General features: G+C 36.0%; 4 protein-coding genes across 7 annotated transcripts; 2 read left to right on the plus strand and 2 right to left on the minus strand.

Moving 5' to 3' along the window:
- Positions 1–13,912: 13,912 nt before the first annotated feature.
- On the minus strand, positions 13,913–102,213 carry csul (protein arginine N-methyltransferase 5). Of its 3 annotated transcripts, none has more exons than XM_081764561.1 (12): positions 102,056–102,213; positions 88,721–88,821; positions 80,260–80,378; positions 74,220–74,437; positions 44,687–44,799; positions 42,939–43,236; positions 41,653–41,861; positions 35,404–35,526; positions 32,369–32,544; positions 23,522–23,725; positions 18,831–19,012; positions 13,913–14,616 (listed from the first exon to the last, which is right to left on the minus strand). In XM_081764561.1, exons 2-12 carry the CDS (start codon positions 88,807–88,809, stop codon positions 14,464–14,466), a joined length of 1,884 nt encoding a protein of 627 aa, XP_081620687.1. In that variant the 5' UTR covers positions 88,810–88,821; positions 102,056–102,213; the 3' UTR covers positions 13,913–14,463. The 3 variants fall into 3 exon arrangements, with proteins under 3 accessions (XP_081620687.1, XP_081620685.1, XP_081620686.1); XM_081764559.1 differs by having other exon boundaries at positions 74,220–74,455; XM_081764560.1 differs by having other exon boundaries at positions 74,220–74,455; positions 88,721–88,853; positions 102,056–102,198.
- On the plus strand, positions 54,041–60,375 carry LOC145690055 (uncharacterized). 2 transcript variants are annotated; one of them, XM_081764562.1, is made up of 4 exons: positions 54,041–54,239; positions 56,897–57,423; positions 58,666–58,906; positions 60,079–60,375. In XM_081764562.1, exons 1-4 carry the CDS (start codon positions 54,086–54,088, stop codon positions 60,198–60,200), a joined length of 1,044 nt encoding a protein of 347 aa, XP_081620688.1. In that variant the 5' UTR covers positions 54,041–54,085; the 3' UTR covers positions 60,201–60,375. The 2 variants fall into 2 exon arrangements, with proteins under 2 accessions (XP_081620688.1, XP_081620690.1); XM_081764564.1 differs by having other exon boundaries at positions 54,043–54,239; positions 58,669–58,906.
- On the plus strand, positions 60,566–63,452 carry LOC145690053 (uncharacterized). Its single transcript, XM_081764558.1, has one exon. The coding sequence runs from the start codon at positions 60,566–60,568 to the stop codon at positions 63,212–63,214; it is 2,649 nt and encodes an 882-aa protein (XP_081620684.1). The 3' UTR covers positions 63,215–63,452.
- LOC145689163 (protein GVQW3-like) lies at positions 91,218–91,625 on the minus strand. The gene has a single exon (XM_081763294.1). The coding sequence runs from the start codon at positions 91,623–91,625 to the stop codon at positions 91,218–91,220; it is 408 nt and encodes a 135-aa protein (XP_081619420.1).
- Positions 102,214–113,975: the final 11,762 nt, after the last annotated feature.

Here is a 113,975-nt window from a genome sequence, read left to right on the forward strand (position 1 = left end):
TGTAGTAAGCATGTAGATCCCAGTTCTACATATTAGTTTAGCATGAATGTAACTCCACAGACTTTGAGAATAACTTTTGAAGTTGTTTCGCAACATACTGTTAAGACATATCGCCAAGCAGTTTGTTCACTTGTATGAGTCCCGTCTCGCGTATCTATCATGAAAGAGGTCAGAGGTTGCTCCGTCAGAGATATGGCATCGCAGGAGGGCTCACAAACATGATAAGATGTTCAATATTAGAGGATTCCACAGTAGAAAGATAAAAGACTATCCAAGTTGAGTTTAAAGCTTTATCATCGGATTTCTTCAAGGTTTACTTACGAAACCACAGTTAACACAACTTGAAAATTCTGCTAATATTAGAATAGATTACCTTTGAGTCAAAAGGCATAGTACAATAATAATACAGAAAAGAGAAACTGATCTTAGTAGATGAAAATTATTGACATTTCTGGTAATTCTATCCAGCATGTTAGTAGAGTCTTTGGTGCACGTAGTTCCACGTTCGATTCCCAGTGGGAGAGCACAGAAAAAATTTGCTTTCACAATCATTTGCTTTCACTGATCATTGCGTCTCCTTTACCCTAAAGGGTATAACCGTTGAACGTTAAACTAAAATATTTCGTAAACTGAATAACAAAACTAAACATGTTAATAGACTTGCTTGTTAGCGTTCTTGCTTCGTAATAAAATAATAATCTTGTATTCAGATCCAGTGGCAGTGGCGGATCTTCGCCGGGGCCGGGGGCCTAGGCTCACCCAGTTGTTTGAGTGACAAAAATAATTGAAGCTATTATTTATATATTTTTGAAAGTTTATAGTAAACTCATGATATACCTATCATAGGCTGGATTCTGACTGCTCCCCCAATTTTTAGGTTCTATATCCGCCACTGTCCAGTAGTGAGTCACTCTAGGTCAGACGTCAAACTATTTCATATCACAATCCTCCTTTTACTACATCATCATGCCAACGGACTCTAAAGTAATTTCCGGTTTGTAATAAGCTTTTTGATTATTAGGGGAGACTGGGGCTGGTTGTCACAGTTTTGGGGTTTTGGAATGTAACTTCGCAGAAAAGAAAGATATGAAAGTATTGATTGTTCTGTGTTAACTTTGGTATCTCTTTCACGCAATACCATGGTGTTCATTGATAGATGTTATTACGAATTGGGAAATTTTGAAGTTTTAGAAATATCTTCCACATCTGACAACCTGCCCTGTCTCCGGGTTGGTTTTTCGCTGAACAGGGTCGGTTGTCCCAGCTATTTTAAATAATAAATACAGTAAATCTTAACTTCAGCCAAAATACTGTATTTCAAAAGTGCAGCAAAGAAAACTCAGAAAATGGTTCATTCACAAGAAATTTTAAACTATAAAACATAATACAAAGGACATACTTTCTGCAAGGGCAGTTGTTTCGGGTATTAGAGACCTTAAAATTGAACTTAACCTGTAATAAAACAATAATGGAAAAATATGCTTCAAGAAACCAGCAAATTGTAGCCCTACAATAATAATAAATGTGAATACAATTCGTAGAAGGTCAAATAATACGTATTAGAATTTAAAGACAAAATAACTTGGTATTACCTGATTCATAGGCCTACTAACATAACTGAAATATAAGTATGAAAAAGAATAAAAGGCTGTGATTTAGCTCTTTAGTTAGACTCTGCGCAAGAAATAGAGGACTCACAGTTGCGACAAACTTAAGAACTAGATCCTGGATTAGGGATACACTAGTCGTGCTGCCATTCTTTACATTCAATACATTGTACCCAACCTTCTTTGGGCAAACTATTTGAAAATGGTTCTAGACAAACTAAACAATAACATTCTTCTTCGTCACTTTCAGAGTCATTGTCATTGTCATGTACAGATTTTGTCCTTCTAGGCCTACCTGGTCTGCTTGAAATGGCTGCAAATTTATATAAACTTTCATTTTCAGATAACTGTTTTGTTGAATGTTGTTGTGAAGTTTTAGTTATTCTTTCTTTGGATGTTTGTACTTGTTCATTGAAAGTGTTGTCTGATTTCGATTCTTTTCTTTTATTTTTGTGCTCTATTTTGTTCATCTTCCAATTTTCTTTTCACTGAAGTGTCTGTCAAGATAATGTTTTTTTCTTTTTTGAGTGGTTCTTTTATTTATTACGCTGTTCTGCTTTCTGCAGTGACCTAATCATTTAAGGGAAAATTTGTAGTAGTTGGCTTACTGCATCATTAGGGCTTTCAACTAGGCTGGTTTTCTTAGGCCGAATTACGTCAGGCTAGGTAGGCTTATGTCTTTCATCGTTCGTAGAAATTGTTCGTAGATTGAGATTGATCGGTAAGGTATGTCTGGATGTCAGGGTTGTTATTAGTTGAAATATCAGGATTATGTCCGACGTCAAAATCAGTTTGGTAGGAAGTGTTATCCCTTTGTGATTCTGGTCGATCAGTTATATACAATGGAAGGACGTCGACGTCAGAAAAAATATGCTCATTATAAGGGTAAATCAGGGGCGGATCCAGGACGGACTTCTGGTGGGGGGCGGTGGGTTGTAATACTGCTACTTAGAGCTACTTTTAAGAGCTCCAAACTCTGAGATGGATTTTATTTATATATATAAAATAAGACAGTTTCCTTTCTGGGGGATGCAATCGCCCCTCCTGGATCCGCCACTGGAGTGAATACCAGTGCATTGAAAATTAGATTGAACGTTTGCTGGTGTCATGGCAAGGGGATAAGCTAGCCATTATCTCAAGGATTTCATAAATAGTCATTGTCTTACCAGGATTGTTGAGAATCGAAAAGTTATATGCAGAATTAATGTTCCTTTTTAGTGGTCCAAACATTGTTCTGTCCAAGGACTGTAGGCGGTGGGAACAATGTGGGGGGAACGAGACCATGATTGTACTGTATTCCTTTGCGAAGTCAAGACCTTCAATGCTTAGATGGGAAGCTTAATTGTCCAGGAGCAACAAAACTGTTTTTTCAGGTGACCATCGAACTACAGAAACAAAGCGTTGAAGAAATATAACAAAATGTGATTCTTTCATCTATTCAGACGGATTAGCACATCCCTTGGAGTCTGAAGGTCCATATTCAATAAAATGATCCTTGAAATGAACACATTGAAAGACAAAGAAGGGTGCTATGTGATTTCAAACAACCAAACTGCTGTAGCGAAAGTTACTAAGTTCCCCCTTTCAGCCTAAACCATGACTCCCACTTGCTTGAATCCTCTTCGAGCAATTACTTTGTATGGTCGTTAATCCTGATTCATCCATATTCCAAATGTGTTGCGGCAGAAACTTGTGCCTCTTCATGCCGTCAAAAAGCTGAGATCCTTGCTTAAGTAGTTGTCTCTGATGCACGAAGAGCTAGTTCAGGATGCCTCTCCAAAAAAGCAGTCAACCAATCTGCACCAGCCATTTTTATTTTCATTCCAATTTGACGGCATTTTAAGGTTATTTGCTTCAGCAACTTGAAATACCAATTTACGAACTTCTTTTGTACTCAATCAAAAGTAAATATCAGGTGCACGTAGCAAGTGTGCAGTTAATGGTTGTTCTGCGGCATCTGGAAAAAATTGGCGGCTTTTTATGTATCGAACGGGTATTGTTGGTGCCGATACGTTCTTATCACTAAGGTCACTATCGGAGATTTTCTGTATTATCTAGCTGAAGTCCTATCATTCACACTAATGTCTCTGGTAGCCTGTCAAATTGAACATCCTTCTAATTTAACATTTTTAGTTGCTGTTGGCCTAATATCAGGCAGGACTTCTCCTTTGTCGGTTAATTTCTTGAAATTCCAAACCACTGTGCTCTAACAAGAAAAAGAATAATGAAAATTAAACAAGCACGGGATGTGACAATCAACCCCATTCAGTACGTGACAACCAACCCTACTCGCCATGTTTATTTTTGTACGACCTCCATGGAACCAAGAAGATCCAAGAAATATAATTTATTAAAATTATAGCATTATAAACAAACATTTATAATACCTTATTGAAACTTGCAAGCTTCGTACGTGAAAAGCAAAATACGACGCACAATCTAAGCCACAAAATTACTTGAACACTCTCAACACTTTTTTTTTTTTAATCTCACACAAATACTTCTAGCGTCTTCCTCCTACAACTAACTCAGAATGCACTCTGGATAATTACACGTCACCGAAGGGAGGCACAGATTTATGCGCAATCTTTGAACTGAATAATTGCTGTTATGACTACCAATCCGTGTGACAACCAGCCCTAGTCTCTCCTACTTGTATATGCATGCAAACATTATGTAGCAACAGAAATAACAGTTTCGCAAGTATGGAAAAATACAAATACGTCTATCAAAATAAGAAATTCAAAATAAACAGTAAAAAATATATATTTTACGTTACTAGGGTTCCCATTCTGTAACGGTTTGTGGGAACGCAATGCAGAATCTGAGTTAGTTTGCGATAATCATGATAGAAGTTATAATTAATTTTTGCGCTTTTAGCTTTGCGTTACACATAACAATTTTTACGAAGGCTGGTACGGATTAAGCCCCTTTATTATTATCTTTCTTACTTTTCTTCGCAATCTCCTAGTAGTCGCGATCATCTAGGTTGAGAAATATCGTCCTAGGTGATGTTTTCTCAGAATTTAAACAAAGTGAAAGTGAGACTATGATATTGCCTATACCCACATAATACATCTACCCACAACCTGCCCACAGGACATGCTTTGGAACTCCCGTATGCATATCTGTCCCGGAACATCCAATCTCGCAAGAGTCGTTCTGACGTGTGATTAGTGCCATACTAAAGTGTCCGACTATGTTTCTTGTAGTAGTCAGGCCTTTAGTATGACGCCAACCATACGTCAAAACGACTCTGCATAAGACCCTTTGAAGCTAATGAAAATATCCATGCGACTTCTGTTCGATTTCAATGGGATGTAGGAGTCAAGAGACAACATTTAGACGCAGTAGCATCATTTCAGACTTTGGCAGGGGGTGGGGCAAGGTATTTCACCGACAAAGTTTCACGTTTTCTACTACTACATTAGTACACAATCGATTAGAAAGTATGGCCTTCTGAAATTAGGGGGTTAATTGCCTCCTGCCTCCAGATGACGTCCATGTTTGGATGTCAACAACCACCCTGTGATTACGCCGCAAAGAGCCCAGAAATATCCCACAGAAATCCTGAAAGAAGTCGGGACATAAGTGTTTATCTAGGTTTCCATACGATATCTACGGGTAAAAATAAAACATACGCCGTGGATATCTTTGTCCCATGTGGGTAAATTTGGTCCCTGCCTATGTAGAAGATTATCAACTAAATACATTATTAAAATAATACTATTAAGTAAATTTTGTAAATAATAAGTAGGACTTCTGGTAGTGATTAAACATATTGAGGCAATTGTGAGTTACTTGTACTAAGAGTAATCGAATCAGGACTAGCTCGGAAGAGTAGTGCTCCCGGAAGTACGAAAGAAATACACAGTTCTGATTGGTTGGCGTTATCCATTTCTTGCCACGTAGTATACAAATAGCAGAAATCAAACGCTTGCTGCTGTCGGCTCTCGTGGCCGAGCATACTAGTGCTATGTATTAGTAACGAAAATCGCTTTCGGCGTGGGTTAAAACCCGGCCCAAGGATTTTTTTTAATATTTTAAAAATTTTCATAACACTTTTTTTATTAAAATAAGATGAAAATAATACTCAAAAAAGTGATTTACTTACTTTTGTGCAGATAAGTAGTAGTAGTAGTTGAGTTGATTTTGAGTTTAACGTCCCGTTCAGCAGCGAGGCTATATGAGACGTGGATCTACTGATTAACGTGGAATCCGAACCACATGAGCTTCCGCCGGGAATCGAACCCGGGTCTCCCACGCTAAAGGGGCGTACACTAACCGCTTAGCCACGGATGAGCTCGTAGTAGTAGTAGTAGTAGGCAGTAGCATAGCCAGGATGTGTTTGGGGGGGGGGGCAAGTGCTGTTATAGGTACATATAGAAAAATTACAAACAAAAATATATAAACAAAAATATATAAAAATTACAAACATAAAAGTACCAAAATACATTGTTGGATCTCTTTGGGGGGGAGGCCCGGCCCCTCTGCCCCCTTCCCTACGCCAATGATAGTAGGAACAGGTTAGAAGCCCCGCAGGGCTCGTTTTGTTCTACCTTGATCCCTATTATATAAATTTTGTGACAACTTAAAACAGCTGGCTAGAATAGCGCATAAATAGCTGGAGTAGCGCACGAAAAAGAAACGTATAACCCGGAGCATTACTCTCCCGAGCGGATCGTATTTAGAAAGTCAGATATAATGGCGTTGCGATCCGATGTGCTGATTTGCGTCACATAAATCAAAGATGACCAAACCTAGGCCAAATATTGATCAACCAAGACATTTTAAACGGTCCTCCAGAAGCACTAACATTTTCAATTTAGCATGATCCAATCTGATTGGGTTTAGCAACTTGTGAGTCGTCCTAAGGGAAGAAAGCAGGCCGGAATGTATGTGTGTAAAGACCCGGGCTAATAAGGCTGCGTGGCGCCTATTGACTGTTCAGTGAGAGAAATAGGGTTCTATCAATAAAGTAGAAAAGGGCTGTTAAAATATATCCAAATATGAGTTTATAAGTTTCATATAATACAATAATAATAATAATAATAATAATAATAATAATAATAATAATAATAATAATAATAATAATAATAATAATAATAATAAAAGTTATTTTAAAAATTGTGTCATGTTTAGGGATGCCCACGAGACAACAGTTGAAGCTGTCTCATTTTGAAAATCTACAATGAAAGTGATGGCTCATTTGAAGTCTCCGTCCATTGGAAAAAGCTCTGTCTTAACTCGAATCTCGTCACAAGGGTTGCAGTAGCTCATTGGTAGTGTATTCACCTCTGGTGCATGGTATCCCTGGTTTGAAACCAGCTCGCATTAAGTGGTCTTTGTGGTAGACAAACACATGGATTTTCTCGGCGTTCTCCCGTTCCCTCCCACTTTCCTCATTCCATCATTTCATTTATTTCTCATCGTTACCGCCTCTTTCAGCGGCGGTCCTAAAAATAAATAAATAAATAAATAAAGATCATCACCTATGTTGTACTCTATCATCATACTTACACGAAGTTAAACTATATTATATTTAGAAGCATACATTGTATTTCCGTTACTATTGGCGCACTGTAGAGTTTATTATCCCTTATATCCATAGTAAAATTTACCTATGAAAAGCTTGAGATTTCTTAAATGCAAGACTTGCAACACCAAGACCAAGACTGGGTGTGCAAGACCAAGACCAATAGTTCCAGTGCAAGACCGAGACCAAGACTGGATGTGCAAGACCAAGACCAAGACCACCCTGGTCTTGGTCTTGGTCTTGCATTTGCTCATCACTGATATATACACAGTATTTTCTTGAATAACAGCAGGAAATGTTGTTTCACATTTTCAATAGTGTTTCCAAGCTAACGGACATTTTTTTTTTTTTTGAATGGCACTACGTCAAATTATTACATATTTCAAATCTTCATGGTAAATGAAAACCTAGAAGTCCACACATTATATAGTGTTGCAAACTAAGAACGTTACAGTATTACAAATATCAAAAAAGACCAAACTTTTTAATTATACAAATCATACGGACGGGGTAACGCACATCCAAATTACCTTAGTGTCGAATACTATGGTCTTTGTATGACGTATTTCAAACAAATAAAAACAAAGTAACAAGGAATTAAAAATTTTACTTTTTTAAAAGGATTTTACTTTGAAAAGTGTTTAGATAAGTGTCACATCCAATTATAGATAGTTTTCAATAGAATAAATATCATAATACCGTTTACAACAATTAATATCTCAAACCATTACAGAATATGAAAAAAATGTTAAATTTGATATATTGTTTAACAGTAAAGGTTTTAATGTTTGCATGTTTGTACAACCTCCTTCCAATATTTTCATTTTTTATTTATGCTAAATCACTTTTCGTTTTATTGTCAACATCATCTTTCGTTAAAGAAGTGCGTTTGAAATGGGGCTGGCTAATAGCTTTCTGCTTGGGAGTTTGACAAACTCCCCAGCTGGGCTACTGCGGGGTTGCGAGGATCTTTATAGTGCCTCATAGGAATCTATATGTTTGCAGATATTTTGCAAGCAAGTCTGCCAACAAAAGCAACTTTTCCAAAACAAAACGCTTTGGAACTGGAAATTCTCCACCGTCTTTCCCCCTGCAATATTGGTTGACACGGTGCTCGCCTGAAGGGATATGGTCCGCTCCTCCAAGTCGTACACAGAGAGGGAAAAAAAAAATAACCCTTGTGCCTTACCTAAATGCGAGATTGCCAAGTGATCGTAACTATTGGTTCTGTCAACCAAGTAAGGTCAAGGCAGCTATGGAGACAGTAAAGGCGACCCCGTGAAGAGTGAAGACAGATTGAGGGTGTCAGTAGTTAATACACTCGTGTTTGAATGAGTAGAAATTTGGCAGCATAGAGAGAATGTTTTTCTTTCCATATGTATATGGGTGAATGAGAGAATTGGAGAGCAGATTTTAGAAAAAGAGGGTTATTGGGGGAAAGGGGTAAGATTTTAAAGGGCACTGCAATCCCTGCCCTCAACTCGACTGACCAATGTCCAAGTAGGAAACCCTTGTCTTCCTTCACTTTCCTCTTCCGCCTACTATCACCCATGCCTTTGACTGCTTAAATAGGGGCTAGCACCCCTCTCACTAAAAGGTCTTTGAGGGAGAGTATTTGGATGGTTTCTTTTGGCGCAAAATAAATCACACCGGAAAAAATCAAGTATTTGGAGTCGGACGGAAGTATGTTCACGATCAAATTATCGAATCTGTTCGTACTTTGTAGTGTTGTGTGGGTGCGTGTGCCAGTCTTTTGTTGTTCATTGGAATGGTTGCTGTAATTACATAATGCGTGTCTATCCCTGATATACGTGAAGTGACAATGAATTCTGTATCGTCTCTGTTCAAAAAGAACTTTAGAAGCAAAGCTACTTGTGAAAAACATCGGAGGGTCGATTCCGACTCTAAATATAACGCAAGTAATTAGAAGTCAGAAACAAACATTTACAAGAAAGTTCAATCTCAACTTGTACGAACAGCGTAAGTGGTTATGTGAATGTGAAATTTAAAATGTTTTTTTTTTTTTTTTTTGTTCGGAGCGGGGGAAGATGCATAAAGTAAAAAAGGTGTTGTGGATATCCAGCATCTCCACACACACACCAAAATAAATAAATAAATAAAAATAAATAAATTCGTCAGCTCATATAAAGCACATTAATCTCACTGTGTTGGGAAATGTGAATATTGCTGCTCAACTAAATGCTGGTTATAGGCCGTCCATTGAGAATCACAATCAAAAAGTGAAGCTAAACAGGTACGTGCTCAATATAATCATCAATTCGGTTTTCTGGCGTCTTCGAATTGGCCTTAAGAGGACATGATAAAACAGACTCTTCTCCAAATCCATGCGTATTTAGTGGATTAATTAATTTCAAAGTTGAACTTGACAGCACTCTCAAGAGTCATTAGAAAACACAACAATTTTTAAGGATAAGTCAAAAATCATACAAAATGAGCTTGTCCATTGCATGTTAGAAGTATGCAATGAAGAAATCGCTATTACTGTTTATACTAACTATTATTATTATTAATAATAATGAAAAAACGAGGTCATATATTGTGCACCACCTAAAATTCAAAGCACGAGCCGCCACTGTTGTTTAAAATAGCGTATTTCTGGGAACTTTTTTTAAAAAACACTTTTTAACTTACTTTGCTTCTACAACATTACAACTTTTGGTAGGTGTAACTACATCAAGTTCATGGAATTGCATAACTTTAAGCAGTGTTTGCACACTTTACAAGTGTTTACCATGCTTCCTGAATGGTTCGAGATAACAAATTCCTGTAAACAGCGTTCACGTCTATTGAAAGCCATCTATGCAATTGGATCAGGTATTTATCTAAAGTTTTTCGAAATAAAGGCTTTTGAAAAAAGTCAAATTTTCAATCCCTTGTAACTTCGTTCATATTCATTCGAAATCCGTCCTATCATGATCATAATATACTGAAATACTTTAGATCTGCATTTCTCTGTCATTCTAACTTGCGTTATTACTGCTGTAGAGACCACCGAAATTTTGATATTTTAGATACTGTAGCGCCTTTAGTATGCAACACTGAATAACGAATCTAATATTGTAAGTTTTCGTTCAAGATGTAGATCTGAAATAACCTGACGTACTGCCATTTGAGAAAAAAAAAAAAAAACTATATGTTGAGTTGGTCACACTGTTAATTTCGTTGTATCACACACAGTATGTCAAACAACGTCCATCTGCATATATTTGCATAGTACAAAATTTCAGTTTTTTTGTTCATTAGTTTAAAAGTTACAAGAGTGTATAAGATAAATGATCCACCCTGTATGTGCTATATATGTATAAGGAAGCCAATGCACTGACCACCTTCATCGACAATACTGTCTGCCATGTGGCTTAACTCTCACATTTTATTTTATTCTTTTTAATTACATAGTACTGAAATACTTATAAATTAGCTAGCAGTTACAAGAAAATACTATGAAAAATCCAGTAGTAGTAGTTTATTCTTGGGGTTTTTCCGAATGATTTTCTCAAGAATGACTGAGGCAATATTTTTTTCCTTATTTTATAACGAAATGTTTTATTACCTACAATATGGGACAAGTCATTTCTCATTAGTAAATTCACAAGGGGTGGTTTACTGTTGAGGCTTTTTTTTTTTCGGAAAATTTTCTAGAAAGCGAGACAGTTGATCTTGTAAATATTTCATACATAAACATTTCATTTACAATTCTATAGTCCAGAAGATATAACGTCGTTGGCTTCCCGCGCTTGGACCTGCTCGTCACTGGGGGTGTGGTAAGAGGGTAGCCAATCACCACCAACCGTCTATTGCGCTCAGCGAGGCACGAGTAACCAAACTGGCCACTCCCCATAAACGTCACAACAACTTTTCGCGGGAAGCCAACGACGTTAAATCTTCCGTACAATAGTGTGGTGAGATTTTTTAAAATACACAAGAAGTAATTTACTTTGGGGGTGAGTTCCTTTTCGGATGGTTTTCTCTTGTTCATATTTCAATGACAACCCTATATGCTGCGTAATTCATTTCCTTTGAAAAAAAATCTCACTTACTCTTGAGGGCGAGGTTTCTTTGAAATTTTCCGAAAACGCCTTTAATTTTTTGGATCAAAAGATCCTATATATATTTCAATCAAAAATTTTCTTGTACGCATTATATGTGGACAACTACATATAGTATAACCAAACCCAAACTATCACCTAATTCAGTATGATGTGTTTATTCCGCAAAAAACACAAAAACTTGATTTAGGGGCCTTTCAAAAAATTTCTGGCTACTGATCCAAAAACTAATTATTGGCCAAGATCACAAAAAAAAAAAAAAAAAAAAAAAAAAAAAAAAAAAAAAAAAAAACATTTGATCCATTTTTTGATCATTCCTAAAATTTTTGGCCAAGATCGTAATATTTGATTCATTTTTTAAAATCATTCCTAAAATTCTTGTTTGCTAAGTATTTCATAAATAAGTAAATCCGCCTTAACTGCAGTAACATTATTTAATTTCAGAAATTAGTGCGGTTGCCCGTACGTTTCATTAAATTTGTATCCACTTAGAGATGCTATAAATGAGATTTGTCTCTAACAAGTCTATTTAAGTCGTATCCACCATCAAGTTGTTGTATAAATTCATTATCAACAATATGACATCATTTCTATTTATTAAGCTTTTAATTATGATCATCTTTTTCTCAATTTACATATTCACTCCTTAAAACAAACAAAAAAAAAAAAAAAAAAATCTTCGTCTGAGATATTTGAACTAAGTAGGCTAGTTTTAGGACATTAAAAAATAATCCTTAAAACTGAAGAGGTTTGTTATAGAATTAATACTCATTTGAGTTTCAGATTTAAAATAAAATAAAATAAAATTATCAATTACGCAAATCACGTTTTGTTTAAATTGTCTTAACGTTTTTTTTTTTCTTTTTGCAATAGAATAGGATTCGAGGATACTTTTGTGTGATTTTGATCTACTGTACGAATATCTTTAACACTACTAAATGGTGGTTGCAAGATTTCTTAATACAAGGGGTGCCCTCTGTTTATTAAAGACGACGTTCATTTTGATTTACGAAAGAAATTTTGATTTCCAGGTCAAAGGCCTTATCACATTTATACCTGGATAAATGTTACAGTGTTTATTTTTCAACCAGTTCAATATTATACATAGTGGCAATACCATCATCACCAGCATCAATTAAAAGTAATAGTCATAACAGTAGTAATAGTAGCAATTATTATTATATTACTACTACTAGCTGTTCCTCAAGCCTTCAACATGTCTGCAAGTTATCTGCATGTTACCGACATCTACGTCTTGCTTTTATAATAAGAATTGTAGTGATAGTTAAAAAAGTACAATCACTACATAGAAAAACAGCATAATAATGTGAAAATATGTATGGGTGGTTTCCACATATATAAACTACAATTTGCTTTTATATACTGATAAATGCTATGGGATGCATGTTTAAAAAGATTTTACCTTAACATCCTTGTATTAAATTGTAATATATACTGTTTTACAGTTTCTCTCGCCCATTTCTCGTCGTATCGTCTTCCGCTATGCTGTTTAAGGGATGACGAAGGGATTTTATCACTAGGGAAAATCTCGTAACTCGAATAAAATGCACTTCTTAGTATGTCAGTCGAACTTGCGAGCATCAAACCCACAGTTGTCGAATTAATGTGGAAAACTCTTTCTGAAGCGTCAGATGATTGCGAAAAGACAAACAGATCTTAACATTTGAAGCATGAGGAATTAAAAAGTTCACAGCTTTCGGAGATAGGTTTCGAATCTCTTGGCTATGGAGCCACGACGTTAACCACTTACCCATGGGGGATAGTACTTGACGAACCACGTTTTTTCTCGCGTATTTCAAGTATGCCAACACTTTCGAGGCACGAAAATGGGAAATGTACTCTCACCTTTATTAGGAATGATTATTTATTATATATATTCAAACAAGTGTTGCAACATATATATTTTTTTAAAGTTTAAGGTTTAGAAAAACACAGCAACGTTTATTTTAAAAAAATAACTGTGTGACAGTGTCTAATGAAGCAAATACGTTAAGTTAGTTGGCGAAACTGTCACACAGTTATTATTTTTAAAAATAAACGTTGCTTTATGCACTGATGTGTTTTTCAAGTTATTTAAGATAGCAAAGCTGATATGAACCAGTTAGTTAACGTTTAAGGTGCATCATCAACATACGTATTTTACCATTATTGGCAGGTCACTTTGTCAATGTGTATTTGAATAAAAGTAGGTGGGCCAGAAAATACTTTTATCATTTTATGTGGGTCTCAGTAACAAGTTTGAGAACCACTGAGTTAGAAGGATCTAAAGGTAACACTAATATATGGAAAAATCTTATTTGTAAGTTAGTCTCGATTTTCTACAAGCTCAAATTTGAAGTCATGCCAAGCGAAACATGACTCATAAAATTACCATCGACATCATTTTATATGAGGCAATAATTTGTTCGGCTTGGCATGACTCAAAATTCTTTTTATAAATAACAGTAACAAAAGTATTTTCTGCTTACAAGCGCCTAATTTTTATTTTTATTTTTTTATTTTTTTATTTTTTATTTTTTTTTAGCGCTTTTATTATTGTTTGCCTTTTAAAGCCGGTTCACAGTTTTCTAAAGTTCTATTAAATATTTACTTTCACTTATTGAATTGCACTCATACAAACTAAATTACTAAAAGCTGGTAGCGTAATAGGGTTATAAACAATGGAAATAACACTACATATGTACGTAAGAATGAATGTTTACTTTAACTTATTTCCTTTGAAAAAAATACATTGCGTGTTTTCTTGTCGCACACATGATGGGCGATGTATGAAGAAAGAAAGATGCTTTGCAAAAAGCTCAACCAGTCGAAAAAGGAAAACGTTAACAATCATTGTTTCAATTATGTATGGTACCATGACAAGAATATATATATATATAGCTATTTCACACGAAAAATGTTTTGCTTTGAAAAATTAACAGCAGATATATATCTGTATGTATGTATATGATTCACTGAAAATACATGACACTTGATTGATATCAAAACATGAAAAAACTGCTCTTGTAACTGAGGTAATATTCCTGTCTTTGGTTAAAAGTTTCGTTATTTTAGTCAAATAATACATAATACATCATCATTTTTCTCTCTAACTTTACAGTGCTTGCTTTCATTAAAGAATACATTATGCTCTCCTGGCAGTTTCGCTCTCACGCAATTAATTGGCAGCTTTGTGTGGAGAAATAGCGTAGAAATATTTGAGAGGCGAACAAGACGTAAATGTAGCCTAATTTCAGAGGCCTATTGTGTATGAACGGCCATTAGGATTGTGGATAGGGCCTGGCTGCGGTTTCGACACACACCACTCATACCAAACACTCTTTTTGTTACATAGCCGCCAAAAATGAACTTCTAATTGGTCTCCAGCTTTTAAGTGTACCGGCTCCTGCAAATAAAAAAAGATAAATAGATTACTTATTGTATGCAAGGAATTGATCTTCAATGCACAGAACATGAATTTTACTATTCTTACTTAAAGGACAAACTGGAGACGTTTCCAGCCAGTCTCCAGTTATATGATGTGAACGGATTATTCTGTGTTAAGAATCTAACAGGCACCTAAAAGAACAAAGTTGGACTTTCGATGGGACATTTCTTACTAAACATTAGCTATATGAAACACCAAAAGAAAATCGTTCTGCTATGAAGGAAATGCCAGGTTATCATAGAAATCTTTGAGTTTTACGTCTCACGGTTATGCCGGTTAGGCTAAAGGAGACGGTGATGATGAGAGATGAATGAAATGGTGGAATGAAGAAAGTGGGAGGAAACGGGAGAACCCCGAGAAAACCCACGCACACGGTAAAGGTTATCATAGAATAAGTATCGCTGTTCAGAGAACTCTGGAAACGTAACCACTTGACAGAATGCAATTAAACTTGTTAGGAGTACATTTGGGAACATGCAGAAGAAATTGATGCAGAAAATAAAATTAGTTCCAATTTCCGCCACCAGAGGTAATTGTGGCGCTGTAGAACACCAAGCAAGTGCAGTGTGGAAGAAAAACGACACTACTGATTCTAAATGATAAGGAAGACTGTAATTACCTCTTTTGTGGGTCTCGTGGCATTGATTACCAATGCTATTATTAGCCCGTGGTCAGTGGCGGATTTACGGGGGAGGGGTCTTTTGAGCTGAAGGGTCCATTTAAAATTCTTGGATATCTTACAAAAACGAAGTTAAATGTCAGTCTTTCCTGTGCTCATAAAATGCAAGCTCCCTCCAAAATTCCAGGACAAGATTAGTGTCAAATCTCGCCTCCAGAGGCTATTGTGTTTCTGTTCAGTGTTAAGTACGGTGAAGTGGTACGGAAGACAAACGATATTGATATTCAATGAAAGAAAGGCCGTAATTATGCCCCCGTGAGGCGCGTGGCATTGATTTGTACTCCTATTAATAACCCCGTGGTGTGGTGATATGTTATGGGCGATGATGTTGCTATGGGGTTCTGCCCAAAGACAGGTCTTCGACGTGAAGGACCCTGAACAAGAAAAACGCATAGAGACTAGTACAGTATATGATGATGACTTCTAAGGATGGGGCCTACAGGTTAACATAGGATCTAACTCACGTGTGTCTTTACCGGAAATCGAACCCGGGAGCCCTTAATCACAAGGCAAAGAATGTGGGAAGAAAAAGAAGCAAAACATCGGATCACCATCATCAGTTCACTTCTGGCACATAGTAGCACTGAAACCTGTATCACTGAAACACATGCACACGTGAGTAAGCACCTGGAGAGGTAATTACAGCCTTATCATTTAGCATCACTAGTGTCGTTTTTCTTCCACGCTGAATTTACATGGCGTTATACAGCGCCACAATTACTCTAGTGGCGAAAATTGGAACTAATTTTGTTTTCTATACCAATCGCTTCTGCATGTTCCCAAACATGCACCTACCAAGTTTAGTTGCATTCTGTCCAGTGGTTACGTTTCCAGAGTTCTGTGAGCAGCGATACTTATGACAACCTGGTACATACACTACAATAACCTTTTCTGTCACAGAAATATTATACTTCGGTTATAAATCATGATCACAGCTGTATCTTATATATAAAGGCATTTAATAAATAACCTGAAATAGATTTCTGCAGAATATTTATTACAACCTGCAAATAATTACACTACTATTTTTCAACATAGTCCCTCCCTCCTCTTCCCTAACTCAATGCACATACGCCAACGCCACACAAGGGTACTGATTAAACTAGTGGTTCCCAACCTTATTTACTTGGCGCCCTCTTCATAAACCTTGTATACCTCACCCACTCCCCTCCCCGTCCTTTTTGCTCGTTCGTCATACGTGGTTTTTGCTGACCCCCTTCTGCGACTTCAGATACAGCTTTGAATTCTCACATATTTAATAATAATAATAATAATAATAATAATAATAATAATAATAATAATAATAATAATAATAATAATAATAATAATAATAATAATAATAATAATAATAATCACTATTATTATTATTATTATTATTATTATTATTATTATTATTATTATTATTATTATTATTATTATTATTATTATTATTATTATTATTTCAGTGCTGCAACAGCTTGTTGGCACAACCACAGCACATTGTGAGGTATCAGAGCATTACATTACGGTAGAATAATAATACTAATGATAATAATAATAATAATAATAATAATAATAATAATAATAATAATAAATAAGAAAACAGCAAAAAGAGGAGCACTAATATAAAATACAATGTAGATAAAAGTCAATTAAGGAGAGATAATTCCTTGTCAACGCTATAAAAATTGTCAAGCTCTCTATCTATCTAAAACAAGGAAAAGCTAAGAACATCAGGCTTAAAAATTACATATTCAGCTTAATGTTTCTAAACATAACTGCTTAAAAGCTATCAGTCCGATCTCATAAAATTTTTCACTTACATAATACAGTACGTCTAAATTTATGTACCTACAGAATCTGTTAATCTTTTTTAAAATTTCACATTTCCAATGCAGACGGACTAAAATCGTGCTACTTCTTATGTTATGATTTGGTACTTGAAAACCTATATTTCATAAACAGTATTCACTGATACAAACATTATCTAGTATTTTTTGCATGCGTACTTTGTCAAAATTTTTTTCTTCTGTTCGTAAGATTCTCCAAACCTCAATATTCATAACTATGTGAATAGTAGCTCATTTTCATCTCAAAACATAGAAGTCGAATAAAACATTTTTGCACAAGATTCGATCTATGAACATTTTTCCTCCATATCAGCTGTGCTCAGATCTGTTTCTGGTGAATGAACATATTCATCTGCACGTTCTATTTTCAAGTCGTTCATCTTTTCAGATTTACGGAAGTGACAACACTGAGCGAAGTGATTATATTTACTACAAATTCAGCATCTAGTTTCAATGGCTGGACTGTCTTCGCGTGAGTCGTTTTGTGGGGCTTACGTCCTTCAGTCTCATTTTTCATTCACATTTTACGTAACTTAATCTGGCTCTGTACATTAGACTTCTGAAAGATCTTAGACTCATAGTCTAGCAACTCAAATTAATTTACGATATGTATTCTTTTATTTATATGTATTTATTTATTAAACAAATTCCCAGATACATCATAATTAGCCACTGTATACAGGGAAATGTTAACAAGAAAAAAAGAAAAGATAAATAAAGCATCAACAACAATAGAACAACAAAGAGTGCCAAAGTAATATTATTTGGCCAACACGAGTTTAAATCAAGGTTTGGCTCTCTAAGCTAACGTATTCTTTGCTTTCTCACTTTGAATGCTCACAATGCCCTCATCTATCAGAAATTCCAATAAATTCGAGCCAAAAACACAGCAGTTGGCCTGTTGTTTCAGGTGAAAAGAAAGTTGTTAAATGTCTGACCGACCATAATGTTGCCTCAGCAGACGGAACTTACATCGTTCTAGTCTGTAGTTAACACACTTAAAATGACCTATCAAAAGCTGATACACTTCTTCCAAGATTAACTAGTATGCTAGCTTTGAGCTCGCTAAATTCTTCAGAATATCATAAATTTGCCTACTCAACATTAAAATAAACACATTTGATTTGCAGTTACCCTGAATATTATTTGTAACACAAAAATGATCATGGTGATGTCATCGCCTTTCTGATAGAAGGACTCAAAATAATTGACTGAAGTATCCTTGGCCATGAGTTTCTGAAAAAGTCGCCACTGTTGGTAGTGAGTAAATATCTCCCCTTATCTAGATATAACACACTGCTTGCTATTTATTTTTCACACGTATTATATACAATTATCCTTGGTGATCATCAATAATATACCTTTATACGTATCTACTAATACAATTATCGCGTCAACTATAACTGTTAACTATAGCATCAATTAACTGATTTTTCCCATTGGAAGTAATTGTTACTTTACTATTTTGTGGTGTCCGAATAACTATTTTGACTTTTAGTTGAGGCTTAGCTTCTCTACCATGGGTCCAATCTTGCGTATCCCGAACAGAAAGCATGTGTATTTTTCACTTGATAACAAAAGTCCATGCAAAATTGTAAACACTGATTTTAAAATTTGACAATAGGCACACAAACAAAGCAGTGAAGACAATTAACTCTTCTTACCTTGATCGGGAAAAAAATGGGGAACCAGCTGAACATGCCTTTAGAATGCGTCGCAGGGAGAATGCTTAGATTAACATCCTTGTACAACACAGTGTCAAAGAAACCAGAGAAACCATGTAAAATACAGTTTTGAGCAATATTAAAAGTAAGCCTTTTATAACGAGTGTTGTCAATTGTTTCAGCTGTAACAAAAACAAAAAGATTATGACCAGATTAAAAATAAAAAATTGCACAAGTATCACATATTTAACCCTCTGAGGACTGGGTGGAAATCATTACGTACAACACTGTGTGGGGTGTTTTAGTACCTCAAAGTTATTTATAGATTATGTTGTTTACTTCACGGTAACAGTCAATGTTGTAGTGAACATGTTTAATACATGCCTAAGTACAGTGTGTCTATAAAATAATGATGGGGTTTTAAACAGTCATAGTTTTGCAACATAGCAGGGTAGAGAGATGAACTATACGTCAAGCTGATGGAGGAAGTTTCTTTGTTTTTCTGCGATGAGCTTTTTTAAGTCAAAAATTTTCTGCAGGAATTTTGCAAAAACTTTGTGCAGAAGAAACACTTGTGATTGTTAAAAATGCACTTTACGCCACGTAAAAAACAGTTCGAACTATATTTATATGAGTCGTCCGTGCATTTAAGACAATTACACATAGCAGGCATGTTTTTACACTTTTCTGTTGGCTATTTTCTTTCCTCTGTTAATTTTTCTACACCGGATCGGCAAATTTTCTGCGATCACATCGCAGATCGCGGTATGTCCTGCTATGGGGTATGTCAAACTAAAGAGAATCTCTTTAGCATCTTGCTTGTTCAGTATTCTTTGATCTGTGATTCTTTAGTTACCCTGCACCCATGAAGACGATCACTACATTCTTCCATTCACATTTTCTCCGTCACGCTCATGCTCCATAATGGCTTGTGGAGGTTCAGTACCCCATATACAAACACTATGCTGATATACTCGTCCAGAAGCATGAAACGATGCTTTATCACGAATGACTGCAGCAAAGTCAAATCTTTTAGTTTTGTAGTGACGATAAAGTTTCTGTAAGATCCGAACTTTGTACCCAGTAAAATGAAAAGTCGTTTTAGGAATGTCGCCACCTGAAAGTTTTTCGCCCTGCTTCAATCGTTTCATCACACATTGATGGCCGTCCTGGAAGTGCTTGGCCAGACCTCGAGCGTGTTGGTATTTGCGCATAAGCTTTTCAAAATTAAATTTCGTTACCTTTTCTTTTTCAAATCATAAAATTTAGTAACATTCTCAAGAGCGAATCTGGGTGCGAATTGGGCCGAATTTTCATGTATGCGATAGAAGCGTACTTTGCTTGCGATTTGGTAGCGTCTAAAGCCGACCATAGACAATTTTGGTGATGAATTCTGACGTTTTATAGAACAAAATTTTCCAGTCTATACCTATATATGTACAGATAAAAACGTTAAATTTCTTGACTTTCATGACCATTTTCTGATTTCGTGACTTTTTCATGACTTTCGTGACCGACAGACACCCTGCTTTCGTATACATAAAACTTCATGAACTTTTATAGAGTTTCTTTTTAATTTAACGTATACCTAATCTCTACACCATGCTTTGTTCCAAAAATATCACTCTTGAAAACAACATAGTTATTTTACGGACACGTTGTACTCATATATTAGAATGAACTTATTTCTCTTTGAAATTCTTTGTTATGAACAACTGCAAGAATCGTTATTAAAATAACTTCTGATGTTTGTAGTCATTACCTTTGTGTACTTATAGCGTCAGTCTTTTCCCATGTTTGAAATATATTTTCCCATAAGAAAAATTATTTTGAACTTTTTAGAATTAACACAGTATCAGAATCAGATGGTGTTGTCAACTGGGCATATTTGAGACAGCAGCAACATTGGTTCGACCCAAATCAACTCTGGTAATATCAAAGAATTATTTTACAGCTTCCATATTATCTTGTGCTTCTGAATCAAATAAAATTTCATTCGCCATTCTTTCCAACTTCCCCTCACTACGGTATCTTTGATGCCTTTTACCTTTCAACACTATAACTAAAGAAGTTCCACTATCAATGCTAACTTTTTCAAAGCAAACAAAAGCCTTTGCCTTAATAACACTGGTATACAAAATTTTGCTTATTATTATTTCTTGATGAATGTTTATGTATTTTGACCCCCTGAACACGAATCTTGCACTTATTTTTATGTAGTGTCAATATTTTCAATGATATAAGCATGTTCTATTTTTCTCCTATACTGATTTATGCAGAGTAATTTGCGTCCTTTTACTTCGATACTCGCTAGGTGGTATCGCATTTGTTATTAAAGATAATTGTTCGGAGTACGAAACAGAGAATATAGATTCTAAAAATACATAGCAGAATTGTAAATTGATTAAATAGAGTTATTCAAGTGTGAAGCTGATTTTGGAGAAAACAAAACATAAGGAACATCAATGGGACGTGTGTGGGGATTCCAAAATTATTGGTTTTCTTCTTAGGTTGCAAAGTGGTTATACTAAATATTCCTGCTTTCTATGTCTGTGGGACAGTCGGACCACTAACCAGCATTATGATCAAACCACGTGGCCTGAAAGAACGAAGCTTATTCCAGGAACACATAATGTGATAAATGAAGCATTAGTGCCCAGGGAGAAGATTCTCATGCCAACATTAGCTACATATTAAGCTGGGATTGGCAAAACAATTTGTGAAAGCTCTGGGTCGCAATTCACCTGCCCTATAATGTATCAAACAAATGTTTCCAGCTTTATCAGAGGCCAAAGTTCTGGCTGGCATTTTCACAGGGCCTCAGATTCATGTCATGCTTAATAGTGCTCCACTTAAACAAAAAATGACGGAGTTGGAAAGAAACGCTTGGGGGGTCTTTCATAAATTGGTGACGGGATTTCTTGTGCATAACCGAAGTGAAGCGTTTGAACACCAAGTTAAGACACTCATTGATCAATATCGAGCATTGGGATGTAGAATGTCTAAAATTACATATCCTACATTCATACTTGGATTTCTTTAGGGAGAATTAAGGAGATGTTAGCGAAGAGCAGGGGAACGTTTCCATAAGGGCATTGAGGTAATGGAAAGCAGATACCAAGAAAGGTGGGACTGTGCAATGATGGGTGATTATATTTGGGGGTTAGTCCATGACGAAGTAAACGTTTCCCACAAAAGAAAAAGAACCACTAACTTTCATTTTTGACTACGGAATTCCAGTACTTGATGAACACTTTCCTCCAATCTCAAGTACTTTTGTATATAATTTTTATAAGAAATGTTATATAATCATATATTTTAGTATTTATTTATTGTTATGTAGATTTTTGTTACCCAGAAAGTTGATGTCCAAAATATGTTATGTTTGTAATTCAATGTTCCTATAAGACACAATTGTATAATATATTACTGTTTGAGTAAAATCTAATATGATTATATCATTACAAATTTTGACATTACGGGAAAGTAACTGTCATACTCGTTTTCAGCGGGTGCAAATCATTAAGAAACCAATGAAAAATCAACAGAAGCACGACTACAATGTTTGTGTTATGCTTGTAGTTCAATGTTCTCATAAGATACAATTGTATAATATGTTACTGTTTTAATAAAATCTGATATGCTTATATCATCACGACATTACGGGAAAGTAACTGCCATACTCATCTTCAGCGGGTGCAAATCATTAAGAAACCAATGAAAAATCAACAGAAGCACGACTACAATGTTTGTGTTATGCTTGTAGTTCAATGTTCTCATAAGATACAATTGTATAATATGTTACTGTTTTAATAAAATCTGATATGCTTATATTATCACAAATTTTGACATTACGGGAAAATAACTGCCATACTCGTGTTCAGCGAGTGCAAATCATTAAGAAACCGACGAAAGACCAACATAAGCACAACCTTGATCAAAATTTGTATACCAGTGTAATAGACTTAACATGTAAATAAATAAAAAAGGGGGCAACAAAGTAAATAAAATTACAAAAAGAATGTTATAAATATATAAATGAAACTGCAAAAACTTTAATTACACGGAAGAAAAATTAGATATTAAGCAAAGAGACGGTACAGGGTGTTCTGACTCCTCAGAATAAAATCTATTTTTGTGTGAATTAAAAGACACATATCTAAACTGTCAATTTTTACAAATATTTATTAGTATGAATTCGAAATACTATGCGTAAGAATCTAAATGCCTCACTCAACCCTCGGAAGGTTAAAAGTAATACTACATTACATGTTTAGGAGTTCCAGAGCAACACACTTCCAGTTTTTGCTCTATAGTGCTCAATGTTGAAACCGTACATTTCTACCAATTTCGATCTGAATAAAGGTTAAGGGAGAACATAAAATCTATTCTTGAGACTAAAATCATCAATAATAATAATAATAATAATAATAATAATAATAATAATAATAATAATAATAATAATAATAATAATAATAATAATAATAATAATAATAACAATAATAATTCTCGCTATCTGTTATCCTTTTTATCTTATACCTATCGACACACGAGTCGAAGTCTACCGTATATAGTACAATAGGTGGATATCTGCTAAACAGTAACCCACCAAAACTTAACACACCGCCATGCTTAAATAACGGAATCGGTACTTCAGAATTGCTTCCTTTACATATGTATTTAAGCCTTACCTCTATTCGGATGATGGAACGTAAATAATGACTGTGGCGAAGCTAAATCGAATCTATTCTGTAAATGAACAACGTATGGTGTTTCAAAGTGGCTCAAAGGATGTTTATCCTTTTCTTTACATAACCTGACTTCATTATACAACTTGGAAGACTGAACTGGGCAGAGGTAAGATGTATAACTTGATGGGATGCTTACTCCATCATCTGAAACAAAAGGAAACAAGAAAAAAATATTTAACAGAAGAATATGCTTTGATTTCTACAACACTCTCATACAAGATTGTCCCACATGTTCAAATTTGGGAAGTATCAGCAGGTAAAATGAAAATACCTTGGTATTTGCTGGAATGTTCCATAGAATAAAACTTAATTCTTGGCTGCTGATATTTCGAAAACTAAGGTATCCATTACTTGGGTCTTTCAGGATACGAGGGTTACAACTAGTTCACAGACAAAGAATACACACAAACAAGCATCTTCCCTATGAGCTGTGGAAATTAGTTTTGATCGTCTGCAAGCGAAAGAACCCATCAACATTGGATTGAATCGCAAACAGTTGGCACTGCCTTGTTTTCATATGCTTCGCTTGTCTGTGCGTAGTAGATTAAGTGTGAAAAAAACAGGCAGAAAATTAACTCTACTGAAAGTGTGTCTGCTACTCATGTGTTTGTAGACATTAACAATTTAAATAAAAGCAACTATGTATTCATTTCATATTAGTTTCTTGAACTACTGTATTCATTCTCCTGCTTATTTTCTTGTCTATGAGGGGCCGCGGTGGCTCAGAGGTAGAGCGCTCACCTCTGGTGCTTGGGGTCTCGGGTTCGATCCCAGCCCCCGCCAACTGAACTTTGTGGTGGACAAACACCATGTGCATGGGTTTTCTCGGGGTTCTCCCGTTTTCTCCTACTTTCTTCATTCCACCATTTCATACATTCCTCATCATCACAGTCTCCTCTAGCCTAACCGGCATAACCGTGGGACGTAAAACTCAAAGATTTCATTTCATTTCGTTTTTCTTGTCTATGAACACCACAACGCCTTCCCTACATGCTGGTCGATTGTTAGATTCAAAAGTTTCTAATAGCTGATACCAGATCGGAAGGTAGTTCTGAGTCCTGAAGGACGAAGTGTTACTGTGATCATCGTGTGTTTGGAGATTTCAAGTTTTTAGCTGAGTTTATTGTATGTGACTGTTTTTTTTTTACAATCTCGAAGAAAGAAAGGAAAGAAAAAAAGACGAAAATTACTCCAGGTAATGAATGAGTTTTGTAAGGTTATAAAGAACTAACAATCAAAAATAACTTGCTAACAACGATAGGTTTATATGAAAACATTTTTATACCACAAATAATATATACATTGTATGGAAACTGATAGATTAATGTATAAAAATGTTGAAAGTGTACAAATTGTCTCCATATGGAGAGACAACTATAAAAGTGATTACACATGGTCAATTAATGATTGTCATAATTAGAGAATGGATGTTAGGCAAAATGCCTATTTTTTAATATTAAAGATACGATGAAAAATAACGTTTTAAAGTTTATGTGGGGGTTATAGTTTCAATTTACGTCAATTTTATTTTGCCTATTTTGCCTATTTCGCCCTTTCTTGCCTAAATAATTGCTTTGGCGCCTAATGTTGCCTATTCTATGTATTTTCTTCAAAATAAGACTTTACTGGGAACAATGTATTGTTTAGTGTTTCGAGAAAGAATTCTGCCTCTTCCGAGAAAATTAAGTGCCAAGTGGCAATCCAATATTACAGTTCATCCCCATATTATAGTTCATTTGCAAGCCTACCTGAAAATTTTAGGGTCCCCCTAGATTCCCTGGATACGGGTCTGACTGTTAATGTATAGTGATAAAGTGCTGTATGGAATGTATTTACCAAATATACATGGAATGCATGTCAAACTTCATTTTTCTATATACAGTAAAAGAAGATATTAAAAATCACGTATGTTTCTATATTCTTTGAACATTATCTATGACTTGAATTTATTTTTTTAATTGTATTGAGTATTTAATTGTATTTACCTTCATTATTTCCAGTTACTTTAGTGGCTATTTTACTGCCTATTTCTTAAATTTTAAGTGCCTATTTTCCAGGTTTTTAATGCCTAAACATCCGGTCTCTAGTCATAATCCTACAACACTCATTTATTACCTAATGGTGGTCAAGTACATTTTTTCTTGAGAAAGTGAAAAAGAAACCACTTTTAAGTCTTGTGTTCCCAAAGGTCCGTATAATGAAAATCGTAGTTTTCGAAATACCGGCAGTGAAAAATTAGAAGTTTCTGTTTCTTTGAAACATTCCAGTAAGTACACAAATGATTTCTACGTGGTGATACTTGTCCGTAGACACGATTTCTAGTCAACAGTAAACTCAAGAAGGTCACTTGATATGCATAAACCTAACATTAAGTATTCTAGCGTCAATTTTCAGTCTCTTTTCCAAATAATATGAGAAAAATTACATTTAGAGAATCTAGAACTGAATGAGCAGATACTATGAAATATAATATTAAAAATCTCTGAGATCCTATTTATTGTTGGGAAATACTTTACTTGGTTCGTTTAGCCTCAAAAGTTATCTTCGGGCAGAACTTAGAACATTGGACAGTTTACACGTTTGTATTCTGGCAAATGTTCAGCATACAAACATGTAAACTGTAGTAGTAACTTGTTAACTGTCCTCTGAAATTTCGCTCTTAATTACCAATCTATAGGGTCGTGCGGTTTTCTTTTGGGATGGCAACAATGCGGCGTGAAGCGACTGTTAATCGTTATTCGGTTGTTTTACCGTAGTTTGCGAGTTTGTGTGTTGTGAAATACAGATTTTCTTGATTGTGAACGTATTATTGTATATATTTCAGACAAAATAATGTGGAATGTCAAGTTGAGAAAAGTGATCACATTTTACTCTTCAAGTTTAACCGAGGATCCAGTGCAGCAGAAGCTGCGACAACAATTTGTGCAGAGTACAGGAATGAAGCAATTGCTGAGAGAACAGCACAGAAATGGTTTTCCAGCTTTCGAGCAGAACGGTTTGACTTGTCTCACGATCCACGTTCTGGAAGACACTCAGATTTTGACGAAAATCGCTTGAATGAATTGCTTCATGAGAATCCTCTTTAAACAATGCAGGAAATGGCGTGAGTTTTAGAATGTGATGTATGCAATGTATTATTACAATCGTAGAATATGTTAATGTTATGTCTATGTTGTATTTGTATTGAATTAACAGAACAGCAGAATAAAAATAAAATATAAGAACTGCACGAACTGGTGCATCGACTCATTATATACATACTGATACAGATCAGACATCACAATACGCAGTCCACTCTGACAATTGGAAATCTTTTAGTAAATAACTGATAAGTCATTACGACATTTTAGAAGGTATGCAAGAGATAAGGAGAAACTGACGAGATATTAAAAAATAGTGACAGAAATAAAATAGGCATCCCATTTATTCAGAATTTTTCTAAGTGGGATGCAGTTGGCTAGACTCTTCTGTACAATCTTCTCAGGATAATACACACTAAAACTTGTTACCATGGTCACTTCTCTAGCATATTGTAAATCGCCACAAGACGGAGTTTAAAGATGTAGTAATCAACACATACCTCTTACGTTGATTCCCATTAAATACTTTGTTGGCATTATACGTTAATTGACAGACTTTCTCCACGACCGACCTTCAGTTCTCTCCATGTTTTAAGAGACTAAAGACAGAAAGTGGTCATTATCAAAGGAATCTTTACAAGAAAATGTATACATAGAAGAGGGAAGTAAGTTTATAAAGGAACTACAGAGCCATTTCAGAAAAGACACTGACGCGTATTGTATGGAATTGATTCTAATTAACTGGCCTGAAATTTTGAAGAAGGATTCAATGACTGGTGTTCAACTTTATTTAAGTTTCCTATGTCAGTATTTATAGGGTTACCACTTAGAAAACCATTTTCACACATGGAGCGCTGAGGGGAGGGTTTTATTTTATTTATTTATTTATTTATAAATAAGTCCTCTGGATGTAATGGCGAAAACAAACAATAGGTATTACTTCCAGAGTTGTTAATTCGGAAAGCATATTATAACTAGTCCACCCAACTTTTAAGAAATTTTTTATCTTTTTAGCGTCCCAGAATTGTGTTCTTTAGGCTAAAGAAGACATTAGTAAATGAAACAAGATGTAGAAATAATTGGCGGAATAAACAGTCCAAGGCGAGGGAAGGCAAAATCCTGGGATAACCCCATGTGTACAGTATGTTTTTTACAAAACCTGTACAAATTTTTCACAAATATTTGTATTGGTACACTGTATACATAATTTTATGAACGTAGTGCCTCAAAGTAGTCGTATATTTCCTACTGATATTTCTGCACGACATTACGTTCTAACCTTTCTAAATAAGCTACCCAATTTCGGATGGCACAAACCAGATAACAGTACGCACTAGTAGAATGGAATTTCTGTGACCAACTTCTTATCCTCACATCTCATGTTTCGCACTGTGCAGAACTAAAATTAATGGTTCAGTGATCACAATAAAAATTTTTAAAATACAAGAAAGAATAAAATAATTTCGTGTAATCGACACACAGGCAGCTTAGTAATATATCATGTTATAATGTAGAAAAATTTGAAAATGTGTAGGAAAATATTAATATGAAAACATCAGATTTGGATTTAAAAAAAGACGTTTTATAAGATTTAATAAATGGGAACAACAGCGCGACTTTTGCAATTTTATGGAGACTTTCTATTTGTCTATTTCATAAAGAATTGTACGCTTAATTCTCGAGGCATCTGACTGACACTTTGAGCTTATACTACAGGGTGGTCCAAAAGTGTGGAAACACCGTAATAAGTGGTAAACGCTGCAAAATAAAACCAAAGTAACAATGTAGGTGGGAAATAGAGATGGGGAAAAATGTTTGAGGTCACATTACAATGACATCCGCCATTTTGAATTTTACGCAATCGTTCTAAATGGAAATCACAGCATGTGATTTACCATTTTAATGGCAGATTCCGGTAGAAATTGAAAGGTCTGTTATTTTGCTCTAGAATTAACCATTACGAAGCTATTGATTTCTTTGTTTCTATCGTTGGAGGTGACTTGCTAGCAGAAGATGGCTTTGACGTATGCAGAGCACATTGAGATCGTGCTGATCAATGAGATCGAAGCATCACGGTGATTGCAGATGATTTTAACCACCATCATTCGTAAAGAACTCCCATCAGCAATGGTACAGTGTTCAAAGTGTTGAACAAATTTCAAAAATCGAATTTGTGGCAGATAGACTCAAGACTGGTAGCCCTGACACGGCAACCGACGAGGCAACAAGTGTAGCATTGTTCGCATCATTCAGTAAAAGTTCCACCAGAAACACACACAGTGTAGCCCGTGAAAGTAATGTTAGTCGAACCTCAATCATGTCAGTGAATAAGTGGCACCCTTATAAGCTACAATTTTATCAACAACTTGCAGAAGACAGTTCAGATCGTAGTCTGGAATTTGCTCAATGGGCCACACAGCAGCTACGACAAAATTCCACAATCGCCTCTGACGTATTGTTTACTGATGAGGTGTGTCGGGGAAGGCGGTTTAACAAACAGAACTTACGATACTAGTCGGATAGTAATCTGCATTGGTCTGACGTATTCGCAGGTGTTCTCAGTAAAATGATGGTGTGGTGACGCGTGTGGAGGACTTGCGTTGTAGGCTTATTCTTCATCGACGTGCTGGGTTATCGGCGCATGTTAGAAGACGACATCTTGCCACCCCTGCTGTCGGAGGATAGAAATCTTCCAGTTTAACGTCACACGATTATGCCAGTTAAGGAATACAGATGATTACGGAAAGTGAATGATTATGGAAGAATTTGTGGAATGAGATTGTGGGAGGAAACGGGAGTACCACGAAAGAAAAAAAAACACGGACACGATGTTGCCCATCACAAACTTACTTCGCCGGGATCGAGAACCACCGTGACCCTTGTTTGTCGGAGGATGGGTTATTTTCTAAGTTTTTCTAGCATGACCCCATTACGATACCTGTGTCCACAAATACCTGGATCAGCAGTTTCCTAATGTTTGGGTTGATCGGTGAGGTGCTGTGGAAAGGTCTCCTAGTTCCCCTAACATGAGGTAATTGGACTATTACCCGTGGGATCATGGGAAATCTGTTGTGTATCCGGTGAAAATTAGGGATATTCAGCATCTGAAAGAATGAATTGTGGACGCATGTTCCAACATTACAGCTGAAACTTTGCGCAAGGTTTCGCATGACTGGAAACAAAAGAATTCATCTGACAATCGATCGGAATGAGGAACACATTGAACATGTCCTGTAACAATGCATAGTCCTTGCCGTATGATTTCTCTCTTTTGTTGGGGACACAATTAAAAATAGTAATAACTTTGTAAAGCTTAGCTCTAGAGCAAAAATAACAGTGCCTTTCAATTTCTACCAGAATTTGCTATTAAAATGATTTGATAAATCATATGCTATAGCTTCTATTTAAGACAACTGCTTAAAAGTCAAGATGGCGGACGTCATTGTAATATGTCTTCAAACATTTTCTCCGATTCCTATACCACATCTACGTTGTTACTTTGGTTATATTTTGAAGCATTTATTACTTATTAGGGTGTTTCCATACTTTCCGACATTGTATACTACGTTACAATCTTCATTATACAAACTTCTAGGGCTAATTAAAATTACAAAGCTCTTCCAATTTATTCTTTTGTGGCTGTCTGCGAATTGAACACATTTAAACGCTTGAACTACTCAACGATTTCGCGGAGCATGTATATCTTAAGAACCAGGATGATTAGTGCCCTAGAGCTAGTTTAAAAACAAAATTAGTTAAAACAGTGGAAACATTCCTTCTCACCCTTACTTGACCCCGAAAAAAAAAAAAAAAAAAAAAAAAAAATTCGCAGGTTCCCTCAAACGAAAAAAGTTCTCTATAACTCTCTCTAGGATAAAAGGGAGTTAATTCTAGCTGACCTTGCACCATAAGGACATATAATCACTGGGCAGTACTGTGTGTAACTTTTGGAGAAGAGATTACTTCCTACATTGCAAGAAATTCGACAACAACTCGCAAGTTTAACGTTTCTTACAGATTGGCATTGTCCTCGACTTTTTGCCGCACAAACATATCGAATCTCTTATACAACTACCCTATTCCCCAAGTCTTGCTTCTTGTGATTTCTATTGGCTTCCCAGGCTTAAGGATTCCTTGCGGCAAAGATATTTTTCATTCAAACGTTCCCTCGGAAGTGTATACACTAGTGTCTCAAACATACACCTCGAAGTGGCTTTGCAAGACGCTTTTGAAAGGTGGATACACAAACTGCGACAATGTATCGAGGCGGACAGATTAAGTTGAAAAGTGACGGAAAGTTCTCACTCAAATATTAAATATGACAATGACAAAAGTTATATATAAACGGCACATACTTTTGGTAAGCACCTTGTAAATAGCTTTGAAAAACAATCAGTACGATCAAACCATTAAAATTACAGTTCCTTTAATACAAGAAAATAGAAAAAAAAATAGTTCCCAATATAAATCAATGGACTTAAAAAATAAAGTTGGTGCAGATATCCAACACCATTAAATGCTTCTATGAATGGTAATTCTACTCATATTAAACTGGCAAAGTGGAGAGCACAGATAGCAGAGAACGAAAAGGATTTGCAGGAAGCATTTTCAAACTTGAACGATCAACTGAAGAAAAAGGAAAAAAAAAATGAAGATAATTAAGAAGAAAACTAAAGTGATAAAGTGCACAAGAACAGGACAGGAAGGTATGACTAGATGGAGAGAAAATTGAAACGTTAAGACGTTCCCTTACTTAGAAAGTCTAATATCCTCGGATGGAAGAAGTGGAAAAGACGTACGTTCCAGAATAGCATTCAATAGGAAAAGAGGACTGCCAACATCAAGAAATGTGTCGTTGGACATTCGAAAACGATTTATTAAGACTGGTATGGAGTCTAGCACTTTACGGATCAGAGACGTGGACATTGAGAAACGCTGAAATATCCAAGCTGGAAGCATTTGAAATGTGGTGTTGGCGCAGAACACTGCGCATATCATGGACCGAAAGGAAAAGGAACAAAGACGTACTAAAACAAGCTAATGAAGGACGACAGATCATGAAAATAATAGAGAAAAGACGAAACAGCACGCTTGGCCATCTTATTCGGCACTCCCGATTGGATCACCGTGTTGATAGAGGGAAAAGCAGAAGGAAAACCAAGGATAGAATATCTAGATACAGTTATAAGGAAGAGTCCTTATCGAAGTATAAATCAGTTCTTCCAAGAGAAAGAGAAGTTTAAAATTACCATGTTGTCCAACAACCTACGGTTGAGGTGAGAAAGAAGAAGAAGTGGAGAGTGAAATTGTGCATGCACTGAGCATTATTATTATTATTATTATTATTATTATTATTATTATTATTATTATTATTATTATTATTATTATTAAACCTGTAGCCCGCAACATGCTCTCTAACAAGAATATTTCTTTTTGTCATACCTTTCAATGGACGGCTCCTACAAAATCAAACGGACTGAAAACAAAATAGGAAGTCATTCATTTATTAATTGAAGTTTAATGGCAGTTTTCCGCATAAGGACTATATGAGATGAGAATTACAATTTAACTCAAGATAGGAATTTCACTCTCTCTCATCGGAGATCGACAAACGGGCTTCTGCTTCAAAGGTGAGAGCGCAAACAACTAAGCCACAATGGTACTCCATCTTGTAGTAGACTGAAATTATTAATGATACCGTACCTACCCTTAAGGAACTTCTGAGCACCATCGAGACATTCTGGTGAAAGTTCGTTATCCCCGAATGACCCTAACAACTCGGATATTAAGAGATCAGCCTTCTCTGGAGCTTGCCACTCTCGCATATCACAGGACACAACGGTAACTTGATCACCCCAAATCTCCTCTTGTTGCGCTTGCAGCCTGAAATGACACAAGCACCAGAAAGCAATTAAATTCTGCTAGGATGAATGCTTCACGAAAGCATGTCAACTATTCACATAATAATTTTTAACAAAGTACTTTCAGCCTTCCTGATAAATCAGAATTTTATCTCAGCTAAGTTCTATACGAGGATGGCAAAATCATGATATATATTTCTACTAAACTTTTACAGGACAGCAAATTAAACGATTTTTTAAATAGATTAAACACATTTCCAGTTCATTTGTAAAAACGAAATACGACGGTCACCAAGAATGTTCTTACCGTTCGTGATCGTCAGAAACAGATAGACATAGAGAGGATGACACTCAGTGTTAGGTCTCGAAGTAATTTCCATCAGCATCCAGTACCCTTTGCTAACGTTCGTGCATCTAAGCAATGACCTGGCGATAAAACTTGGACATCTCGGATACAAAGTCCGCAAATACGTGCCGCAGGTCTGTCTCGTTGCAGAAGCATTTCCCACGGAGGTAGGTATCCAGGGTATGTTAAGCTCCGGCGAGTATAGTGGATGACTGTTTCCCAGCAAAGTCGCTGAATGGTATTCGTGGTAGTCCTTGCGAAGTGTGGTCTCGTATTGTTATATTTTTACGACTAGCTAATGCTGCTCCTCTGCTGTAATACATGTCGCACCCCTGCGAGTACAGGTCTGCAGTGATGGTGTGGCCTAGTATTAGGAGTTCGTAATGCACCACTTGTCTATTAGTCCCTTAGACACGGAGTATGATCTTGCATGATTGAAGAGATGGTGGCAGCAAGGGGTCATGTGGTAACAATCACTGTCTGGTACGCTTGCGAGCGTCACACTGGACCCACGTTTCGTCATTCGAGAGCACTCGACCAAATATGGGTGTGCTGCGGTGCCGAGACAGCAACGAAAAACAGGCTGTTCTTTTCCTTGTTGGCTCGCGACAATATGTAAGGTACACATTTGGGCAACTTGCATCCCTTCCCTATGCGGTGCTGGTGAAGTCTGACTGTTTCCTGGACGAGCTGGATTGTAATGTGTATTCAACATGCTGTATTGGGACGAGTCATACTAACATCCCATCGCTTTTCCGGTGCGTACGTCACTTCATTTCTTCTGTGTGAGCGCTTCATCAAATAGGACGTCAAAAACACAGTAACTTTTTTGGCTATTTTTTGTATACTGCTAAATAGGGAATTAGCTATTATCATGTTTCGCCAGCGTATAGATCTTAGTGTTACCAACTACCAGAGCGGAAAATCAGAAAGAGTGGCATATCATATTTTGCCATTCTCGTATACAGGTAAGAAAACTTGAAATTTTTGAAGGTACATACTACAAGTCACAAAGAAATATATATAACTATGATGCTTATGTAGAATAATGGACCTTATGGTGAAGTGATGTTCTCGCCTTCGGTGCAAGAGCAGTAAAATAAGTGGCTCCCAGATTGGAATATCTCTAAGAGATTATGTACTTCAGATTTCATATTAAACTGCATGTCCGCGTCTCACACAGTATCGTGATGAAAATCCAAACAAACAAGAAGTACTTTCGAGCTGACAATATCGATTATAAAAGTAATTCCAAGTCATTTCATTCGGAACTTTACTTGTTTCAGTTTCAACGAAATTTGGTAATAGTAACTCCTCATGACGATTGTAAAATTTAGAAATGTTTAATGAGAGAAAAAAAGCTGCATTTTCTGCAAGTTAACAAAAAGGATGGGGGATGATGTCACAGACTTGAGGCAACAACTTCTCAAGCAGCTCTTGCTATAATACAATTAAAGGAATTACACAAACATTTGAAAGCTTATTAAAAGGCCTCTCGAACAACATGGAACATACCTTGGCTAAAGAAACATTCACGAATAATGAACTGAAACATACTGTTAACTAATTAAAATAACTTGTCAATAAATGTGTCGTCCTGAACTTCGTTCTAAACAGTTTTAACAAGAAGCACATTACGTGGATGTTTGATCAAGTGTAAAAGTAGAACTACGTATTTAAAAGTTGCAAGCAATGAATTACGGGGGCAAGTCGCAATGTTTGCAAGGATTATCCTTAATACGAAGTAAACTTTCACCGCAATTAATTAACTAATAATTATTGTAAATGTGAAGCCACCAACTCCTTGCATGAATGAGGAAGGAGAATAGAGTACACAGGCCCCGCACAAGCCATAGGAACCCAGGTCCAGGTCCTTGCGGAAAATTAAAAAATCGAGATTGGAGTATGATACGAGGAAAACAGAGGCTTTTCACGAAAGAGAAATTTACCGCATGTCTACACTTAAAATAATGTTGGTACCACAGCACGACCAAGTTTTCTCGTTATGATACTATTGGTGCTGAAAGGAGTTGAGGTTATTGCTTACTGGCTGCCAGCATAAGCTAGCATTTTGTTATGTGTTGCACACCGTCCCGCTGCTGGAGGCTCACTACAAACGGCCGTATTGTTTAGGCCTATAGTGAATACGAACATGTAAGTTGGGATGGGTGCAAAATTTTCTTGGGTCCCGAGGCGTCAAAATACCTAAATATGGGCCTGGACGTACAATTTCCAATGGTTAATGTTCCCTTCTTTATAATAGTTCTGAACCTACCTATTTATTAAGATGTTAATACATATATTTAAGATCTCAGAAGAATTAACAATAAGTTCTAATCTACTGAGGAAGACCGTTGTTGAAACTGTTTAGAGCTATGTTCTAGACGATACATTCATGAGTAAGTTAGCTTAATTTGTTAAACATGTAAGACCTTTGACCTTGAATAGTTTGATACAGACTGTCTCTAGACCATAAAAAAATAAAATTGAAATTACTCTTGTTTAATGAGAGAATGTAAACTATATCTTACTTACGTCACCACGGCATTTGGATTCTTCTCTACAGCATAAACTCTAATTCTTCTATCGGCTTTCTGCGCTGCGTTAAGAGCTGCCCTTACGAGTGGCCCTCGCCCTGCTCCAACTACCATTACTACACTGCAAAATAATAATATTGTTAATATACTAAAAATTTAATTACTGCTGTATTTCTTCTGCCGCTCAGTTTGCAGTTAATGAACCTAGAGATACAAAAAAGACGGAGTTTTTGATGGAGGGTTTTTCCATAAAGAGCCATTAAAAAAACAAACGTAGATTTTTCGCGTTTTTCTACTTTTTATAATTGCCCAATTGTTCAAGTACCACTTTTTTGTTTCCACGTAGTGGACTCTACAATTAAGAAAATGCGTTTACTACGTTCAGTACTTGTGAGTGCCATATTCAATGATGTCTTCATTGGATTTCAAACTGGCATTGCAGTTCTTACCAGCAAATGTACGTTGTGCAACCCTTCACATTCCAAGTGTCATTTAGGTTGCCTAACGACCTTATCAACTACCTGGAAATTCTACACATCTTGATATATGTGTTATATTGGTTACCTAAATTCAATCTGACAGGCAAGAAAAAAGTTGCATAAAGCAAGAAACCCAAGCAAAACTTTCTTTTGGGGTATAAAACCTTGCTTACATCTTGTTCTCCGTTCGGGGATATTTAGTCCCGAGTTTTAAAGTTCAGTTTACAAAATTAAAGCCATAACTTAAACTATTTTGGGTATGATGTTAGTTTAACATTATTATTCACAAAATTCCTTCTTTCTTTAGTTACATCGTGTCAATTTTTTGAAACAAGAAATTGTGGATAGTGCTTTACGTTGTCTAGTATATCGTGTCATACGTTGTTCCTCTTGGATTTTAGCAGCCTCAATAAATGTTATATATAGTTACAATGAAGTTTTAGTTTATCCATAGCTAGCTACTTAGACCGAAATAGCTAGTTAGGTTAATTAAGATATATTTAAATGAATCCCAAAGTTCGGGTAGGAAAATTTTTGTCCACGAGCTTGACGTCGAGAAGGGCCTAGAACAAGGAGATGCGTTCTCGCCATTATTATTCAACTTTGTTCTGGAGTACGTTAAAAGGAAAATCAAAGACAGCAACCAGGGCCTAGAGCTGAATGGGTTCACCAGGTTATGGCGTATACTGATGATGTAAATTTAATACGAGACGATAGAAGAACAATAGATAGAAATGCAGAGGTCTTATTAAACGCTTGCAGGGACATGGGTTTAGAAGTAAATGCAGAGAAAACTAAATAAATGAAGGTCTGTCGGGTTCATAATAATGCAAATTATGTCTGCATTAAAATATCTATATGAAATCACAACCGTCATAGGTGCTCAATATATGGACATAGGGATTGTCCAATCACAGCAGGGGGCTGCAGTACAACCACGTGGTCCGTTTGGAGAGCGCCGACCTCAGAGTGAGAGTGGGTGGCTGTTTTGGGAGTTGGACTGAATGGCGTAGTGGTAAACGCATCGACACGGTATGCCGGAGGTCCAGGTCCCGGTCCAGTTGGTCACTTTTTCACTCTTTGTACGTCATCTAATAATACTTTCGACAAAGCGAATACTTTCAAATATCTAGATCAATATTAACACACCAAAATCATATTAATGAAGAAATTAAATGTAGACTAAAAGCAGGAAATTCGTGTTATTCAGTTCAATATCTTTTTTGTCGTCGCGAATTCTGAAGAGGAATTTGAAGCTTGAAATATATAAAACGATAATTATGCCCGTTGTCCTGTATGGTTGCGAAACATAGTCAGTTAGTTGTTCTGCATGGTTGCGAAACATGGTCGGTTAATCTGAGGGAAGAACATAGACAAAGTATTTGAGAACAAGATTCTGAGACGAATGTTTGGACCCAAGAGGGACGGGAATAGGGAATGGTGGGAACTTCATAACGAGAAACTGCACAATTTATACCGTTCACCAAACATTGTTAGGGTCGGATGGGCTGGTTACATGACCAGAATAAAAGAAACTAGGAACGCTTTCAAAGTTTTAACTGGAAGTCCAGTCGGAAAACGACCATTAGGAAGACCTAGGCGCAGATGGGAGGATAATATTAAGATGGATCTCGTAGAAACAGGAATACAATGTGGAAACTGAATCCAGTTGGCTAAGGATAGAAGTCAATTGAGAGCTTTTGTGAACGTGGCATTGAATCTCCGGGTTTCATATGCCAAAGAGAGAGAGAGAAAGAAAGAGATAGTTAGTTAGTTTATCCATAAATTTTAATATTTTTTCCCATGAAATCTACTATATTTTCAGAACAGTTTTTGCTATCACTATTAAACATTCTAAAATATTTTTATCGTTGAACGTTAATCTAATAGCTCCATAAAATATTCGCTGAAACACGAAAACTCACTGCATCGACCAATTTTCATTTTTTCTTTCGTATTGAATCGAATTTCTTTGGATTTTGAATTATTTTCTATTTTTTCCTCTTGAGAATTTAGTAATAAAATGATTTTTTGTGTTATAGTCGGAAAACAAGAGTGGCACGTACTGTTATCTCTCAACTAACATCAAAATATCTTTTAAAAAAGCCCAAACGTTCTCAGGGAAAAAAGCCGGTTTTCTCTCGAGCCCATGCATCTCTAAATGAAAGTGAATATTTCTATGTTGATAGTAACTGCGCACAAAAGCCATTCGTAAATCAAATACAGTACAGATCTTACCGGTAAGTTCTGGATACATCACAATGTGACTTTTAGACGATTCCATCCGTCTTATTATTATTATTATTTTTTTTTTTTAAATAACCTTTCTTTGGCTTCCAGCTACAATGTCAATGCTGTTCTTCGATATATATATATATATATATATATATATATATATATATATATATATATATATATATATATATATATATATATATATGTATGTATCTTTCCTTAGTGGACAAAGGAACCTACCAATCCACCTATCAACCGAGCTTCGATCTCCGGTGAAGGCAGGAATATTTTTCTCATTCTAATCCTAAAATATTTTCACTCTGAAAATTGCAGCAACATTCAACTGTTGAAATTACAGGGACAAATTCTACAAATCTGTTTTATTTTCGGTGGTTATTAACAATTCTTCTAGGTTCTTAGATTTCATCTTTTTTTAACCACCTAAGGTTGGTGAGCAACATAAAAGAACTAAATTTTGTACTTATTAATGCAAGTGTTTTTAACATGTTTATGTGCTCGTGCTTTTCCGAAACTGCACATATATATTTGTGTTTCTGGTCTTTCATTAACATCTCCCTCTAGTCAGGAGAACCAAATGGCCAATTACGTTATTCCTTTTTTCTTCCACTGCGGCTAAAATGCATCATTTTTTTTTTCTCTCAAAAGTATTGAATAATTGCGCTATCATTGTTTCTTTTAGCCCATTGATTTGTATGGGAATATTTATTTTTCTGTTTCCTTCGAAATGAGCTGGAATTTTAAAGTTATGGCTTTACTGATTTCTTCTGATCTACTTAAGTATTACCTTATCGTGACAATTGAATTTTGATGTATATAATTTTAATATTTAATATCAAATTTAAGCTTTTTCTTACCTCATTTGGCAGGGTAATGAAATGAAAATAAGAAGTAGGAGTTATTACTGTACTTCCACTTTGCGAACAACAAATATATATATATATATATATATATATATATATATATATAATGGTTTGTCCATTAAGTATCAGGACTGAAGTCATAACAAGAAATGTATTGAAATTCTATGTTAAGTGAGTTAATACGTTTCAAAATATAACCTTCCTACATCAATACACCGTTTTCAGTGCATTTTCTAATCAGAGTGTCTATTAAAATTCCAAAATGAAATTTCGTGACCTTTTGTTTCCCAAACCATAAAATTTAGTAACATTTTCAAGAGCGAATTTGGGTGCGAATTCGGCCAACTTTTCATGCATGCGATAGAAGAGTGCTTTGTTTGCGATTTGGTAGCGTCTAAAGCCGACCATAAGACATTTTTGGTGATGAATTTTGACCTTTTATAGAACAAAATTTCCCAGTCTATACTTATATTTGTACAGATTAAAAAAAAAAAAAAAAAATCGTGACCCAAAAGCTAAATTTCTTGACTTTCATGACCGCCTTCTGATTTCATGACTTTTTCATGACTTTCGTGAGCGATAGTCACCCTGCTAATTTTCATACGCATCCTGAAAGTCGGCAACTACAAGGCTGTTCACGGATCTCATGTAAACGATTTGAACTGCATCAATCGTCCCGAAACTATGTTCGTTTAGTATTTTTTTTATGCAAGGGCGCAAAAGCAAGCAGGCGCGAGCGAGATTTGGATTGTACGTGATTGGGGCAGCGTAGTGATGATGTGTTTGGCCATTACCTTCCTCAAAATTGGCGACGTGTAACTTGATGCATTGACGTGATGGAGCATCCAGATATCGACAATCTGCCTTCGGACGTGGCGGACCCTACTTCTCTAACACTCGAGCATCCCTGCGTAAAATTTGTAGTTCACTGTTCTTTCCGCAGGCCCAAATTTCTTGTGGACCATACCTCTCGCATCAAAAAAGACGAGCAGCATCGATTTCACTTTTGATTTCCTTACGTGAGCTCCTTTTGGTCGAAGAGAGCCGCTTGTCGTATCGAAAGTCTCTGCAGCAGATTTGTTCAATTTAATGCAAAATTTGATGTCATAACGCTCCTCGATGGTTCGCTGCATTTTAACGCTCGACGCAAGCACTAAAAACACTTTCACTCCAACAGCTCGGAGGCAACTGACACGATTTTCCTCGCTTATGTCAACTGCCCCGCCAGCCATCCCACGCATCGAGACTGCCCTCCTCTCCTTTCAACTGGTCGGAAAAAATCAATCCTGATATTTATTGGACACACCCTGTATTTTACAACCTCAGTCAATATTTATTTTTAAAAATACTGTAATTCGAGTACCCTTATAACGTTTACTCCATAGGATGGTAATCCAGATAGAGCAAACATTATATTAGATAGTCGTAAATAGGACGTTTGCTCGAGCGTTGACGATGAAACAAGTAATTATATGAAATGACTCCTTTCAACGCCAACTACACGTAAGCAAAAATTCTACGTACAACCTTTAAAGACACAAAAGATTCAGCATCATATTTTCGAAAATTAACAAATTACACAAATAATAAGTAAAAAGTAAATTTTGCACCATGCACCTAAACGAATCACCACGAGGCGGAGGAGATGACATACACAATCGCAGAAAATACTCGTCAATCGATTCGAAAATTTTAATTATATTGATACTTACATAGCTTTAAACTAGGAGAGGACAATTAAGACAATAATATGTATAGATGTTTCTTATCTTGTGTAATGTAATTCGATTCGACTATGCAAAGAACATGACTACACAGTGTATTGTTGCAGCAGGGTAGAATAAGCTGTTACGCATTTGTCTGTTCGGCGCCAAGTAAAGTTGCCTCCCGCTAAATCTCTTCGGCTCTCGCTGTTCGCGTGGGTTTCACGCGTTGAGTGACGTAAGAGCGGACAGAGCTGTTATTGGCTGAAGAAGTGCTGATCAAGGTCACGCCACCCACATGCATCCTCTGAGTGAGAGAACACACACACATAGAAACGTCGTCTGCTAGGATGTGCTAGTCCTTTTAAATTAAAAAGAGAATTAAACTGCTTGAGCTGCATACAGCCAAAATAATGAATAAATGAGTTTATGACACCCTAAAGGGAGCATTCTCATTGATAGAAGGGGACGCGTTGGCTCAGTGGTAGAGCGTTCACCTCCGGTGCTTGGGGTCCCTTGTTTGATCCCAGCTCGCGCCGTGTACTTTGTGGTGCACAAACACCGTGCTCGTGGGTTTTCTCGGGGTTCTCCCACTTTCTTCATTCCACCATTTCATTCATTTCTCATCATCATCGTCTCCTTTAACCTAACTGGCATAACCGTGGGACGTAAAACTCAAAGATTTCATTTCATTTTTCTCTAATTGATAGAATGAAGAAAGTGCGGGGGGAGAGAAGGTACCACTCCAACACAATCACTTAATTTCATGCCACCTTCTCATAGGCTTACCGCTCCTATTCCTGTTTGTAAAAAATTATATTACTTCACCTTTCAGATCATAAAATCCTCACACTCGAAATGAATATACCATGGACACTATACGATCTACGTACAAAAGTATATAAATTAAACCTTAAACATAATATAAAGTAACACTAAAGGTACTCACTAAACGATGTCATTTTTCTCATCATAAGGTATTTTATCAATGAGAATATTATAAATGGCACGTTGATACTCCGTGTATTTGACCGGATCTTTTTCAAATACCTCGTACGTTTGAGATTCTAAATTGTCCATTAGAGGCTGCAGCGGGCACTGCAAGTAATCCTCGTAACCTCTTGCATACGCAGCGATCGGATCAGTCTGGCCCATTGTCTGAAACAATAAATACGAGGAAAATAATAATAGTTCATGGTTAATAAATAAATAAATTGAGGAGAGCTTATGTATATTTTATTAATGTGGTTAATTTTTTCAAAAATGTTTAATCTCTACGGTCATGTACTTTATATTGAGAGCAAAATTATACATATTTTCTTCTTCTTTCAATAAACATGTGAAACATTTTGAAACGAGTAATTTTCGAAACTACTCAGTTTCAATATATACAGGGCACATTAGCTAAAACGCCGTGATTTCAAATTATCCTAAAAATATCTAATATATTTACATTAATAATTTGAGTTGATTTTCACATTAACGTCTCTTTCAGCAGCGAGGCCATATGAGACGGGACCTACTGATTAACGTGGAATCCGAACCACATTAACTCCCGCCGGGAATCGAACCCGGGCATTAATAATTTGTATATTTTAATATTGATAAAGTCTAAAATTTTAATTTTTGTCTCTGATTGTAGTACAGCAATGATGAACAGGAGACTTTCACTGCAGCAGAAAATTCAGTTAGTGATCTGTTTTATTGAAAGCTTTCTTGTTTCTTTCCAACGACGGTTCCAGCTGGAGAATAAATGTGCAGAGCACCATCTACTAAGTCAGAAACACCCAACGGTCATCAGCAATGGTCCCAGCAAGAGAGCTAGGCCACACACAACTGAAGCTGTTCTGACCTTCCTCCACTTCAAATCAACAATCGTGTAATTTCAAATAGTCTAGATTTCGACTAGCCTCCAAATAGTCCAGATTTAAAACCATATGACTATTTCTTCTGGAGTTTCCTAGAGCAGAAAGTTTTCAAACGAGGACCGCGATCACTAAACGATTTGAAACCAAACATCGAACAGTGTGCTACAAAACTTAGTAGCATCAGATTATGTTTGTACAAGGTTGTTTTGGTTAAGTGTTATACTATAACTCAACGTATTACTTCCAATTAAGTCGAGGATATTTTTCCATTTATGAACATAACTGTCACGCACCAGACAGTTCGTATGAATCAACCAAATAAATTGGATTTTAGTAATACCAATAGTACAGTAGCACTAACACTTACCTGCCAAATATGGTCCATGTACTGCTGGTAATATTTCATAAATCCATGTTTATTATTACCCGTTATAATTATTTGAACATCTAATGCAGCAAGTCTTCTAACAAGGTTTTGATGACCACGTGACAGCACTGGGAAACCCTTTTTGTTCGTAAGAAAGAGAGTTGTCGGAATGATTAAACTTTTCACAGGTTCTCCCATCCATCTCGTGATCACTTCATCGGGCGGAGTATCAGTAGAAAGTTCCAACGCAAGCCCTAACTTCTTCTCAAAGTTGCACACCGAGCGAAATTGGTTCCACCTGAAAATACATAATTATAAAATTTTTCAACAACTGAAGACTATCTTTTTGACGTTTCTTAGGTGAAAAGTATTCAATTTAAGTGAACCTACAACACAACAATAACAGCCTTCAGACGAAGTACTTAAAACATCTGTAATGTATTAACTTCTGCAACTTTACGTTCATTCTATGCAATATAAGAATATAATTTTCACGTGAATAGTGTAATTCCTATTTTGTTTCAGCAATAATTTTGTTAGAACACGTATTGCTAAGTTAATGGTTTGATTCTTGAACGATTTGTTGACAACTAAGTGAAATGAAGGACAGAATAAAGTAGCAGTCAACGAACTTTTCCAAAATCAGCGGGAAGACTTGTGTTAACGAAATTATTGATGAAAAGAAACGAAATAAAATCTTTAAGTCTTACGTCCTACGATTATGACGACTAGGCAAAAAGAGACGGTGATGATGAGGAATGAATCAAATAATGGAATGAAAAAGTGGAAGGAAACGGGAGAACCCCGAGAAGACCTACACGCGCGCTGTTTGTTCACCACAAAGCTCACTTGGAAAATGAAATGAATTTTTTTTAGTTTTACGTCCCACGGTTATGCCGGCTAGGCTAAAGGAGACAGTGATGATGAGAAATGAATGAAATGGTGGAATGAAGAAAGTGGGAGGAAACGGAAGAACCCAGAGGAAACCCACGCACACGATGTTTGTCCGCCACAAAGTTCACTTGGCGGGAGCAAGGTTTGAATCCGGGACCCTGTGCACCAGAGGTGAACGCTCTACCACTAAGCTACCGCGGCCTCCCGAAAAAGCTCACTTGGCGCGAGCTGGGATTGAACCAAGAATCCCATACACCAGAGGTGAACGCTCTAACACTGAGCCACCGCTGAAATCAACAGGAACAATTCTATTCAGATTAAAATTAAATAAATAAAGAAAGCAGGAAAGAAGGAACAAAAAAAATTTTATGACGTATATTCCAAACTATATAAACTTATTTCAAGGGTCTCTACGCTTTCATGTTGCTATTTGTTACCGACGCGCAATTCACGATGGTCAGGTGGTAACTTGAAATGTATAATAGTAAGTACCTTAAGATCAATTACTAACAATCTCTCCGAAGCAACTACCAACTGGTAAATTTTTACTTTATGAAATTATATGAAGAAAAGATACGGAGTATTTTTTGAAAACAAAGGATTTACTGGGTGAAGAGAGAACAAAGGGTCTATTGGGATAATGATACGTGTTCTGGTGCGCTCTCCGCCTAAAGCGTCCTCAAACACTCAAGAGAATAAACGTTGCTTACAAAAGTTCATTTTGTTTGCAAGAAACCACTATTAATTAATTTCTGTTATTGGAAACTAAATGTAACAGTAATAATTTATTTATTTATTTTAAATCTTCGAAGGATGTTTTCTCAGAGTAACTACATGTTAAGACGTAAACGTACCATTCCCAAGTATTTTCTTCAGGACTGTAGTACAACGATTCCGGATCTTCTTCATCTGACCTTAGCTCAGCTGCCATGATTCGCGGTGACTCCATTGGTACATGAACCCAGATCTTGAAAGTAAGTTAATGAGAAATAAAATGTTACCTAGTTTAGAAGTTCTAACTAAAACATATAATGCTTGATTTCTTAAATATTATAACAACAGAAACGATAAGAAAATAAGTCTCTAAACAAATTATTCAAACGGTTTACATCGTTGACTGGATCTGTAAATTTTCCTATTAAGTTTCAACCACTTACTCTGTAGCCTTGTTCACCATATTAAGTCATTCAAGTGAAGGAGGCTGAATCATTTTATACACACGTTTTGCACGTTCGGTGCAAGGATTCTAAAATTGAAATAACACCTCTTGATAAATTAGTTGCTTATTTTATTTATTTCTTTTTTACAGTTTACAGTAGTCCCAATTTCCAAAAACCCACCAAAAGTCGAAAATGTACGTTAGTCTTTCTAAAACTCAGTGTATACGGGTTTTCGTGATGCTGACGTCGAATTAGTATCTTTAGCAAAAAACTGGCGGATCCAATAAATAAATAATTTTAATAGAAACTGGTATTGGGGAGTTTACGAAGTTGCTGATTTCGGATTTCGTATTAATTTTTGAAAACAAAATTACGATTTTAAATTAAAAATATTTTATTTCAACGAAAACCGACATTATCGGATTTTCCAGGTCAGTGGTTTTGAATTTTACATAAACTAATGACAAAATAAACTCATTACTACGTTTTATTGAATATTTTTACTAATTTTACATCAAACAAAAACAAGCTTAATGCGCGTCCTGAATCATATTTATGTATCGTTGCAGAACAATCTGGATAAAACAAAATTAGGCAAGGGGGAAGCTATTTTTTGTTCTCTTTTTTTAAAAAAAATATAACTCAATTAATGTAACAAACATCAGGTGGTGATTCTTGACACCGGGATAAGCGAAAATAATCGTACGAACATACAGCATATTGGGATATAGGCAAAATTAGCGAGGGGCGCAAAGCATGGTATCAGTAAGTTCGAAGCGGTAGATATTGAACACCAATAGGTTTAGCGATGGCGGTCTAGAAAGTCTAAAGGTAGCATTAGTGTTCAATACGTAGCTGCTCGGTTCACACACCCACCTACACACACACACCCACACACACACACACACACACACAGGTGGCGCTTGTGTTCAAAATGCTACAGTACAGGAGTGCGGTCATTGTACTGCGAGTGTTGAGTAGGACACGTGGCATTGATCTACTACAACATGGTACATTATTCAAACCTCCAACAGGTCGACATGTAATTTATATGTGGTCGTGCAGAAGGTAATGGGTGTGAAGCACCAAGACTCTATCAGTACTGTTTTTATAACAGACGCCAACTACCATACAGGATGTTTGCAAAAAGATATTAGCGCGTGTGTGAAACAGGGATCGTACAATCGACCCATGCGGATGATAGTCGACTCTATCGTGTACAACATCTGTTATGTATGAACGTGTGTTAGAAGCTGTGGACAATGAGCCAGGTACGAGTATAGTCGTAAAATGTATGGTAGTCACATGACTGTGTGGCGTGCGTTACATGAAACTGACTTGTACCCATACCACCTCCAAGGATTACAATGACTGACAAATGCGAATTTCCAATCACGTGAAGCATTCTGCCAGTGGTTTATTCAACGTACCACTACCATTATACTGTTTCAGGGATCAGTACTGTTCACTGACGAGGTCACGTTTGGAAGGGATAGTATCGTCAACATGCATAACACACAGATAAGGGCAGATGCACATCGCCATGGTACGGTTGTCACTCATCATCAACACGAGCTCCTCCGTGGCTAAGCGGTTAGCGTACGCGCCTTTAGCGTGGGAGATCCGGGTTCGATTCCCGGCGGGAGCTCATGTGGTTCGGATTCCACGTTAATCAGTAGGTCCACGTCTCATATAGCCTCGCTGCTGAAAGGGACGCTAAACTAAAATCACCTCAACTCAACTCAACTCATCATCAACACCAAATTGGTATGGTGTGGTATTGTTCATGATCAACTGATCATCCCATACATGCTACCCCGCAAACTGAATGGAGCACATTATTATCTTTTTACAGGATACGCTGCCTGAATTACTGGGAAATGTTCGCCTAGCGATTCTCTGCAACACGCAATACATGCATGATGTGGCTCCTGCATATCTCAGTGTTAAATGTCCGCCGATGGTTGAATAACAACTTTCCAAAACGTTGGATTGGGCGTGGTAGTCCAGTACATTGGGCTGCCGGTCTCTGAACTTGAATCCACTGAATTTTTATCTGCGGAGACACTTTAAAAATGTGGTGTATGCTACGGTGTATCCATAATGTCTGTTAACTGTTTGCCAATTCATGATCCGGCGTCATGTATGTATTGTTGTCCATAGCGGACACTTCGAACATCCCCTATGATGTGCCCAAGTTTACGCCAATAATATATGCCCAAGTTTACGCCAATAATATAAGTTACATAAGTTCTCAGTAAGTTTTTACGCCATTACGTTGTCGAACAAAGGAAAAAATCGACTTTAGACTTGAGTCTCGCTAACGACTAATTAGACTATAGGCTATGCTATTAGTACTGGAAAATTTGTAGCTAACCCTAGCGTACAAGATAACAAGCCAACCAATATATATATATATATATATATATATATATATATATATATATATATATATATATATATATATATATATATATATATATAGTCAGTCATGGAAAAAATGATAGCAACTCCTTGGAATTTTATGCATTTATAAGGATTTCAAAGAAGTTTCTACCTAAATATGCACAAACATACAATGATATATACATCAAATTAAAGGAAATTTTATGCAGAATCCAAATCTACTCACAGAAGTTACGTACCTTTACAACAATTAATAATATTCGATAAAATGTGTGGAAAAGGAAACACAAATCCGTGATGCTAAATGTTCATTTAATTGATGACTCGATGTTCCCTTCAGTGAGGTCCGCGCTCAATAAGGTTTAATTTTCATTAAAATAATAATAATAATAATGATTGATTGAACTTTTATTAATAGCTTAGATCGACACTAGTTTGTAAACGAGCGAATTACTAACTACTCTCTATAGGCTGTCATAGCTACTACTATAACTTTTGTTACTACTACTACGTGTTTACTGTATTGCGCAACTCGATGATAATAAGGATGATGATGTCACCTTTCCACATTACCATGGACAAGCAGTTACCCGAAGGGGTCAGTCCTCTGCACTAAGTTAGGCCTACACCCGTTCAGAGAATAAGCCCGTCGTGTATATTCTACTTCAGTGCAATATGGAATCGAAGACTCAAATACAAGCCTGGATTCGAACTCGGGACAAAGCCTTGACTCAATCTTGGTCGTTGACTCTCACGGCTCGTATGCATACCTCCGACCTTCGGCTGTGATTTGAGAACCCAATCAATTGCCAGGCATGAATACGAAACGCGAGCACTTCAACTTTTCAAATTAAGCAAACGCTCAAAACAAATCGAAAGTGAAAATAATCGTTCAACAAAATGTTAATTTCTGAAGCCAAATGTCGTCTAACATGAAGATGATTTCACAAGCCGTTTTTCCAAGCACGATTTCATTCTCACACAACGCAAATGTGATGTTTGTTTACATCCGAAATAACCCTTGTACTAGCTTCCGCTTCCTAACAAAAATACATTAAAACACCAGCAAATCTCTACCTAGTAATACGAATCCAAAGTTCTGCTTGTGAAATGAAAAGTTTCTTCCACTGAATTATTTATTATAAAATCCAAATAATAATAATATACACAGTAAACTTACACTATTCAACTTCCTAAACAGGTTTATCCAAATAGTTTAATGTAAAACAGGATTTAATTTTGAATGTTCCCTTTTCGTAATAATTCTGAACTTGTTTACATAGTTTCTTGCTAATAATATAAAGGGAATTCGAAGTTTGTAAAATGCATATTAAGAATTTAAAACATTAAGTACCTCTGCTCTGCATTGTACAACCTGTGGATCGCATACTACGCTCTCGAAACAGCTCTATACAGTACGGGTTAATAGGCTTATAGAGAATCAGGGTAAATGTCAGTGCTACCTTCAGACCCTTTTCCCATTCTTAGGTTTCATTCAACATTATTAAGGGACACAATATTTGTTTTATTCAATACTTAATCTAATCTACTACTATAAGAACAATTGTGGAGCTCAGCGCAAGAGTGGTCTAACCCACATTTTGTTAGTTTTGAGAAAATTAAACCTAAAGTTGAGAAAGTCTAGTTTTTCATGGTAAAGAGAAAACGTTTCTGTACTTGGTCGGGTTGTTAATAAGTAATCTCTTTATCATGTGAGAAACATTGTTTTGTCATTTTCGTTAGATAAGGTGCTGAAATAGATGCAGAATGATTCCTGAAACCTCTATATGTCGGGTTAGACCTGTTTTGCACCGAAGTGCTGCACTTGTCAGGTGTTTGTGTGCAAGAATGGTCTATCCCAAATTGATACCGTGAAGGCTAAAAAAAGGTACTATTTACCAATGTATATTGCATATGTTATGAACGTAGGAGGAAATACGGCAATATCGCTGAGGAGGGTGCATTTGGGGCGGTGAACAAACTGATAACGTACTATAAAAGTATATGAAGCTATTGTACACATTTTGTATTGAAGCTTTTGGAGGTAGTGCCCCCCCCCCACATCTCCGCGTATGTATATCAAAGTTGTGAATAACTTACGACCATATCATAATGAAGAGTATGAATAACATTTTTTTATAGTTGCCATTTGTCCCGTATTATACGGGATGTCCCGTTATTAACGCGAAAATACACAAGAAATACGGGACATCTACTCCTAAAGCTTATAAGAATAACTCGTTTACTGCTACTACTACTAAATTTTATTGATAACAAAGCAAACTCCGCATTATTACAGCACTTTTGTCCTATTTTTACAACAGTGTTCTAGTCATGTTATTTAATCATTGTTTTACAAGTACTTCTGTCCCAGTATAAGCAGCATTCTTAGAAACATAAGAAAAAATGCTATCTTGCAGCTAAAGGCAAACATAAAGTCATTTTTAGATTACTTTCAAGATCAATACCATTAATACACACCGGTCTGCTAGATTTTAGACTGTTACGCAATATTTAGTTTTAGACATAGTCGTGAAACTCAAATATTGCCTCTTCCTCATCGCTACAATCGTGTGAGTTGTCGGATTTTAAGTTCTCATAGAAAGCGTGATGTATTGGTGGAACATACTGCAGTAGAGCCTTAATATCATTCAATTTGCTAGCTTTTATTGGTTTTTGGTTCTCGTACTTTTGAGGCAAACCTATTGCATGCAGTTCGAGAGTGTGTTTCTCACGGCGAACTTTAACCTTAACAACATTTATCACCTATTATGAAAATTTTTGAGGAAACATGCAATGTTTTGTACATGGAACTGCCTGTAAAAGCCTGTCAGATTTTGACAGGCATTATACAGGCGCCTGTTTCGGCGAAAACACATGTAAAAAAAATATTACAGGCACATTGTCTTCAGGTGATATGCATGTCAAAAAAGAATTGAACTTCTGTTGGAAATGTTGCACGAAAACACGCGATGTACAGAGCCTGTACATTAAAATAAGAACATGCGATGTACACGTAGTCACTCACATGCAAGTAAATAAAGGGAATATGTGCATGTAAAGTACCTTGAATGGATTGTTGGTAACATTCGCAATACAGTAAGAATGAAAAGTACAAGGAAGGTGCCTGTTTATCAACATGTAATATACATGTGTGACATTTGCAGTACATGTAAATACCGTGTATTAGCGTATAGCATGGAAAACGCATGATGTAAGATATGTTATTTTACATTTATTATTTTCGTGTACATGCGAAGTGTGTAACTCCCCTACGTGCAGTGTACAGGCAATGTACAGGTGAACGGGAACATGCAATGATCATGATTGCCAATAAATGGATTAAACAGATGCGTGTGGTGAACAAGGTGGATTGGAGCTAAACATTCACGTTATAGGCATAGGAGACATGCAATATTCAGGCACAAGTCTCCAATTCGACATTCGCTATGCAAAGTCCTGACACATGTATAATACATGGGATTACAACTGAATACATTGCCTGTATTATCTCCGTGTACATGCGAAGTGTGAACCGATCTATATGCAATGTACAGGCAATGTGCAGGTAAACGGAAAATGCAATGATCATGATTGCCAATAAATGGGTTAAACAGGTGCATGCAATGAATAAGGTTGATTGGAGTGAATCATTAATGTTACAGGTGTAGGAAACATGTAATATTCAGACACAAAGTCTCCAGTTTGCCATGCACATATGCAAGGTTCTGACACATGTATAGTACATTGGAATAGAATTGGACACATTGCCTGTAACATGCAAAGTTGAACTCACCTACATGCAGTGTAAAGACAATGTACAGATGAATGGGAACATGCAATGATCATGACTGCCAATAAATGGATTTAAAAAATACGTGTAGTGAGTAAATAGCTTAAACAGGTAAATGCGATGGACAAGGTTGATTAGAGTGAAACATTCACGTTATAGGCGTAGGAAACATGCAATATCCAGACATTAAGTCTCCACTTTGACATGCACATTGAGTTGATTTTAAGTTTAACGTCCCGTTCAGCAGCGAGGCTACATGAGACGTGGACCTACTGATTAACGTGGAATCCGAACCACATGAGCTCTCGCCGGGAATCGAACCCGGATCTCCCACGCCATAGGCGCGTACGCTAACCGCTTAGCCACGAAGGAGCTCTTTGAAATGCACATATGCAAGGTGCTGACACATATATACAAAGGCGTGTGCAGACCCTTAGATTAGATGGATCAAATAGAAGTATTACTCCTTGAAGTATGCAGCCTACATTGTAGTAATCGGATTTGAATTTTACACATTTTATTTCTGTATTGTTATTTGAAGGACAGTATCACGCATGACCCACTTTTCGTTACTGGTAAACTCGATGGGAATTGGGTACATCAGGAACGTACGCAGGAATTTATTTCGGGAGGGGTCCAAAGCTTTTCGGGGGGATCCAAACACAATTTCAGGCTAAATTATATTAAAAATTATAAAATTGCCCCTAAAATTAGGCTAAATTTACAAAAAAGTCCGGATTTGGGGGAATCCGGACCCCGGACCCACCCCATGCGTATGTTCCTGGGGTACATTGCGCTGCCGTGAAACGATAAACAAACTGTTAGTAATTTTTGCTTGTTGGCTTCCTGCAATGAGTGAGGCACCAACTTGCTCAACTTCTACGTCTTTCCTATGTGGTGCAGATAATTAAGAAAAATATATTGTTGTGAGCAGAGGTGCCGATCCCCCCCCCCCAAATGCTTGGACGCAATCCCCCCAAATTTGCCTTTTCTCCCCCCAAATATTCCACTTGTTTAAATTTTATTTAATTTGAGAACTTTTTGCCTTCATAATAAATGTAGACGTTTAGCTATCTATCTGCATATTTGCTTTTATATTATACATTTTAAGAACAGTACATGCAATAAATTATGAAGAAATATTTTGTCACAGCTCCTTGAAGTTTTATTTTATAGTTATCGTTCTTAAAAGCATCATTACTAAATAATTAAACTTTGATGGTGACATTTCTCATGTAAAACTCTGTCCCTAACCCCCCCAAAATCTCAAGAGTTAAGAGGAATTTCTCAGTCGCGTAATCGATTGCAAAAATTTGCTTACCGCTATCTGTTATAGTTTCAGCTGTACAGTGATCAATGTTAAAACCAGAAATGGTTAATTTCTACTATTTCCAGTTTGTGAATCACCTCCATTAACGAATTTGTTTGAGATAATTAATGTATATATCGATAGAAAAAACAGAATTCAAAAATTCGCTTTCGTTCAAGAGTTATCGTGCGGAATAACGTACGTACGGACTAACATTACAAAAATTATCCTAATCAGTGATGATCTCAGACAATTTTCTCCGGGGAGATTTCAACTCACTAAAATGAAATTAAATCTTTAGTTTAACGTCCCACGTTTAGAAAGCGAAGTGCCAAATGATATGGATGAAATAGCAAGTGAACGATGACGAAAGAACTGGTGGAATGATTAGGTGGGAGTAAAGGGGAGAACCCCGAGAAAACTCACGGACACGATGTCGTCCACCAGGAACTCATATAGCCTGGGATCGAACCAGGGACATCTAGAACGAGAGGTGAGCGCTCGCCACCATACCCCCGGAAAGGGGGTTAAAATAGTACTGCAAGGATATTGGTAAGCCAGTTGAGCCAAATTAGAGAGTTACTCTGGGGCAAATTCCCCTCGTGCCACCCTATGAAATCATCCTTATAATTTTGAAGAACGTAAACATTGTATTACTTTTCGTACAATATGTAACTTCCGTAAATTCAATATTCTAAAATAGTATATCGTCAAAATGTTGGAGGGAGCATATTGTTTCCATGCCTCCCATACGCATACCAGTGATGGACTAAAAACCCTTGTAAGACTCCATATACTATTCTTTCAATAAAGAAATTCGTTAAAATGTAGTGTTGTAAGATATAGGCCGACCATGTCAAACACAACATTAGGTTCAGCTGCCCCCTCTTCTCTCCCATCTTAAAAAATGAAAGTTTATTTCCCACGGTTATGCCGGCTAGGCTAAAGGAGACGGTGATAATGAGAAATGAGTGAAATGGTGGAATGAAGAAAGTGGGAGGAAACGAGAGAACCTGTGCACGCCTATGCATGTATAGTATATGGGAGTAGAATGGAATACATTGCCTGTATTATCACCGTGCACATGCGAGGTTGAACTCACCTACATGCAGTGTACAGACAATGTACAGGTGTTTGCAGCAGAAGGAAACAATTTGCTGGTAAGTTGAAAATACCAGGGTAAGATACTGCTAGCAAACATTCTTGCTGCAACCACCAAAAAAAAAAAAATTAACCAGATTGTTATAATGTCCCAGACGTTGAACATATATGGAAAAGAAAATAATTAGTTGAAAATTAAAGGGGGGGGGGGGGGGCTATTGTGCCTGAAGCTCTACAGAGTGTGCGATTATTTATTCCAGAGTGTATTAGGTGTAAAATATTTATTTTTATTTAATAACAATTTAATAGAAAATGGTACGTATATATCCCTAGTTGAATAGCATTGTCGTGAATTTTAATTTTCATTTAAACTACAAGGAAACAATTCAGTGATTGGTTGCAGCGATCATGTGACGGGAAGTACGTGTTTTTGGCGCAATATCATTACTGGCGGTTTGAAGTGTATGATGAAGAGAGTGTAATCATGAATGAAGATTATTGTATTGTTAAATGGAAAAACGGTTCTTATTCCGTTTTGAATGTAAAGCAGAATGTCGGAAAAACGAAACTGAAGTTGGGAGAAGAGGGATGTTTCCGGTGGAAACAGAAGAAATTCAATGGGACAGTTTGCCATTTCGGTGAGTAGCTCTTGTGTTTCTTGCTGTTGTATCTTTATAATAACCTTTTGTTGTAGAGATTGAGAAGTTTATTTTGTTGGTCTCAAAATAAAGTTCTAAAATCAATGTAAATTATGTTACTGTTTTTTTAAATAACGTAATTACGACTAGGCTTTGACCATCATGTAGGCCTATGTTACGTGTACTATTGTGAATATGCAATTATTTCGTTATTACATTTGTACATATTGTTCATACTGTCCTATTTTAGGCCTACATTCTTACTTTCAAGAAATTATTATTATTTTAGCACTAAATGCTGTTTGCGTCATAAAGTGTATCGTAAGAGAGTAAATACATTACGTGGTGCAGGGAAGGTCCTAGAACGTTGGTCCCCAGATATATATTAGTAGCTAGTTTGGATCCTTTCTGTACCACAGCTCAATACTTAACTCACACAGTACTGCCGGGCAAGCGATAGCGAGTGAAGGCGGGTTAGAAGCCCTGCAGGGCACGCTGATTTCTTTCTATATTACATTCAATGTGTGACCAGTGTTCTAGAACTCTGCCAGTGGTGCATAATTCACGTACTATCCTAGTTCATGGCCGCATTACTACATTCATGATATATTAATTTCTTTCAGCACCAACTGCACCCTTAGGGTTCTGTCCTATTTTAGGCCTACATGATGTTGCCAACTGGCCGGTATTTTACCGGTAAGGCAGGAGATTTTGCTGCTAGTTTGATTAACGCAAGTCTATATCACAGACAGCTTGTGAGGGGGTAGTTTATTTTCCTAGGTCCACATGATTTGGTGCGAAATATGTACTTAAAATTATTCAGTCACCTTGCACATTTTGACTTTACAATAATTTACTCAACCATTATGGTGAACATGATGCGGCTAACTTTTAGTATCTCCCCCAGTCTTGTTCGGTAGTAATTTTTAGTCACTTGACTGATAAAAAAAGTGATTTACTTGCGTTACGAGGCAACGTAGTAGTAGTAGGACGTGTTAGTGGCCCCACAGGGCTCGGTTTTTTCCACCTTTATCATAATTGTAGTACGGGTTTCGGATCCATGGAACGTAGATGTGAAATGGACGAAGGCTGATAACCATTTCTATTTCCTTTTTGTACATATATCTTCTATCTATAAAATTCAAAGTACTGAGTGACTGACCGATCCTCGCACAGGCCAAACCGCTTAAGTTAGAAATTTGAAATTTGGACAGTATAAAGAATTTGAGACTTAGGGTACCACTAAGGAAGGATTTGTGGAAATTAGACGGCTTGGGGGGAAAGGGGTTGGAAATATTTTAATAGGATTGCCATATCTCCGAATCCCTTAAGCTTAGGAAGTTTTGTATTTGGACTTTTCATTTAAAATAATTAGACAAATATTTCAGGGTTTTTGGAAATTCACCCGGGGAGGGGAGGAGAGGAAAAAAGGATGGGTTTGCAATTCTAGACTGCGGGGGAGAAACAATATAAGTCATAAATGGGTCAAAATGAGATAAGTCAAAATTTGAGATCTATGTGTCATGCTCCACCTCCGGTTAACTTGATATAAGTCAATTCTAAACAACGTGAGTTGAATAATCGCCTCCTGAAAAAAGGTGTTTTTTTTTTTTTTTTTTTACTTTGTTTCTCCCACGCAGTTTAGAATTATTATAAGATGATGTCGATATGTCGGAACATTTGAAGATTAGAAACATGAAATCAGGACTTCTCATTTAAACTAATTAGACACGTATTTAAGGGTTTTTAGAAATTCGACGGGAAGAGGACGGGAATTATTTTAATTAAATGACCATATCTCCGAATCCCTGATGCTGAGAAAGTTGAAAACTTCAACAATCATATAAAATAGCAAGATAAACAAAGGAATGAACTATAACTACTACCCCACTCTTGTGATAACCCGGTGAAATTACTCAGAAAAGTACCCACGTTTCTCCTTGCGTGTAATAAACAGGACAGTATGCAGACACGTGTCTGAGGGTGTATAAAATTTCCGATTATTAGAGTGGAAGGGGCTCAATTATTGGTCTGACAGCAGCGAAGCGGGTACGTTCAGCTACTTTATTTATATACCCTGTAAGTGAGCTTTGGCGAACGCGCAGTTCATTTTGAACAAAAGGTACAGATTGCCAAGACGTTTTCCTTCCAGAATTACGGATTTCTGTGCATCGTCTCGCTTCACTCGCTCCCACTCTCAGATATGCACTTCCACCGGCTGCCACCTTCTAGTCGCACCTATAGTTTAATAAAGGATTCAATAAGATGTTACTTGCAAATGCATTTGCTTGATATGTGCAAGTTCTAGATTTGCACAGCAAGGCTTCAGTGAGATTTGGGTTACATTAGATCCTTTCTGCTTAATGCAGCATAAATTGATACAGGGAGTTCAACCAACGTTAAATAACGTGAATGCACCGGTTGTGGACACTGAGATATTTGCACGAAATCTCTGATTTGATGCTTAAATCATTAAAATATATTTGTAACTACTTATAAGTATATAATTGATTAATACTTAATGTTATTAATATTTCTCTTTTTATCGTAAAGTGCAAGCACCTTATACGGGAATTCTATCATACTAATATTAAGCAGGTTTTGTCTTTGTAAATATAGATTAATCAGTAAGCATATTTATTATGTTTTCTTAACAGGCACCAAATCTGATTGTGAAAGTGAGATTGACAAATGTATTCAGAATGGTGAGAAAGATGTTGCTGTTCCTAGTAAACGAATAAAAGGAACTGAATCATCCGATGAGACTGATGTTCCGAGCGAAAAGGATCAATCTTCGGTGCAAATAGATAATTTGGAAAATATATTCGAGAGAAACTATGAACATATATTAACAGAAAAGACATATTCTAACCACAGTATTGAACACAGAAATGCTAATAGCTGCAGTGATAGCCTTGAAGTCAGTAACACAACTACAAGTTTCAAACGATGTAACAATTGTGATCAGTTGCAGAGAAAAGTCACAGAATTGAGCTGTAAATTAAAAGAAGAGCGATGCATGGTGGATGCTTTGAAGAAAGAATGTGCTTCTAGGGACCGCGAGAACAGCCGAAAACTTAAAGTTCCACGTTGTGTGAAACAATTTCTTTTCCAACTATTAGATGCAGAAGTTGATGACGAACCTTCCGAAAGTGAATTGTCTTCCGTTAGTACGAAAACCAGGGTAAGTATAGTATTTACGAAACAGGATTATTGTAAATTTATTAAGTACAGTAGCTACTCTCTCCAAATTCCTTGTGCTTGTAATTATATCATGTATGTTTTTCAAACGCTTTTTTTCTTGTACTGTAATTCCAGAGGTTCATTAGGCTCGCCATTCTACAAAGATAAGTTATTATTTTTGTGGAATGGTGACCGTGATGAAACTGTGGACGATTGAAGATTGGCGTTAAAACCATAGATAATATAATTGGATGCACAAGAAATTTGGCGACTATTGTTACTGTAATTCATAAATTTAATACTTATGCGCATCTGGAATATTTAAAATTGTTAAAAAAAAAAAAAAAAAAAAAAAAAGTAAAGGAAGTAGCTGCAACATTTTTCCTAACTACAAACTTATCGAATAGAAAGTGAGAGTTCATATATTATTTTAATTGCATTTTTTTCCCATTAAAATAGTTTCTTTTTTTCCCCGTCGAAGAGCAAAAAATGGACTGGGAATGAAACCCTCTTCGGCTTACCGTGCCGTAGCTTTAACAACTATGCTACCCAGCCTACATTAACTTTGACAGCTGAAAGTTTTGACGCGGTCTCGAAAACGGGAGTTGGTGGCGTACAGGTTGACGCTATGGCACGTTAAGCAGAAGGCTGTTTTATCCCCTGCCCAGTTTTCTTTTGTCAATGTTCATTAATATTTTACGGTGAAAGAAGGTATTTTAATATAAATCGGTTCTTCGACCATGTTCGATCTTTTCAATGTTAGTACAGCCCTTCAGGAAATTTACTCTAAGTATCTTAAGTTGTTCATTCTATTGAATGTCAAAATGAAAGAAAATTTACAAATGAAGTATGCATTTTGTTTTGGAAATTGTGACTAAAATTGTCAATCCTGTTCGTAACATTTTTTCTTTTTTTCTTTCTTTTTTTCGGTCTGCTTTTCAGTATTGATTTTATATTTGATATGTAAGATACACGGTAATAGCCTCTTTCTGCATGTTACTCTACCCTATGAGGGGATAACAAATTTAATGATATTGAAAATGATAAGAGTACATACAAACATGAATATTTTTTCTGAAATAGTGTGTAGCGATAGTGGTTACATATTACAGCGGCCCATAAAATTTTAAAGATTTTCTACTCACCCCGAAATGTACCTTTGTTTCGTACTTGTATGAAAGTGTGCTATTTGCATTTTTCTTTCAAAGGTTGGAATTGATTTAATTTGTATGTTCTCTGTTAGCAGGATACTGACTTATCGTGCAGAGGAACTGCCGATGTTGTTCTGAGCGCAGAATATCCAAATGTAATAAAGAAGACACGTTTGGTACGATGCCTTGCTAGTGCAGGTCAATCGGGCACGAAATTAACAAGGAATTTAATGTCAGTTTTTTTTACTGATAATGAGATGAGTTCCAGCTCCATTACTGGTCATGGACAAATAAAAAAACAGTTGTCTCCCGACGTAATTGCAGCAATAAAGGGTATGTATATATCTTACATGTTTCCTACACATGTAGAAAATTGCTTCTTATTTTTGTATGTGAAAACAGCATTTCGCTTACATGGAAATAGTAATGTAAAACGTGTTAATATTTACGTACCAAACAATTACGTATTAATACAAAATTATGTAATTTCAACCGATAACGATACAAAGGTATGGGACCGCGGTGGCTCAGTGGTAGAGCGTTCAGCTCTGGTGCGTGTGGTCTCTGGTTCGATCCTGGGAGCCTAAGTGGGCTTTATGGTGGACAAACGCCGTGTGAGTGGGTTTTCTCGGGTCCTCCCACTTTCTTCATTCGATCATTTCATTCATTCTCATCACTGTCTCATTTAGCCTACTCGGCATTTACGTGGGACGTAAAACTGAAAGAGTAAAGAGAGATACAAAGGTAAAAGTTGGAAATCCATTATTTACTACGAAAAAGCTGTGTGCCTTACTGTAGTGGAATTGAGTTACGAGCGAGGGAGGCGGAGCTAAGCGGGATAACGAATTAAAAAATTAATATACTAGGTTCATTCTACTCGCGGCTTCCGCACTCCTTGCTCCATCTCAGTTTCGCGGAAGGCACACTACTCTCTAGGTTAATAATGGACTTCCCACTCTCCACCTTCGTAGGTTAATTCCTTTTTTTTTTTTTTTTTTTTTTTTTTTTTTTTTGCTGTTAGGTTACGTTTCAGTAAATACTATCTACTAGTTGAAATTAAATTAGAAGAACGTACTACATGTGTAAAAGAACATCATCTTGTATATAACGCTAATTAACATATATTCGGAACTGGGCTGTTCTATCTTAAGATTTTCGCACTTGCGCAGTATAGAAACTAGAAGAGAGGTAAGGACGCAATCAAAAGAAAATAGATGGAAATAAGTTATTCCATGCCTTACTTACCTTCACAATTTCTATTTCTTCGCGAATGCAAAAACTTGAACTCGGAACAACCCTGTTCCGGATATATGTTGATCAACATAACAAGGTTTTGTTTATAGGATGTTGTTAGGTAGGATGTTCTATTCAATTCATTCAATTGAATATTCAAAGTAAATTAATAACCACTATAGTTTGATGATAACGATGATTAATAATAAAATGAACGTGCGCATTATAAAAGCATGCTGTTCCAAATTAACGCAGTGTATTATTTTCAACAGATTATGTCCTCATGAAATTCCCGCAATGCAAACCGTCTACTATACATGCTGCAATGACTGATAAGTGCGTGCAGGCTCGTAAATCGATGAAGAAGAGAGCAGAAGGGAATTTATTGGAATAGGATACAAAGGAGATTGAATATCTTACTGAAACGTGCAAGATTAAGTACTTGTTTTTATAAATATTGGAGCTATCTTTTGAGTCTTCCACAAATGTGTGTAGAATTTTTATTATTATTAAAGCACTGTGTGTTAAACATTTATTTAACTATTGTAATAATACTGGTTTTTACTTTATTTGCCTTGTTATTTAGAGTTTTGGCGTTATAGTTTTAAGCTTAATTAGCAATGGGGATCTTCGCTTCTGACTAAGTTTTATCTTTTATGTAAAAAGCATTAACGTGTTTCCTTTTGTAGTGGAGGCAACGTAGTAACAAAGAAGGTTTTTTTAAAAGTGTTGTAATTCTAGCCTTTCACTGTTGCTGACATGAAACGGCAGTACAAGCAATATATTTCATCTGATATTCCAAATATATCTGTTCTAAAAATACCACGAACAACTCTACATAGATGGAGTAAGCGGGAAGATATTTTTGGTGAGCACCAAAATAGTACTGGTTTTTTGACAAAGGGAACACAAAATACGAATAATAGTTACTATGAGAGCAGAAATGGTACTTGTGAAATGAATGTCACTTGTAGTAATACTGATAAATTCGATATGGAACATAACACACTTTCCTCTCACAACGTCAGTGAACAATCAAGTACGGAAAGCCTCCCAGAAAGGGACTGTAGAGACGATTATCTTTCATCATTTGCTGTTGACCTGGGTAACACGACGAATGAAACGCATTCTTCTCATTCAGTGTGTTCTTCTGAAGTTTCAGTCGAGACTGTATCAATATGTGGTGAACCGTCAGTATGTACGCAAGTGAGCGTGCACTCTGAGTCGATTGGAGAGGAAAGAGTAGAAGATAACAGTGTTTTAAAGGTAATGAAGTTTGTGAAGAAACATAAGCTTACCAAAGTTGCTGTTTCAGATCTTCTTCAATTATTACATTCTATCAATGCAAAACAAGTTCCAAATTCAAAGTATAGGCTTTTCAAAATTTTTAATAATTCAGGATTACTGCAGGTTCAGAAACACTACTTCTGCTGTCAGTGTGCATTTATGTATGATTCACCATCGGCGTCTCTTCATTGTGCATGCACTAAACACTCGTGTAAAATAGCTCATGTATTTTTTACCTTAGATATTTTAAAACAACTTGAAAATATGTTTTCCCGACCTGGCTTTCTGGCTAAACTTTCAACTTCGCAGTCAACACATGAAAACATTTTGGAAAGTGTTAGAGATGGTAAAATATATAGCAAATTTAGAGAACATCATCCGTTTTTAGACCAGAATGGTATTCTGTCATTGACAGGAATTATTAATGTAGATGGTGTTAGTTGCTTTAAAAGTTCCAGTGTTTCGTTTTGGCCATTCTATTTTTCTATTTTAGAAGTTAATGAACCCACTAGATGGAGACCAGAAAATATTATTTTGCTAGGTTTGTTTAGTTTCAATGGTTTATCGGAACATTGTATGAAAAAAAACGAGTTGTTACACAGTATATTTTATGCTTGTGTTGTTGCAAAATTAAAAAAGTTTGAAGCGGGAATTCAATTGGGAAAACAATTCTTAATTGGTGAAAATGTAATAAAAAAAGTTAGTCTTCGTGCCATACTTGGCACATTTGATAAACCAGCAAAGTGTGCTGTACAGCAGCTTGTACAGTTCAACGGGAAATATGGATGTAGTAAGTGTTTACAACCTGGAAAATACTTACACCAGGGGCTACGTATTTATCCTTATAATAAGAATGAGCCGAAAGGTCCACCAAGGCTTGATGATGAACATCTGCAATATGCTAAGGAAAAGGTATTTGGTGCCAAAGGGAAGTCTGTTTTTTCTAATCTTAATTCCTATCAACTCATTGACAGCACTATGATAGATTATATGCACTGCATATGCTTAGGTGTTTTTAGGTGCCTTACAATGCTTTGGTTAGATTCGAAAAATAAGGATGAGGTCTGGTACTTAGGACGGAAGATTCATGTACTGAATGATCGCTTAGCACAAATTAAAACTCCATCTAGTATTTCACATACTCCACGGTCCATGAAAGAACGTAGAAATTGGAAAGCTATAGAATTTGAGTACCTCTTTTTACTATACTTTCCAATTTTTTCTGATATATTTATCAACGATATATATTTCAATCACATTCTGCAGATTGTTACACCTATGGCAGGTTTTTTAAGGTCAGTCAATGTGAGAAATATGGAGTCGATGGAGAAATGCTTTCATTCGTTTGTATTCCAAATGCAATATTTATATGGAGAAAAGTATATGTCATCGAACATCCACGACCTGCTTCATCTTACAGATTGCGTCAGAAATGCAGGACCTTTGCAGTCATTCTCTTGTTACCCGTTTGAATCTTTAAATGGAACCTTAAAACATCACATGCACGGTACACAGGAAATAGCTGCCCAAATTGTATCTGGATTTGCTGTAGAAAATATAATTTTTAATGATGATTCGTCCGCTGAACTTGCAGTAAACGATGAATTTGTATTAAGTTCTAAATCTGTTACATTTTCAAAGGTTGAACGTATTGATTGTGAACCTGAAACTATTATTCGCAAAGCCCAAGGTATTCCTATCACAAAACATTGCTTTCAGAAACAGGAAGTAGTTAACATACATAAATGTTCTCGAATCGGCAATAAAAAAACGGGAAAAGTAATATTTTGCACATCTAATCATTGCATTAATAGGAAGCATGATGACAGTTACTTTCTTCTTATTTCTGATGGGGTGCCTTACGCGTGTCAGATTTCCGATATCTATATCGCTAATTGTGAATCTTGTTCCAAAGAACATATATTTTTTTCTGTTAAGAAAAAACAAGTTTATACTGCGTTTAGAGAACAGTGGTCTGGTCAACCAATTACACATGTATTCCAATCTGATAACAGTACTGTTATTGAAGATTTTGTAATATTAACAAATGAGCTGCTACATAAGAAACTTATATGCTTAACTATAGAAGAGAAAAGTTTTTTCTCAAAACTTTCATATTAGCAGGTTTATAATTACAACAGCAGCGAGTAGCGAAAAGTCAAATTTTGTCATAAAATTCCAATTAAAAGAAACTCTCTGACCACACATGGTAGATCTGTGCCTAAATAATTTAGAGTGGGTACTGAAGGCAAAAACAAACTTGAAATGAACTTCCACCTGCATTAACTCTTGTTTAGTTGTGAAATTACTTCTACTTTTGTACAGTCACGGACACAAATAAATGGAAGTTGGAGCCATTATTTCTTATGGCTCAAACTTCCATTTTTTTATGTTCGTGACTGTACCTACTATTCAATGTTAATCATATTTAGGCAAGAATTAAGTGTTGTATTTAACTTTTCTCATCAACATGTAACTGCTTCTACTCTCATGGTATTTTTACTATACAGTTAAACAATGTTAACAGGTTTGTTTCCTGTTCTGATCTCAGGGGCTCAATTCCAAACTTTAGGAAGATCTCATCATAACTGTTTTTCACAATTTCTTTGGAATAACGTTTTCAATTTAGGAAATAAGCTTCCTCATTCATATTTTCATGTATGTGTGCTGATGTAATCTAGTAAAGTTTTCTTTATTTGAATGAATGGTAAATGAGTACTTAAAATATTGTTTATAACAGGCACGGAATTTTGTTCTGCTTGCTATCACTTATTTTTTAAAATTGTAATGATTGCGGTTAGTTTGACCGTACATTATTGACTATAATGCTTTTTTTTTTTTTTTTTTTTTTTTTTTTGTATTAGTATATAGACAATAGTTAAAGGGACGTAAACAGGGCTTTTCAGATTGGTGTAATTTCGAGGTGTGATTATATATTTTAAAAACTTATCTCTCGACCAAACTTGCTTTCTACTTTGTTCAAGATAGGTAAGGGTGATAGCAGCTAAAATTATTTTGAAAATTTCTTTCTGTATAGCGCCTCGTCGTTTCTAATCGCTCCGTCAGAAACTATGTATTGTAGGACATCTGTTCTTTATTTTTCACGTGCAGAATCACTTCCACGAGAGTAAGCAATCGGAAAAGCACTGTTTATTGGAATTACTAGATGGGTCAAAAAATTATTGTAACAAGTACATAAATATGTAATTTTATTATTTTGTATTTTTTGTACAAAAGAATAAAAAATATAAAATAAAAAATCTCATTTTTTCTTTATAACAGTAAGTTAGTATTATCATAGTGAGCAAACCTGTAAAGAATAAATATGGTAAACGACAATTCCTTTAAATTGCTTATTTGTTAGCTGTTTATAAATTGATAAATATTTAAATTTGTAGGGAAAGAAATGTAATAGGTTCGTTATAAGTTGACTTAGTTGCTTGACAATGCGTTTGTGCGACAAGACACACACACACACACACACACACACACACACACACACACATATATATATATATATATATATATATATATATATATATATATATATATATATATATATATATATATATTAAATAAGGTGAACTATTGAACTACATGTTACTTTCAGATGAATACACCCTTGCACGTTCTGTGTTGGCCTTCTGTTTAGAAGTCGAATATGCCCATGTACGGTACATAGAAGTTTGTTTTGCGTTAATGCTCTTTAATGTCCACTGCATGTGGCTTATGCAATTCTTTTGGAAGAGAGAGCAAATATCAGTGGAACGTGCAAAGTGGATTCATCTGAAGTCAACGTTATTAGTACGTGCAATGTGCGTGTAACATACGTTGGACATGTGTGTTACAGGTGGATTACACGCACCTGTTACATACGTTGGACATATATATGACATGAGCACTGCATCTCCATTGCAAAGCAAGCAAAATTCATGCTACAACTTGATTACGTGCATGTGTAGTACACACGTAACATGCATGATGCCATATGCGTGCAATGGACATTCAATGCTCATTGCATAAATGTTCGACGTGTGTGAAAGGGACATGTAGTCCACCTATTACATGCATGTCTCATGTATGTTAGAGGTGCATGCAATCCACCTGCAGCAGACATGTCCAATGTATGTAACTGGTAAATGTAATCCACCTGTAACACGTATGTTACAGGTACATGTAATCCACCTGTAACACGTATGTTACAGGTACATGTAATCCACCTGTAACACGTGTGTTACAGGTACATGTAATCCACCTGTAACACGTATGTTACAGGTACATGTAATACACCTGTAACACGTATGTTACAGGTACATGTAATCCACCTGTAACATACCTTTCCCACATATGTCACAGGTAGACGTAATTCGCCTGTAACACGCAGGTCTCATGTATGTTACATGCACATGTGATCAACGTTTAACATGCATGTTACATGTGGCTCCCATGTACATGTTACCTACATGTCTCTTCTGCCGTATATACATGGAACGTACATGTCTTATGCGTGTCCAACACCTGTTACACGCAAATTTCATGTACACTTAATGCGATGTACTTTACATGTATAATTCGCTAACACGCCCACTAATTTGCTAACACCTGTATTTCACGTGTATTTAACATGTCAATTACATTTTTATCAAATGAAAAGCAGCTGTCGTCAGATCCTCATGAAGTAACGTATATGTCAACTACATGGAACATGCCGGTTACGTACATGTCTTTCCACTCTCTACATGTGTTTTACACGCAGTTTTCACGTTGCAAGGTTGCAACTTTATCAACATGAAAACTACCTGTTTCCGTGAAATGAACATGCAATGATCGTGAAAAAAATACATACCTGTCTCATGCGTTTAAAAGTGTTCCATTTTCAGGCGCATGTACAGGCGCCTGTAAAAATATGCCTGTTTATGCATGTTTCACAGGCGCCTGTAAACCACCTGTATTTTCTGTCTGGGACACTAAAGTCCTCTACATCACTATATAAATATTTAACAAAATATTTCCATGGATGCTCGCATGTTACTTTTAACACTGCAATGCGAGAAAACCGAACTGGGTGCTTGCTCTCAGTAACTTTTCTGTTACACACTTTAGCAAGCAAAGGCTTCGCTGTAACAAAATCACTCTGCTGCATTTCCGTAACATGAAATGGTTTCCGTGATGTTTTTGATTGTTTTATAACATCAGCCCACTCACTTGGTGTAAACACGTACTTCTGTAGACGCTTTTTCTTTTCAATAAGACCAAAGTCCCTGTCACAAGGTAGGTAGCTATGACCAGAAACAAGATATTTATGTTCAACTGTTTTGACACATTGTTTATGTATAAGCTGTAACCAAAATGCCACTAACGAAATGTTTTTATTCTGTCCAAAGCAATTGTCAGAATATACGATTAGTCTGTCCACATTACGTAGGGTTTCATTAAATTGTGTACATTTAAGTAGACATGATACTTCATCTGCCCCACGACCTGCGATGTTTTCTGGCCAAACATATACGCATCTTCGGTAGTGCAATCATGTACACAGAAGTTATATGTCCACAACTGTCGTTTATAAAACACTTCCCCTGTGTGAATATATGGTGTTGGCAATGCCTGTTGCATGTCAAACGCAATCACTTTAATATTGCTACCATCTTTCTTTGATTCCTCAATATCGCATTTTAACTCATGGTATGCCTTTTCAGCTTTACTTTGGTGCAGGTCAAGTTGGCACTGAGAGTTGTCCTCATCATCAGCTGACTGTATTTTGACCTTCAGTAGGTCACAAACTTTGCATGTGTCACTCGCATGCTTGCAAAAGCTTAGGTTAAACTGTGTATTAAATATTTCCCGGTATATATACTCACTCACAACACTTTCCCCATTATGTTCCCTCTTCAACCAATCAACATAAAGTTTGTACATAGTTGCAATGTTCAGACCTTCAGATAGAAATGCTTTGTGTGGTGTTTTCTGTCGTGAATAATGACTGGCACGTTTCGGAAAGCTACCTATATGTTCTTTCACAAAGTCTATCTGAGCCTGCGACGTTTTGTTAGGCCTCGCAGTATGTTTACCCCTGTTATTATGCTTAGGTACACATTCAGTTTGTTTCATTTTCACAGCACGAGAAAGTCTACCATTACTAATGCCTAACAAAGAAATAAATGCTTCCTTACACACATTTTTATCACTACCACCAACACGCACACAATACTCACGTGTATACTGACGTCTGCTCTTGTCTTTGTCCATACCATACCTTTTCTTCACAGACTTAACTTTAACACAACCATTTATGAACGCATTTTGCATACTAAAGTCAGCAAGACTCCAAAAGTTTTGAAACAATGTTTTACGAGCACTTTCACCAATACTTTTGTAACATTTTTTCACACAGCTGCATGGCGGACCAGGTTGACGGGCAGATATTTTCTTTCCTGTGCTACTTGTATATTCCTGTCCACTGTTTCTTTTGTTCTTTTTTACATTCCTTGACCATTGTTGTCCATTTCGTTTTCTCTTTTTGCCCCGATATTGTTCTTCTTTAGACATACCAACTTCAAGATTGGGACTTTCTATGTCCACAGACTGTCTATTGTCCGCCATATTGTTTGTTTTGACATGTGACCATTCTCTCTCTCCTGATTGGCTGAATTGGGTTAGACCACTGTTGCACTCAGTTATTTATACAATTTACTTAGGGCAAAAAATCACAAAACTTGTACGCATTAAAACTATCACATTTTGGTCTAACCAATATCATGCCTAGATAGTCTTTCATGTGAACAACAGATTGCACTTCAATACAGAAATTCGTGGTAGAGAGGGTTAGACCACTCTTGCGCTGAGCTCCTCAATTCTAAATACACACATAAAAATACTCACACAAGAAAATATCAGACACTGACTTTCAACGTAAATATTATGTACATAGTTTAATCCAGATTCCCTGTTCTCAAGAACTTCAACAATTAAACCTTATGACGATATATATGAGCCTCGAGCACAAAATACGATCAGATAGCCAGTAATCATACAACGCAACTGTTACGTTTTTCATATCTGGCAGAGATAGAAAATATTTATTCAACTTACTAATTTACTTAGTTTTCTTTCAATAGAAACTAATATGATGTATCGAATTCCTCCAACAAATTTTTAGCTCAACCTTCCGAATAATCTATCAGTGTAAAGAAAACTCAGTTTTTAATTCAGAAAAATGTCAACATCAACAAATGAATACTATATAGCGAAAGCTCGTCATACTTACTGAAGACGGAAGCAGACAAATGATGATCGAACCTCGTTAATTTCTAGTACCCAATTGCATGGTTTGATTTCTTCTTTACTTTATATTGAAATATCGAAACATCATACCACAAAATAATGTCAATGATTATTCTAAAAGCCGATTATTTGTTACAATATTAATTTAGAAGGTTGTTAGTTTTGAAGCTTTTTTTTTTTTTTATTATTATTATTATTTTTTTAACAGACTATCTACATTAATGTAGCCAAACTATGATCACATTTTGAAGTTATGATACAAATCCTCCCCTATTCCCGAAAGGTACATTTTCGGACTATATGTGGAATATATTATCAAAGGTATCCGAGGGAACTTTGGCTTATTACACCATCATTGCCATTATGATTCTTGCACATACGAATCTTTAACAAAGGAGTTGAGTTGATGTCGAGTTTAACGTCCCGTTCAGCAGCGAGGCTACGAGGGCTGCTATATATATTTCTGGCCTAATAATGAAAATACGAATATTTATCAACGAAAATGGTTTTATTGTTTTTCAAAATATTCTCCATCAAGATTTATACACTTTTGCATGCGCTCAAACCAATTTTCGAAGCACTTTTTCCACTCCGATTGAGACACCTCCAAAACATGGTTTTTGAATGCTTCAACAGCATTTTCTGGCGACGAAAATCGTTGACCACGCATTTTTTTCTTGATGTGTGGGAATAAAAAGAAGTCATTGGGTGCCAAGTCAGGGCTGTACGGCGGATGACCCATCACTTCGACGTTTTGGCCGGTCAAAAATGCGCTGGTTTGAGCCGATGTGTGAGAGCTCGCATTGTCATGGTGCACAATGATTCGTCTTCTCTTGTTCATTTTTCGAATTTCTCCGAAGACTTCAGGCAAACAAATGGTGGTGTACCACTCAGAATTGACCGTCCTACGTTGCTCAAGCGGAACAGTCGCCACATGACCAGTTATGCCGAAGAAACAGGCGACCATTTGCTTCGAAGTGCTTCTTCCACGAACAACTTTCGTTGGATTTGGCTCGTCTTGGAAGACCCACACGGTCGATTGCTGTTTTGTTTCGGGCTCATACGCATAGATCCATGATTCGTCACCTGTGACGATCTTATAAACGTCTTTTGAAGCACCGCGATCGTATTTTTTCAGCATTTCTTTACACCAATCCACACGAGCTTTCTTTTGAGCGATTGTCAAATTGTGCGGGATCCAACGAGAACAAACCTTTTTTACGGCCAGGTGTTCATGCAATATCGAATGTATGCTGGTGGAAGAAATGCCTAGGCATGCCTCTATCTCACGGTAAGTCACATGACGGTCTTGCATTATCAGTTCACGTACGGCATCGATGTTTTCTGGCACAACGGCTGTTTTTGGACGACCTTCACGGAATTCGTCTTTGAGCGAGCGTCGGCCACGATTGAATTCGTTGTACCAGTTTTTCACAGTGCTATAGGATGGTGCTTCGTCGCCATACAAAGATTTAAGTTCATCGATGCACTCTTGTCGTGATAATCCACGTCGAAAGTTGTGAAAAATGATCGCACGAAAATGTTCACGAGTTAATTCCATTTTTTTGCCAAGTTGATTTCTTCAAGTACCTGTAAAAGAAAAAAAAATTGTCGTAAGTCAAAAAGTTCTGAGTACATTTATGCTACAAAATGTCAAACTTTCCAATGGAAATGTCAGATTGCACCTGGCAACACTTAGTGTTGCCTAGGCCAGAAATATATATAGCAACCCTCGTATATGAGACGTGGACCTACTGATTAACGTGGAATCCGAACCACATGAGCTCCCGCCGGGAATCGAACCCGGGTCTCCCACGCCAAAGGCGCGTACGCTAACCGCTTAGCCACAGAGAAGCTCGCTCTTTAACAAAGGAGTTAGTCAAGGTTATCACTTTTGAAGATGCTGTAAAATAAAATAAAAATCCACATAAACAATCCACTAATTCTCGTAGTTTCCACTGACGAAAGTTTCCGTAGTTCACGAGACATGCATTAATCTAAATGAGACTTACTTGCTGTCCTAGTTGGAATAACTAGGATACTGACACCCCGTCACTTCAAGAAAACAGTAATCCAGCCTCCTGGTTACTTCGTTGCTACAAGGTAAATAACAAGTCCAAATGAACTGTCCCAAAGCCATGTTTTATCTTGATGTTGTCTGCCACTCTTCACCTCTCCAAAAGGATCTCCAAGGTCACATGAACAATAAAGATTGCTCCCACTGTCCATTAACATGGATCCGCTAGAACACTTTTACATATCATGAAGCCGTGAACCTCGAACACCACGTTGAAGCAGATGACAAACTGTTTATACAACCCTCACTGACAAATCAGTTTACGTTCCAATTGTAGATATCTGCCTAACATCTTGCAAACATAATTTTAGTTATTTTGAGGGTTGAGTCACTGACTGCATTGTTTTCTTGAAAATTTCCCAGGAACCATTCAATACGGTTCCCTCCTATGATACAGCAGCCCGCCATACAAGCGTCTAGAAGCCTCTTACAACAGAACTATGGGTAATTAAAAGCGAATCATAGAATTGTTTTCATGATGATGTAACTGAAAACCAATTAAATCTAAACACCTTTCATTTATCCCTCTAGTCTAATTGATTATTAGATACCTGGATTAGAAAAGAAATATGTTTTCGAAGAACGTAAAATATTAAATACGGCCGAACAAGAAATTTTGAAGATTAAAATAATCTCGATGATGACCTAGTTCAATCCATTTCCTACTTCCCTCTTAGTAATTTCGAAGATCGTAAGCAAATAAATGAAAAAAAAAAAAAAAAAAAAAATCTTGAAATGAATTTCCTTATTACAAACTATATGAAATAATAAACTATTACAACAAATCCTACCCCACCTTTCTTCTGCATATAAAATAGTGAAATTACAAATAAAAATAATATGGAGAAAAAAATTAATTACGTAATGGGTAACTTTTAATGTCTTCACTTTACAGTGTTTTTTTCTTTTTTTTTTTTCAGTATTGATCGTTAAATGGGCATGTGCCATGCTTGACATTACTTTCTTTCTTTTTTTTTTTCAGCATTTGGATTTTCTTGCAAAATATTCCAAATGCTCCACGTAAAATCCAGATTGGAACATCCAACTGGGATGTTACAAAGGTAATCCATGTTCCAAACGTGCAGCATGGTTTCTGTTTACTTACTTGTTGTGTAGGTGCCCTGGGTTACGTAATTGTGTTGTTCTAGTAGTGTTACTTTTACTGGCATATTTGAAAGTGATAGTTTTACTCATAAATATTGATTTACCGTTTACAGGGTGTCTACTAAAATTCCAAAATGAAATTTCGTGACTTTTTCGTGACCTTTTCTTTACCAAACCATACAATTTTGTAACATTCTCAAGAGCGAATTTGGGTGCGAATTAGTCCGAATTTTCATGCACGCGATAGAAGCGTGCTTTGTTTGCAATTTGGAAGCTTTAAAAGCCGACCTCCGACATTTTTGATGGTGAATTTCGACGTTTTCACAACAAATTTTTTCAACCTGTACTTATATTTGTACAGGTTTAAAAAATTCGTGACCCAAAAGCTAAATTCCGTGACTTTTTCTTGACTTTCATGACCGTTTTCTGATTTCGTGACTTTCGTGACCGATAGACAACCTGAGTTCATCCATTATTCATATTGTACTTCGACATGGCCAAAACATGTGACATTACACCACAGAAATCCACTAGAATTAAAACATTAAGTGAGTGTGGCAAAACTAATGCTGCAATAGCCCGGATTATGCAACTGCATAAAAGTACAGTGGATACGCAGCTTGCCAAGACTCGGGAAGCAGGGTGCATAAAAAGTGGAAGAATTGGCAAAAGTGGCCGAAAAATTAAATCCTCGCCTAGACAGAACAGTGCACTGCAACGGTTGTGTTTTGCAAACAGATTTGAGTCATCAGCAAATTTTGCTAGAATCTGGAGGGAAACACCTGGTGTCGACGTGTCCGCGAACAATGAGAAACAGGCTAACATCAATGGGTTTGCGTTCACATAGAGCTGTCAGGAAGCCATATCTTACACAGGAAAAACGTACAAGGCGCACAGAGTGGGCCAAAACTCACAAGGATTGGACAAGTGACCAGTGGCGCAAAGTTCTGTTTAGTGATGAGACGAAAACAACTATTTATGGCAATAATTCACGCGCTAGAGTTTATCGCATGACTGGTGAAAGCACTTAATTCTGCGTACACTGTAAAAACTTTCACGTACTCTATTACTCCGTAATCGTACTCTGTAATGATTTGAGGATTTTTTCTTTTAGTGTAATTGGTAAAATTCACATTTGTGATGGTGTTATGTACAAACTTATATTCTTGAAATGACAATGACACCTGCGGGTAGAGATTTATTCAACGGTGGTTCCTTTATTTTTCAAGACGATTGTGCTCCCTGGCATCGTGCCAGATTTATAAAAGACTATATGCTGTCCTTACGTTATATTACCCAACTTCCTTGGCCTGGTAATTCGCCCGACTTAAACCCAACTGAAAATTTATAGTGTGTTTTGAAAGATCGTGCAAGACATCCTACAACGAGAGCTGCGTTAATTCAAGCAATAAACGACGTCTGGCAACACTGCATTTCAATAGATACTACAAAACCTAGTAAACTCCATGCCACGACGATGCAAAGACGTTATTACTAAGCGTGGACATCCAATCGAGAATTAGCTTGAGCCCAAATCAATTGGGTACGCTTCACTTAACTTGCACTTACTTTCACTTCACTTAACAACTGCCGTCATATTTTGTTAAATATCATTAATTGTTGTAAAGATACGTAACTCCTGTGAGTAGATTTGGATTCTATATAAAATTTCCTTTAATTTGATGTATATATTATTGTATGTTTTTGCATATTTAGGTAGAAACTTCTTTGAAATCCTTATTAAAAATGATATTCTCTTTATGTAAGCAGGCCAGTTTTACACTTTGTCCACATGGATCACTCAGTTTTCATTACAAACTTACCCACACAACACACGATTTTCTACATCGCATTAAAAAAAATCATCAAAACTGTGCACCTATGTTGAAATTATGCGAAGACATAGACATAACATTATGCAAATATATAGAGTATTCTAAAAATGGCGCCCATGAACTACAGAGCATCGTTCTACAAGTCAACATAAAGCGAAAAATATATATATAATTGTATACATTTCGGGTCCTCGTCTGGAGACGCGAATAACACTGTGTCGCAGATGATCTACCAATCCATAACCTAACAGATGATCTACCAATCCATAAAATAGTTAACATCGATTCTCCCTACATGGTAGTTAAAGTCGATAGATGTTGACAGTAGCATCTCTTATTAGCGTAACCCATCGGTATAACTGCTTGATGGGTTTGACGAGCTACACTAATGATTCAAAGTTACTCTGCGACGTTTCCACATAGTGAAATTTTGATTCCCCAAAACGGGTGAAGGAGATCTCGGAGCGTATATCATTATGTAGCATTTTCGCTTTATTTTAACCTAAATTATAGAGCTCTGTTGTCCCTGGGTGCCATTTTTAGAACACCCGATATATAAACGGACCGTGGAATTGAGAACCTCCTCCGGTTTCTGAAGTCAGTTAAAAACACAAATTAAGGCTTGTGTTCAATTTCTATAAATACAAATACTTTATGGTACATCACCGACATTCGGCTCCTAATGAGAGATTCCCTCGGTGATACGACGTCTCGTGTTTAAGTATATCATCTACCAGAAAAAATCTTCCCATCAACAAAACTGTATCAATCAATATAAAAACCTAACGTATCTACCAATATAAAAACACGAAAACTCCTTCCATACCTGGTAATTACAGCCTGACAACATTTTGTTATGAATAATCCTTCCAAGATTTGTTGTAGTTCTACCCCTAAGTGTAAACATGATAGCTGGCAGTCCGAGGTGTGATGCGTATATTAATTCCTGGTTAAGTGCTTCTTCTGACAACCTCCTAAGTGTAATGTCTTGCGAGTCCACATCGATATACGGAGATATTTTTCCAACTATTAAATTATTCCAATCTGCAAAATACGCAGAAACTGAAAGGTCGATATCATACATTAGAGCCAGGTTTTTACAATAGAGGAAGGTACTAGGGAATTAATGTGAAGGGGTTGTATACTTAACCGGGAGAAAAAAAAGATGCAAGACGTTATTTTTATACTCTACAAAATCATCTTTGATTTATCTTCATGAAATTATACAATAAAATATAATTTCACGTTCCCAACGTAACAAAAATTTTCTAGAATATACTCTAAAGTAATAAATGTAGCACTTACTGGTTCAATTGCGCCTATACGGTTTCTTAAACTGTTTCAGCCTCTTATGCTGTGGCCTTTCTCAACAGGTAAATCATCACATGAAGACAAACTTAATGAAAACCTGTTGCACTTCTGATGCAAGAGTTATAAAAAATTAAAGGAAAAACTAACCTTTTTGCAAATTTAATAACGCTTCAGTACTTTTAGCAAGAAATATCTGCAGATATAACCAGATATAAAGAGGTGAGTCATCTACCTGTTGAAAACGGCCTCGCAATTAATGGTTGATATTGTTCAGTTCTTATAGGCGCGATCAATCCAAGTAAGTGCTACACTTACTACTTTTAAAAATATATATTAATGAAATATGTCAATAGCTTGCTTCAAATAAATATCTCTCTAGAATTATTATACTCTCTACACTGTACACCTTACAATAACCATTGCATTTGATGAAATCGAATCTACAATTTTAATCTGATCACTAGTTTTTTTCTTCTAACGTCAGTACACGATCAAAGGCAGCTGAAACAATGAGTCTTGAACAAGCCAGCTGTACGAAAATTATATAAAGCACACTAACTTGACTTTTGTCTTGAAAGAAATCGAAACTTAAGAAATTTACTTTTACTTTTCTTTTAAATATTCTTATTTAATAGCTTTAAATCACCAATCAGTCAAGAATCAGCAGAAAAGAGAACATGGTGTATTACAGAGATTATATATATATATATATATATATATATATATATATATATAGGGTGTCTTAGAAGTCCCCTGACATAGAATAACTCTGTTAATATCAGAGTTACAACAAAATGTAACAGGGGACACCGTCTCCAAATAGGATATTTTCAGTCTAAAGTGAAGGATTTTTTTTTTAAAAAATCAGACGAGCCGTTTTGTTCATAAGTGAATGAAGTTAGTCTTTTACACTAACGTGTCGACGGCCATTTCAAATGTCCCCACTCACCTTATGTTTTGGGTTTAGGTAAATGGCAACTTTGCATTTTCATTTAACATCGGGCGCATAGGGAGTGTGCAGCCCAAACGAGTTGTCCGATTAAAAAAAAAAAAAAAAAATCCTTCACTTTAGATCGAAATCATCATATTTGCAGACAGCTTTTCCTCTCACATTTTGAGGTAATCTGATAGTAACCGAGTTATCCTATGTCAGGGGACTTTTTGAGACACCTTGTATAAATATATGACTAGTTGAATGTCCGTTCTCCGCACGGGAAGAATAGGTTTATGGAAAATATTAGAACTTCTTTCCAACAATGGGATACGCATTTTATTGAGCTGTCGGCTATTTTCGTAGTTCGCCGAATCCGCTCATATCTTGTCGTCTGCCACTGTTTGTTTATAATTGTAAAAACACGTGTTTGTAGTGAAAACATGTGGTTTGCAGCACATGTGGCTATATGGATCCTCACACCTCTTCCGCCGCGCTTAAAACGGTAATTTTCAAAAAGACTGCATACGTATCCGCTTATGTTTAATGAGAAGTTTATATATTGCGTTTCACCTTCCTAAATTGACGGGCTCGTGGAATACTTAATTTTAGCATAAATTAAGACATATCCCTTGCTCTACTCTTCGTATACACATTTTAATCAAAGAAACACTATAAAAACCCAGTTCAAGGTACATAATAACTATAGAGTCCAGAATTAATGGCAAATTAAAAGGCTCAAAATAGCTGGCAAAATTGCGAAATAATAAAACCCCAACATGGCAAAATAAAATAAACAAACAAACAAAGACGGGCTTTTGAAACAAAATAATCCAATAAAGATTTGAAGAACGTCAAAATGGTCTCTCATCCACTCTGCTCTCAAAAACTAGCCCTAGGTAACCTCTGTATGTTTGGAAACTAAAGGATACATTGCGAGGTGGATGTATTCAGTCCAAAAGTGCCCTCAGAAGTGAAATTTTCCAGTGTCTGATATACCATAAAAAGAATTCAGACGCTTTTCTTAACGAGATACAAAGATTGCATAATGTGTACAAATATACGGGAATCGTGTTGAAAACTGACAGAATTATATAACTAGAAAACTTGAAGTATGGGAACATTGCACATATTTTACTATGGACCTCGTAAATATTGGCATATATTTTACTACGGACCTCGTAAATATTGGCTCAAGAAAACGTTTAATTCACTTTATAGAAGTTCAAAATATCGTTAAAGAAAATGTATTGCGATACAGATTGGTTGCAAAAATATAATATACGAATATAGTAATATACAAATAAATAGCTCGAACCCCCCCCCCCCCTTTTTTTTAGGTGGGACCAACCCGATTAAACCAACTGGGATTTTTCGACATAGGCCCAATTCGGCAAACTCTTGTCTGTACTCACACACCAACTGGAAAATCTTGACCATTGAAACATCAGCAATGACTTGTTGTTTTAATCACTACATTTTCTTCAAGAGATCAACGTTGTTTTAAGAGTTACATTATTGGTCTTTCCTGCACTGTAGAAACAATTTAAACTGAGTTATTTCTTTTCTTCCTTTCTTTTTTAACTATGAACGTACTTCTTTATTGCAGAAAAACACTACCTGATCGGTTAATGAAATATTGTTCTAGGTTTTTAGTTTAAATTATTTCTACAGTGCAAAAGATATCCATAATGTTACCTTTAAGATAAAGTTGATTTCTTAAAATGTACTGATGAAAGCAGTTGTTGATACTTCCACGAGGGGTGACTGAAAAGTTTTGAGTCTAACATAGAAAATAAGAATCTAGAATAGAATAATTATATGTATTAGAAAAGTACAACCTCTGTTCTCTTTTACAGGCTCTTGAAGTGAGTGAGCTGGCAGAAGTTGGGAAAATGACATAAATCAAGTTCAGGTCAATCATCAATTATCTGCAATTAAAAGGAATGTTGGCGTATGAGATCCATCAGGATAGGGTCAATACCATAGATGACTGATACCTCTGCCCCTTCATATGCCACCATCAAAAGATGGGTGCAGGAATTCAAGAGTGGTAGGCAGTGTTGAAGATGAGCCGAGATCTGGGACACCATCAAGTGCTACCACCACGGAAAACATTAGTCTAGTACTTAATATGATCATGGAAGACTGCCGATTGTCAACTCGACAGATAGCAGACAGGTTGAGCGATCATTCTGAAGAATGAACCTGGTTTATCAAAAGTTTCTGCCCGATGGGTCCCACGTCTTCTGACTCCCGAACAAAAACGCACTCGGTATCTCCTATCCGTGGACAATTTGAAACTGTTAGGCCGTGATGTGGACGATTTTCTCTGTCGATTCATTACTACGGACGAGTGTTGGGTACACCAATATCAGCCAGAAACAAAACAACAATCCAAACAATGGAAACACCCCTTCTCCCCTTCCTAAAGGAGGCAAAGGTGATCCCCTCCGCTGGCAAAGTGATGGCCTCTGTTTTTTGGTATTCCCAAGGTGTGATATTCACTGATTACCTGCAAAGGGGTCATATACCATCACAGGACAATACTATAGTGACCTTTCGAAAAACTTCGAGAGCGAATTCAAGAAAAAAGGCCGCAAATGATGTCCAGAGGCGTTCTCTACCATCATGACAATGCTCCCGGCCACACATCAGCAGTTGCTATGGCTACTATTCACGAATGCGGCTTTGAACTAGTTTCTCATCCACCCTATTTTCCAGATCTGCCCCCTGACTCATTTGTTCTCTAATCTAAAAGGCTTTAGCAGGATGACGTTTCGCAAGCGATAATGACGTCATCACAGCAGTGAAGAAGTTTTTGTGGTCACAACCTAAGGATTTTTTTTCCACTTGGATAAGAGCACTGCAGCCACCGTTGGCAAGGGGATTATGTTGAAAAATAAAGGTACTACCAAATCTGTACTACTTATAGTTTCCTCAAGGCTCAAAACTTTTCAGTCTCCCCTCGTATAGTCAAGATGATGGTGAACATAAAGATTTTATTAATATTACAAGATGATTCATAAGTCTAGCCACTCTTCCACAACCTAAACAAGAGGCTCATGTATATGCCGTGATTGACCGTAAGAGCACGGTCAAATTGGCCCAAAACGTAGTGTGGCAAGCGCACTATTTAACACGGAGGCCTCCACTCCGTCTGTACTTTCAGTGAGTTTTTAGTGATCAATGAGTGCACAACAACATATTAATATCTGAACTGTTACTGTGTGAGTTCGAACTTGGGCATGACGCTGCAGCAGCTTCCCAAAACATTTGCCATGCGAAAGAAAACAGTGCAATGAACCACAGCACACAACAAAATCCGCGTGATGTGCGTTTCTGGAAACGGATTGTCACATGTAATAAGAAGTGGGTGTTTTTATTCGAAATCCGGATGTGTAAAAACAGTGGTTAAGTACGGTCCAACTTCCAGAACCGGTCGTCAAACAGGACCGTTTCAAGCATATGGTGAAACTACGAGGAGATAATTCATTTCAAATTTGTTCCTAACGATCAATGCCGATCTTTACAATTGGGCCGGGTGTATGCTGCATTATGCCAAAAATATTCTGCATTGGTGAATCGAAAGCGAGCTTTGCTGCAACAACATAACACAAAACCACACATGGCTCGAAAAACACAACAAAAAAATTCAGGAACTTGACGGCATCAAACTGACGTTACACCCGGCATATAGTCCTGACCTTGCATCTTCGGATTACTACCTGTTTCGATTTATGGTTGAATTTCTGAAATCATGATGCTTCACTAACCAGCAGGAAGTGGACTACTGACTTCTTTGCCTCTAAGGACATGACGTGGAATCGAAGGACTGGCACGAAGGGTCCAACACGAGGGTCTATACTTTGAATGTTACCTGCTTTCATTGTACCGTAAGGTATGCTGTGTACCAGACTACTGCAAGACTTACAACTCGATCTTGTAGATATGAATCTTATTAATTCATTAAATAGTGTATTATCTTCACTTTTCGTTATTCACACAGAAAACACTGCAGGGTGTCTACTAAAAGTCCAAAATGAAATTTCGTGACTTTTTCGTGACCTTTTCTTTACCAAATCATAAAATTTCCTAACATTTTCAAGAACGAATTTGCGTGCGAATTAGGTCGAATTTTCATCCATGCGATAGAAACGTACTTTGCTTGCGATTTGGTAGCGTCTAAAGCCGGCCATAGACATTTTTTATGGTGAATTTTGACGTTTCACAGAACAAAATTTTCCAATCTGTACTTACATTTGTACAGTTAAAAAAAATCGTGACCCAAAAGCTAAATTTCGTGACTTTCATGACCGTTTTCTCATTTCGTGACATTCGTGACTTTCGTGACCGATAGACACCCTGCACTGAAAACTGTTATTTTTTAAATTTTTATTACTTTCAAAGCTTTTCTTTTATTTCTGTTGTTCACCACAACAGAAACATAGACTTCAAACCTATTGTTCCACTCGTCCTATTAACCGGTATTCCACTTTACAAGCAACATGGGTTTTGCCATATTATTCTACGCATTACTCCGTATGCGAATTCCGAGATTTTGAAAGGAGAACTATTCTTTAACATAAAACGTGATTGTGTAACTACGAGTGAGATTAATTACCTGAACTATTTAAAATAAGATCTGATCTCGTGAAGGCTCCAGGTCTATCTTTACATTTCCCACTTAGAAATTCTCTTTTGAACCTAGGATGAACAATAGGTAGACAGGCGAAGTCAAACCTAAAAAATGAAAAAAGAACCCATAGTACATATTAACTTATTCACTTAATTTACACTTAGAACATAACACAGTTTTCTAAGAGTTATTGCCTTTATTTTTAGCAATATTTAAACATAAGGACATTCAGAACTAAGAGATTGACAATATGTCAATAGCTATCGTCATAATAATCTCTAAATTTACAAATAAGAAAAAAGTAGATAAAAACACTTTTGAATAAGAAAGAGAAAACTCAGGTATTTTTGTACCGCAGACTACCAAGAGGGATCATTTTGTACCACCCGTTAAGATTAAACATATCTCGCAAAAGAAACAAATCAGAAACTTTCACAAAAATCTACAGTGCTGCAGAGAACAGTACACGGAATAACAGTGAGCAGCTATTTATTATACTACTGCCATCTAGGAGTGACACTTCTAAATGTCATATCTCCTACCAATGCTGGGGGTAGGGGTACTTTGTGCCCACCAACTTAAAATAGCAAATTTATGAGATACACTAACATTCAATTTGCACCATCATAAGGTATATGCTTTAGCTAAACATGTTGGGCAATAACTTTTCTTTTTTTTTCTTACATTTTAAAGAAACGATTAGAAAGATAATTACAAAAAACATACTGTAGTGGACACGAAGTACTCCCCCCCCCCCCCCCGTTGGTAGTAGTGCAAAGGTTAATAATAAAGATAATGAATATACATGTTAAAACGAAAGCTTACAATACCACATTTTATTATCCGGTGTTACAAGCTAACGACGTTACATTATCACAAACACCCAAATTCTAGAGATCTCTAAAACAGTACCAACGCAAATGAGTCAAGATGTGGCAATGCATATCCAAAATACCTTTAGAACTGAGGACTATGACCGTGCTATAACGTATTTCTAACAAGTAGGAAACAAAGTTAGAATTCAAATTTTTACTTTTTTGAAAAGGTTTTATTTCAAACAAGTGCTCAGATAAGTATCGCATCGAATCACATAAATGGTTTTTAATACGCATAACGATCACAATGCCGCTTACCGGGGTTGGCTGATTTAAACCAATTGTGTGTTGTTTTTTTTTTAATGGTTTAAACCAAAAGAAAAAAAAAGAAAAATGTTTTAAATTGCTTGAACTGCATAGTGACGTTTCCACATATCCAACCATCTGCATTAGTTTTATCTCCTTTTCACCTTTTTTATCAAGGCGTCCCATCTTCAATTCTCGGTCGAACCACAACCTTTCTTTCAAGTGTAAACCAAGTAGCGGTTTGGATGTCACTTTAAGCGAAAGTCTTCTCCTTGATAACCTCGGTATTATGTAAGGATGTTAAGCCTAAACATATGAAACGAAACCAAATTGTGTATTCCTTCTTGCCTGAATGGCTGTTGTTTTATACAGAAGCCAAGGTTGCTTAAATATATTGATAGAAATTGGCAAAATTGACCGACTGCCTACGTAGCTTCCAACATTATCTTGGACAGGATTTCCAGTTTTAATTTTATTGAATGATATCTACACACTAAATTTGTAATTTAATTCCTCAGTTTTAGCGTACTGATTATGATACGTTGACCGTAAAATCTTACATGCAAAGCAATAACGGGATTTTCCCGTTATTGTTTTTACATTTAAAGTAAAACAGGATTTTCCCGGTGACTAAGGCGAGAGTTTCCCGATTTAAGAAATTTACTGACCGGACCACCCAACTTTATAACGAAACAGGACAGTGCTGATTTCCGAATAAGCGAATATACTATTAGTGTTGGAGTGAAGTGGGTGGGACTTTCATTCTGCTGCTCCAAGTCCAAAAGGAGAAAAATTTCTCTCAGATGTAAGCCGAGAAGCTGTTTGGATTCCGCTTTAAGCTTATGTGACCCCTTCCCCTTCTAGCATAACCCCGTTGTTGCATAACACCACAAAGGCGAAACAAACTCATTTCTGTTTATATGTAACATAAATACACAGAGCAAATTATTTTAAATTTTTTTTTTTTTAAATGGTTTTTGCCAACCCTGTCGCTTGCAGCTATCAGACTATCTCAAACCGTTCCACAGATATGATGAACACTGCTAAATTTCGCTTTAATGCTTAAAATGATGTAGTTGCGGGAAACTGTTAAAATGATTTTTGCTTTCCTCTGATTCTATAACAACAGCTTTTGGTAGTTATAATCACAAGTTCTCACACCTACTATTTACAGGTGCAGAACATGATTGTAGTAGTTACAGGAGAAAAACATGTAATAAAAAAACCACGTATGTATACACAATTTCACGAAGATGTCTGTAATTCACAAACTTTAAACAAAGTAGGTGGTGGAGCTATGGGATTGTCGTCATCATCAGTTATTGCAAGAGTTTTTGGAAGAGAAACACTAGAAACAACTGAACTAAAACCAAAATATTGGTTTCGATGGGCAGATGATACACTTGTAGATTGGAGACACGGAAGATGTGTATTAAATCACATTCCAACACTAAATTAACGGAGAAGATCGGAAATGACCAAAGATATGGCTTCTGGATACATTAATTGTGTAGAAAAGCTTGGAGCAGTTAAGTTACAGCGTACATAGAAAACTTACACTGATTTTTACTTAAAAGCTGATTCATACTACCATTCATCTCTGAAAAATGCAATATTACATATATTCCTACAGTAGTCGGGACAGGCGTTGGCGCAACTCAATCAGCAAGAATGAAGGGCCAATTTTTTTTTTGGGGGGGGAGGGGGGTCAAACTTCAATGTCAACTTTTGACAGGACCAGGATCATCGTCCAGGGATGTATAGGACCGCCTAGGATATCTTCATCCATCTTAGATCCATCTCGTTATCTTTTATAGATATAAAATTACCAAAAATATAAATTTCGGAGGGTTTTTGGCCTATTTTATTCTCTTTAATGAGGTCTTATTACCTTATATTGTTGTATGATTGAGTACAGGGTTCTACGACAGAAGTACTTAACATTCATCCTGGAGAGAAACTTACAGGTCCACCTTAAATTTTACAAATTGCCAAGTTTTAAAATTTAGTATGGTAGTATAGGACTATAATATGTACCTCATGATTTATCTCATTTTCTTTCATAAGTATAAAAATTACTAACATTTAAAGTTTTTGACCTCTTTAATGATGGTTTATTACGCTATGAATTAGTATAAGGTCCAGGACAGGAATACATGAAGGCTCCTCATTCCGTTCCAGTTTACGGGTATAAGATTTTGGAGGTTTTTGACCTCTTTGATAATGTCTCATTACCTTATGAGTCACTATATGGAGTCCAGGACAGGGATTCTTAACGCCCCTCCTGAAGAATGATATATTTGGAAATTGCCATGGTATGATAGTATAGGACCTCGTGATCTATCTGGTTTCCTTTCATAAGTTTAAAATTATCAAAAATATAAATTGGAAAGTTTTTTTCTTTCTGTTTAATGAAGGTTTACTACATTATATAGATGTGTACAGGGGTACGAATAGGACAAGGGCACATTTCTCAGAAATTTGCACTTGAGGGGATCTGAAAGTAAGTAGTTAGTTTCCCATCAATTTCATATTTAAGTTTGCATGAATTGTGTTACATTTTATTGCGTGAAGTTGCTTTACAATGGGAAGTGATAGTATTGAATGTTTAGCCCTTGAATTTTATTGATGATATATTATAGGATTCACGATAAATTAAAGGAGATATTATATTGGTTATTTTTAAAAAAAAACTGTTTTTGAAATCGCAATTGTTATAGAACAAATAAGTTTTATACATTTGGTTATCTCATTATCCGTGGATATGGGTGTGAATTTGGATAGATTCTGAGGATGCGATATTTTTGTACCCGCGCAAACGTCTAATAATAGCACCACAAGTAAGAACACGGACATATTTAATGGAACAACGTCACGAAGTTTAGCAAAACAGTACAATTGGTGAGGGGAAACCAACCTGTAAAATAAGGGTATGAGCACTATAAGCACGGATTGATAAAGATGGTATGTCCGCTGAAACAGTCTCAGAATAGATTACGGACCAGGGTTGTGAAAAAACTTTTTTTTTAAAAAAAAGAAAAAGCCCCGCCCAGTGGGTTTTATTGGGCAAAATTGGGTTTTATTAAATTTTATACGTATATTTAAAGCTATATTCCTACTTAATATACCCTTTAAGCATATATGTTCTACTGTACACATAAAACTGTGGAATTTCTTTATGGGATCGCGGTATTTCACGTCTGGCGCGGTTTCCTAGTTCGATTCTAGCTTCTACTAAGTGTGTCTTATAATGGACAAACATCGTGTGCATGGATTTTCTCGGGGCTCTCCTGTTTCCTACCATTTTTGTCATGCCACCATTATTATCCATCACAGTCTCCCTTAACCTTGGTGCATAATCATGAAATATTGAACTTAGAAATAACAAAAAAGAAAGAAAAAATAATGCCCAAGGAATCCATGAAATCCCATACGCGTTTCGTGGGACACACTTTTTCCCATTGACACTCGCTTATAGTTCGATTTCTAGAAGAAGGAAGTACACAATTGTCTACAGTAATAAGGAGGTGGATATTTTTACGTAATACAGAATAGGAATAAAGTTCCCTCTTACACTTATGATTCAAACCCCTAAGCCAGCCACCCTGAGTTTCACTCAAACACGCCAGGCAAATACTGGGATAATGCCTCAAGTTTAGGAGCCAAAGATAAAAAATGGCTTTATTGAATGGAAATTGTTTTTCCAAAAGTCTTATTTTAAGAACTGAAATGTTGAAAGTGGATTTTTTTTTCTCGTTTTCAGTTGCCAATTTAGTTTCTTACAATAGATTTTACGATTAAAGGGGTTTTGTAGCATACAATAATTGTACTGTGCTTCACATACTCCATCAGATACGCAAGAAGAATTAACCACTATTTTCTTACCACATGGTTAATTCCACAATCTGATTACCGTTAGTGTTGAGAAGATAGAGGTGAATCTTTAGTAATTTCCTTTTTCAAGTGAAGCGTTCTCGATGTGTAATTAACTGACACATAAAGAAAGACATTTTATCTGTTTATATTAATGCCCAAGTATGTAGCAAAAACAAAGGAAATGTAGCCACATTACCTACTTTTGATTCCATACTAGCCCGTTCTTTGCACGGGAAAAATTAAGTTCAAGGAAAATGTTTGAGCCTCCTCTTCCCCTTAAGATACGCATGTCAATGAAAGTGTAGTAAGATATTCTATTTCTGGCATGAATTTTTAACCCCCTTCTCCCTTAGGAAAGTTACCTCCCCATTCCCCTAAGCCCTTTAAGGAAAGTTACACGATAATATCTCAGCTTGAGGTAGGTACTATGTTCTAAAACTCATTTCAAACTGTTCAACCATTTCCGATGACGCGATCACGAACATACGCTACTAGAGTCGTCTGCTGTGAATTTTACTGGGTGCAGCCATATTGGTTACAAACAAACTGTTGCTAGGATGGTTGCTAAAGCAGTTTCAATGGCGTCGTATGTAGCACCTGTGAGTCTTGTGGAAGACAGACTTAAAATTATGTAAAAAGGCGAAATTTTTCACGAATAGCAGTGAATATATTTACTCTATGCGTATAGGAAGCCTATACTTATCACAATGTGAAAGAAAATTACTCTATATTTTAATTACTGCAATAGCCATAACTTGCTGGACAACAAGTGAGTAACAATCCCAAGCATGTACATGAGCGCCCCTTAATAATAATTTTAGATTGAGTTTAATTAGAATTATTGAAAATTATTATGCTATATACTTTTTCATATTGTTTATTTAGCTTTAGTAAAAATTTTTAAAAGAGAAGAAACTTTGATTTTTTTAAAAATAGTGATCAGATATTCGGAGCTAAAGAGTACAGCGCTAGAATAACCAATGTATTTCAGATCATACAATTACGAATTCTCGATCTCAGAAACTTAGCGTCTCTTCGTGGAAACAATTTTCTAATTTATCCTTCATTCTTTTGTTGGCATGATTAAATTTCCTGCTTGGCACTGGTAAAGTTGAAAGGCGTCGCCAGAAATAATTATTTCAAAGGTATAATTTTCTATCCTACCTAATGTCCTAATGCTATATGAATTATTTTCTTTGCGTTTGCCACGAACAGCGTAGAGATTTGTAACATGCCAGCATACACATGTATTAAGACATAAGGAAAATTAGTACCAACTTACGCTGGGTGGTCACTTCACGTAACACTACCTCTATGATGATTCAAGCAATCTTGAAGCGCGAGCGAATATAAGGATGTATCTGTAGGGAGCAGTCGGATCAGTGAAGGTGGGTATGAGTGGAAAGAAAGACAGGTACGAAAAGCATACATCAGCCTAGGTTAGTAATCACTACAAGTGGATTTGCATTTGAATTTCTTAGGAACCATGATACTTTTTTAACGCTATTTCTATGTTCTCCCTTTACATAAATAATTTTCTTGGACAGAACTATTTTCATAGATTAGACATAAATTTTCGAAAAATGATCCCGTAATTTTTATGCGCACTTAGCGTAGATAGATAGGATGGAACAATTACAGTTTATGTCAAATGAAATGAGACAAATCAACAAGTCGAGTTTCAACTTTACTATATTGCCTGTACTATATTCTTACCAACATTCATATGCGGTAAGGCTTACTTAAATGCAGTTGTCTTACATATATGTATAACGCCAATTTACCAATTTTAAAGTCATCCATTGCTTGCAAATCTCAATTGTATCAAGAGTTTCAAATTTTTACCCATAGACCTGCTACCACAAGGGTAAAGTTGTTATCGAACTTGCGCTGGTGTGGCTCAGAAAGAGCAGAGGCAGACGAGTATCACATTCCATGCTGGGTCAGACACTGTTCGAAGATTATAGTATGTCTTTAAACGTGTGATTTAGTTATCAGTTCACTAAGAAACGATTAGTGTGTTCTGAATATTAATATATATTAAACAGTTAGCGAAATTAGCCTAAAAATGTCACAAAGAAAGAGACCACGAATGGTTTTGGTAAAAATATATGTATTTTTAATTTCTTTCTGGCAGAATATGCAAGAAGGGAAAGTGTCCTTCAAAACGATTCAGATATATCTGCGCAATGGCATGATGTAACACCTAAGGGCAGTGCCTATGTAGCATACGGATAGCGTATGCTCCGTACTGATTTCTGTAGTAAGCAAGGGAATTCCCGTATATTTGTACAATATACCGCTGTCCGGAGAACGGATTTCTCACAGTGTGGTTTGTTTGTAGCCAGCCAGCTAAACAGGAAGCGAAAATGACGTTTTCTTCACCAGCGTATAGACATCGTCGATTTAAATGTGAAGAAAGAATATATAAAAAACATCCTCTTTCTTCCCCTAAAGTTGAAATTTTCAAAAACAGGAAGCGACGTGTCGCTTTATTTTTAGTGACGTATTTATATATCGAATTTAATCTTCCTAACTTGACATGCCGTTACTTGTTACATGAATTTTGAACTTCCTCTACTTCTTGGATACGCAGTTGAATCACAGTAATATAAGTAAAATCCCAGCTCAGGGTAGGTACTAACTATTGTATTTAAAAATTCATTTCAAACTGCTTCACCGTTTCCCGTGTGATGCGATCAGAAATAACAGGTAAAATCGCTTTCAAATTATGGAAAATGTTCCCCTTCTCCACTTAAAATGGAAACTCTCAAAACACTGGGACACGGGTCCACTTGCTCTTAATGGGAAGTTTACATAGAAAATGTCACCTTCCTAATTTGACATAATCGTGAGGTACTAGGATTTTCGCATAGATTTTGCCCATCCGCTTCCCCCCCCCCCCCCCCCCCATAGAACAAGTATTTTTATCAAAGTAACCTGATTAAAAATCTAGTTCGAGGTACGTGATAACTGCATCCAAAAATTCATTCCAAACGGTTTACCCGTTTTTCAGTGTTGCGCGCACAAACAAGAATCTGTTCACTTTTATGTGATAAATTACAGTTCAACAATGTTACAGCGAATTTGATCGAGAACAAACAAAATTCATTATGAATTATCCCAAAACTTTTTTTGTTTTCATCGGTATTCTGTACTGGTCGTAAATACATATTTCAAGCCAATTTTGTAGCTAGGCATACACTAAGAAGTATGATTAAAGAAAGTAATTATAATCGTATTAAGATTATAATTTCTATCCAAGTTTTGAAGTATGAAGTATATTTTTGAGGTGGGTTTTTTATGTGGGTTTTACTCAAAAATACCCACTGGAGAAAATTACATCAACCCTGTTATGGACAATGATGCGTTAAGGTAAAAACTCTTATTTTTATAATTAGCGACATGCATCGGTTGCGCACTTTGGCTTAGTAAAAAGAAAAAATTACCCAGATTCCGAGGCTGCATGAAGACTGCTTCTGATGTCTGGAACACAGCAAAAATCTAAGCCACATGACACTCTTCGGGCTGTCGACATCTTTGGTTAGAACTGAAAAGCATACGCGTTAATCAATTCAAATACTAGAAGAGAAACACAATAGAAAATATATTATTAATAACTAGCTAATTCTAAGGATAAAGAAATTCGCGGATTCATTACCGCATTGCTTCGATGCAGTACAGAACAAATTCAATTTAGTTTCTTGTTGCTAGACATAGGATTTTTACACACTTAAAATTTATGAAATATGCATGCAACTATGCTGCTAAGTGTGTTAAAATATGTACTAACAATGAAATAAAAGAGCAAATTTTCAAACATGCAGTAAAGCTGTGACAAAGTTTTGTAAGTGAAATATAACATTGAAAGTATAATTTGCCTTTCAGGGACTTCTTTTCAGAATTTAATTTTATGATAGTTACAGTTTATATACTCTTAACTTTTTAAAACATAAACAAATTATGAAATAAAAATAAACACGGTAATATGAGAACATGGTCTCAAGTTTTTTCTTTACATTTCTATTTTAAAGTACTTATTTTACACGAAATAATACGAGTCTTAACATGTTTCCACTGTACAAAAAAGTTTTGTATATCACAATATGCTTGTCTTCATTTATTATTATTTTTTTTCTGTCAGTTTGTGACAATTGACATTTGTAGCCAGAAAATGACCCGTTAACATCAATAGATGTTACTAGGCAATATTTATCGAGACGAGCAAGCTTAGGTCTATATTTTCTGGCAAGTTGAAATTTAATCTTTGAAGGTATTTTCCCATGTCTTCAATTGTTTTTTTTAGTCAGAGTTACTGGGCAATAACATCCGTCAATTTCTTTCCCATAGAGCGCCCGAATTTAACCAGAAACTGGTTGAAGCTCGCGCTAAACTTCATAAACTACAGCTAAGCATCCACTGAGCAGTATTCCTCGCGTCTCTTGTTTCTGAATTGATGGCGACAAGATATTACAACGTCTTTCTCATTATCAGATTTCTCTTAACCATGGCGCTCGAAAAAAAAAAAAAATTCTAGGGGGGCATCTTCCTGGTTACTATATTATGTTTAGTATTTTTTTTTTATTTATATTAAGAAAATCTTTAAAAAATTAAGTTGTTCTTGTGAGCCAGGAGGAAGGGGGCGGGTGCTCTTAACGTCTTGACAATAGTATGTGTCTTTGCTCTGCTGATCGGTTGTTAACATTATTGGTTCTCCATAAACTACGCATTCTTCCATCCTCCCAAGCAAAAAGCCGTTCTGTTGTACAGACATGTAAATGCATTGAAAATATAAACAAAAACTGGATTTATTCCATATGCTTATATGCAAACATCTAAAATAAAAACTTATAGAATATGCTCTTAAGCACTACTAATATATGCTCTAACCTTTGAAATATGCATTTATATGCACTATAAAACTTCAAATTCGAACTGTATTATTGTTGTTGGAAGCCCCTACCAAGTTTAACAGAGATTCATAAAAGCAAAGAAAATATGCATTTGCATAAAAATCAGATGTCTAGTTATGACATATGTGCCTGAACTTCTGCTTCATTTTATACTTTCCTCTTTTTCTTTGTCTATCACGTCCCAAGAATCGCATCCTGGGTCTCCTTACTGATAAGAAAATAGACGACTTTAGTACCACTATTTTCTTCTAAATAATTTCGATCTATGCGGATATCATTTTCAATAACAATTTTTATTGTATTGTTGTTAAGTTGCTTATTAATACATTATCATGTTACTCTCTCCTGTAAAATATAAGAAAGAAAAAAAAAAAAAAAAAAAAGGATTAGAAATGTAATCTGAATTTTTTACTGTCACCTCCTTTTTCAAATATCAATTCACAAACAAGTTTAAACGTTCTTTAGTAAAATTGTTTACAGATTCATTTGTTGAACTTTGGAAATTAATTTTCTGGAACAAAATAAAAACAAATTATTAATTTCTTTGTAGTACTAACGGAAGAGCTTGTAAACAGGTGTAAATATTTAACACCTACAACTTTTATTTGTGAATCAGCGACAGTTTATTTGTTATACAAAGGGTGTTAAAAGTATTGCACAGTAGTCACTATTTTTTTTTTTTTTTTTATTTGTTGCAGGAGGAGAATGAAATTTTTTCTGAACATACTTGAAACATTTAGCTATACACTGAGCCTATACATTGAGCCTACTCAATGCATCTGGTCCAACGTTCTTTCCATGATGTAAATGCACTTTGGTAAAATTCTGGGGATTGACTTTTACACCATCGCTTGACAGGAAATAAGGTCTTTCTCACTATCAAATGTTTTACCGCGCAGGTGGGCCTTCAGACGTGTTTTGCTCTCAAGTTCGGACAAAAACAACCATGTTTCAACCTGGGTAATGACGCCGTCAAAACACTGTTTCCGCTCTTCAGTAAAGGTCGTCATGAGACCCACGCACACATCCTTCCTCATCTTTTCATTTCTCTTGTCAATAATCTAGGCACCCAACGTGCACAGATTTTTCTGTACGCGAGTGACTGTACCACTGATACCACACTACCCAATGACAAACCAGTTATTTCAGCAAGCTGTCGTGTCGTCACAGATTTGTCTTTCTGGATGAATTGATTAATGGTCTCCTTATTCACATCACTCCCTACAGTCGATGTTCTACCGCATTGTGGATTGTCCAGTACAAAGAAATCATCTTCTTTAAACCTCTGCAACCGCCGCTGGATACTGCTGCGATCCAATGTGTCCTCCCTATAGACAGGGAGCAACTTCTTGTGAATCGAAGTGGCAGAGTTATCGCCGGTCTTGAAGAGGAACTCCATCACCGACCGTTGTCGCAACCTGATATCTACTTCACGGTTCATTATGACTCACCTATAAATAAAAGAAAATACTTTTATATACCAACTTATAGCTAAATGTTCCAAGTATGTTCACAAAAAATTTCACTCTTCTCCTGCAACAAATAAAAAAAATTACAGACCACTGTGCAAAACTTTTTGAACACCCTTTGTAGGAAGAAAGAGTGAAAAATTAACTCTAAACTGGTTGAACCAAAAAAATGTATTTTGAAAGATTAATTATCTGAGCTTTTAAGAAAACAATCACTTACAGCTTTTACGATCTTTTTAACCTGTTAGTGAAATATTATTTTAAAAAAAGTAACAGTAAAAAGTGTGAATTATAGATGTAATTAAGTTTTTTTTTTTTTTTTTCCCAGAATCCTAGTAGGCTAATCTTTATTTTATAGGGCAGTGCAATAGTAACATAACGATGTTGGAAGTAGGCAAGTTTACAATGAAACTTAACAAAAAAAAAAAAAAAAAAAAAAAAAAAAAAAAAAAAAAAAATCTCTGCGAAGATCGAAATGATTTATAGGATAAACAAAGAGAACAGTGATGCTAAGGCACACAATTTTTTATCTGCTATGTACCCTATAGCGTCAATCAGTAATTACTCTCCTTGGGCCATTCCACGTCAATTCAACCAAAATTTTGGGGAAATTTAACCCACTTTCTCAGATTTAGATGAAATTTGGTAGTGTTATAAAACTTTTTATGCTAATTGCAAGTGTTTAAATTTTATTGAAATCGCATCAGCGGTTTAGAAGTTATTGCATTTCAAAAATGAGAAGAAAATCAATGCTTAACGGTCGCGACATGATATTTTCCCGGTTTGGAAGAACACTAAAACAATCATATTTCGGTTCCTATTAAAGCCAGAAACATGATTCTTTTTTTATTCAGATTGTCTTGAAGTTGTTTACCATCAAAAACATGACAACTTTCCTTAGAGCTGATACAAAACTTATAAAATCATTTGAAAGATAACATTTTGAGAAAAAAAAAAAAAAAAAAAGAACGCCATTTTGTAAACTTCAAACCTTTATTTCTCAAAATACCGATCATGGATTTCAATGAATTTGTTTTTGTTTGAAAGCTTATTACATCTAGTTTCACATATACAAAAGTTGTGATGGGCCATGCAAGCGCTGAGAAGATATATCAGTCAGTGTTGCCAACTGATTGCGAAATAAACATTTTCCAATAACTTCCACACGATTTAACCTATCCACCCCAGAATTGGTATAAGTACTCTTCGGTATTCTAGAAACACGTCTGTGAGCATTATCACTCCTCCCAAGCAACCCAGTTATAAGGGTTGCCAACCAATTTCAAGCTTGTCTGTCACAGTGTTAGATGCATCTGTGCCATATTTTGCAGTAACCTTATTACATCTATTTTCACTATACAAAAATTGTGATGGACCATGCAAGCACGGAGGAGAAATATGGAGTTTCGAAAATTTATAGGTAAGCGAAAAATACAATAATCTGAACACCAAATGGGCATTAACATTTTAAAATGTTAATCAAAATAACTACCAAAGAAGCAAATATAATAAAGCTTGATAGTATTATAGGCCTACATGTTATGGCACATAAAATAAATCTTGGGTTTTGCTGTAATTAGATACTAACATCAAGTACTTTTTGTAAACGTTTCCCACATTGAAGTAACTACTTGCAGAGGCTGTTGATAACTGGTATGTTCTGCCAGTAGCAGTTGTTATATCCACTTTACATAAGATGTGAGTAAACGAAACACAACAGCAATCATTTTAAGCCCAATAAAATGAGGGAGATGGGCCATGGGAATGTAGGAAATTTACTGATGCATTACCTTCATCATTATTCACTAACTAAAATCTTGATCCAGACCTGTACGCTTCGCTCCAATCTTAATGGGCCAGTTTTTTCAAAACAATGCATTGCACGTGTTCCTGGGATAGTTTTTTGCTCTCAGAAATCTTTATTGAACTGTGGCACGAACAACAGCCATTTCTTCTTTGTGCACAAAGAAAAACATGGTATTAATGATGTTTTCTTCACAGAAATGAAACATAAGGACACATGTATTTATTTGATCAGACAATGGTCTCTGATGGCTTGCTTTTGTTACAACTAGGTTAAAAGCACCACCAATTACATCGCATGGGGACTTTCCAAGGCTGGTAGCAAAAGAAGACCATTTTGCCACCATACCATGGAAATCACTTGCATGGAAGTAAAGATTTAAGAAAGAAGGCTTTGCACTTTTTATATTGGGTTCCACACACATCAGTAAAATATTCCACTTTTGTTACGTGAGGAAAATTTTGTTTTAAATCCGACATAAAAAGTTTCTGTGTTCGAAAGACTTTGGTATGTCATGTTCCATATCATCTGAAAGAATGCAGTAACTTTTGTGTTGAATAGTCATAATTAGTTGGGAGAATCACATTGAGATACAATGGTTTCCTTAATTCTAACAATAACTATACTACATCAGAACAGCAGTATAATACTTTACTTGTTATAGATATATTACCTGATATGCCCTCCGTTGTGCGGGGTAAGCGATAAGGTGTGAATCAGGTTTATTGTCCCAAAACGGAAAATAATAAAAAAATGAAGCATGATTCCCAAACCAAAACTGTTTATTTCACAGACTACATGATGCATACATGAATTAAAATTTCTTCAAGCAGACAGCATATGGACTTTCTTTTTCTGCCATGCACAGCTTCTTCTTGAAAGGTGTTTTCCGTGTTTTGCAGCCACCTGCTTCGAAATACGGATCCAATTTCGCTTAAATTGCGTTATGTTTTCGCAAAGAAGCTTTTTAGCAAAAACTTCTCTCTTCACCATAAGCCAGAACCGCTCAATTCGTCTACACTGTGGCACAGACGTTGGGTTGACAACTCATGACACATATGAGGTGTGATTGTTTTCCAAGAGCTGCACGGTGATCTAAGCATAATGCGATGATGCCTTATCCGGCCAAAATAAAATGGACTGGGTAGTGTTCAGACTATGTATCCATGGCAACAAAATGTTTCGTAGACAATGGGATAAATACATTTCACTGTTTAATGTGTTGTCGGTCACAAACGCTGGAGAAAGCCTCCCATCCTGGGCCAGTGCCTGCCATACCATCATTTTCTTTGGAAATTTGGATTTCGGTTTTATCATGGCTTCCAGAGAGGGTTTGTCCTCTGCTACAATAGAGACATATTCATCAGCATTCATTTCTGAAGCGTCCCATTCGACTTTTGTTTCATCATCGATGACGAAGAAAAAGTTACCTCCCGAAGGTATGGCTTTCTTATACAATTTTGCACAATTTTTCTTTGCTTTCTCCAATTCATCTTTCCATATTTTTGGCACTGTCTGTCTTTTTCGTGAGTGAATTCCGGCTGTTTTCCGATTTCTCATCACTGATGCTTGCGAAATGTTTAGTTTTAGAGCAGCTTGTCACGTTGACAGATTTGGTTGTTTCACGAACACCTTTTTTGTATTTTCCACCATCTTCTGGTTGAGGCCCTGAACTGGTATTGTATCGAACTTCACCAGTGTCAAGAAATTTTTGAGTATTACGTCCCACTGTTATGCCGGTTAGGCTAAAGGAGACGGTGATTATGAGTAATGAATGAAATGGTGGAATGAAGGAAGTGGGAGAACCCCGAGAAAACCGACGCACACGGTGTTTGTTCACCACAAAGTTCACTTGGCGGAGGCTGGGATCGAACCCGGGACCCCAAGCACCAGAGGTGTCAAGAAATCGTTTAATAACTCTGTTGATAGTTCTCACACACACACCTTGTTCTTTGAAGTAAGACACTGTCACCTTACGATCACAATTGTGCTCCTGGAAAAAACTGGCAATCGCAATGTTTTGCCTTTCCGTCTCTTTTGATTTAGGCATACTGTCCATGTGAACCGTACTGTCGCTATCAAACACTCATATGTCTCTGCACAATTTGGGTGCAAGGCGCCTTCACTCCTTGCTCCTCTCCGCAGTGGTGCCAACTCAAAGTTTGATCCAATAAACCTGAATCACACCTTCTTTGCAAGATCTTCAAATACATTCACTAACTCTGACCTTCGGAAAGTTTTAGAACGTTGAACCATGTAGTATTTTTCCTAGTGTCATGGACATTTTCAAAGCAAGAAAGAAAAAGACGAATTTCGCTGTTGTTTGAAAATGAGAGCAGAGTGAATACGGGTTTTGAGCCCTATACGTACAGATTAGTAGGGTGTCGAACATAGTGTTCTGTATTAACTGAATATATATATATTATGTTTTTACGAAATTGGTAGTTCAGTAATTAGGGGTATTTGGTCCACACGATTTCGTATATTTGTAATGTCACACGTAATAATGCAAAGTGTTAAAGTGTTGGCACAGATACGTCTAACGCTGTGACAGGCAACCCTGATAACTGGGTTGCGGGGGTATGTAAAATCGTATGGAAGTTATTGGAAAAAAATTCTCAATCAATTGGCAACACTGACTGGGATATTTCCTTAGTGCTTGGATGGCCCATCCCAATTTTTTATAGTGAAACTAGATGTAATAACCTTACTGCGAAATGTGGCACAGATACGTCTAACGCTGTGACAGGCAAGCCTGAAATTGGTTAGCAGCCCTGATAACTGGGTTGCTTAGAAGTGGTAATGCTCACACACGTGTTTCTAGGATACCGAAGACTATTTATACCGATTCTGGGGTGGATAGGTTAAATCGTATGGAAGTTATTGGAAAATGTTTATTTCGCAATTAGTTGGCAACACTGACTGAAATATCTCCTCAGCGCTTGGATGGCCATCACAATTTTTGTATATGTAAAACTAGATGTAATAAGCTTTCAAACAAAAACAAATTCATTGAAATCCATGATGGGGATTTTGAGAATTAAAGGTTTGAAGTTTACAAAATGGCGTTATAGTTTTTTTTTCTTTCTTTCTTTCAGAAAGTTACCTTTCAAATGACTTCATAAATTTTCCATCAGCTCTAAGAAAAGTTCTCATGTTTTTAATAGTAAACAACTTAAAGACAATCTGAATAAGGAACCGAAATATGATTGTTTTAGTGTTCTTCCACAAAACGGGGAAATATCACGTCGCGACTGTTAAAAAAGGATTTTCTTCTCATTTTTGAAATGCAATAACTTCTGAACTACTGATGCTATTGTAATAAAATTTACACACTTGTAATCAGCATAAAATGTTTTATAACACTACCAAATTTCATCCACATCTGAGATAGTGGGTTAGCAACCTTGGTTGAACTGACGTGGAATGACCCCCTTACTGATATTTGAAACATGAATTAAGAGCAGTACATTTTGATGTATAATATAAATAAAGTTTACCTTACCTCTATATATGCTGCATTGTAAAAACAGTAACATTTTACGAGTACATTTCGAGTTATTGATAAGATAGCTCTTCAAGCGTCTTACATTACAATATCGCTTTAGTACTTGATTTAACTGCTATTTTATTACTATGAACTATTGAAGACATATTATTAAACAGAGGAACGTAGTTATATGCAACTACTGAAGTAATACATAGCACTAATATCCCAACATAACACTCAGTAGGTTTTATTTATTTTGTAAATAACAAGCAGTCTTGTAATATAAGGTTGTTTCGGATTGACCCCGAAAACCATGTATATGACACTGATAATGGGCATTTTCGATTGTATCATTCTTCTCTTCCCAAGTTGTAGTATTGAATTTGGATTTAAACGACATCGGCAGTTCAGTTAATTTTGAGTTTAACGTCCTTTCAACAGCGAGGCTATATGAGACGGGACTTACTGATTAACGTGGAATCCAAAACAAATGAGCTCCTCCGGGAATGGAACCCGGCGAATCCACGCCAAAGATGCGTATGCTAACCGCTTAACCACGAAGGAACTTCGGGATCGGAAGTGTCAGTGTTCATTTCTACGACCAACTATGGATTCAACACTGATATTCGTCATTTTCGATGTCTCTCTCTCTCACACACACACATATATATATATATATATATATATATATATATATATATATATATATATATATATATATATATATATATATATATATATATATATATATCCTTCATTCACCCAAGCTGCGGCACTGAATTTGGATTTAAACAGCATCAGAAGTGTTACTGTTCTTCTCAGCGACCCTCAAAACTATACCTAGTTATATCATAAATACTGTCACAAGTTTGAATATGAATAACACAGAGTATTAACAACAAGGCAATTTATTTTGGTCATATTTTACACTGATATGTCGTACACCTGACGCACGAATTTTTCAAAATGTCCCCCCTTGGCCTTGATGCAGGCGCGAAGTCTGTCCGGCCACTGGTCAATGGCATTACGCACCACGTCGATGGGAAAATTGCTCACTGCTCGGGCCCAGGATTGTTTCAGACTGCCGACAGATGGATGCCGTTTATGGCAGACCTTTGCCTGAAGAACTGCCCAAAGTTTGTAGTCCAAAGGGTTAAGGGCCGGGCTGCTAGAAAGCCAATCAGCGGTAGAAATGTAGTCGGGGACGTTCCGTGCCAGCCAGTCCTGGATTGTTTTCGCTTTGTGGTCTGGGGCGGAATCCTGCTGGAAGGTCCACCTTTCTCCAAGGAACATGGTAGCAGACAGTGATTTCATTATAGGTGTTAGCACTGTGTCCTGGCACACCTGTTTTAACACCTTGTTCGCAAAAACGCAGCTGGATTGTGCCTGAGTAGCTCACTCCTCACCAAATCACTGAGGCAGGATGATGTGCCCTCTGAACCCTTGGAGCTGCCTGAGCAGCTGCAGTAGATGACGTGGCATACTCACGGTCAGTTTGGGCGTTGTAGGCCTGCTCAATTGTTAACACCTTTTCACAATTGCTGTGTAGATTGTTGGCGTAACGCCGCAACAGTCTCTTTGATTTAAGGACTCTCTGCGACATTGTTTGGGATCAGAAATTGACCAGTCCGCCTCTTATACGCCCGTAGATGTACGTCACTCCTGAGCACACAAGACATGGAATTTCTGCTGATGTTCATCTTAGCAGCCATCACACTGTGTTCGAACAGGATTTCTTCGAATTCTTGCTGCGACTGCTTTCTGGACCTGCGGGTTCGTACCGTTCGTGGTCTGCCACTCCTTGGGCGGTCAGCTGCCGTTCCAGTTCCGGTGTATCGCTGACACTAATCTCTTGCTGATTTGTAGGGGTTTCTGGAGGTTGAATATCTCACCTGTTGTCTTCCCGACTTTGTGTAGTGCAGTTACTGCTACACGATTTTCGTAATCACTCCACTCCATCAGAACTCAGTACAATATCAACGTATGTCATGAACAGTCAAACACACACTCCATGCATCTTCCGCTTTATATACAGATGGCAGCACTGGGCCACTCCGGATGCCTACAGCGCCACTCCAAACTTTGTGACAGTATTTATGATATAAGTTAGTAGTTTCGACACTAATATTCAATTATTTTAAATGTCTCTTTTCCTCCCCCTACCCTAAGCTGCACTGTCAAAGTGATACGACAAAAACATCTCAGCTCCGAACTTCATCTATGTTGAAAATTTCATCGAGACTGGTCGGGTGGTTCAAGAGATTAAGAGTCACAATCATAGTTACTTTCAATTTTACAAGGTAGATTAGTTTAGGCAGAAATTATAAATGTTAATAAGTAATTTGTGTTGTCAAATATAATAGTAATTATAGCTGCAGTAAATTTAATATTTAATTTCGATTGCACTAATTACTTGAACTGGCTTTGTGGTAGGTAACCAGTGAGTGAGCTTAATGCATTAATGGTAAGTATATTAATGAAAACAGAATATTCCTGAAGAACTATTTTTATACTACGAGAAAAGTAGGAGGATGCTCTTAGCAAGTAGCGTAAATTATTTCTAATACTCGGGTAATTCTCGTCGGATAAAAGATTGACTGCCAAGGTGATTTGAGGGTACTGGTCCCAGGAGGCCATAAATTTCTAGGGTATAGGTAGCGTAAACTAGCTATAAGTAGCGAAGACTAAGGAACTAAATTAGTGTACAGTAAGGATAGCATTCACGAATAACATATGTTGGAGTAAAATAGTATAGAACAACGAAGAAATAATAGAGTGCAGTAAAGTTGCACAGTAAAAGTATAGAACAAGGTAGAGTAGTAGAGTGGATAAGCGAAGCGTAAATTGGAAAATAGCAAAGTAGATTAGTATCCATTAGGTTAGGTTAGTTATCATTTGTTAGACTAAGAAACGGGGTACGATAGAGTACAGTAAGGTAAGCCGGGGTAGAGTAGTGTAAGGTTACGTTAGAGTAGAGTACTCTTAGCTTAAAATGAACCTTCTGTAAATCCCTATACGTTTCACCCAAAACTTCGCTGACATATTCTTTACCAATATACACTTCTTCAGTGCTTCAAACGATTTTTCGATTACCACTAGGTCAACTTGTACGAGGTAGATTGTCACTACAAATTATTTCTGCATCCAATTCGGTTCAGGACAGAGCGAAACTACGGGACCCACGTTAGCAACGAGAAATATGCGCATTTATGAAAACTAATTTCTAATGTTACCTTCAACATGCATGAAGATTCCATATTCTTGTATTATATTTATTCTAAGTTTCTTCTTACATAGCGGGAGAGCATGGGACATTGTTAATTGTCGCTCTTTTATAAGGTATCAATAACATACACACACACAAAGACCTGAGATCTTCATGTATGCAACAGTAGTGTTGTAAAGTATTACCGCTAGTTTTGCATTATAATTCGAATGAACAGTTTCCACCCTGCCTCTATGTTCACAGATTAATTACAGTTTTTCTATTCAAACCAATTAGTTAAATGAACATTACTCCTTCCTTCATGAATTAACGGTCGTACTGGCTTGCTCTTGGCGCAACACTAGAAAGAATTGTTGAAAATACAATTCTTTCACTAATTTCCTTCTTACTGCCCTCTAAAAGATCTTCGCCAGGTGACATGAAAATATCCCACTTGGGAAAGATGAAATTCAAAGGGACTACTAGAAGTAATTGTTGGAAATGAATTACTTTACAATTTGCGTATAAATAAATACGACTTCCGGATATGTGGGATAAAACCTATCGTGCAAAATACACAATTGTTCTAAGTCGCCACTAAAAAGGCACGAATTCCATCTAACCGAATCTGGGCAGTGCGAAGCTGGTGGACCCACACGGTAGCGCATTGGAAGGGAGCACACACGTTAGAGACGGCGAGTATACGAATAGGCGAGGATAGTGGAAAGCAGATTTTGGTAATGATACGAGTTTCAATAACACTTTTCATGGCTTCATACTAATGATGCTCCACAGTAAAAATAAAATACAAGTTCTGTACACTGTGTATAAATATACCATGAGTGGAATATAATACCATATCTCATACTGATACTCATTTATTTTATCAGTCGTAAAGCATTTGTAAGGCATTACTGCTGTATCGCCGAATCAATTTAAAAAAAAAAAAAAAAAAAAAAAAAAAAAAAAAAAAAAAAAAAAAAAAAAAAAAACAACCAAAATGTACTGCATTCGGTTGGATTACATTACGTTACGTCAGATTACGTTACTAGGCGTGTAGTTTTACTATATGGATCCATAATATAAGTAGTAGTGATAGTAGTAGGAACGGGTTAGAAGCCCCGCAGGGTTAGTTGGGTTCTGTTCTCGACATGAAATGGGCAAATTAAAGACTTGCCCAAATTTTTCTTGCCTCTTTTTCAATCTATGGATCCCTATAGTAAAACAAGTGTACCTCTCCACGAAATAGTCCATCCGCCTCCACATACAGTGCCGCTTATAACACCAACAACAACCAAAAAATACAACCATTTTCTTAACTTTTACTATTCCCCTTACCTGACTTTCATTCATTCTTCGTCACAACCCGAAATAAATTCTCCAATTGACCCGGTAAATTTCCTAAAATTGGTCCGGCGATACAGGAGTTAACTCCATTTGTAATGATTTTACATTACTAACTCTACACTTGTAAATCTAAAATACAACTGTATTACTTTGTATTTAATTCTGTCGCCTGCTAAAATGTATTCCTTATAAACATGTCTTCTCAAGCAAAGTATTGAATTTTACCTGTATAATTTCCAAAATGTGGTGTGCCGAAACTACACCAGCGCCTAACAGTTTCGTATCCTCATTTCTAATCTGCACCGTAAACATATTTTGTTACATCTTTACTAAAAGATAATAAGTTCTGGCTCATATCTCCGGGACAAAATCTCAGAAGTCCCTAGTAACGTATAAAAACAAGTTGTATCATCTGCATACTACAGTTTTCTCGTATTAATACACACTTACAACACCGGCTTGACATTGTTAACATGTGGTATTATAAAAATTAATTACTGATATAATATTTAATCTTATATTACGGATTTATTATATTCATTCGAACAAGACTTACCTTTTCCTTCAACTGTGCCTAAACATTCATTCAACATAAACACAAAAACATTTATCTATTTTCTCTAAACACAACACAACTTCACATCCCCACCATGCGAGCGCTTTAATTGAGTGGTCACAGAATATTTCTTTTCCACTTCGTCTTCTTTTTCTCTAACAAAGTTGCCAAATACAATACAAAAAAATACTTCATTTCTAATTAATTTAATATGCAGGAAATATCGGTTTAAGAATAATAAAACCGAAGACAGAAACAAAAATTTTAGGAATGATAAAAAGAAATGGTTCAAAAGATTGCGATCCTGGCCAAAAAATTTTAGAAATGATCCAAAACCATGCATCAAAAGATTACATATCTTGGCCAATAATTAGTTTTTGGATCAGGTGTTACAAATTTTTTGAACGACTCGTAAATCGAGTTTTCGTACTTTGTATGGAATGAACACACCATACTGAGCTAAGTGATATCTTGAGTTTGACTACACTATATGTAGTTCTCTAGATATAAGGCTAGTTTTAGATGCTTTTGACGGTAGCATTTTGATAAGCATCTTGTCATGACGTAGCAAACAAATCACTGGAGAAGAGCACTATTATTGACTCCGAAACTAAAGCGTGAAGTAGCTAAAGCTATAGTGGTTGTAACAACAGTTCTTGCTGATTATATTTAAAAACGAAAACCACAAAGAATATGTGGGCAAAGAATTGATTGTTGGGGACGGATGATAATATTTTAGTCCTTTCTATGGTAGAGAAAGAACTGATGCCTGAGGATCCTATTGCATTCTAGAACTTCCTGCGCATGGATAATGAAGACTTCGAAAAGATCTTTGTACAAACAAGGGTGCTCCTCATATTTTTCAATCAGCATAATAATAACATCTCTACTCCAACTAATTTTTCTTTAATACAATTCAATTTCCTACACAGGGGCGTCATTTAGGAGGGGCAGGGAGGGGCATTTGCCCCCCTGAGTTTGAGATTTATATAGATTTTATCAATAGAGCAGTAATGAATGAGTGAAAAACGCGAAATTTTACTTATATCGAGGGGTTTTGCCCCCCCAAGCAAAATCTGAAATGACGCTCCTGTTTACACAAAACAAGAGCATGAATATTTGGTACAAAATCTTTCGCTTCCTTTTAACACACCACGGCGCTGCAATCGGACCAGAAATGCTGGGAAAATGCTACGAAATACAGCAGGTTCTATCGATAAGAAATGCCATAGGATATGCCATGGCATGTGAAATACTATAGCATTTGCTACTTTACACGGTAGGATATCGATGATAGGATTTCTGCTACGATAAATGCGTCCGTCTAAAACTAGCCTAAGGCCTACAAGAAAATTTCTGCCTGAAATATATTGAATCTTTTGATCTAAAAAAAAAAAAAAAAAAAAGGTCTATGCTATAAAAAGGAGAAATTTCAGAAAACAATGTATGTTCCATAATTGTGGGTCTGGTGGTAATTCTGTAGTTGACTATGATCTTGACCCTTTGGGTTAAGTGATTACTCTAGTATGATCAATACAAAAATATACTTACAAACAATGTGTTCGTAGGCTTTTTTCTTTCTTGCAGTTTAAAGGGACAGAACTATTTTAAACAGTGAAAGCTCCATGTTAATATCTAATATAGTAAGTTAGGAATTATATTTTTGATGACATCATGAATACAGAGATCCTTATGGATTTGGACTTTCGGGTCTTTACTATAAGGAAGAGAAATTTTAGAAAACTAATATTGGTAACTTAGTAGATAATCTAATGGGCGTTCTGTAAGTATGATCCTGCCCTATCGGTTTAAATGAGTACTCCAGTATGAATAATACAAAAAAAATTACTTCAGTTTAAAATTTCTTTTGTGCAACTTACAGGGTATATAAAGCTATGTTAAACAGTGAAGATTCCATGTCAATATCTAAGATAGTAAGGGAGTTGATGACGTCATGAATATAGAGACTCTTATGGATTTGAACTTTCGGGTCTTTAGTATAAGGAGGAGAAATTTCTGAAAACTAATGTAGGTATCTTAATTAAGAGCCTGGTAGGAATTCTTCAGTTAATTGTGATCGTACCGCTAGGATTGAGTGAGTACCCCAATATGAATAATACAAAAATACTACTTTAGTTTTAAATTTCTTTGTTGCATCTTGAAGGATACACAGAGCTATGTTAAACTGTACAAACTCCATGTCATTATGTAATATAAGCGAGATATTCGGAATTTTTTGATGACGTCATAAACATAGAGAACCTTATGGACTTGGACGTTTGGGAATTTGGGACTTTGAAAATGAAATGAAATCTTTGAGTTTTACGTCCCACGGTTATGCCGGTTAGGCTAAAGGAGACGGTGATGATGAGTAATGAATGAAATGGTGGAATGAAGATAGTGGGAAGAAATAGGAGAACCCCGAGGAAATCCACGCACACGGTGTTTGTCCACCACAAAGTTCACTTGGCGGGGGCTGGGATCGAACCCGGGATCCCAAGCACCAGAGGTGAGCGCTCTACCACTGAGCCACCGAGGCCCCTTTTGGGACTTTGAGGTCCATAAAGGTTTCTATATCTATTACGTTATCGAAATATAATTTATAATATCTCTCTTACTATATTAGATATTGACATGAAGTTTTCACTGTTTTACACGGCTCTTTAGAGTGACCGATTAAAACTGAACTAGTCTTTCGATAGAAATGTATTGAGGTACTCGCTTAATCGATAGAAGTACTATCATATTTATTTATTTATTTATTTATTTATTTTGCATCAATAATTGTTTCCGAAATGTTAACATTTAATGTTTTTACTTCACTGTATCTTTCTAGCCGTTACGGTAACTACTGAAAGTTTCGGATAAACCCATACTTATAACACTCTTTAAAATGTATAGATATATTTTCAAAAGCTTCTAAAATTTAATTTTAGCAGACGCCATGATATACTAAAATCCCATGAAGATACCTAATTCTTTTAAGGACAAAATTGTATCTGGAGTTCTTATTAACCTTCAATCAGAGGTAAAAATAAAGGACACGCCGAGCCTCCACCTCGAAAAAATATGTACTACTTCTCCCCAGTTTCTAAAAAAATTACAATGAGCAAAGATAGGCAGGAGGTGTTCTTCTGTACATAGAGGCAGATACGAATTATAACAATGTTCTCATTATTTTTTTTGTCCAGTTTATGTATTAAGTGTATTTGATTGCATGGCAGTATTTGTATCTTGTTATATTGTCTCACTAGCTGAAGTGCCTGGCATGGCCCGGAAAAAAAGAACTGATGCAAAAATATTTTTAAAAAATACAATTTCTTCCCCACAGTCACCTAGACATTTTCCAATCCAGTGGCGTGCCTTCAACTTTACATAACTATACAATGATCATTCTTCACTTGGAAAGAATAAGAAATTTATAAAAATATTACAGAAAATACCGACGTTTGGGAGATATATACAATTCTAAGTAGCCTTTTCTGTATAATGTCTTTTCTCAGTTTCGAAACTTGGCCAAATCGACATCTCATATAGAATATTCATATATTTACGTCAAATATGTAGTAGTGTGCAGCAAGGTCTTGTCAGCTCAAAAAGCTCTGAATACGAGAGCAAGATTAAGCGTATGGGAGTGCTGAACTGACAAGCCGTGAATTGACAGGATTGTTTAAGAAAAGGTGCAAAAGGTAAAGGTGTGATAGAATGTTCACGATTGGTCAAATCTACTTGCACTTGCCTGATGTTTTCATTGATCCTTCTGCGATGACTCCTACGGTGTATGGTCATTTTTGGTGTCTCCTTTCCTCTCGTTGATAGGTAATGAAATGATGGAAATAAATATGGCGTAGAACACAGGAGAATACTGACGTTTCAGCGGAGACGAACTTAGCCGAGACATGAATACCTTTTCAACTGATGAGACATTCTCAAACAGACGATACCCTTTAACACACTAGGGCAAATTCTGAACTTCTAGACTCGAATATGTGAATCCGCATGACTACTTCTTCGTCGTTCCGATCTCCAGCTTCGACTATCTCTTCACCAATCTATCCAGTTGGTTTTGTTAGACGTTTCTCCGGTCATTCCCTTCCAGTTCGATGAATTACTGTGTCGATGGTGAAAAGTACAAACTACTTAGATTGATCATAAATAAGGTGATGATAGGAATGCGGAGAAAGGAAACAATCTGCTGTTTTATTAATTAAGAAAGATATATGTCGAAACAAGTCAACAGAAAAAAAAGAAATACTTCCATGTCTGTAATGTAACTGAACTATTAGTGATCAGATGTAACTTCAACATTGATTTTACGATAAGAATGTAGAGTTGGTAATTTCAAATACATGAAGATTATAATTTTCACTGAATTAAGTCTAATGTGTTGCATTCCAAAAATTGTAATTATAACAATATAAAATTCGTCGTGAAGAGACGATACCTGCACAATACGTCTATACAAATTTTGTGGATATATGCTGAACACTTCGAAAGAAATGGGTAATATTAATGGACAACTTTTTAATCATTCAAATACGTTCATAATATAAACTACGTTTAAGGTTTTAGAGAATATTAGAAAAAAAAATCATCTTCTTGGAGTAAGAAAACGTTTAACCTCTCTTTTCATGCTCTTAGATGTCGAGTTTCAGAAAATTTTGACTTTCTTTTGGTCAAAAGTCTGAGGGGAACACTAGTCCAAAATTTCATTTACTTACCTCAAATTGTTGGAACGGTGGAGGAAGTTTCAAGTCAAATTTCACATTTTCTATTCTGGTTAGTGTTCAACGAAAAAATTGTATAATCCCAACTGTTTTGGGGTGTATTAAATAACGAAAAATCCTTAAAGACCCCTTTTCTACTCTTAGGGGTAGCTTTCATTAAAACTTCGTATTATTGTTAGCCTAGATTTCAAGGATAACACTTGTACAAAATTTGAGATCCTACATTCAAGAGTTCAGGAGTTCATGTAAAGGTAGAAGAAAATGTTCGACTCCCCTTGTTTCCTAATATGAACTATCTCGTAAAGCTCATACTTACTATTAGACTAGGATCATTGACAGCGTTTGAACGTACAAAATTTTAAGTTACTACAGGCAGTAGTTTTACTGGTTTAGTGAACAGCGAAAAGAATTCCAGTTGTTTTCCACCTTTCTTCCCACATATAACGGTTTTATTTAACAAATCTTGTCTTATTCCAAGGTGGAATTGAATAAGAACATCTGTATAAACTAAATTTCTTTTATCTAACAGTTTTGTAGGTCCGTTAAAGGCGAAAATGTATCAGTTCTCCCCTAGTAACCCATACGTGATCTCAGTTCGTAAAGCTGTATGTGGTTCTCAGCTTGGGGTATAGAGAGAGCACATTTCAACAGAACTTCGAGCTTCTACTATTAAAAGTGACGAAAGCCTAATGAATGATGAAAACTCAGTCCTCTCCTATTGGTTTAGCATTTCCTCTAAAATTATATACTTACGAAAATGTTTGTACAAAACTTCAATTTTCTATTTATTATTGTATCAGAGATTTGACGCAAAGTAATAATTTCAAGACCTCTTTTTTCCCTTTAGCCACCACATTTCGTAAAACTGTTTTACTGTCTATCTGTGCTACATGGAAATATTTCTACAAAATTTCAAGGTTCTAAGGCTAATGATTTTGGGAAATATGGTGAACAATTAGAAACATTGAGACTCTTTTATTTTTTCTTACCAAGGAATTGGGTTTTGTAAATCTTAGTCTTATCATCAAGAAGAATACTTTAAGAATGTTTATACAAAATTTCGAGCTTTCAATACCTAATATCGGAGATGAAAAAAGGCAAGCACCTTTTCCAACTTAAGGGATGCATGTCGCAATATCCTGTTTTACGTACAGCCTAACATTAATCGGGAATACTTACACGAAATTTCGAGGTCCCATTTCAAACAGCTGTTCGACGTCGGTCCCTTCTTATAGCGTTTCACAATGTAGCGATCGTCCTATGGTGAGTTGATAGTTGTCGACCACCACCTTTCCTTTGCACAGCATTGCCTGTTCTTTGGAATGCTACTGTGAAATGTGGGTAATACAAAACTTTGTAACACTTCGTCCTTTTTCCAGTCCATCGACTATGCAATATTTTGTTACTTTACCTATCTTGTCCTTAAGTTTTGCATACCCGTATGGCCGATCAGTACAGGACTGTATACTTACTTTTGGGCCACTCTGTATATGTATGTATATGTATGTGTGTATGTTCGTGTGCGGAATTTGTCAGAGTTCTCCAATTTCCTTCCACTAATTTCATTTTACTGCGAAGTTCTAGTAATGAAGAATTTTGTGTAGGAAAGACCAGGACTATTTGAGTCAAAATAAGAAAAATCTTGCTATGCGTAGCAGCGCCATAAATGTTTGTTCAGTTTTCAGTTTGTTGTTTGTGTAAAGATTTGGCGTTTTCTTATTCTCAATTTATCCAATATGATGGTTCCGGAGAATGTGTTTTTTTTTAAAGCAAAGTGATTTGCAATATTTATTTTTTTTTCGTCTGATGAAATGTTATGCACAGAATAAAAAGGTGCAAAATCTATGTGAGTGCATATACAGGGTGTTTCAAAACAACACCGACAACGTTTGGGAGGTGATTCCTGACACCAAGATAAGACGAAAAGTATAGACCAACTTGGGTGCACCGAAGTTATAGGCTGCCGGAAACATGAAAAAACTGAACTTGAAAGGTCTATAGCTCCAAAACTATTGGACCTGCCGTAGTCAGGCCAAGACTTCACGTACTAGCTAATATGTAAGCTATTCAAAAATATATGTTTCAAAGTCCTAAGGTACTCATGCAAAAATTTTTATAGAGTCAGTTTGGCTACGGGCATATAATTTGAAGTACTCACCAACTACCTTTATAAAAATTGTTGCGGAAATACCGTAGGATTCTGAAATCTGGATATTTGGATAGAGCACATACTAGTTCCCAAATAAAGTCTTGACCCGACCACGGTAGGCCCCATAGGTTTGGATGGCCTCGAAATGTTTCTTACACGTTTCTCGATCTTCAGCTTTCTCTTTCAACTCCCAATGTTTTCTTCTATTTTTCAAATGATCGATCAGTTCAAGGATGTTATAAAATAGAGGATCTGCCCATACAAAAAAAAAATCGTGAAGCCATACGTCACAGTTTCGACACTCCTTCTCTGCCCGCTCCGTGCCACTAAGATCGTAATGTTTCGAGCCAACAAACACGGCGGAAACGAGAATAGCCAATGAGATGTGCCGGCTCAGACGATGCTCAGTTGTTTTTTGGTTTCACTGAGTTCATAGGATGAAGATACGTAAGAGCAGATCCTCTATTTTATAACATCCTTGGATTAGTTGTATTTTTCTTCTTCCTATTCCTCGTTTCTCTTCTTTCCTTCTATAGCGGTGTGAAGAAGACGTGTCCAATCCAATTGGTCTTCCTACGAAAGATACTGGCTAAAAGTGTTTTCTTCTCTCCTACCAGTTTTAAAACATCTTCTTTTGTTACTCTCTCCGTCAATTTTATCTTCTCCATCTTCTTCCAACACCACATTTCAATGTTTTCCAAATACTTCTCTAACTTCCTAATATCCAAGTTTCTGAACCATACAATCTAATACCCCATATATAGGACTTGAATAGAACTTCTTTAGTCCAATATCAAGCCTGCTAAGTAAGAGTGATCTTTTCTTGTTGAATATCTCTTTTGCTATGACAATTCTTGATCTGATCTTATTGGTGCAGTAAGCGTTTCTTGTCAAAATACGTATTTAGAAAATTATTAGAAATCATCGACCCCTCCAAGATCTCTTTATTCTACTGAGAACTGCAAGGGTGCATTTCCACGAGATATTCTCATGACTTTCAATTTTTCGATGTTGATTTGCATTCCATGTAATTCTCCAGTGTCAATTATTTTGTCAATCGTCTCCTGTTCTTCTAGCTACAATAACCGTGTCATCTGCATACCTGATCTTGTTAATGATCTGCCCTCCAATCTTGAAATCTCCAATTCCCATCAACGCTTCCTTCATTAAACATTCACTGTAAATGCTGAATAATTGGGGCGACAAACTACATTCTTGTCTGACTCCTTTCCAAATCTCCGCTTATTGGTTCCTCCTTAATAATAATAAAGAGCAAAATCACTTGAATTCATTTCAAGAAAATCGTTCGGAAAAATCTCATCCTAGCAGTAATCTACCCTTTTTGGGAGTTTTTCCAGAAAGAAGCTGTATGACACAATACAGGGTTGTTATTGAAATACTGATATATTGAGTATAAACTAACTCATTGGACCCGTTTTTGAGAAAATTACTATCTTTTCAATTTCATTCTTTAGTAAATCACCCTTATTTTGGTGTATGAAGAAATTAAAAAAAAAAAAAAAAAAAAAACTAGAGAACCTCATAAAAATCTTTAAGTTTAAAATTTGATGTCGATATGTTGAAAGCTTTGGTTTGAAGACAAATGAACACTTTAGATTGGGCGGAGAAACATACATTAAAGTCACTTTCTCGCCATGTAGAAGCCATCGTTGAACTCTCGATATATATTTTTAAGGATCACCATACTTTCTTTTTCACTATTGTCGCTCGAAAGTAACAATAAAAAAGACACTATATTTACAGATTACTTACATTCTTTTGATCAGTCGGTCAAAACTTCTGAAGTTAAGGTGCAGAATAACATCAACTTAGTGCTAAGCAGATGCCTTTGAAAATAACCTCTATTACAAAATTATTACTTATAATCATCTGGGGTATGAGTATCAAAATTAATTACGGAAAATTTTGTATAAATAATAAGTTTTGATGATACTGTAATTCTGAAATGGAGCCACTGCTTGAAAAAATTTGTTTCCCTATGTTGTTCGGGCGTAACTCTCGACTATGTAACAAAATTTGGGATGAGGAATTTATTTAAAAACAAAATGTTCTAGGTATAAGACTTTGAAACAACATAAAGGCCTTTCTTCCCCCTAAAGTTCAACATTTCCAGGACCGTACTTACGCACAGGTCGCAGGGCGGTAAATTTACATCACGGGTGGGTATATAAAGAAACCGAGGTTGAATTATGGTTAGCTGCCAGCGTAATTCGTGCATTTGTTCTGTTCACTCTGCCCCGTTCATGGGGGTTCAATTTAAGCGCACGTGTCCTTAATATTTAGGCCAATACTGAATATGAACAAATCGAAGGAGAATGGATACAAAATTTTCTTACGCCCAGGGGTGTAAAATAAATCATACTGGAGTGGATGTTTCTAACGCAAACGTTCTCCTTTCAGTACGACATTGATCTGTAACCAATTCATATTTTTTTTCACAGTTTCCAGAATAAGATGGCAGTCTAATTGCAACACTTCCAGTCACCGACTCACGTTTTCATTAATTTTTGCTAAACTATTTCTAAAATGCAAAATTGCATTTATCTTAAAATTACACTTGCCAAAAATATTTACAAATGATATTTACTATTCCTCTAATGTTACTGTTTAGTATTTATTAGAAAAAAATAATCATGTAAGAATTAGTTTTGGGATAGAACGGTTTACTTTTGATATACAAGGGGTGAATAGACTGCTTTGATAGTTAAGTTTGACAATCCTTCCAAAATTTTAATCAGAGTTGAGTATAATATGGGACTTATTGCAAATTTAGATGACTCAAATAAGGACAAAGTAGTTTTTTAAGAAGATAAAAGGCTACAATAATATAAATAATAAAACAACACAAAGTGCAGCTAAATTTTTATATTGTTCTTATTACTACACCTATTACACGTGACATAAGTTTAGCATCATCTCTCACACGTATTACAAAACCTAGTAGAAAACTAACAAACTATTATTTTACGTACAAAATTATACCGTGGTGATTACAGCGTTACATTTTGTAACTACAATGCGTGGTTTCATACACAATATGTATGCATATATGTATATATATATGTATTTATGTTTAAAGATATATATATCTTTTATTAATAAATATTTCTTTCCAAAACTTAAAAAAATGTTGGGAAAAATATTCCATTATATCCATTACTTTTAAAAAAATCACTTCCTTTGCTAGAAGAACTTCACTCTTATGGTGTTAAATGATTTTTGTGTTACATCTGAAATATATTCACACAAGTAATGTGAATTTTTTTAATCATGAAAATGACTAGAAATATGTATTTTTAAAAAAATTCTCATGCAATAAACTTAACAAAAGAATTTATGAGTTTTACTACATTTTATGAATAAGAAATAAATATAGTTTATTTAAAAGATGTTCAAGAATTGCTGTTTAATCACCACCTCTGTTCATAATTCCTTTCCAAGAGCTGAAGCTTACACTTTTCTTTTCTTCGTAAATAGTATACATAACAATCACAAACAACTAACACAACATATTCAATTCTTGAACAAACAGATGCAAAATTACTTTGCATTTTTTCATAAATATTTCACAATTTACTTCCTTTCTGTAAACGAATATTCTTTAACACATAATTGACTATCTCACATTTATAGGTAGAACATGAAAGTTGTACACAGTCACTGTTGTTAGTGTTATTTATATATATAAATACCAAATAAACATTGGGTTTGACACAACAAAGAAACATGATCAAAAATGATACAAGCACTAATACATAGTTATATATACGTATTTATTAAGAAACACTACAAAAATGTTGACCTTTTAAACTTCGTTCTTCTTAATTTTTGATGGCAAATAAATATTTTTCAAAAACAGAAAAGTTCTTTTTAGTGGAAAAGAGGAATTAGTAAAGATTATTACACTTTAGTGTTAACTACAATCAAAATAATCTTTGGAGCAAATCTGTGTTAATGTGCGATATGAGTTAGATTGTAAGTTTTTTTCCTTTTGCCATTACTAGTAACAGATATGTTAGGGTAAATATCATTATTGATTTCCCCTTTTCTTACCTTTCATTATTTCGTAATTAAATTATACGTTGCTTTCACAATAAACGTTCAAATATAAATAGACATAAGCAAAATTTGTGATATCAGTCAATTTTGTTCCTTTATTTATATATATCCTGTATTACTAAGAGTTAAATAAAAGTTATTGTTAACACAATATTATTGTTTGGAATAGAAACACAAATATTGACATGTTCCAATAACTAAGTTAGCTGCTGTTTTAATCATAGATGTAGACTGAGATGTACAAAGTTACCTACATTACATATACGCACTGTCAACAACAAAATTTGATCGTTTAACTTCAAAATTTTCAGTGGAGAAAACCATTCGGAAGAAGATACAGAAGAAGCTTTCCCTGACGAATTCAATGACTTTAAATAGAGTAAGTAATGCATACCAAACAAAGTTAAGAATCCTTGAACGTAAAATTTCCACCGAATACCTCCATAAGGGCTGTTATATGAGACTACCTGAGAAAATATATATTGTATGTTGCCCTCTCTAAAATGACATTGCACATAATGCAAATAAATTTGATCTCATGTTCGAGAAGCAAAACTTCATTTCTTATATGATCTATACCTATGGTTATAACTGTAGCTAACATTAACGATAGATTTAAAATTTTAAAAAAGTACAAGAATTATTTAGTACACTTATTTGTACTTCCGTGAAGAAACATTAATTTATTTGTTATAATTGTTCAAGCTGCCACCATGTTCATAATCAAAATACTAGAGTAAGAATTAAGCTAAATGAATTGGTAAAAAATAGGAATTTGTTAATCTGGAGCAACATTGAAATACAGCCATCTTTACCTTGAAGAACAAGTGAATGTGTCAGATACTCTAATGACTAACAAGAGGCTTGACACCATTTCCTTACACTTTCTACATTCATTTGTTATTTGATGCAAAAGTCCCTGTATTAGAGTGTATTACTTGTTTTTCAGTACACTAAATCCCTT

Source organism: Thermobia domestica, chromosome 7, assembly GCF_964235325.1.
Source record: "Thermobia domestica chromosome 7, izTheDome1.hap1.1, whole genome shotgun sequence".
Classification (NCBI taxonomy): domain Eukaryota; kingdom Metazoa; phylum Arthropoda; class Insecta; order Zygentoma; family Lepismatidae; genus Thermobia; species Thermobia domestica.

What these genes read in the sequence shown, in the direction of transcription:
- LOC145690055 (XM_081764562.1), top strand. Translation starts at nt 54,086, where the DNA reads ATGAATGAAGATTATTGTATTGTTAAATGGAAAAACGGTTCTTATTCC. An exon ending in TGGGACAGTTTGCCATTTCG is followed by an intron (nt 54,240 to 56,896) that starts GTGAGTAGCTCT and finishes TTTTCTTAACAG; the next exon opens with GCACCAAATCTGATTGTGAA. An exon ending in CCGTTAGTACGAAAACCAGG is followed by an intron (nt 57,424 to 58,665) that starts GTAAGTATAGTA and finishes GTTCTCTGTTAG; the next exon opens with CAGGATACTGACTTATCGTG.
- LOC145690053 (XM_081764558.1), top strand. Translation starts at nt 60,566, where the DNA reads ATGAAACGGCAGTACAAGCAATATATTTCATCTGATATTCCAAATATA.
- csul (XM_081764559.1), bottom strand. Translation starts at nt 88,809, where the DNA reads ATGTCGACAGCCCGAAGAGTGTCATGTGGCTTAGATTTTTGCTGTGTT. An exon ending in GAAGAAAATACTTGGGAATG is followed by an intron (nt 43,237 to 44,686) that starts GTACGTTTACGT and finishes ATGTATTTTCAG; the next exon opens with GTGGAACCAATTTCGCTCGG. An exon ending in GTTCCATCATCCGAATAGAG is followed by an intron (nt 19,013 to 23,521) that starts GTAAGGCTTAAA and finishes TTTTTGTTACAG; the next exon opens with CTGAAACAATTGACAACACT.
- LOC145689163 (XM_081763294.1), bottom strand. Translation starts at nt 91,625, where the DNA reads ATGAACCGTGAAGTAGATATCAGGTTGCGACAACGGTCGGTGATGGAG.